Here is a 115,398-nt window from a genome sequence, read left to right on the forward strand (position 1 = left end):
GAGGCTTCTGCCTCAGGCTGCTATCCAAGTCAGCAGCACCGCGTAGTTGTACCTACCCCAGTCTACCCCTTGCTCCCATGGCTCATGAAGCCTGGACAGTAGTAAGTAGTAGTTCAACTATAGGCTGAGCAAGTGCATAATGGTGGTAGAATGTGCCTTTGGACGTTTAAAAGCTCGCTGGTGCAGTTTACTGACTCGGTTAGACCTCAGCGAAACCAATATTCCCATTGTTATTACTGTTTGCTGTGTGCTCCACAATATCTGTGAGAGTAAGGGGGAGACGTTTATGGCGGGGTGGGAGGTTGAGGCAAATCGCCTGGCTGCTGATTACGTGCAGCCAGACACCAGGACGGTTAGAGCACAGCAGGGTGCGCTGTGCATCAGAGAAGCTTTGAAAACCAGTTTCATGACTGGCCAGGCTACGGTGTGAAAGTTCTGTTTGTTTCTCCTTGATGAAAACCCGCCCCCTTGGTTCACTCTACTTCCCTGTAAGCCAACCGCCCTCCCCTCCCCCATTTGATCTCCGCTTGCAGAGGCAATAAAGTCATTGTTGTTTCAAATTCATGCATTCTTTATTAATTCGTCACACAAATGGGGGGATAATTGCCAAGGTAGCCCAGGAGGGGTGGGGGAGGAGGGAAGCACCAGGTGGGGTAGTTGTAGGGGCACCCCCTAGAATGGAATGCAGCTCATCATAGAAGCGGCATGTCTGGGGCTCTTGCCCGGAGCGGCTGTTTGCCTCTCTGGTTCTTTGGTAGGCTTGCCTGAGCTCCTTAAGTTTCACGCGGCACTGCTGCAGGTCCCTGTCATAACCTCTGTCCTTCATGCCCTTGGAGATTTTTTCAAATATTCCGGCATTTCGTCTTTTGGAACGGAGTTCGGATAGTACGGATTCATCTCCCCATACAGCGATCAGATGCAGTACCTCCCGTTCGGTCCATGCTGGAGCTCTTTTGTGATTCTGGGACTCCATGGTCACCTGTCCTGAGCTCTGCATGGTCACCTGTGCTGATCAGCTCGCCACGCTGGCCAAACAGGAAATGAAATTCAAAAGTTCGCGGGGCTTTTCCTGCACCTGGCCAGTGCATCTGAGTTGAGAGTGCTGTCCAGAGCGGTCACAATGGAACACTCTGGGATAGCTCCCGGAGGCCAATACCATCGAATTGTGTCCATACTACCCCAAATTCGACCCAGCAGGGTTGATTTCAGCGCTAATCCCCTCATCGGGGAGGAATACAGAAACTGATTTTAAGAGCCCTTTAAGTCGACAAAAATGGCTTCATCGTGTGGACGGGTGCAGGGTTAACTCAATCTAACGCTGCTAAAGTCAACCTAAACTCGTAGTGTTGACCAGGGCTAAGTTTTTTCCTCTCCATCCCTACTACTAAAACCTTTGTTTATGCATTGCACTCAATTACTGCAACCGCCTTATTTGCCTCTCCCCTTTCCTCATCAATCAATTCAAAATACTGCCACTAACATAATTTTCTTCCTTAGCTGCTCTGACCATATTAACATGAGGCTCCCTTAGATTCCTCTCACTGACATTCCCTTGCCTTCCATATCAAGTTCAAGCTACTTCCCCCCTCTTCAAGGTCCTGAACTCTGTCCTTTCCTATAGCTTACTCCTCCCCCCCACCATTTCATTTAGCCTAACCCTCTCAATATTTATTCCATCTATTTCCTTCCACTCATTTTCTTCTATACTGCCCTTCTGTTCAGAACAGAATTCCTTTGTGATCTGAAACTCTTCTTCTTCCCATCTTACATTAAATCTGCCAAATCAGAATTCTTCAAGCCTTGCTTGCCCAGTAAAGCTTGATCTACCTTGAAGATTGTATTGGTATAACTTTCAGTTAGAGACGATTTACCAGAAATTATACCAGTAAGCCCTCCCCCTCCCCCTCGGCCAATGTGGATACAGTTATACTGGTATAGCTTATTTCCCTCCCTGTACAATAATAGGCTATACCAGAATAAGGCACCTTTGTATCAGTATAACTGCAGCCACAATATGGGAGCTGTACTGCTTTAACTGTTAACTATACTGGCATAATTAATGCTGTACCTTTATGTTTAGACAAGCTGTAAGTCACTGTATACACTGTTGATACTGGATAAATAGATTGTCCACAAAGAGGCTCCATTAAGAGCAGCATGAGCATTAACCATCTGAACTCTTGATTGAAAACAGAAGTCTTATCCACTGGGGGCATGGAGATCTCACTTTATTAGATACACCTGCAGTTCTATTTTAGACTATTATTCCAGACTTACCCTTTTCCAGTGATGCAGCCAGACAAGGATTCTCTGAGCTCAGGTAAGAGGTGGAAGGGACAAGGTGCCATTGCTCTCCCTGTCATGCATTTGTTCATTATGAACAGCACTGGAGTTTTGAGTTTGAGGGTAGGTTTCCTCCAGAATACAGACAGCCACCAGCATTCACACACCATAACCGTGCCACATTCTGAACACTCACCTATTTGTCCTAGGTTTTTGATAACTGCCAGCTAGGTTTCCCTGATAATTTGATATACGTACAAGGTCTCTCTGATCAATCTCTTTAAAGTCATGGAGCTTGATAGGCAATATGGTGTATCATTGTAGTCACTTATATATGAGAGGGTTTTTTTTGCCTTAAATTAAGCTACATACAGTGAATCCAGATATTATGAAGAAAGTAACCACAGCATCATAGAAATGTAGGACTGGAAGGGACTTTGATAGGTCATCTAGTTCATCCTATGCACTGAGGAAGAACAAAGTATTATCTAGACTATCCATGACAGGAGTTTGTAAAATAAATGCTTGTAATAAATAATTGTCCCCCAAGCCTATTTGGGAAGTAGCATGAAGATACTGTTGCTACAGAGGACCAAGGCTCAAGTTAGCGAGTAAATATAAGCAGTAGCCTACATTCTGAAACTGTAGAAAACGAACCCACCCTTGGTTATTAGTTCAAATATATCTGAGGCACTGCTTCTCTGGAACAAGTTTAATCACTTTTAAAATAAATTTGATAAGTGGTGAGGCTTGGGAACCATACCTTAAAAAGCTGCTAAAGATCCAGTAAAGGACGAACAGAGCTCTCAAAGCTGCCTCAACCTTATTCATTATTTTTCTGGTCAGTAACTCAAAAACAGATTTGCAACTGCACTTCAATAGTAAAAACAGATTTTTAAAAAAAAATGTATCTTACTTTACTGTAGCCTTACAACAACCAGATACTCTGTTTGAAAGTGGTTCCTTCCAAAGACAGACAAATGTATGTACTTGACTTTTTACACAGCATCTAAAATAAAGTATCACTTACATTTAATATTCCTGGAGGAATTCTGTGCCAAAAAATTAAAAATTCAGCACCAAAAAATAAAAAATTCTGCAAATTTCTGCATATTTTATTTGTCAAAACAACACAATATAACCATGCCACTTTTGATAATTTATTTCAAAATACCTTTCAGCAAGTATGTCTGTAACAATACAGACAACAAAAAAGATTCAGGAAATGTTTTTTGACAAATAGAATCCTTTATAGGCATATTAATTCAGAACTTTGAGTAATAATTCATTTAAACTACACACAGAAATGTATTTCCTGCACCCCTCAGAAGTAGTGCAAAGGCCTGGGGAAGTCAGGGGAAATGGAGGAGCTGAAGGAGAGGGATTAATTGCTGGGAAAGAGCCTGGGAGCGAACCTGGATGTTATTGGGTATGGGTGGGAGAAGTATGGAACAAGTTTTTGGGGGGGCGAGGGAGAGATTGTTAGGGAGTTGGGGAGCCTCCCCCATGCAGATCCTGACTGACTCCTAGCCTCTCCCATTCAGTCAGGCACATCTTTCCCTGTCTCCATGTGTCCCTGAATCCTCTCTCCCCCCCATGTGTCCCTGCACTCCCACTCCGCCACCCCTCATCACCCATGTGTCTCTGCACCCCCACTAAGCCACATCTCCTCCCCCAGCCTGTGTCCCTGCACTCCCCTCCCACATGTTCCTGCACCCCCACTCAGCCACCCCTCCTGCCCCTGACCCCATGTGTCCCTGCACCCTCTCCCCCATCTCCATATGGCCCTGCACCCCCACTCCCATTCAGCCCCGGCTCAATTCTGTCACCCACTAGCTCCTCTGCCCTCACCCCAGTCTGTCGTCCCCCCACTAGCCTTCTGAAACCCAGTCTATGTGACCCCCCGCAGCATCATGTGCCCCACTCTGTCCCCCCCACCCTATATCCTGTGCCTCCTCACCTGGCCCCATGGGCAGGGTGCTGTGAGGAACACAGCCACTGCCCCCTCCCTTTCCGTGGCTGGCTATTCTGGACCAGAGCTGGCTGGCCTCCCTTTTGGTGCCACAGCAGCCCCTGGTGGGCAAAAGGTGTAATTGCAGCATCCCTCCAGCAGAATGTCTTTTCTTGAGGAGGGGTGGAGGAATCTGCGGGAGACATGAATTCTGCACCTGTGTAGTGGCGCAGAATTCCCCCAGGAATAAATTTAAGCTTACTTGAACAACCCCTTCTCCCAATGTTACCCTAAAATCATTTATGGACTTTCCATGAATAATATGTGATTTAAGAAATGACCAGTTTCGAAAGATACTCACTGTGCAGTTCCTCTTGAACAGATGAGCTTGGAGAAATTGTCTCTGCATAAAAAAAAACTTTTGCATTACACTAGCCCCTTACATATCTTTTGAAGCATACAGTATATTCTAGCATAGCAGTATATCCTTTTTAAATCGATTTGCCTTTACATGAACAGTATTAAAAATAATAAGATTGCACAAGTGCCCTTTAGCAAATTATACTGGGACTTTCAACACAGAAATGCTCTGCACTGCTACTAAGCCTAAACACTGAAATTTAACCCAATTTAATGAATCAGAAGAGAAAGAACTCTGAATTACATAGGCATAAATGCATCTTAATTCGGTGTTGTAAACAGAAATTAAACTCAGCTAAGATGAATTTAAGTAGCAGTTCTAGACCAACACCTTGTGTGGCAAGTTCAGATGAGTGAATATTTGAAACATGAGCCACAGAAAAATCTGAAGTCAGTTTCTGAAACCAACACAAATACCGTTTATTTGTGGGATATCATTTTACATTAACTCCAGCAAAACCTAAAAACCAATCAGCTGAACTCAGGTAAGGTGGCATAACAGTTCTTTAGTCAGGTTGTGAGTCACAGGACTTTAGCACACCTCATATAAGATGCAAATACCTAAGACATAAAAGCATTCACAGTTATAGGTTAACTGCTGTTCCTGTAACAGCAGTGTCAGTAGAAACTATTTTGTGATAACACAAAATCAACCCACATTTTGGTCTCATTTACAGACAACCTACAGTTTAGTTGGGTGGATGGAGTCTATATACTTATACAACAATATGAAAGGAGAAAGTATAAGGCTTATAAGAGGTATTTTAGCAGTTATAATTAAAATGAGGGGCACAAGCTAACTTTTAAAGCTGTCTGTATAAACTTCAAGAGTATTTAACAATTTGTTAGGCTTGTGACCAAGGGCCAACAGAAATCTGGAAAAATCCTAGCAAAACTGAGGTATACTTCTACCCCTCCAAAAACAAGGCTGCAGAACATTAAGTCAGTAGCCCCATGCCAGGTCTCACTAACTGATTGCACTAGGCACATCTGTGATGAAATAATGAAACAATGAGTTTGTGATGTAACAGGGAAAACTACAGTTCTCTATGAAAAGAAGTAAAAAATTAATGATTAAAGGGTTAAAATACACTACATGCATTCATTCCAAATTTGTATTGTAGTTTAAAAAATATTAAAATAGGTTGTTTAGACTGAAAACTGGAGTTGCCACTTTCTTGAATAGACTTGCTTAAAGAAAGAAAGGGGGAGGTTGATCTAAACTAGGCAATAAAGGTAATACATAGGATTAAATGGAGCAAGTTCCTGTCTGTTAGTATTAGATTGTTTTAGTCTATTTGGCAATAGAAGGAATCATATGTGTAAATTTGATATTGTTACGTTTTCCTGTAATTAATATTATCCTTAAAATCTATTAAATAAGGAACTCTAACAAATCCCATCATCTATCGATCTTAAGTATTTATAGGATGCCAAACACTGTAGTATCTGGGTACTAATTTCCTCACTAACCAACTCACTGTCTCATTTCTCTTGAATACCAAACGAAGTTAACACACAGATCATTAAACCTCAACTACACAATTATTTTACATCAGAAAAACGTACAGAACTTGCAACACTTTGCCACAATGATCTATGTCTCAGATTTTGCTTCGAGGCCAAGAAGCTGGCAAATTTTGTGTATCTTCTCCTGCAAAACAAGGAATAAGCTGAAGTGCCAGTCATTTCATTACATTTAAAGAAAAGTGTAGAGAACAAAAAGCAAAGTGAACTGTTTAGGGAGTTCCCACTGTTTTTTTTTTTTGTTTTTGTTTTTTTTAAAAGAAGGGTAGTGCTTTTGAGATTTATCACTGAAAGCCATGAAGTCTTCTGTTTATCCACAGACCAGATACATCTCAAGCAACGGGAGTGCAAGTTTCCATACATTAACTAGTCAACATGGATAGGCTTAGTTCAGTCTTGGGTCCATTTCTTTTTTTGGCCTCTACACTGTAAATGCCAACAAAAGTGAAAATTATCTGCAGATATATTAGTGATTTGATTTAAGAGGACACCTATTAGAAACTCACCGGAGACTCATATAGGAAACTGGAAGCAGATGAAAAAGTATGTATTTTCAGTCACTATTAACCTGTTTCACATTCAAACCAGTTCCTTGGGCCCTGCTCCCCATGAACTGTATGCAAAGCAAATAAGAGCACTATATCAATTTACCCAGCACAAGTAACTGTAAAAAGTGCATGTGTGAGGGGAGGGGTTAATTAAATTTTAGATTCCGTTAAACACAGTAAAATCTGCAAAAAACATCTGGGTGATCTGAACAGATTTCTGTTGACCCTGATTATGACAGTAATATCTATAATGATTACAAGTTTCTTTGGCTTCTGCCTCCATTATTGGAAGCCAGATTATTCATGACATATAAAATTAATTATGCAACAAATCTTGTATTTTAACTGTGCCACTGTGCTAAAAACTTGTCTGGAATTGTAACTAGCCTAACATGTAAGAACACTTATAGGGTTTTACCTAGTTTTCTAGCAACCACTATTTAGCCTAATTTTACAAGCTATATTGCTTCCAAGTTTACTTTTTAAAAGAACTAAACCAGTAGCTCCACAGATATTTTCCCTATGGCTATACTCACTGTAATATATACATTTACATTAGAAGTCTTATTAAAACACGTGTTTTAATAAGAGACTTATTGTAAACATTAAATACCACACACCATTTAATTACTGACTTGTGCAAACTGGCATCAAACACGTAAATCATGTTATAACGTAACAGCTTACAAACAGGCAACAATTATGTATGGTTTGTCACTATGAAATTTTAAGATTTCTATTTGTTTTTTAATCCCATGACAAAACATGGTGGGGAAAGGCAGTATATGCATTTTACCATAACATGATTATAGATTTTGTATATGCGCATATACTGGATATACATAGGTAACTTTTGTCTTAGGTGATTGAATTAGGGAAAAAACAAGTTTAAACACAAAATGACCACTAATAGCAAAGGAACTGTGACTCTGGTCCAGAGCAGCAAGATTAGGATGCTTTTGGTCAACTAGGCTTAATTCTGCACACACTGAAGTGAACAGGAGTTTTATCAGTGACTTTAGTAAGAGCAGAATAGGGCCTTCAGTACAGCTGAAAATTTCACATTCAACATAAAGTACTTTTTTGGATCACAATCTAGAAAGGTTTCAAAACTGCTAATACCTTTAAAAATATTTCTGCAGCGAAGTAATGTTACTGCTTTATTCCAAAATATTCAGTGGCTGACTTTGTTAAAATATACCATTTTGGGACCATGTTCACAAATCCTTAGGGACCAAAGTATAAGTTTAATAGCACCAGAAATTATGACAATCTATTTAAAAAAAATTAATACTGATGTTATTTTATGAAACGGAAGTCCAAGATGACATGACAAAATACAGAACTTAAAACACATCCCAGTCACTCATTTTCCTCAACTAAATGGCTAAAACTTTCCTATACAAATAATCAAATTAATGAAATTAAGAAGTGGCCCTTACTAATGGTATTGTATATTTAACTCCTTAATGCTGGTGTTTAATGTGCCCATTGCCTGCAATGGACATTTGGCCAGGAAAATCCAATCCCCAGCATGAAAGTACTTAAGCTTTCACTATTCAATATAATTTTTACTTACTTAGAAACACAAAATTATAGCATGGGAAAAACTAACTAAAGTTACAAACAAAAACTAAACATAGGTTTAACTGTTGGCTGGGAATAATGAGCCTTAATTCCGCAGCTAAACACTAATTTTAGATAAAAAGTTTAAATTTCACTTTGTAGCAACATAGTTCGAACAGTCTTGGTACACCAAAAATAAAAGGAATATGCCAAAGGCAATTTACAAAAGTCTAAAACCCATTTTTAAAAGGTACTTTAATTTGTTCACTTGTACCTATATTCAAACTACTGCAGTTTTGACATTAAAAAGCCAGGACTTTCTTCTCCAAGTGGAAATCATCTGTGGCATGTACAACTATTACAATTTTAATAATAATAATAATAATATTAATATTAATAATAAAAAAGACATCAATACTTCTTACTAAACAAAAGTGATGTTTGACATATGCCTGTGAAGAAAATCATAATGCACCTCTCCTTGTCTCAAAAATTGGCATCTTAAACAGTAAAATTAGAACTGCCAACAGTTCCTCCTCATGATAACTATGTTCAAACAGACTTAATTTTGTTTTCTGAAACGCTACATTTGAGACCGAATGAAAAACAAAAACTAGAAGTTACATGTTCACTGAAGGTGACTAGAAATATGCCACAAAATTATTTTTACAATACATTTCTCCAGAAATAATCCCTAGGTGAAGCTTTTTTATACACATATACAAAATTTAGACAGCAATATACACATAATCACAGTGAGGATGCTGGCAAGCTCACCAATCTGTAGTGTAAATACAAAATGCAAAGCAGCCTTCAAAGAGAACAATGCTACACAGCAAGCATAGCTGGCCTGTTAAATAGCAAACACCAAAAGTTCCCTGCAAAAGGGATACAGTGCAAGAAAAGCAGCATGCGCTTTGATACAAACAGCAGTTTATGGCTAATGGTTGACAACTGTGGTAACAGTGACTCTTGAGCGGCTGTGCATAGTAAACTCCTATGTCATCTGTTTCCCTTTATACCACTCCACAAATTCATCCAACAATACTGGCCCTGTAGGGAGATATCAAATAATTATATTTTACATAAATCTTGGAAGAGGGGCTGCAGGAGTAGGGGCATATGGAGAAAACCGAAGGAATACTTACATGCTCCATCTTCATCATAATTACTGAGGTCAAGGTTAATTGTTCTGCTGAATTCTAGCACATTACACCATTGGTCCTTGTTGATAACTTTGTATTTTGATTGCTGTTTAAGATAAGAAGTGTAAGTTACTAAAACAAAGTTGGAGTTTACAATGTGAAAGAAATCACTTCAAATTTGCAGGTTTTTAATAGAACTCAAATGCAATAAAGGATAATGATTAAAGCTCTAAACCAATGGAAGGTGTAGTTTTAGGGCTTGGACACTGCATTTTAAGTGTTATGAATTTACAAAATGACAATTTTGAAAATAAGCACTGAGTCGTATTTCAGTAGTCTACTAGTAATAACATCATTAAAATATTAATATTTCAGAGAAAAACCAAGTAAAATGTGAATCTGTTTCAAACTGAAACTTTGTTGTATACCTCTAGGAACTGGTGGAATACTGGAAAAAGAGGCCACGTTTTTCCCAATAGAAGTCCTAACATGCACTTGGCAGTATTTATGTCTAGGCTGCGCTGGTCCTTTTCCTGTTGGAAGGGAAGAAACAAAGTTAAAATGTTATCTCAATATTACTCATTTGCACCACTGTTCACTCTTGGCACATCATGAAAACTACTGCTAAATTGCAGGCAACCTGTATATTAAGCACTGTATTGTTTTAACATATACAACAAGGTAAGACTTCCCAATGAAAACTCTGTTTCTTTACCGTTATTGGCCATGCTACAGAAAGACCAGTTACTTTTCATACTAACTGTAGTTCAAGGATCCCTACTGTAGATGAAGCAGCCACTCTTGGGGTACAATTTCAGAACTTTCTGGAAGGCAGCAGCCACTTAAGAGTGAAAATCTGGTCGACACATGGTCTTCTGGGTGGAAATTCAGCCTGCTCTTGCCTTAGCTTTGCTTCAACCACCTCCTTTATACTGCTTAAGATGATATTGCAGAAACACTTCTTTCAGTGACAAATAAGTGTTTACAACACCAATTTAAGATGCATTTATGCCTATGTAATTCAGAGTTCTTTCTCTTCTGATTCATTAAATTTGGTTAAATTTCAGAGTTTAGGCTTAGTAGCAGTGCAGAGCATTTCTGTGTTGAAAGTCCCAGTATATTTTGCTAAAGGGCACTTTCCTGTTATTGCAGTTGCTTAGGTCACCTCTCTGATATTTTGATTATAATGTTGACAAGTTGGGTAATTCTATCAATGGTCATTATCGCAAGTTTTCAACATTTCCTGGAAGACCTGGTCTTCGCCTGTAGCTTCCTCATTTTGTCTTTCACTTTGTGCCATGAGATGTTATCTCTAATTCTGAGTGTGCTCCTGGCAGACCAGGTGCCAGCTCAGGTTAACGTCCCCATGTCTCAACTGAACACTGACAAATACATAGCTGGGATCAGTCTGGGTCACCTGTTTGTTAGAATTATTAAAACAAGTATTAGAATTCTAAGAACGTATTTAGTGTTTAGATTTTATTGGATGTTTCTGAGTTCTACATGCATTAATCTCACTTATAACATCTGTATCCCATGTTGTAAGGCAATATTTGAACGGTTACATTGTGAGCTCCTGTGACTCTGTAAATGACCAGACAGGAGAGAGACATTAATTAGCATGAAGGGCTGATATTCAAGAGAAGATGTTACACCCTTCCCAAAGGGAAAGTTCCCTCAATATCATATGATCTATTGTGGGACATTGCAACCGGAATTTCCCTACGTACCATCAACAAGAGGACAAAAGACTTTTGTTCTGCTTTCCTCCCTGTGAAGATGAGTAATGCAAATGGACTCCTCCCATCAGCTGTGTTTGCAGCTCCGAGGATATGAGAAGAAGAGAACAAAACCCCTAACACGAAGTAACTGATTATCTATATGATACTCGGACTCTGGGATGGCTACATGTTTCCAGGTATAAGCAAGAGATCCTCAGCTGCTGAGCCTGGGTTAGCCCTAAAGGACATATAGAGCCTGCTTATTATAGAAGCTTCTATTATTTTTTTGAAACTTAAAACTGTAACTCATTTGTGTATATATGTTTACCTGCTTTAATTTGTAAATAACTCTCGTTTCCTTTACCTATTTCATAATTTTTTATATAGTCATTGTAGGATTGGTTACAAGCATTGTCTTTGGTGTGATATCTAAGGTGCAATTGACCTGGTGTAAGTGCCTGGTCCTTTGGGGCTGGGAGTAACCTGAATATTGCTGTGATTTTTGGTGTAAGGGATCATCTATCACAAAGGTATGCTACCCTAGATGTCGAGCTAGATCCGAGTACCCAAAGGGACTGTCTGTGACTCCTTGTTAAGGCTGTTATAGTGTCTGAGGAGTTCACTTGATAACTGGTTGGTGAAATCTAATTATAGAACTCACAACCAATGTGGGGTTTGTGCCCTGCATTCTAACAGTTTGCCTTGAAGTTGGTACTCATGTTCTTGAGTCACTGCAGGCAGCGTTACACTGGATGCTTAATTTCTTTATCAAAGTCAATAGTTTCTTGTGTTGTTCATCTGTTTAGCACCTCTTGAAAGTGCCTGGCCAATTGCTCTCATTTCTTTTTCTTTTAAGGTCCTTTCTTGTATATTCTTAATAAGCCCTCTGGCTGGTGAAAATTTGCCAGTAAGAACTTTGCTGAGTTGATAACGTGTTTTAATATTTCCTCTTTCGGCAGCCACTTCAGCTTCTTTGGCGATGTTATCCATGTACCTCCTCTCCTTTCTTCTCATGCTGTTTTTCACTACTTTGTCCTTTGTTTTATACAGATATTTTGCTGTTACTTTTTCTGGAGATGTTTTTGAGGAATGGATATACAGTAGAACCTCAGAGTTATGCACACCAGAGTTACGAACTGACTGGTCAACCAGACACCTCATTTGGAACGAAAGTACACAATCAGGCAGCAGCAGAGACACCCCTTCCCTTTCCCCCCCAAAAAAAGACAAATACAGTACAGTACTGTGTTAAATGTAAACTACTAGAAAATTACATTAAAAAAAAAAGATTTGACAAGATATGGAAATTGTTTCTGTGCTTGTTTCATTTAAATTAAGATAGTTAAAAGCAGCATTTTTCTTCTGCACAGAAGTTTCAAAGCTACATTAAGTCAATGTTCAGTTGTAAACTTTTGAAAGAACAACCACTATATTTTGTTCAGAGTCAACTGGCTATACAGTCACTCTCCTTTTGTGGTCCAATGAATAAACACAGACATATTTATGCAAAAAGTTTGGTTTTGTCAAGTCAGCATTTTCTGATGGAAAAAATGTGTCAAAAAATTCCAAACCAGCTTTATACCTGGTGACTCTGAGGAGTTCCAAGTTACTTGATCTACGTTTTTGCATGAGAATAGCATTCCATCAATTATGAGTCCTGATACCAAACACAGTATTACCAGTGCAGATTTTGTATTTGGAAGAGTGAAATCAGATCAGGATGCCTATCTAACACGTATTGAGAACACAATTCATAATCTTCTGAAAGAGTTATGAATCAGTATTTATATCACAGCCAGCTTTTGCCACATCAGGTTGTTGGGTTGTGTGGTGGGTGTGTGGTTTTAAGAGAAAAAAATCTAATGCTTGTCTTGACAAAGATCAATATGTGGCTCAGTGAAGGAAATTCTGGCTTTACGCTGGAGGTTTTTGTCACATGTTCTCTCCCCTCCTTCATGTACTGTAACGGACTTGGCATCATTCTGCTTTTAAAGTTCATTGTGATGACACCGTACCTCCTCCTCATTTAAGTGTTAAAAGAAAGCTGTAGCCCATTTTGTTGAATAGAACAATTGAGGAGTTCCATGATGATAAGCGTACAGAAAACATTAGAGAAGAAAAATAACTGGCATTCCTAAGTCTTGTATCAACCTTATGAAGAGTATCACTGGGGACACTGATATTCCTGTGAGTGTAACGAATGTTACTATTAGACTTTGTACATTTAAAGATTAGGGTTTTTTTCCTGGTTGAAGAGCAGCTCTCAGCCTGCTTTAACAGTTTAAATAACTTATTTTGGACTCCGTTATTGCTCAGTGTCACAAATGTCTGACTTTTCTGCAAGATAGTCACTAACAGGCACAGGTTCAGAAACAGCAATTATGAATTTCTTTTGAAATACAAGTATTTTATCAGATTTTTTTAACCAATATAGCTGTCAACTGCTATACTAAATAAGATAGGTGAAGACTCTCTAAAAGCCTTCAAGACATTTTCTCAGATAAGTGTGCAAGTTTTTAAGGACTGGTGTGTGAATCAGTAAGTTACAGTTTAACCCAGGGGTTCTCAAACTGGGGGTTGGGACCCCTCAGGGGGCTGCGAGGTTATTACATGGGGGGTCACGAGCTGTCAGCCTCCACCCCAAACCCCGCTTTGCCTCCAGCATTTCTAATGGTGTTTAAAATATATTTTAAAGTGTTTTTAATTTATAAGTGGGGGGGTGTCACACTCAGAGGCTTGTTATGTGAAAGGGGTCACCAGTACAAAAGTTTGAGAACCACTGGTTTAACCCAATCATATGCAACATATCTGTCTATCTTAGGTACTCATTACCCTGGTATCTAAGTGCCTCACAATCTTTAATGTATTTATCCCCACAAAATCCCTGTGAGGTAGGGAAGTTCAATGGAACCCCAATTATCCAATCTAATTGAGACTGGGGCCAGATCGGATAACCAAAAATCCAGATAAAACGGAGAATGGGCGGTGGGGCTTGGGCTGACAGCCCAAGACTCCCGCTGTCAGCCCCAGGTAGCTGGTGGTTTGATTAATATGGAAAGCCAGATAATAGAGGCTTGGTTAAACGGGGTTCTACTGTACTATTCCTATTTACAGATGGGGAACTAAGGCATAGAGACCAGGACACTTATCCTGAGTGATTGAAGTCAATGGAAACTGTCATTTACTTCAATAGGCACAGAATCCGGGCCCAACTGACTTGTCCAAAATCATACACGAAGTCTTTGGTGAAGCAGGGGATAGAACCTGTAATCTACCGCATCCAAAATGAAAACTAGTCACTGGACTTGTCCTTCACCCCCCCCCCCCCTTTTTCCCTCTGCAATGCTGATATTTGGCATACATAGTATCTGGAAACACACAAAGTCAACTTTAAAGAGTGAAGATTTGTGTGCGTTGGAAGCAATCTTACTTGGCATCCTGAGAACAACTAGTCCCAGACTTGTAGCTGTTGTATGTGAAAGTGAACCCACAGAAAGCAATAAAAATAAAAGTCAGACTGAGTCCTGAACTACTCACCCGTGCAAAATCAAATGCATATCTATAAATTAGCTTAAAATTTGTAGGCTCATTTAATAAGGATCTCAAGTAATCCAAGGAATTTCTCAGTTTCTCTGTTGCATCACATCTACAAAAAAGAAAAGATTTTAATAATCCAACACTAGATTTTCATCTGAACTTTTAGAAAAAGATATCCCAAATATCCTTAGCTTTGTCTTCATTACCCCACCTCTATATGTTTCCTCCGTGAAAGTTAAATACACATCAGTGGGCTTATCTACACAAGAACATTGCACCAGTTTAACCTAAGGTGTGAATGGAAATTGGTTTCTTTAAATTGGTGCAAACCCGTGTGGATACACTTATTTTGGTTTAAGAGTAGGGTTTTTTTAAGTTTAAGTTGATTGGGAGCAGGTTTAAGTTAAACCTAAATAAGCCAGTCATACTGAAGTAAAAGCATCTGCACAGGGTTTGCACCAATTTAAAAACTGATTTAAGTTACACCACTGCAATTTTCCTGTCCTTACAAGGCTTTGACTACTATCACAATATTGCAGTTATTTGACAGTTATTTATAGACAAAAATCTATCCTGAATCACAGTGTGGCTTGAGAGCCAAAAAGTCTATTACTGATATGATCTTCTCGCTGAGACAACTACAAGAGAAATGCAGAGAAAAAAAAGGCGCCTTTACAAAGCCTTCATCGATCTCACAAACTTTTGACCTTGTCAGTAGAAGCGGACTATTTGTGATTCTAGAAAAGCTTGGATGCCCCCCAAACCATGATTCGGTCCTTCCATGAAAACATGTATGGCACAGTCCAATATGACGGCTTAGTCTCTGAGGCTTTCCAGATTCATAGTGGGGTCAAGCAAGGTTGTGTATTTGCCCCAACTCTGTTTGGGATCTTCTTCTCCTTGCTACTGCAACAAGCTTTGGGTTCCTCAACTGAGGGAATCTACTTGCACACAAGATCTGATGAAAAGCTGTTCAATCTTGAAAGACTCAGATCTAAAACCAAGACTCGGGAGGTCTTCATCCAACACCTCCTCTTTGCTGACGACGCAGCAATGACCACCCACCCAGAAGCCTATCTCCAAAACCTCATGAACAGTTTTTCCAAAGTCTGCCAAGACTTTGGGCTTACCATAAGCCTAAAAAAGACTAACATAATGTGCCAAGGAGTTGAAGAAGCACCCTCCATCAAGATCAACAACTATGAACTTGAAGTGATGAACAAGTTCACGTACCTGGGGTCCACTATCGCAGTCAACGTTTCACTTGAAATGGAACTCAACAACTTCCGCACTGGAAAAGCCACCACAACAATGTCTAGACTTGAGCAAGTGGATATGGCAAAACAATAAACTGACAGAACACACAAAGATCTGTGTGTATTGTGCATGTGTTATCAGCACACTTTTGTATGGGAGCGAGGCATGGACCTTATACTCTCATCAGGAAAAGAGGCTCTACAGCTTTCATATGAATTGCCTTCATTGAATCTTTGGAATCTCCTGGAGGGACAGAGTCACCAACACTGAGGTGCTCAAACGAACCAGCATACCCAGCATGCAAACACAGACGTCTTTGCTGGCTTGGGCATGTGTGCTAAATGAATGATGAGCGCATCCCAAAGGTCATCCTTTACGGCGAACTGGCATCTGGAAAAAGACCCAAAGGACACCCACAATTGTGTTTCAAGGACGTGTGCGAGACCTCAAAGAAATGGACATGGATGTGGATAACTGGGAAGATTACACTCAGAACCGCAGCTTTTGGAAACAAGATCTTAACAAAGGTCTCACAGTTACGAGAGGAAGCAGTCCGGCTTAGCTAAGGAGAAAAGAACTCACAGAAGGCAGAGCCCAAAGGATCAAAACATCACCTTTAAATGTGAGAGATGCATCAGAGATTGTTTCTCTCGAGTGGGTCTCTTTGGCCACAGCTGCCATAAAACCAATTGAGTAAATTCTTTACCTCTCAGGGGCGCATATGCATGGTCTCATGAGACTGAAGATGCCTATTACTACTCATGTGTTAAACCCTGCATGCTGTAACAGCCTGGCAATATGGCCTAACACATCCACATTGATTTTGAAACTTTGGGGCTTGAACAGACTGGTCCACTCTAAAATGACAGAAACATATCTGGGGTGTGTGATAAACCAGACTTGCCAAGAGGAGCCCCAAGAGGAAAAAAGCCTGGGGAGGAAGCTTGGCTGAAGGGTTTCCTACAGAAATGCATTTGGAAGTAGGTACTGTAAGGAACCAAGAATGTCAAGGAGTGACTGAGAATCCTTGCAAGTAGTCTGCATGTGGGAATAATTTGTGTGAACAGACTAGAATCCAGAACAGTCACTATGTTTGAGATTCAGCGTTGTATGAATAAAGCAACTTCAAGGAGAGGTGATTCTGGTTAAGACTTGAAGAGTTTGAAGTCTTATTTGGAGTGGGCTGAGGCCAAAGAGTGCCTGATTACAGATGACTTGTTCCTTCAGTCTGGAACATATTAACCCCCCCTCTTCATTTTGCCCAATGTGCAGACAGTTTAAGCCATGAGCCATAAGTTAGCAAAGTATGCGCAGCATAACTGCAAGAACACATTGTTTTAAAGACGTCTGCAAGTGAGCCATGCTTGCTGTAGATAGTCAAGAATAAACATTTATGTCTAGTTCTCCAGAGCAGAGTCTTCCACTTTGTGTGCTAAACCAACACGTCTTTTTGGACAAAAAATTATTTGACATTATTACATTGACAACAGCAAAATTAGGACTTAGAACCTTTTAAAAGACACTTACTGCAGCGATGTCATTCCTTTTAACCATTCTTGCAATGTGAAATAACCCATGTTTTGTGCATCCAATTTCCAAGCTAGAACAAGCATAACTACCTATTTAAAAAGGAGACAATATTAGGATGGAGGGGGACAACAGATTTCTTGAACAGTTATTACTATTTGCTTGCCAAATCCTTTTATTCAGTTTAGAGTAAGAGCCATTCAGATATGAGTGAAACAGGCAGGATGTTGAAACTCCTACTACTGAAAAATTAAAATATTTTTTTAAAAAGTTCTACAAATTGAGTACACTGCTCATTTATTCAGAAACACTTCTGTATTAAATTACCCTTTCTACCCTACCTTTCAATTTGTTAAGCCTATGTACAAAGCCCACCAAACTACATCTTTAAGCTTTGGAGCAGGAACTGTCTGTACAGCATCTAGCATGACTGGGCCCTAAAGGGTACGACAACACTGCTATAAAAAACAAGAAGAGCTGAGTCTCAGAGCCCAGGTCAGCTGGCTTGGGCTACGGGGCTATAAAACTGCAGTGTAGATGTTCGGGCATAGGCAGCCCAGGCTCTGAGATCCTCCCCTCTAGTGAAGTCTCAGAGTCCAGGCTCCAGCCCTATCCTCAAAGTCTATACTGCAACTTTATAGCCCAAGCCAGCTGACCTGGATCAGCCGAGGCTGTGTCGCAGGTCTTTTATCACAGTGTAGACATATCCTAAAACTCTGCTGTAATACAAACAGCAATGACTATTTACATAAAGAGTGGTCCAACTCTTGACTCCAACTTTGAAGTAATTTAAGGTGATTGAAACCCTCCTTTACCTAGCTGTAGGTAGGATTTATTACAGCATAAAGGCTCTCCTGTGAATATAAAGTTTGTCAGTTACTATGGTTCTTCAAGAGAGCATTACCTCTGTGTATCTCACTTGTGGATTGTGCCTCCCAAGTGTTGCAAAACTTCAGAAAGCTTATTAAACACTACAGCTGTGGTTCAACCAAATGCCCTCACACATGAAACATTTGGAGCTAAAGGCTATATAAAAGGGCCATGTGGCCCCAACTCCTTCCACTTAATCCGAGGGTCTCATGAGGGAAGAGCTCTGAAGAATAGTGTACTGGTAACACAACTATGCAGAGCCAACATCCTCAAAAATCATAGTTACTGCTAATCTACTATTTTTCTTTATGGTGGTCACTGCATACTCCCACTTGGGGGAGTCTACCATGCACCACAGGAACATGGGCTGGTAAATTCTAATTAAACAAAGATTGCAGAATTGTTCTTCTACAACATGCATGAAATCTAGATACCAAATCTAGAGAGTAGTGTCAAGTAAATGTCTAAATCAGTCCTACAGATTTTCAAAATGGAAATATTTCAAGGCTGCAGCTGCTGCTGCCTTAGCCCTAAGAACTTCAGGTACTGTCACCCTAGGTAGCATATAACAAATCTGAGTACACAGTCTAATCCATTTAGGATATGCTTACCCTTTGCGCTAAGTTATTTAGCCCCTCCTGCCGCCTGCAGGACCCAGCTACATTCTAATTCTAGTACACAAGCTCTATCAGATCTACCACAGGTATGTCTCCTTGAGCTGAAATTGAGACCTTCCAGCTTGAAGTGTAGGCCTACCCATAGATGCTGAGTGAAAACGGCATTCTTTGAAATGAATGTCAAAAGATACAAAAAACATAGACTAATTCCTAAATAGCTTAGTCCTGTCCAAACAAAAACTCAAGACCTTTTTGAGATCTCTGGTATGAAGCTTAGATTCCCCAGGTGAGAAAGAAGGTTTGGAAAAAAAATACCAGGAGATTTAGTTCAGGAACTCAGACACTACTTTTGAGATACATTTGGATAAAGTGCAGGGCAACTGTCCCTGGGAAACAGACTGGAAGGAAGATCAGCCATTAAAGCCTTTTCTAAAAGCTATTAATGCAGTTAAAGACTCTGTTGCTAATTACAATTACAATAATATTTTCCCAAGAGCTCAAAAGTTGAGTCCCACCATGAACCACAAGGATTTAGTGAGTTATTACACTACAAAATTGAGTTGTGTCTTGTATTTCACACAAATCTCTTAGTACAAAATTATAATTTTATCTAGCCAGATTTAATGCTTTAAAAATCCCACAAAAGTCAAGTCAAGAAGCCAGACTGTCCTGTTTTCTTGTACATGACAGGTGTATTATGTATGAATTTTAAAAGGTCTTTTCTAATTCACAAGACATTCCTGACTGTAAGATATACATGTTTTCTGTATCACTTGTGTTTCAAAATCAGGTGGATGAGATTAGCAAATTTTCAAACAGGACAATATTTCCCCCCTCAGAAATATGAAACAAATATATGAGCCCAATAATGTGCATACCCAATTCATTTCTAAATTAAAACTCTAGGATAATTTCAATTAAAATAAACACTAACTTTTTGGAAGGTTTGAGCTTTCAGAGGTTAATTTACCCATTTTCAGTGAAGGCAAGTGATTTTAAGGTGTGCCATGCCAAAGCAACAAAATAAACCTGCCTGGTTTATGCTTCTCCATTTAACAATGGTTTCTTCAATTTTCCATTTCAAAATGTTTCAAACTTGGATGATAAAAGATTAAGAGATACAAGCCAGGCTAACTTTGGTGTCTTAAGCATATTTTGGGAAAAGCATAAACTTACATTTTCTGGTTCAACTCCGATATCTTCACAAAATTTCTCCATGCCTTCAGGACCTACAACGTCATCAGTCCCTGCAGTCAAATGACATTTCACAATATTGTTGTTTAAATTAAAATTTACTGAAAGCACATCACTGCTGTAAAAGAGAAGTGTTCATGCAACATAAGCTGAACTTCTGTAGAATTCAGTTTTCTTTTTGACATACACAAATATTTACCCTTTACAAGAAGATATTAAACTATGCTAAAAGTTTACACCTCTGGCAAGGCGTAAGAAGAGAGAAAGAAAATATCAACACTAGCCTTCATTTCTTTTTTAACTTGTACCACGGTACCCAGTAATTGCAGCAATTGTGAAAAGTGAATAAGGAAGGTACTGCAGGACAAAGACTTCTGAAACTGGCTCAGTACCAAAGTGCTGCTATACTGGGTGAACTGAACACAGTGGTTATTGGAACTTTCTAAAGGCTCAAGCCAGGAAACAAATTGGTTTAAAAGTTATCTTCATAGTAAGCAGACAATAAATCTTAGTTTTATTGGAATGCAATAAGATTTTTTAAAAGTAGAGAATACAGCTGACTAACAAATATATATTATACTTGTATGGAATTGACACCCCCAGAACCTAATGCACAATTTACTTGTTTATATTAACAGTAACTATCTTCTCCGGGTCATTTAAAAAAAAAATCTGAAATAAGATTCTCATGCCCATTTTTATTCGCATTGCAACAATACCATATCACACCACATTATGGAGACGTCACATACACAACCCCCCCATAAAACCCTGCAAAGTAATTGCTATGTAAACAGGCTTCAGAAAATATAACAGCAAGAAGAGCAGCAATCAAATCAAGACTCTACTTCACAATCTCTGCAATACGCTGTGTGAAAACTACTAGAGGCATATACAAGTAATAGTCAAACAGGCTTGAAAAAACAAGGTTTTATAATGAGAACAGCAGTTGATCCTTCACTATTGTGTTATAGTCAATCTTATATCAGTCTTAAATATTCAGCCTTCAATTTAGAAGTAACATGCTTTTAATTATACACATATCCCATCTTTCTTTCCCTATCTTCCCATTATCCCCCTCCCCCCCAATTCAGCTACCTCAAAACATACAACAGTTAAAAAAGATTTCTGCTATTTTGTAAGGGAAAGTCACATTAGGAAAAGGGCAGTATCAACAGTGGGTTTGTGTAAAAGAGAAAAACCTATGAAGTAAACATACAAGATCCTCATTTGAAAATTTGTTATCTAGGAGTGTTATAACACCATGAACAAAACTATACCCCCTCCTCCCTGCCTTCTTCTTAGCACCTTTGCAGATGCAGCAAGTGGAAAACCAAAGTTCTTTCACACACCGCCATCCGCTCATCCTTCTTTCTACTGAACTCTTGCCAAGAATGAGTTATTCCAGTAGTCAGAACAAGAATAGAAAATGCACACAGCCATCAAGAAAGGCACAGAATCTGGCAATAGGGTGCCTGCCTTTCTCTCTCTCTCTCTCTCTCTCTCTCTCTCTTGTCTGTCTCTCTTCTCCCAACCTGCCAGACACAAAGACCTCAGACTAGTTTGGTTCATATAAATCATGTTTTGCTTTAATAGCATCACCATCAAAAATTAAGTGGTAATTTATTAGCTGTACAGATGCCAAAAAGGAATGGAGATGAGAATATTTAATATTATGCATCCAAACCAGCAGCTGCAAAAAGAAGACTACGTCATTTACTACCTAAAGTTCTAGGTATGCTTTCAGAGAAACTGCCCAAGGTCCCCATTTCTCTATCTACCAGCTATTCAGTTTCCCCTTCAGTGTTCTTTGCAGTACTGTACTATAGAATTATTTTCTCCCATTGCAAATAGCTTCCTTTAGGAGAGTTTTGTGTATTATACAGCAAAAATAGTAGGTCACTGCCTGTATGTTGTCAGACGATGAAGTATATCATAATAGGTGGTCCTAGAAGAAATTGCCAAGTCAAGTCCTGTTCAATATACAATAGTGAGAACGAGGCTAAAATATACCCTCATGCTTAGTGATGAAAAATAATTCTAAGGAAAGACTCCTTGGGGAAATGTGATCTCAGGAATCAGTTCCATTTTCTGCTTAGAATTGGAACCAGATTTAGAAGTGACAAACTAAATATGGCTAACCTCCTTCCCCTTTTAAAATGGGGCCCATGTCAGCAGGTGTCTACACTTCTCAATGGTAAGGGGCCAGAGCTCTAAAACAATGAGTTAAACAAACTTCAGTTGGAAACATAATTTAATGTACAGATATTAGCAATAAATTCTGGTATAGATTTTAGCAATAAACCACAATTAAAGCTTGATTTTGTTTAATGTACAGTTACTAATTTCTTTGTAATTGTGTGTAACTTAAAACCAAAATAGTGATATATTATCTGCATTTGAAATGTTTCTTGTTTGGGGAAAATATTGTCTTCAGTGTGCTAATTATTCTTTCCGACACTGGCACATCTTGAGTTCTTTGGCATCTGTCTATAAACAGGATTCTTTTTTATTCAAGGATTCTTTTTTTAAACTCTTTGCTTTACCAAGAAACCTCTGTATTCACATTTAAATTTCTAGGAAAAATCTCATTTAATAATGTCTTTAAATTTCAATACAAATTTAGACCGTTGTCAGGATTAGGCATTGGTACATATCAGCTTACCTGCATACTCATAGAACCATTCTAAGCATCTCTTACTTGAAAAGACTTCTTCCTCTGTCTTTATTCTAGTCGAATCATATTTTCTATACATGCTAAAAATGGAGAATATAAATAAGTAATTTACATTTAAGAAAACAGCTTTGTAGTCAAGATACAGTTAGCCAATACAAATGCAATATCATTTTCCTAATATGGATAGTTTAATCTTAGGGCTTCTGTTTTTCAGGGTTTATTACGGTAATTTCATTTTGGGGGAGTCTATTTTTTGGAAATTTTTGAGCTTTATGTAGATGTCCAAAAAACTGTATATACTGTAATGAGTAATGTATATTATACGCATTAGTCATTATAATAGTATATACTGTAATGAGTAATCTCTCTGTAATGTTCTTTAGCACACTTTAACATAGTACGGTTTCAACCAGCACTACATTAAAGCACACTAGGGAAGTTTTAATGCACATCAACAGTGGCTACACAGACCAGTTAATGCGCAACATATGAGTGCACTTTAGAAATCACTCTCTGACAGTGTGCACTACTGATCCATGTAGACAAGCCCTTAGATACAAGTAACCATTTCCAGGTTTACTGCATACACACCAGTTTGTTTTCTTTTCTTTTCTCTTCCAGAATTGGGTGTTTTATTGGTGTTTACCAGTTAAAATCTCAAATCAGAAGCCCTACTTAATCTTTAGCATTTTACTTAACATCTTGCCCGCAGATATCCACTTATTCTGTTAAGCAGTTGTGTAAAGAAGTACCATAAAACTAAATATCAGAAATACTGAATATACAAATAAAGCTTGCTCTTTCAAAGTTTGGAACTTTTTCAGCAACATTGACTAGATGGCTCAAGGAACTGTAATGAGCTCTTCAGACCTTCATCTACAGATCATTGGTTTAAAATCCAGCTCAGGCTGATAAGTGACCACCAAAAAAACCTGCAGGGTAACCAAATGCTATGTGAGTTTGTTAGAGGGCTTTCCCTTCACACCCACAGGCGCCGACTCCGTGGAAACTCCAGGGCTGGAGCACCCACGGAAAAAAAATAGCGGGTGCTTAGAAACCACTGGCAGCCAGCTCCTCCCCCCCCCAAGTGCCTCCCGCCCACCGGCAGCCCCCACAAATCAACTCCTCCCCCTCCCTCCCAGCACTTACTGCCTCCTGCGATCAGTGGGGTGTGCAGGAGGCTCTGGGAGGAAGGCGGAGGAGCGGTGATGGGGCATGCTCAGGGGAGGGGGCGGAAATGGGTGGGAAGAGGTGGGGCGCGGAGGGGAGTTGGGAGAAGGGATGGAATGGGGCCTGGGGCAGAGCAGGGGCAGAAAGATGCGGGTGGAGGCTTGGGGGGAAGCGGGCGGGTAGAGGCGGGACCTGGGACGGAGAGGGGGGTCAAGCACCCCATGGGCCTAGAGGAAGCGGTGCCTATGCCCACCCTGGTTCTTCTCACACAGACAGAAAGCAGAAGACCAGAAATCCGAAGTGCAGGCAATGCAATATTTATTGGGGTTAGTTTCAAGCAAGCATATTCATAGCTCTACACCAGGGGTAGGCAACCTATGGCACGCATGCCGAAGGAGGCACGTGAGCTGATTTTCAGTGGCACTCACACTGCCGGGGTCCTGGCCACCGGTCTGGGGGGCTCTGCATTTTAATTTAATTTTAAATGAAGTTTCTTAAACATTATAAAAACCTTATTTACTTTACATACAACAATAGTTTAGTTATATATTATAGACTTATAGAAAGAGACATTCTAAAAACGCTAAAATGTATTACTGGCATGCGAAACCTTAAATTAGAGTGAATAAATGAAGACTCGGCACACCACTTCTGAAAGGTTGCCGACCCCTGCTCTACACACTGGCAGAGTCTGTTTCCAAGTGTTCCATAGATTCATAGATTCTAGGACTGGAAGGGACCTCGAGAGGTCATCGAGTCCAGTCCCCTGCCCGCATGGCAGGACCAAATACTGTCTAGACCATCCCTGATAGACATTTATCTAACCTACTCTTAAATATCTCCAGAGATGGAGATTTCACAACCTCCCTAGGCAATTTATTCCAGTGTTTAACCACCCTGACAGTTAGGAACTTTTTCCTAATGTCCAACCTAGACCTCCCTTGCTGCAGTTTAAGCCCATTGCTTCTTGTTCTATCCTTAGAGGCTAAGGTGAACAAGTTTTCTCCCTCCTCCTTATGACACCCTTTTAGATACTTGAAAACTGCTATCATGTCCCCTCTCAGTCTTCTCTTTTCCAAACTAAACAAATCCAATTCTTTCAGCCTTCCTTCATAGGTCATGTTCTCAAGACCTTTAATCATTCTTGTTGCTCTTCTCTGGACCCTCTCCAATTTCTCCACATCTTTCTTGAAATGCGGTGCCCAGAACTGGACACAATACTCCAGCTGAGGCCTAACCAGAGCAGAGTAGAGCGGAAGAATGACTTCTCGTGTCTTGCTCACAACACACCTGTTAATACATCCCAGAATCATGTTTGCTTTTTTTGCAACAGCATCACACTGTTGACTCATATTTAGCTTGTGGTCCACTAGCTAAATTCCACTCCCAGCTCTGATGCCACAGAGCGTTTACGTATGTCCCTGTTCTCAGCTCTGACACCGCAGAGTCTTTGTCTGTGTCCCTGTTTCCTATTCCCCCCACCTCCTTCTTAGCAGCCCCATATATACCTGCAATGTATGCCCGTGGTCCCACCTCTTACAACTTATGGTCATGTTCCATTTTGGATGGTCATGAGTCTGGGGTCTTCGTCCCACCTCTTTTGTATCCCATGGGAGGGATATGGAGTGAGGTTGTGCACTGACCAAGGCCAGGCTTTTCTTCGGCTCTTAGTGTGTCTTATGCCTCCCCACCAAGCCTCCTTTCCCCTCCTAATGGGCGGCTTGACCTTGGCTTGAGAGAGAGGAGCCAGCCAGCCTTCCAGCGTATGCTCATCTAATACACTCCCACCATCCCCAGTAACACTTTAACTGTTCTTATCTGTTCCCATTATACTATCAAATCCATCTGGCTAGGCAGAAGCAACACACAGTGTTTTTGTTCACACACATTAGTAAGGATATGGATGTATCAAAAATAAAACAGGCAAACAAGACCCAAAATTCTATCTCATGTGAATATACAGGCCTGAATCCTGCATTATCACTAGCACTCCTAACAGAGTTGGTGGTCTCAGTTCAGTTCCTGAACTGCCCTTGTAACAATACGCACAATAATGGCAATTTCTGCAGAAAGTCCACAGCCAAGGACACAACCAACTTCGCTGCTTCCTAAACAGAAACTCTCTAGAAGAGGGCTTAGGCCTCTGCGTAGAGAAATATAGAAAAACTTGAAGTGTCTCTATCTTTACTGTATTTGTTCAGCACCAAAACAAGAGTATCATGAATTTCTATTACTGGTGACACAGGAAAGCCATCACAAGTGCTAAAATAGAACAGTTAGTTAGACTAAAGTAACTAGGGTTTTTATGGGAGGGGGAAGATGAGGGGTTTGGGAGATGATGTTGTCAGTGTGTATCTCACTGTAGATGCGAGTACTTTTTTTGTTTGATTAAGAGTGTCCGTTAGGGCAACACATGCACCGTATGCCTCCTCATGCTCTCACACAAGAGCAAAATGGGGGGAGGAATGGAGGCAATACCATGCTCCCACAGTTTCCTTGCAATTCAAAAAAGACGGTTACTTACCTTCTGTAACTGTTGTTCTTCGAGATGTGTTGTTCACGTCCATTCCACATTAGGTGTACGCGTGCCGCGTGCACGAACGTCGGAAACTTTTTCCCTCAGCGGCTCCCGTCGGGCCCGCAGGGTCTCCCTTCCCGCCAGAGCGGCGCCCCGCCCCAGCGTATATATACCCCTGCTGGCCCGACCCTCCCTCAGTTCCTTCTTGCCGGTGACTCCGACAGAGGGGAAGGAGGGTGGGAAGTGGAATGGACGTGAACAACACATCTCGAAGAACAACAGTTACAGAAGGTAAGTAACCGTCTTTTCTTCTTCGAGTGCTTGTTCACGTCCATTCCACATTAGGTGACTCACAAGCTTACCATTGGAGGAGGGTAGGAGTCAAGGAATAACTGATTGAAGCACCGCCCTGCCGACCATCGCGTCATCTCTGGTCTGATGGTGGATCGCGTAGTGGGCTGTGAAGGTATGAATCGACGACCAGGTGGCTGCCTTGCAGATCTCCTGAAGCGGGACCTGCGCCAAGAAGGCCGTCGAGGACGCTTGGGCCCTAGTAGAGTGAGCCCGGATCGGAGGTGCAGGCACGTTGGCGAGCTCGTAGCACGTGCGTATGCAAAGCACGATCCACGCCGACAGGCGTTGCGTTGAAATAGGCTGGCCCTTCACCCGTTCCGCAATGGCCACGAATAGCTGAGTCGATTTGCGGAAAGGCCTGGTACGGTCCAGATAGAAAGCCAACGCCCGCCGCACATCGAGGGTATGCAGGCTACGATGGCGAGGGTCCGTATGGGGCTTGGGGAAGAACACCGGCAAACAGATGTCCTGCCCCATGTGAAAACTTGTGACCACCTTAGGGAGGAACTTAGGGTGAGGCCTAAGTTGCACCTTATCCTTATAAAAAACAGTATAAGGAGGTTCTGAGGTGAGGGCCCTCAGCTCCGACACCCTCCTAGCCGAGGTGACAGCCACGAGGAACGCGACCTTCCATGAAAGGTGCATGAGGGAGCAAGAGGCCAGGGGTTCAAAGGGGGGCCCCATGAGTTTAGTGAGGACCAGGTTGAGGTCCCACGGGGGTATAGTGTAGGGCGAGTGTAGGGGAACATCCTATCCAGCCCCTTGAGGAATCGGACCACTGTGGGGTTGGAAAACACGGACAGCCCCAATTCCCCCGGGTGAAACGCCGATATGGCGGCTAGATGCACTTTAATAGAAGCGGGGGCCAGGCCCTGGCGCCTAAGGCTCAGCGGTATCGAGGCCCGCAAGGGCTGGACGCGCCGAGACTCACACCAGAGGGAGAAGCGCTTCCACTTGGCCAGGTAGGTTGCCCTTGTGGAGGGTTTCCTACTACCCAGGAGGATTTGCTGGACCTCCTGGGAGCATCTGTGCTCCGCCTCATTTAGCCAGAGAGCAGCCATGCCGTGAGATGCAGCGATGGCAGGGCCGGGTGGAGTAGGCGACCTCGATCTTGTGTTATGAGGTCGTGATGGAGGGGGAGGGTTATCGGAGAGGCCACGGACAGCTCTAAGAGAGTTGTGAACCAGTGTTGACGTGGCCACGCCGGGGCGATGAGAATGACCTTCGCCCTGTCCCTGCGGGCCTTTAGAAGGACCCTGTGGATGAGTGGGAACGGGGGGAAGGCATACCGCAGGCTCCCGCCCCACGGGATTGCAAAGGCGTCCGCCAGAGAGCCCGGACTGCGGTTCTGGAAGGAGCAAAACTGTGGGCACTGGCTGTTGTCCATGGTGGCAAACAGATCCACCTGGGGAAACCCCCACCTCAGGAAGATTGAACGGAGGATGTCCCGCCTCAGCCTCCACTCGTGTGTGAGGTAGGACCGGCTGAGACGGTCCGCCAATCCGTTCTGGACCCCGGGGAGATATGCAGCCTGGAGGTGTACTGAATGGGCTATGCAGAAGTCCCAGAGGAGGAGCGCCTCGCGACAGAGGGGAGAGGACCGGGACCCGCCCTGCTTGTTTATGTAAAACATAGCGGTAGTGTTGTCCGTCAGAGCTGACACGCCGTGCCCTCTTATGGTGGCGTGAAAGGTCTGGCAGGCGAGGCGAACCGCCCTCAGCTCCTTCAGGTTGATGTGAAGCGACTGTTCCTCCCTGGACCACAAGCCCTGAGTGCGTAGGTCCCCTAGGTGCGCCCCCCAACCCAGGTCCGACGCGTCTGTCACCAACGTCAGAACTGGTTGTGGGGCGGCGAACGGGACCCCCGCACAGACCTGCTGTTGGTCGAGCCACCAACAGAGGGCGTTCGATACCGGAGCCGGGATCGTGACAACCATGTCTAATGGGTCGCTGTTGGGGCGATATACTTGGGCCAACCACAGCTGCAGAGGCCGGAGGCGGGCGTGTCCAACCACGTGGGTGCATGCCGCCATGTGCCCCAAGAGCTGTAAGCAACGTCTGGCCGTGGTCGTGGGGAATCTCTGGATGGAGGTCACGGCCTCCTGGATTGCCCGGAAACGCGACACGGGAAGGCTCGCCCTCGCCGCCACCGAGTCCAGGACTGCCCCTATGAACTCCAGTCTCTGTGTGAGGACTTGGGCACATTGACCAACAGGCCGAGATCGCGGAACACTTGTAGCGCCAAAGTCACGTGGGCGTGAACCTCTGCCTCTGACCGGCCCGCTAGGAGCCAGTCGTCTAGGTATGGGTAGACGCGCATCCGTCGCTTCCGAAGGAAGGCCGTCACCACGGACATGCATTTCGTGAAGACATGTGGGGCCGTTGCCAGGCCGAAGGGCAAGACCGCAAACTGAAAATGGCGCTGCTGGATAGTGAAGCGCAGGAACCGCCGGTGGGCCGGGCGGATAGCGATGTGAAAGTACGCGTCTTTCATATCGAGGGCAGCGTACCAATCCCCCGGATCCAGGGAAGGAATGATGGTACCGAGGGAGACCATACGGAAACGTGGTTTTTGCAAGTACTTGTTCAGCTTGCGAAGGTCCAGGATAGGACGGAGGCCCCCTTTTGCCTTGGGAATGAGGAAGTATCTGGAATAGAACCCTTTTCCTCTGAGGTCTGGAGGAACCTCTTCCACCGCCCCTACAGTGAGGAGGGTCCATACCTCCTGCATAAGGAGTTGCTCGTGAGAGGGGTCCCTGAAGAGGGACTAGGGGGGTGGGTGGGAGGGGGGGGGGCGAGGAAAACTGGAGGGCATATCCTGACTCTACCGTGCGGCGCACCCAATGATCTGATGTTATATGGGACCAGGCACGGAAAAAACGGGATAGGCGGTCCCTGAAACACAGGGGAGGACCCGGGGAAGAGATCGGTACGCTGTCCTCGATCGCGTCTTCAAAATCCTTGTTTATTGCCCGGCTGCGGCTTGCCGTTGTTATTGCCCTGGCCTTGACCGTGGTTAGGCGTATTGTTGCGCCTACGCCTATTATCTCTGCCCCGCCTACGGTAAGGCTCGTGCCGAGGGCGAGGCTGGTAATGCCTCTGTGGAGGCTGTGGCTTAAAGGGTTTCCTCTGCGTCACGGGGATATGCATCCCCAAGGACTTGAGGGTAGCCCGCGAATCTTTGAGGCCATGGAGCCTGGCATCAGTCTGCTCCGAAAACAACCCCGTCCCTTCAAACGGAAGGTCCTGGAGGGTGTTTTGCACCTCTGGAGGAAGACCAGACGCTTGCAACCACGCTGAACGTCTCATCACCACTCCGGACGCGATAGTCCTGGCGGCCGCATCGGCCGAGTCGAGCGAGGCCTGTAATGAAGTCTTGGCCACCGCCTTTCCCTCGTCCACAATGGCCGCAAACTCGGGCTGGGACCCCTGAGGCAGGGCCTCCTTGAACTTGGACACCGACGCCCAGGAGTTAAAGTTATGTCTGTTGAGGATCGCCTGCTGGTTCGCGATCTGCAACTGGAGGCCTCCCGACGAGTAGACCTTCCTGCCGAAGAGGTCTAATCGTTTCGCCTCCTTGGCCTTGGGGGCCGGGGCCTGCTGGCCATGCCGCTCCTTTTCGTTGACCGCCGAAACTACCAGCGAACATGGGGCCGGATGGGAGAAGAGGAAGTCAAACCCCCTGGATGGGGCAAAGTACTTCCTCTCGACGCCCCGTGCGGTCGGCGCAGAGGAGGCTGGCGTCTGCCACACAGTCTTATAGTTTGACTGTACGGTCTTTATCAATGGCAGAGCAATCCTGGAGGGACCCTCCGGGCTGAGAATGTCTATCATGGGGTCCTCCTGCTCGACCGTCTCCTCCGCCTGCAACCCCAAGTTGAGGGCCACCCGGCGGAGCAGGTCCTGGTGTGCCCGGTGGTCAATTGGGGGAGGGCCGGACACTGTTGTGCCCGCCACGGCTTCATCTGGTGAGGAGGAGGAGGTCATGGCTTTTTGAGCGTCCTCATCCTCCTGTAAGTCCTCCTCAGCGGGCTGACCCTCCGGGGTGCGTCCCCTGCCCTGGGCCACGGACGGTGCCTGGCTCGGTGCCGAGTCCGCCCTCTCGGCCTCAGGCGGTCTGGAGACCGTAGCCTCCGCACGGGAGGTGGGACGGTACCGTGGGGAGCGGGACCGGTCCCCCGAAGGGCCCGACCTCGAAGTTCTGGATGGCGGGCCTTGCTGGTGATAGGCCCACGGGGTCCAGAACGGCCACTGTCCCGGATGGCTCCAGTGCGGTTGCCAAGAGGTCTCGTGCCGTGTAGCGGAATGCCCTCTGCGATCGTACCTCGACCGCCCCGAGCTCACTTCCGACGCCAGCGACGGCGACCTGGAGGGCCACGGCTGTGCCGTGGAGCGGTGCCGATCCGGTGTCGGGGAGGGGTGCCGTCGGGACCGGGACCGTGAGTAGCGCCGTACCGATCTGGATCTGGAACGGTACCGTTGACCGCGGGACCGGGAACGGCTGCGGGAGGACGGTCTTGGGGTCCTCGCCGTCGAAGCGCCCCGGTGCCTGCTCGGGCCGGGTTGCTGGGACGGTGCCTCGCTCGCGCCGGGGCCCTTCTGCGTGGAGGCCCGTTGTGCGGCGGGAAGCCGGGAGTCCACCGAGGCGGAGTTCGACCGGGACCGGCGCCGGGAGCGGTGCCGAGATGGCGACCGCGACGGGCGCATCATCGCCGGCTTGCCCTTGGAAGGCAGTCTCGGCGGAATGTCTTTGGCGCGGAGTGTGCTGACGGAGGACAATTCAATGAGGTCCTTCGCCGCCTCAAATGTGTCCGGGGTGGAGGGCTGTTCCAACAGTTCCTCCAGCCCCTCCTCCTCACTCGACGCGCTTGTCCCGGGGCTCGACGGGCCTTTCGGCGCCGGAGCCACTGGTACCGGGACCTGTGCCGGGGCCGGCACGGCCTTGGGCGCGCTAGCGGTCTTCGTAGGTGCCGCCTTCTTGTGCGGGGAGCGACCCCGGGCCTTGGGCTGGCTCTTGGGCTTGGCCGGTGAAGCAGACCGGTGCCGGGCGTGATCACGCCGAGGCGGCACCGCAGGTTTAGTCTGCACCGCTTGCGTTGGGTCGCGGACCGATGCCGGGGCACTCCGCGAAGCCGACGGTGCCGTGGGAGCGGAGGGCTGTAACGCCATCTCCATGAGGAGCTGTTTCAGGCGAAAGTCTCTCTCTTTTTGAGTCCTGGGCTTGAAAGCCTTACAAATCTTACAGCGCTCCTTCTGGTGAGCTTCTCCCAGGCAACGGAGACACGACTCGTGCGGGTCGCTCACTGGCATGGGCCTGCGGCACGTGGCACAAGCCTTGAAGCCTTGGGCGTGCGGCATGCCCCGCCGCCCAGGGCCAGTGCCGGGGTTGACCAAACCCCTATCACCAAGAGTTTGGTTGGTCTTTGTAACAACTAAAAAACTACTTAACTCTAACACTTACTATAACAAAGAACTGATAACTACTGCTAATGACTATGCTAAGGGACACTCTCGAGTTGAGAGAAGAGCTGTTCCAACGTCGCCACGGGCGGTAAGAAGGAACTGAGGGAGGGTCGGGCCAGCAGGGGTATATATACGCTGGGGCGGGGCGCCGCTCTGGCGGGAAGGGAGACCCTGCGGGCCCGACGGGAGCCGCTGAGGGAAAAAGTTTCCGACGTTCGTGCACGCGGCACGCGTACACCTAATGTGGAATGGACGTGAACAAGCACTCGAAGAAGAATCTGTGTTGCTGAGGACTCTGAAAAGTGGGGATGGAGGGCGGGTCATGGGATCCCCAATGAGTAGAATATCTCAAAGAACCACAGTTACTGTAAGGTAAGCAACCACTCTACCTTTCAGCCTATGTCAATATGAATCCCACTGTAGGTAACTGGCAATCAGTATCCTCCCTGGACAGTGGGAGTCAGGCGTTCCAACTGTATAAAACACACTGAAGGATTGCTCTCCCAAACTTGCAATCTGACCTAGCTGCCATGTCAAGTGCATAACATTTAACAAAAGTCGGGAGGTTACTCAATGTAGTTGCCTTGCAGATCTCAGAGACTGGGATGTTTCTGAAGCAGGCCAACAATGCTGCCTGTGCCCTGGTGGAATGTGCCTTGACGTTTGGAGGGAGCGACTCACCAGCCAATTGATAGGAGGTGAAAATGCAGTGTGATCCACTTCGAGATTCTCTGCAAAGAGATAGCTTGGCCTTTCAAGGTGTTAAATATGGCCACAAGGAGGCAGGGACAGAAAGGCAGTCCTGTTGAGGTTACAGAGCAAGACTCTGGAGACGTTGAAACTATGCAGCTTCTTCTTCACAAAACTGCATTCAATGCCAAGAGAGAAGACAGGTATGATGATGGACTGGTTCATGTAGATTTCCAAAACCATCTTTGGGATGACTTTGGGATGTAGCTTCATCACCACCTTTTCTCTGTAAAAGAATGGGTAAGGCAGGTTGGCCCTAGAGCTTTGAGCAGTGGTTCTCAACATGTGGCCCACGGGCCATTTGCAGCCCAATCAGCACACAGCTGCAGCCCATGTGACATCCTCAGGACCATACAGGTAATATATATATTGTGTAGATGAGGCCCAGTAACACAGAGAGCTGCATATGCAACCCACAAAGGTAAATAAGGTTGAGAACTACTGCTACAGAGGCTGGGCCAGTATAGCTATGCTTGCAGAGTCCCCTAGTGTAGATGCTGCATAAGGCAGCAGAAGGAGAAATTCTGCTGGCATAGCTACACCACATCCCTTAATGACATTAGCTAGACCGACAGAAGCACTCTCCTGTTGGCATAGTTGCAGCTACACCATGGATTTAGCTGACACAGCTGTCAGAAGGGGTGTGATTTTTTTTCTCCACACTCCTAGCCAACACATCTATGCTGGCAAATCTTTGTAACGCAGACCAGGCCTAAACCCCCGTGTGTCTGATATCAAGACAACTTGTGCTCAGTGTAAAGGAATGAATGGGTTTCTGAAAGTTGTGCTCTCTGGACTGAGTCTGCTGCAGCTCTCAAACACGTCATCAAATCTGTTCATGTGTCGAAGAAGCAATGTGCATTGCCGAGGAAGAGAAATGCTGGCAATCTCAGATCTTGGGCTCTTTGTGGCATGATATTGCATCGTAGTGGTGGTAAGACAGTGTGCACTGTGTCTGGGCAGTAGCTGGAGATGCTACTGTTTGAATTACAGAGAAGGGGTATAAGTCCCTAGAGCATGTAGAGTATCTCTGGAGTCCTTCAGCATGTGCATACCACTGTCTTCTCCCTAAACAGCTCTGAGTCCTCAGAAGGCAAGTCTTCAATCATGACCTACACCTCTCTCAGGATGTCCAAAACTTGAAGTCACAATACATTGTGCATGGTCACTGTGATGGCCATAGACCTGTCTAATTATAGCCTTAAGCTATTCTCTGCTGTCATGAAGCAGCTTTGCAGAGAAGAGTGTCAACCAGTCATATTTGGCCAGCAGTGCCTGGCAATTATCCACCATCATTTTTAGCAAAGCCAAGGAATACAATTTTCTCCCAAACAGGCTGAGGCATTTGGGGTCTTTGTCCTTCTATGTACTTTTGTTCAACCTCAACTTTTCTTGTATGGCTGATACAACTAAAGAGCCTAGGTTGCGGTGAGTGTAGAAGTAATCAAACCCCATACAGGGTAGTGGTATCCAATGTTCCCACTAATTTTTTCCATCCATGTGCAGAATGAATTTTGTTATGTGCAGCACTAATATCAAGGTAATGTGCAGATGTGCACCAGTACAAACAACAAACATAGATATAATATATATTTTTAAACAGTTCATAGGTATGGAAGAAGAAGGAAGACTATTAAAACAAGGGATAATTAACAAGGTGCACCACTTAAGATGTTTATTTAATATGAAATCAAATAAAAAGAAAATTAACACTGCCCTTCGAGTACATGTATTTTATCATCCTTTCTAACAACTCAAGCTAGTAAACACACCAAAATGTGGCATACTGAAAACGGCTACATAAATAAAACAAAGTCATGGGCATTAAGTAAAAGCATAAAAAATATGCTCATCATATGGTGACAGTACAGGGGAAGAGAAGAAGAGGTAGACAGAAGCAGAGATGGATTGACAACATAAAAGAGTGGACAGGAATGGACTTTGCGGAGACTCGAGCACTGACACACAATCACCAGGGGTGGAGACAATTGGTTGATTGCTCATCAATGATGATGCCCCAACGACCAATGCGATTATGGGAGTGATGACGATAAAAAATATGCACCAGAGGCCCAATTTAATAACCTACTCCTACCATAGACCACTAAATTTTCAGGGACAGCTGCTCACAAAAAATGAAGCATCTGCCAAAACACTAGCATGCTACAGACTTTTGCAGTACACAAAACTATCCCTCTTGCATGCATATTATCTGCAGACATAGCTCAGCTTTAGTATGCTAAACAAATCTATGAGTCAACTAGAAATAGTCATGCTCTCATCGCAAATATTAATACAATATTTTCTGATATTAGAAAGGAGAGTAAAAGGCATTCACTTAGGCTTATGCAATTTCTCTGGGATGTCAACTCTTAATTTGATTAATACTGCACACACATAGAAGAGTAAAAAAAAGTAATAAGGCAACACAGACAGCAAGCAAAACCACAAACAAACAAGTGACAACACTGAAACTATGAAGGGAAGTAAAACATCAAGTGGTTGGTTATGGGTATTTTACATTAGTGTTTAGGACCTACGCTGTGCAAGTTCAACAGAGCCCTGCAGAAACAGGCAGAGAGAGAGAGTGTGAGTGTGTGTGTGACTCAAAAACTCAAGCGTAGAAGCCCTGGAGCACAGAAATACATGGCTTCACAGTTTGCACAGATCCCTGCTTCAAAGAGCTTGCAAATAAGGTCTTCATCCTACAAAACACCTAGCACCACACCTAGTGCTTGCTACTTATGAGTCAATGGGAGTACTCTGAAGAGCCAGAACTATACTAGATAGCAAAGACCTCTCCCCAAACAAATTCTAAAATTTGATGGAAATCACTTGTCTGAAATCCAACTCTAATTGAAAGGCCAAACTAATCAACAGCATCCATAGTAAAGTTCTTCCAGTTTTAACAATTTACCATGTATTAATTAGTAACAGGATATTTTAAAAAAATCATAAGATCAGTTTTCAGGTATCTACAACACTCCAAAAGAATTATGTTGTTAAAAGAATAAGACGGTTACTTACCTTCTGTAACTGTTGTTCTTCGAGATGTGTTGTTCACGTCCATTCCACATTAGGTGTGCGCGCGCCGCGTGCACGAATCGTCGGAAACTTTTCCCTCAGCGGCTCCCGTCGGGCCCGCAGGGTCTCCCTTCCCGCCAGAGCGGCGCCCCGCCCTCGCGTATATATATCCCTGCCGGCCCGACCCTCCCTCAGTTCCTTCTTGCCGGTGACTCCGACAGAGGGGAAGGAGGGTGGGAAGTGGAATGGACGTGAACAACACATCTCGAAGAACAACAGTTACAGAAGGTAAGTAACCGTCTTTTCTTCTTCGAGTGCTTGTTCACGTCCATTCCACATTAGGTGACTCACAAGCTTACCATTGGAGGAGGGTAGGAGTCAAGGAATAACTGATTGAAGCACCGCCCTGCCGACCATCGCGTCATCCTTGGTCTGATGGTGGACCGCGTAGTGGGCTGTGAAGGTATGCACCGACGACCAGGTGGCTGCCTTGCAGATCTCCTGGAGCGGGACCTGTGCCAAGAAGGCCGTCGAGGACGCCTGGGCCCTAGTGGAGTGAGCCCTGATCTGAGGTGCAGGCATGTTGGCGAGCTCGTAGCACGTACGTATGCAACTCACGATCCATGCCGACAGGTGCTGCGTCGAAATAGGCTGGCCCTTCATCCGTTCCGCAACGGCCACAAACAGCTGAGTCGGTTTACGGAAAGGTCTGCTACAGTCCAGATAAAAAGCCAATGCCCGCCGAACGTCCAGGGTATGTAGGCTGCGATGGCTTGGGTCCGTATGGGGCTTGGGGAAGAACACCGGTAAACAAATGTCCTGCCCCATGTGAAAATTCGTGACCACCTTTGGGAGGAATTTAGGGTGAGGCCTAAGCTGCACCTTATCTTTATAAAAGACGGTATAAGGAGGCTCCGAGGTGAGGGCCCTCAATTCCGATACCCTCCTAGCCGAGGTGATGGCCACGAGGAACGCGACCTTCCATGAAAGGTGCGTGAGGGAGCAAGAGGCCAGGGGTTCAAAGGGCGGCCCCATAAGCTTAGTGAGGACCAGATTGAGGTTCCACGGGGGTATAGGAGGGCGCGAGTAAGGGAACACCCTGTCCAGTCCCTTGAGGAAACAGACTACCGTGGGGTTGGAGAACACGGATCTGCCCGAATCCCCAGGGTGGAACGCCGAAATGGCGGCCAGATGCACCTTAATAGAAGCGGGGGCGAGGCCTCGACGCCTGAGGTGCAGCAAGTAGTCCAGAATCAGTGGTATCGAGGCCTGCAAGGGCTGGGAGAGTTGAGGCTCACACCACAGGGAGAAGCGCTTCCACTTGGCAAGGTAGGTTGCCCTTGTGGAGGGTTTCCTACTACCAAGGAGGATTTGCTGGACCTCGTGGGAACATCTGTGCTCCACATCACTTAGCCAAAGAGAAGCCATGCCGTGAGATGCAGCGACGGCAGGTTCGGGTGGAGTAGGCGACCCCGATCTTGGGTGATGAGGTCGTGATGGAGGGGGAGGGCTACCGGAGTGGTCACGGACAGTTCCAACAGAGTTGTGAACCAGTGTTGGCGTGGCCACGCCGGGGCGATAGAATGACTGTCGCCCTGTCCCTGCGGGTTTTTAGGAGGACCCTGTGAATGAGAGGGAACGGGGGGAAGGCGTACTTCAGGCTTCCGCCCCACGGGATTGCAAAGGCGTCCGCCATTGAGCCCGGACTGTGGTTCTGGAACGAGCAAAATTGCGGGCACTGGCTGTTGTCCTTGTTGGCAAACAGGTCCACCTGGGGAAACCCCCACCTCAGGAAAATAGAACGGAGGACGTCCCGTCTCAGCCTCCACTCGTACATGAGATAGGACCGGCTGAGACGATCCGCCAGGCCGTTCTGGACCCCGGGGAGATATGCCGCCCGAAGGTGCACTGAATGGGCTATGCAGAAGTCCCAGAGGAAGAGAGCCTCGTGACAGAGGGGAGAGGACCGGGACCCGCCCTGCTTGTTTATGTAAAACATAGCGGTAGTGTTGTCCGTCAGAACCGACACGCTGTGTCCTCTTATGGTGGTGTGAAAGGTCTGGCAGGCGAGGCGAACCGCCCTCAGCTCCTTCAGGTTGATGTGGAGCAACCATTCCTCCCTGGACCACAAGCCCTGAGTGCGCTGGCCCCCTAGGTGCGCCCCCCAACCCAGGTCCGACGCGTCTGTCACTAACGTCAGAGCTGGTTGTGGGGCGGCGAACGGGACCCCCGCGCAAACCTGCTGCTGATCGAGCCACCAACAGAGGGCGCCCGATACTCGAGCAGGGATCGTGACGACCATGTCCAATGGGTCTCTGTTGGGGCGATACACCTGGGCCAACCACAGCTGCAGAGGCCGGAGTCTGAGACGGGCGAGCCCGACTACGTGTGTGCATGCGGCCATCTGCCCCAAGAGTTGTAAGCAACATCTGGCCGTGGTCGTGGGGAATCGCTGCATGGAGGTTATGGCCTCCTGGATAGCCAGGAATCGCGATACGGGAAGACTCGCCCGTGCTGCCACCGAGTCCAGGACTGCCCCTATGAAGTCCAGCCTCTGTGTGGGGACTAGTGAAGACTTGGGCACATTGACCAACAGGCCGAGTTCTTGGAATAATTGCAGCGCCAGTGCCACATGGGTGCGAACCTCCGCCTCCAACCTGCCCGCTAGGAGCCAATCGTCCAGGTATGGGAAGACGCGCATCCTTCTTTTTCGAAGGAAAGCCGCTACCACTGACATGCATTTTGTAAAAACGCGCGGGGCTGTTGCCAGGCTGAAGGGCAGGACCGTAAATTGGAAATGGCGCTGGTTGACAGTGAAGAGCAGGAATCGCCGGTGGGCGGGCCGGACGGCGATGTGAAAATAGGCGTCTTTCATATCGAGGGCAACGTACCAATCCCCCGGATCCGGGGAAGGAATGATGGTACCAAGGGAGACCATACGGAAACGTGGTTTGAGCAAGTATTTGTTTAACTTGCGAAGGTCCAGAATAGGACGGAGGCCCCCTTTTGCTTTGGGAATGAGGAAGTATCTCGAGTAGAACCCTTTTCCTCTGAGGTCCGGGGGAACCTCTTCCACCGCTCCCACTGAAAGGAGGGTCTGTACCTCCTGCATGAGAAGTTGCTCGTGAGAGGGGTCCCTGAAGAGGGACGGGGTTGGTGGGTGGGAGGGAGGGGGCGAGGAAAACTGGAGGGTATAACCTGTCTCCACCGTGCGGAGGACCCAACGGTCTGATGTTATACTGGACCAAGCACGGTAGAAATGAGACAGGCGGTCCCCGAAACACAGGGGTGGATCCGGAACGGAGATGGGTACACTGTCCTCGATCGCAGCTTCAAAACCCTGGTTTGTTTCCCGGCTGCGGTTTGTTTTGGCCTTGGGTTTGGCCTTGGTCAGGCATATTGTTGCGTCTACGCCTGTTATCCCTGCCCCTTCTGCGGTACGGCTCTTGTCGAGGGTGAGGATGGTACTGCCTCTGCGGAGGTTGGGGCTTAAAAGGCTTCCTCTGTGTCACCGGGGTGTGCATCCCCAAGGACTTGAGGGTAGCCCGAGAGTCCTTGAGGCTATGTAGTCTGGCGTCTGTTTGCTCTGAAAACAAGCCCGAACCCTCGAACGGCAGGTCCTGGAGGGTGTTTTGTACCTCCGGGGGAAGGCCAGAAGACTGCAGCCATGCAGAGCGTCTCATTACAACGCCTGACGCGATTGTTCTAGCGGCTGCGTCGGCAGAGTCAAGTGAGGCCTGTAAAGAGGTTTTGGCCACCGCCTTCCCCTCGTCCACTATGGCCGCAAACGCAGGTTGTGAGCCCTGAGGCAAGGCGTCCTTGAACTTGGACACTGATGCCCATGAGTTAAAGTTGTGCCTATTCAGGATCGCTTGCTGGTTTGCGATCCGCAACTGGAGGCCTCCGGACGAGTAGACTTTCCTGCCAAATAGGTCTAGCCGTCTTGCTTCCTTGGCCTTGGGGGCTGGGGCCTGCTGGCCATGCCTTTCCCGTTCGTTAACCGCCGAGACGACCAGCGAACATGGGGCCGGATGGGAGAAGAGAAAGTCAAACCCTTTGGACGGGGCAAAGTACTTTCTTTCTACGCCCTTTGCAGTTGGCGCAGAGGAGGCTGGCGTTTGCCATACGGTCTTATAGTTTGACTGGACCGTTTTTATGAGCGGGAGCGCGATCCTGGAAGGACCTTCCGGGCTCAGAATGTCCACCATCGGGTCCTCCTGTTCAACCGTCTCCTCCGCTTGTAGTCCCAAGTTGAGGGCTACCTGTCGGAGCAGGTCCTAGTGCGCCCGGTGGTCAATAGGGGGAGGGCCGGACACTGTTGTGCCCGCCACGGCTTCGTCCGGTGAGGAGGAGGAGGTCATGGCCTTTTGAGCGTCCTCGTCCTCCTGTAACTCCTCCTCAGCGGGGTGGCCCTCCGGGGTGCGTCCCCTGGCCTGAGTCAGGGACGGTGCCGGGCTCGGTGCCGAGTCTGCCCTCTCTGGGTCAGGTGGTCTGGAGACTGTGGCCTCCGCACGGGAGGCAGGACGGCACCGTGGGGAGCGGGACCGGTCTCCTGAGGGGCCCGATCTCGAGGTTCTGGACGGAGGGCCTTGCTGATGATAGGCCCACGGAGTCCAGAACGGCCACTGTCCAGGATGGCTCCAATGCGGTTGCCACGAGGACCCGTGCTCTCTAGCGGCGTGCCGTCTGCGGCCATATCTGGAAAAACCGGAGCCCTCTTCCGACGCTAGGGACGGCGACCTAGAGGGCCATGGCGGCGCCGTGGGGCGGTGCCGGTCCGGTGTCGGAGAGCGGTGCCGTCGGGACCGGGACCGTGAGTAGCGCCGTGCCGATCTGGACCTGGAACGGTACCGTTGACCGCGGGACCGGGAACGGCTGCGGGAGGATGGTCTGGGGAACCTCGCCATCGAAGCGTCCCGGTGCCTGCTCGAGCCGGGCTGCTGGGACGGTGCCTCGCTCGCATCGGGGCCTGGCTGTTTGGTGGCCCGTTGCGCGGCGGGAAGCCGGGAGTCCACCGAGGCGGAGCTCGACCGGGACCGGCGCCGTGAACGGTGCCGAGATGGCGACCGCGATGGGCGCATCATCGCCGGCTTGCCCTTGGAAGGCAGTCGCGGCGGAATGTCTTTAGCGCGGAGTGTGTTGTCGGAGGACAATTCAATGAGGTCCTTTGCTGCCTCAAATGTGTCCGGGGTGGAGGGCTGTTCCAACAGTTCCTCCAGCCCTTCCTCCTCACTCGACGCGCTTGTCCCGGGGCTCGACGGGCCTTTCGGCGCCGGAGCCACTGGTACCGGGACCTGTATCGGGGCCGTCACGGCCTTGGCCGCACTTGCGGTCTTTGCCGGTGCCACCTTCTTGTGTGGGGAGCGACCCCGGGCCTTGGGCTGGCTCTTGGACTTGGACGGCGAAGAAGACCGGTGCCGGGCGTGATCTCGCCGTGGCAGCACCATAGGCTTAGTCTGCACCGCCGGTGTCGGGTCGCGGACCGATGCCGGGGCACTCCGCGAAGCCGACGGTGCCGCGGAAGAGGAGGGCTGTAACGCCGTCTCCATGAGGAGCTGTTTAAGACGAAAGTCTCTCTCTTTCTTAGTTCTGGGCTTGAAAGCCTTACAAATTTTACAGCGCTCCTTCTGGTGTGCTTCCCCAAGGCAACGGAGACACGACTCATGCGGGTCGCTCACTGGCATAGGCCTGCGGCACGCGGCACAAGCCTTGAAGCCTTGGGCGGGCGGCATGCCCCGCCGCCCAGGGCCGGTGCCGGGGTTGATCAAACCCCTATCACCAAGATATTTTTTTGGTCTTTGTGAAGAACTAATTAACTACTTAACACTAAACACTTAACTATATTATGAACTGATAACTATTGCTAATGGCTATGCTAAGGGACACTCTCAGGCGAGAGACAGAGTTGTTCCAACGTCGCCACGGGCGGTAAGAAGGAACTGAGGGAGGGTCGGGCCGGCAGGGATATATATACGCGAGGGCGGGGCGCCGCTCTGGTGGGAAGGGAGACCCTGCGGGCCCGACGGGAGCCGCTGAGGGAAAAGTTTCCGACGATTCGTGCACGCGGCGCGCGCACACCTAATGTGGAATGGACGTGAACAAGCACTCGAAGAAGAACCTTTTCTTTCTTACCTTAAGCCATTAATACCTATGTAAACTATGTAAATCTGAAGAAGTGAGGTTCTTACCCACGAAAGCTTATGCTCCCAATACTTCTGTTAGTCTTAAAGGTGCCACAGGACCCTCTGTTGCTTTTTACAGATTCAGACTAACACGGCTACCCCTCTGATATGTAAACTTCGTTTGAAATGTAACCTTGCAAATGTCATGAGCTAGGCCTATCCACGTTTTTGCTCCAGTATCCATTCACTAAAGCCCCAATCCTGCAAACATGTATGCATGGGAGCCCTCCACATGCATAATTGTTTGCAGGATCAGTATCTAAGGACTTGTCTACACTGACACTTTATAGCGCTGCAACTTTTTTGCTCAGGGGTGTGAAAAAACACACACACCCCCCCCAACGCTGCAAGTTTCAGCGCTGTAATGTGCCAGTATAGGCAGCGCTTCCAGCATTGGTAGCTACATCCCTCATGGAGGTGGGTTTTTAGAGCGCTGGGAGAGCTCTCTCCCAGCACTGTGCCGCGACTACACAAGCCACGTTAAAGTGCTGCCGTGGCAGCGCTTTAATGTTGCTAGTGAAGACGTGCCCTAAGAGAGTGTAAATAGCATGAAAGCAGCTTCTTAAAGCCACACTAATCAAAATAAAATCACAGATCTATTTCTTTTAACTTTGGATTGCTCTACTTTACCCATAAGATCGCTACAACAGAAAGATCAAGACCTCACTGCAACCTAATCTTCACTCTTCAAAAATATACATATAACCCAGGAGTGGGCAAACTATGGCCTGGGGGCCACATCCGGCCCTCCAGACATTTTAATCCAGCCCTCAAGCTCCCGCCAGGGAGCAGGATCAGGGGCTTGCCCCACTCTGTACGGCTCTCGGAAGCAGCGGCATGTCCCCCCTCTGGCTCCTACTCATGGGGCAGCCAGGGGGCTTCGCACACTGTCCCTGCCCCAAGCGCCGCCCCTGCAGCTCCCATTGGCTGGGAACCACAGCCAATGGGAGCTGCAGAGGTGGCGCCTGCGGACGGGGAAGCACGCAGAGCCGCCTGGCCGCACCTCCGTGTAGGAGCTGGAGGGGGGACATGTCGCTGCTTCTGGGAGCTGCTTGAGGTAAGCGCTTCCCAGAGCCTGCATCCCTGACCCCCTCCCATGCCCCAACCCCCTGACCCAGCCCTGATCCCCCTCGCACCCTCCAAACCCCTCATCCCCAGCCCCACCCCAGAGCCCGCACCCCCAGCCGGAGCCCTCACCCCCCCTGCACTCCAACCCCCAATTTTGTGAGCATTCATGACCCGCCATACAATTTCCATACCCAGATGTGGCCCTCGGGTCAAAAAGTTTGCTCACCCCTTATATAACCTCCTCAGAACTCTAGGAAGAGGACAGATTACACTGGTCTACAATTTTTGAGAAGTCGTCTGCTTCAGAGATAAAATGTGCTATTTATTATGTATTTTGATGCGCTGAATTCAAATATGACAATTAAAACAACTGATTGGCTACTGTTTCTAAGATATTTAAGTTTTTACATTTTATGTCTATGTATATTGTGTAGATAGTAGAGTTTTAATCATAAATTGTAAACCTAGGTCTTTTCATGTGTTTATGGTTGCTTTACATGATAATATTTCACCTGTCCTGTTTATGTAACACTTTAAAAATCAGCAAAAGGGTTATATAAATACAATTTATTATGAAACAAAAGGCAAAAAACTATTCTGTACATAGTTTAGTCCTATTCAGTGTCTACTCGGCACTTCTTGGCTTGTCTCTTGTATTCATTAAATGGAGCATCTCTTGTCACTGTCCAGCAATAGTCTGCAAGCATTGATGGGCTCCATTTGCCCTGAGAGCGTTTCTCCATTGTTGCAATGTCCTGGTGAAATTGCTCGCCGTGCTCGTCGCTCACTGCTCCGCAGTTCGGTGGAAAAAAATCTAGGTGAGAGTGCAAAAAATGTATCTTTAGTGACATGTTGCAACCAAGGCTTTTGTATGCCCTGAGGAGGTTTTCCACCAACAACCTGTAGTTGTCTGCTTTGTTGTTTCCAAGAAAATTTATTGCCACTAACTGGAAGGCTTTCCATGCCGTCTTTTCCTTGCCACGCAGTGCATGGTCAAATGCATCATCTCCAAGAAGTTCACGAATCTGAGGACCAACAAAGACACCTTCCTTTATCTTAGCTTCACTTAACCTTGGAAATTTTCCACGGAGGTACTTGAAAGCTGCTTGTGTTTTGTCAATGGCCTTGACAAAGTTCTTCATCAGACCCAGCTTGATGTGGAAGGGTGGTAACAAAATCTTCCTTGATTCAACAAGTGGTGGATGCTGAACACTTTTCCTCCCAGGCTCCAATGACTGTCGGAGTGGCCAATCTTTCTTGATGTAGTGGGAATCTCTTGCACGACTATCCCATTCGCAGAGAAAACAGCAGTACTTTGTGTATCCAGTCTGCAGACCAAGCAAGAGAGCAACAACCTTCAAATCGCCACAAAGCTGCCACTGATGTTGGTCATAGTTTATGCACCTCAAAAGTTGTTTCATGTTGTCATAGGTTTCCTTCATATGGACTGCATGACCAACTGGAATTGATGGCAAAACATTGCCATTATGCAGTAAAACAGCTTTAAGACTCGTCTTCAATGAATCAATGAACAGTCTCCACTCATCTAGATCGTGAACGATGTTGAGGGCTGCCATCACACCATCGATGTTGTTGCAGGCTACAAGATCACCTTCCATGAAGAAGAATGGGACAAGATCCTTTTGACAGTCACGGAACATGGAAACCCTAACATCACCTGCCAGGAGATTCCACTGCTGTAGTCTGGAGCCCAACAGCTCTGCCTTACTCTTGGGTAGTTCCAAATCCCTGACAAGGTCATTCAGTTCACCTTGTGTTATGAGGTGTGGTTCAGAGGAGGAGGATGGGAGAAAATGTGGGTCCTGTGACATTGATGTTTCAGGACCAGAAGTTTCATCCTCTTCCACGTCTGACTCAAGTGAGAATGATTCTGGTGCATCAGGAACCGGCAGTCCTTTTCCGTGGGGTACTGGGCGTATAGCTGATGGAATGTTTGGATAATGCACAGTCCACTTTTTCTTCTTTGACACACCTTTCCCAACTGGAGGCACCATGCAGAAGTAACAATTGCTGGTATGATCTGTTGGCTCTCTCCAAATCATTGGCACTGCAAAAGGCATAGATTTCCTTTTCCTGTTCAACCACTGGCGAAGATTTGTTGCACAAGTGTTGCAGCATATGTGTGGGGCCCACCTCTTGTCCTGATCTCCAATTTTGCAGCCAAAATAAAGGTGATAGGCTTTCTTAACCATAGTGGTTATACTGCGCTTTTGTGATGCAAAAGTCACTTCACCACAAACATAGCAGAAGTTATCTGCACTGTTCACACAAGTACGAGGCATCTCTGCTCACTTTGGCTAAACAGAAATGTGTCCCTTTGCAAAATCAAACACTGACAAATAAGAGAGCACGACACTGTATGATTTCTAGAGCTGATATAGGGCAATTTGTTCAGCAGAGTGATGTAAGCTTCGTTATGATTGCATCATCCATGACTTCTAGGAATAACATGATGCAATTCATATCATGTATAATGCAATACCAGCTTCAGATTGCATCATTCATTGTTTTGCCTAAAAAGCAAGTACTGTCCAAACCCAGTCATAGATTTATTCATAGATCCAGTCAAAGATGTATTTTAATCATTTCTGGTTTAAATTGAGATCCCTTCCCTTTATAACTCACTTATCCTCCGCCATTCCCAAGTCAAGGGTCGTATATACTGACCCAATAGCATATCTTGAAAACTAGAGCCAATCAACAATTTTAAGCATCATTTTCGTTCTCAGTGACCCAGAATTAGTAACGTTTGACTACTTTTATTTCAGAAGCATTTTGGCTGTAGAGCAGTGTTATTAACACTTATCTACAAAAGCAGGCTAAATGCTTTACAATTAAAAAAAACACCAATAGAAGTCAGATCCTCCATTAAGATCTGCTAATGCAGAATCCCTGAGCCTTCTCTCTCTCTCTGCTCTGGATCTGTCTCCCTCCAATCAAACTAAATCTTAGCCCAGTCTTTCTAACATCTCCCAACAGATGTCCACCAGCTGTCAACTGAAACTCAACATGGCCAAAAGTAAGCTCTTCATCTTTCCCTGCTGATACTAGGTGGAAAATATTTTGGTCTAGAACTGCAGAGGATTCACTGTTTTGTGTTTGCTCTATAATTCTAACAGTGGAAAATAGCAGGGGTGCCACATTATTCCTTCCCCATCATATTATTCCTGGCATATTTCAGGAAAGTACTGAAAGCATTTTTTGTTTTGGGTCATGGCAAATAAGTCAATTTTTGAGACTCCACGACACCAAAATTAATTGTGGAGAACAACAGGGTCCATTTCCCATTCGTGTTTTTGTGACAATGTTCTGCTGCGCGTGTCCACAGTGGTATTCTCCACCCGGCAGGTAGGCTGATGGTATAATGATGCTCTGCCGAATGCACCAGTTCCATAGTGTCACTGCTTCTGCGCAAACGGATGGTGATCTCACTCCTCCCTGGCAGTTTGTGTAGAATATACATGCTATGTAGTCAGTCATGACTTTCATGTTTGCCTTCATCAAATGGTAGGCAAGCATTTCTAACTGCTCTGAGCTCCAATAGGGTGATATGTAGTGTTGATTCTAAGGGGGACCATTTGCCTTGAACCATGTGATCGCCTAGGTGAATTCCCCAATCCAGTAAAGATGCATCTGATGTCTGTATCAACACTGGAGGTGGCTGCGTGAAGTGTACCCCTGTGCAGACGTTCTGCAGATCTTTCCACCTTTTGAGAGTCTTTGGCTATCAAGGGCATTGACAGTAGTTTGTTCTATCTGTCTCTTTTTGGTGGATATACCATTTTGAGGCATGCCAGAAGGCAACGCACGTGGAGCCTTGCGTGACTTATCACAAAGGTGGTCTGCTGCTATGTGCCCGAGTATTTGAAGGCAATTTCTGGCCAAGGTCTGGGGGCTGATGTGAATGATTGATTAAGATGGTTAGGGTGTTGAATCTGTGTAGTAGTAGGAAGACATTGGCCTTTACCACATTGAGATAGGCTTCTATGAATTCTAGCTGTTGTACTAGAGTCAGAGCCGATTTTTGAGCATTCAGTTGTAGTCCCAACTGCGTGAATACATCTATAGCAGAGGTCCCCAAACTGTGCGGTCCCCTAGGGGGGCACAGAAGAACATTCGGGGGGCACAGTGGGGCCCAGGCCAGCCCCCACGAGGGGAAGGGAGGAAATGCCATCCAGCCCCACTCCAAACTCCGGCCCCGGCCCTGCGCCCTAACCCCAAACTCACCCCCAGCTCCAGCCCAGCCTCGTCCCCCTTACCTCTGTCTGCGCCCCCACGCCAGTTGCGGCCCTGCTCCTGGCCCCAGAGGAGAAATAGACAGGGGCAAGGGGGGGCATGACCCTGAAAAGTTTGGGGACCACTGATCTATAGTCTTTTGCGTAGCTAACGGGGCATCATCGAAGGATTGTGCCTTGAGTAGACAGTTGTCTAGATATGGATGTATCATGATCCCTGATTTGCAAAGATGGGCTGCTACAACAGATAGGACCTTTGAGAACATTCTGGGTGTGGATAATAGGCTGAATGGAAGCACCTTGTATTGAAAATGGTCTTGACCCAAGGTGAATCTCAGGAACTTCCATATTGTGATTCCACCATCCCACAGGAAGTTAGCATCTTGTAGGTCGAGGGCCAAGAACCAGTCTCCCTGGTCCAGAGATGGAATTATTGCTTCTAATGTAACCATCTTGAATCTTTGTGACTTTACATATTTGTTTAGAAACCTCAGATCCAGAATGGGTCTCCATCCGCCATTCTTTTTCGGTATCAGGAAGTATTTGGAGTGGAAACCCTTCCCTCTGTGTTGATTGGGAACTGGTTCTATAGCACCAAGGTTTAGGAGACGATTTATTTCCTGAAGCAGCAAGCTCTCGTGAGAAGGGTCCGTGAAGAGGAACGGAGAGAGAGGATGGGTAGGCGGGAGGGAGGTAAAGTGGACTGAATAACCAATGGAGATGATCTCCAGTACACATTTGTCTGATGTTATCTTTTCCCAGTTTTGTTGAAAAAGAACAAGACGGTGTTTGTAGGGATGTACATAGTTTGAGTTTTGCAGCAATTGATGTTGGGAGTGGTAACCAGGCGCTTCAATCAATGTCTCAGAATTGATGTTTCAACATTGAGGACTGTACAGTTGAAGTTTGGGAGGCTGTCGGCTTTCATTTTTCCATCCGCTGTCTTTTCTGCTGAGGTTCGTAATGTCTCTGGTGTGGAGGGAACTGGGTCCGTTAGGATCTTTCTTTTGTCTGCGATTTGCTGTACTTCCTTTTCTGTGCAGGCATGTAGATCCCTAAGCAGTGCAACGTGGCTCTTGAGTCCTTCAATGTGTGGAGTGAAGAATCTGTCTTCTCCGCAAAGAGTTCAGATCCTTCAAACGGAAGGTCCTCCACAGTTGTTTGGACTTCTCTTGGGAGACTGGAAAGATGAAGCCCCAAAGCTCTCCTCATTACTAACACCACTGATATGGAGCGGGCAGCTGCATCCGCGGTGTCTAATGTGATTTCTAGTACTGTCCTTGCCAGAAGCTGGCCTTAGGCAATGATGGCTTGGTACTGCTCTCTTTGATCATCTGGGAGATGTTCAATAAAGGCATTAAATTTCCCATAATTGATGTGATTATATTTTGCCATCAAGGCCTGATAATTTGCATATTTTTTGTCTGCTCGTTTGCATGTTGGCGTTATCATGGCTGTCGTTTGCCAAATGATTTTGGCTAGGTCTAGGAAGTCCTCGTTGACCGGGAGTGCAATACGAGCTAAAGAGGATGTATGCAGGATGTCCAGCAGCTTGTGTTGCAACGTCTTCACTTCAAGGGGGATGTGAAGTGAGTCCGCCACTCTCCTGGTAAGGTCCTGAAATTGTTTGAAGTTGTCTGCCATAGTTGGTGGAGGGGGCATTATGGCTTCATCTGGAGAGGATGATGAAATGTTTGTTGCTGAAGTGATTTCTTATCCAGCCTTGCCTCCTGGTCCTCAAAGGTCTCCTCTTGAGGATCTGGGGGTCTAGAAAGGGAAGCTGAGGGAGACTGCATTCCTCTATCTCTATGGGAGACACTCAAGGTCCTAGAGAACTGGTGTCTATAGGATACCCATGGGAAAAAAATTGCCTAGGGAGGTTCTGGGATCTCCATCATTGGAGATTTTTAAGAATAGGTTAGACAAACACCTGTCAGGAATGGTCTAGATCAGGGGTTCTCAAACTGGGGGTCGTGACCCCTCAAGGGGTCACGAGGTTATTACATGGGGGGGTCACGAGCTGTCAGCCTCCACCCCCAAACCCCGCTTTGCCTCCAGCATTTATAATAGTGTTAAATACAAAAAAAGTGTTTTTAATTTGTAAGGGGGGTCACATTCATAGGTTTGCTGTGTGAAAGGGGTCACCAATAAAAAAGTTTGAGAAACACTGGTCTAGATAATACTTAGGACTGCCATGAGTGCAGGAGACTGACTAGATGACCTCTCGAGGTCCCTTCCAGTTCTATGAGTCCCAATACAGCAATTGGGGTGGAACAAAGGGCATGGGTGGTGGTGCCCAAGGGTGTCCATACCAAGTGGTTGGGCCTTGTCTGTCCTGTCAGTATTGTGTTTCTAGGTGATATGTCTCTTGACAATGCTCTGGGAAGCTTTGCACTGAGACAGAAGATAAGTTATCATCATCACCCTCTTCTTCTTCGCTCAATAGAGGTGGAGATGATAAAGAGGCCGGTGGTGAGTATCTCGATACCATAGGGTATTCCAGAGTCCTCGAGGGGGGGGGTTGGCTCAATGGTTTGAGCATTGGCCTGCTAAACCCAGGGTTGTGAGTTCAGTCCTTGAGGGGGCCACTTAGGGATCTGGGGCAAAATTAGTACTTGGTCCTGCTAGTGAAGGCAGGGGGCTGGACTTGATGACCTTTCAAGGTCCCTTCCAGTTCTAGGAGATAGGATATCTCCATTAATTTATAATTTAAATTTAATTTATGTGGTTGGTACCACTATATTGGTACCGAGTAGTAGGGATTCCAGTGTTTCGGAGGCCAAGAGGTCCTCGGAGAAATGGAATTCCTGCAGTACTGTGGTGGTAATCGGTCTGTCTCGAGTGGCCCGTCGGTGATAAGGAAGTTAGTGGTATTTGTAATTTTCTATGCCCCAGCCCTGAGCCCTCTCATACTCCGAACCCCTCAGCCCCACCCCTGCCACATGAATTTGTTATGTGCACTAGTATGGAGGTGATGTGTCACACATCACCTCCATATTGGTGCACATAACAAAATTCATTCCACACATGGGTGGGAAAAATTAGAGAGAACACTGCTACTGACCTCCCTCAGCACCCCAGATTTGCTCGAGCTACCAGATGCAAAGTGACATTCTCTTGTTGCACTTTTAGGAATTACTTCAGCTTGCCACGCGATCTGTATTCCTTTCTATAGAATCTGTCAGAAGCCAGGGTTGTAAATCTACTTTTCCAGTGATTATGAATAGCCTCGAGTCCCTCAAGAAGTTGCCCACTGTAGCACTAAAAGAGAGTGAGATTTATTTGAGCATCTGATCTCAGTGAGCAAGATTCCACTATATGTACATGAAACAGATTCAGCTCCTACTATCATTTTCAGGGGGAAACCTTTAGGCTATAGGATTTTTAGGCTGAGGGACTATCTTTATAATATTATTGCCACCGTTAGCATTGCTTGTGAAATACATGGATGGTGTCAAACAAGACTTCTTAATTTTATGTTATTTTATTTGTTTTTGTTGTTGTGCTGATACCACCTGAGAGCTTTCATACCCAGGGTTGAGGTGATGCTATCCTGTAGCTCTGATTCAGGCAGCTGATCTTCCTCCCCTACACAGGAAGAAATCCCCCTTTTTTGTGTGCATACACATGTGAACCCAGATAATCAGCATGTCTGTAATCTGTTCTTTTCTGCATTAATCTGTCATGCTACACTCCATGGTGAGCAGGGGAAAAAGACACTGAGGATTATCCACCATGCTGCATTCTGAAGACGAGCAAGGGACCAGCACTGACTTAATTTAATATCCACTTTGGGAGTTTGTCCCTATGAACAGACTTCAGAGGAGAGATTAAAATTGGACTCAGATATGGCTCCAAAATATTTTAAGTGGCTAGCAACCTCCTTGCCTTCAGAGAGGCTGGGCTTCTTGTCTTTCCCACCCTCTATATGGGGTCTTTCTGCATCTTTCATGGAAGGTAATGGCATTCAAGAATAGGCTCCCCAGAGATTCTAGTTTTTATTGTATGGAGTCTATATGGGCCAGATGGGTCTGTTTACCCTGGAGACCTTAGTCTGGGATATCAATAAGGAACACCAGAAGGTCTGTTACCAGGATGGCAACGGGGTAATAAACTTGGCCCAAAGGCCCCTTTACTATACTCTCCAGGGCTGTCTCCAGTGCCCTCCATCTGCAACTTGAGGGGAGACAGAGGGGCAGAAGACAGCTGAGTTCCACAGTGAGCTCTAGGCAATGAGGAACAATTTTCCACCTAACACCGCTCTTCTGGCATTGCTCCCGACGGAGAGAGTGAGGGAAGGGGCTTTTTGCTCCTGGAGCCAATCCTGCCTGCCTCCTTTCCTGCTTGGGAAAAAGGAGGGGGAGGGAGGCAAGGCAAACCCACCTAGACTGTGCTGGGGGCAAATGGAACAGGACTGAACTGTGTGACAGAGAAGACTGAGCTCCCCAATGAGATCTTTGGTAAAGAGTGTGTAAAAACAGGAGAGACAGGTCTTCCCTTTGCCTCTCAGCATAACTTGCTCCCTGAAGCCTGCAGGGGCAACAGACCCCACCACAAACACCTCAGAAGGCAAAGCACAGACAATGGAAATCGTTCCTCAAAAGACAGACGTAGTCCTGGGACACAGCTGGGAATTATCGACAAATTAGTCAGTCACATTTTTATAGTCAGAAATATGAACTAAAAGGTGAAATTTTCCTCAGAAAAGCTCGGAAGCAGGGAGGTCTGGCTGAGCCACTGGTGGCTGTGGGTGCAGATAAAACTGGAAGGAACTTCAAAAATGGGACATTCCCCTGCTGCCAGTGAATGACAGGTCTGATTCTACCCCAAAGCTAAAAGCCGACTGAAATACATTTGCAGAGTTTAAGATGAAAAGAGCTATTTGTTACACATCTAAATGTGGAGAGACACAATGAAGACCCTTAAAATTACACCTGCAGAATATTTTTAACTTCTTTACTTGTATACTAGCACTACCTTAGATTATTAAAACAGAAAAATGTTAGAAATGTAATTAGCTTTTTACTATTTGTTTACTATTTGCACTAAGGTCAGTTTCCTTTGTTTCCAGACAGCACTACTTTCTGGATCTCATGTACTGTCTCAATGTTTTGGCAGAGGAAATGTTCAATATAAAAATTTCTATTAGGTTTTGTGAAAAAGAAGTATTGTTTCTGGTCTCACTTCATTATTCTATTTGCTATTTATATGTGTACATTTGCCACATTCTTATAGATATGTTGTAATATTTCTTGTGCATCCTGTTTTACTTTTTAATTTTATTATTTCTGAAAATTGGTAAAAAACTGTTTTAAAAAAAAAGACATATATATTGCTTTTTGTTCTTGTTAGTACTGCATAGCCAACAAAGCAAAGAAAAGGGGAGCTGGATTCTATTCCCTTCATCAGCATCAACAGATTTATTTTAATAAGTTCCAAGTCAGTTACACTTGTGCAACCCCATTAAACACAATGGAATTGCCCAGACATAATTAGGGGCCTAATTTGGCTTGGAGAACCTTTATTACTAGTGACAGTGAACAAAATGGAAAGAACCCAGTCTGAATAAGATATGCTGAGATTCCAGGCTGGCAATTAGAAAAAAATCTTTTTACATTTGAGGACATTTATTATGGGTACATTTGCTTTTTGAGCCACTTATTATATAGTAGAGCATCATAGCACAAGCCCCATTCTCTAGCTACTATGCACACTCAAAAGTTCTTAGTTTAAACAGGCAAGACAAAGGAAGTATTCTACCCATTTTTACAGTTGGGAAACTGGAGCACAGAAATTAAGTACCTTTCCCAAGGTCACACAAGAAGTCTATAGCAAAACCAGGAATTGAACTCAGATCTTGAGTCCCAATCTAGTGTCATAATCACAAAGCCATCCTTCCTCATTCAGGCACAGGCATAGAACATAAGAATGGCCGTACCGGGTCAGACCAAAGGTCCATCTAGCCCAGTATCCTGTCTACCGACAGTGGCCAATGCCAGGTGCCCCAGAGGGAGTGAACCTAACAGGTAATGATCAAGTGATCTCTCTCCTGCCATCCATCTCCACCCTCTGACAAACAGAGGCTAGGGACACCATTCCTTACCCATCCTGGCTAATAGCCATTAATGGACTTAACCTCCATGAATTTATCCAGTTCTCTTTTAAACCCTGTTATAGTCCTAGCCTTCACAACCTCCTCAGGCAAGGAGTTTCACAAGTTGACTGTGCGCTGCGTGAAGAAGAACTTCCTTTTATTTGTTTTAAACCTGCTGCCTATTAATTTCATTTGGTGGCCCCTAGTTCTTGTATTATGGGAATAAGTAAATAACTTTTCCTTATCTACTTTCTCCACATCACTCATGATTTTATATACCTCTATCATGTCCCCCCCTTAGTCTCCTCTTTTCCAAGCTGAAAAGTCCTAGCCTCTTTAATCTCTCCTCATATGGGACCCGTTCCAAACCCCTAATCATTTTAGTTGCCCTTCTCTGAACCTGTTCTAGGGCCAGTATAGATTTCCACAGTTAGTGCCATTTTTACCATTTCATAAGTGGATGATCACCCCAACTGTTCATCAATAATGTTATTTCATCATTATTAGCTCACATTAAGATGACATACCCATCATGTCTACTTTTCTTAGCAGATAAATCATCTCCGGCTGCAGGTCTCCTCTTTTTCCTTGGAGGCATCACTTTGCTAAAGCAGTCTGAAGAACTGCAAGATCGGAGACTTCCTATGGAGGGTATTAAAAAACAAGGAATAAAAATAGTTACAGGACAGTGAAACCATGTGCATTTTTCTCCAAAAATTAGAGACTGGTGAATTGATTCGAATAAAAGAACTGAAATTTTGAAGTTAAACAAAATTCCTCCATCTCCTTTCAAAATAAAACGCCACCCATTTTTATGTGCCACTCTACTTCCTGGTTTCTGTGAAGACGGAAAGCACTGAAAAATACTACAGGAGCAAAGACCAGTCTCTTGTACTATTTTCAATCTGTCTAGTATAAATAAGGGCCACAAACCTCCTGAGAAAATCTGCTTTAGAGCCTCAGGAAGCATCCTAACTTTTACCTACTTGTCCAAACCAGAACTTTTGAGGTTTGCCCATCACTTGTCAAAATAAAGGGCTGGCCCAGTGATTAGAGCACAATACTTCTAATAGACACCCTTGTTTGATTTCTTAACCCAATTTCTTGTTCTCTGGCCCAAGAAGAACAGGAGGTGCTCTACAGAGAGGGGCATACTCAACAGCTACTGGTAGGGAGCACCTTTGTCACTTTGCTTTGACTCTCTTAGGAGCAACAACGACTGATCCCAGAGACAGAGTTTTGTCCAACCCTCCTTAACTAGAAATAATGACCACAGCACAGAACCCTGAAGAAGTTGTGTATAAAACACAGGATAAAGACCAGCTGGAAGAGTCAGCATAGCTCTGAATAGTATGCAGAGAACTTAAAAAGGAAATGGAGAGAAGCCTAAGGGTAAGAAAAGGCAGAGAAGCCAAGTTAAGGTAATTGCAAGGAACTGCAGAACAGGGTAATCTTCATAGTTAGCCTTTAATTCACCTTCTGTGGAGCTCCTATGGCATCCAAGATAATTCTTAATATAGTAAAACCCCATATAATCCTCTAAATATGTTTCACTGCTTGAGGCTTCAGAAAATCCAACCATAAAACTTTCCATTTTTAGACATTACAATGGCACAGGTTGAAGGTAGGTGCCCAACTCTCATTAAAAGGCAATGGAGTTTGGTGCTTAACTGCCTTCTGTGCCATTGAAAATCTCTTCCAAGTGCTCTGAAAGCAATATAAGAAAGGAAGTTCAGATGCACAACTGAGATAACTTCATAGGATCTATTGTTTGTATTAGATTTTAAACATACATTCTTTACACATGATAGCTTCAGATGTATAATTTTTTGTGCTATTAAGTAGAGAGTATGGTGTTCAAACTAATTTTGGTTTAGCTGATCGTACTCTCCTACCTATTATCCATTTGTGGTCTTGCCCTCCCATCCACATTGTTTTAGAGAAGAAGAAGGCAGTTCTCTCCATTTCAGGAATTCTCCCTAACACTGACCTACCTATGATGTTCAAGTCTTCTTCAAACCCCCAGCATTCATGTATCTTTTTTATTCAGGAAAGTACTGACTGGTCAAGCCTATGCTGGAGAGGAGTGCAAAGTGGGAAGAGGTAAAAAACAAAAAAATCTCATCTATGGAAATATACAAATAATGGGTTAGGAAAAAACAAGAAAGAAAACCACAGAAAAGACAAGAAAAATAGAAGATAATATTGAAAGAAAGGGACAAGTGAAGGTGCGCTGCAAATTAAACATGTTCTCAGGAAGGCTTCCAAAATAATAAATTCTTTTACTCTAGTTTTTTTTTTTTTAAAAGAGCTCTAAAATACTAAAATTACTGTCTCAGACTTAAAATATACATTAAGGAGCTAGTTAAGCAATAAGAACTCCAAGCAGCACATTGCTGGGGACAATTGCAGCAGTACATTGCTGGTGTTGTGAGGCAAAAGATGAGAGCCCTAGTGACAGCTATTTGAGAAGAGGAACATACCTTTAAACTGAGTCAAAAGCTCCAAAATATACTTCAGTGTGCATAATACAAAATGGATTAAAGAAACTATGTCATCTTATTAGTGATAAGTCCACATGAATATATCTGCTGAATTCCATTTACACAATCTTGAAATGCTTATAAATTAAAGAGGCTGTAATTTTTTTTATGGCCTTTTAAGTGAAGTTTTTAGAGATTTTGATAGCAAGTGAATAACCAGATAAACACTCGCACAAACTGAAAGTCTTGAGGTGATAGCAGTACTGATCAGTTGTTTAGAGAAGGACAAGAGGCGCAGATTTACGGATTCCACCACACACACACTAGAGCAGTAAAAAACTTAGTAAATGGAGTATGGATTCTAGGGTACCCCTAAATTTTAATGTGACAGCCCAAAATACATGCTACTGCTAAATATAGCCATGGCCACTCCTTCCCCTCTAACTTTAGTTTAAAGACAAAGCTGATGAATTGTGGATTTTTTATTTCTAGGTCACTCAGGCAACAATTACTATATATAAAAATAAACATACAAATATGACTATAGGCATTTGGGTTTGATATAAAATACATACATTTATATGAAACACAGGCAGGGGCCTTGGGTTCCTACTAAATTGTCAAAGCAACTGTAGGGATTGCAAAATTCAATACATGACTTTTCAGAATGTGGATGTTAGGGGAGGAGAAGTGAGATAATACTGGTCCTACAATGGAGGGAGGGGAGAACACTATGTATTCTTATAATTCATAGGTTTCAAGGCCGGAATGGACCATTATGGTCATCTTGTCAGACCTCCTGAATAAAAGAGATCAAAGAATTTAAGTCAAGAATTCCTGCATCAAGCCCAGAACTATCATATCCCAGATAAACTGTTCCAATGGCTTATTACCCTAATTTAAAATTTTGCACTTTATTCCTAGTTTGAATTTGTCAACATTCAGATTTATAGCCACTGAGTGAAAGGGAAGTACAGTAGAGGGCACAGAAGTTATAAAGTGACTATTTTTTTAAAAAAGAAAGACAGACCGACACCTGAAAGAGGAATATATTTTCAAATATTGTTCCAAGAAGTACAAGTCTTCTGCGTATGTTATTTATGATTTTACTGTTTCCATTCTAATTAAATCTTTTGTTGCACTTTTAATTGCTGAATGATGGCCTACAAACTAAAACCACAGTACAGAAGTATCATTTATTTTAAAAATGATACATTTACACAGCTGTTATTAAATACTTCTTTGTAATGAAAATTCACAAAGAAACAAGATATAGCTATGTTGTGTGCCCATCTGAATGTAAAGATTGTCAGTTCTTTAAAGGCAATTTCTAACAGGTTTGTTAGCTCAGTATTGGTTTAATATGAATATTTTCTGCACAGATTTTACTAGGGGATCATTTTATTTTAAGGTAATTTCTAACTCCAACTTTTCCTGATTAATAATCAGTTACAGGTCTGCTCACCTACAAATGCACACACACAACTCCCCCCACTGTCTTCAATAGGAGTTGCTTGAGACTGACAGAAAATTTACTTACATATAACTGCTTCTCTGCAAATATCATCTTGAACATAGGAAAAGAAAGACCTCCTAGTTCATCAAGTCTAATTCCTTGCTATCACAGGCAACCCCATCATATGATTATATTCATAAACATATCCAGCTCCATTTTAACACTAGTTAGTTTGTTTGCCTCTTCTCTCCGCACCATTAGAAGGCTGTCCCAGAAACTCTTGCCTCTGAGAGTTAAAAACTGCTCAAGACTGGCAGTTCTTAATGGCTTTTGACACTTAAAGGTAACATTTGCAAGGAAGATACCCCAAATGTCTGTCATGTGCCATCACCACCCAAGAACAGCCAGCTATTAATGTTGCTTGCCAAATAGTCCCTTCAGTTGCTTCACCTGTGCAGGAGATTAAAGTTCCCAGAAAAAAAAAGCCAACTCAAGATGATCAACCTCGCATCTAAAACACACCCCAGAGAAAAATGAAAAACAAGGTATGAGATTAAAAAATGAGTGTGGTAAACCTCTGAACCAAGGGAAAGTGGGCAAGTAAATGAGAATCTGCAAAGGATGTCTTTAGAAAAGCAGAATTACAGATATATAATTTTTACTTTCTCCAAAGATAACATCTGTGCAAATCCTTACACTCATGGAGACCAAGCAACTTGAGGAATGTTCAAAAATAAAATAAATGCAAAGTTTCAGCGAGCAATAATAACAAAACTAATGCCAATGCCGATAACAAGCAAGGTGTTTTATGTTTTTAAAAACTAGATGAGAACACTAAGACACCCACCTAAACATGAAATACAGTGTACAAGCCTGTAGAATGAGACCACAAGTGCAGGGGAAAACATGCAAAAGGCCAAATGAAAATAAGGAATATTCAAAAGACATCTTTGTTTATTTTGGAAGGAGAGAGTTTGGACTTCCCTACATTGGATTCCATGCTCCAGAAAAGTTTCAGACCCCTGCAGATTCTCTTCAGGAGATCAAATTCATGCAATAAGAGTGTGTGGAGACAAAATAATATTGTTGTTTTACAGGTGCCTGCAACAGACCCATTGCTAATATGGGGAGTGATGTAGCTTTGCCTTTGATCAAGGAAACTTTGTGCATTTGTCATCTAGTTTTAGAAGAGCCATAATACAAAATGTACACTCACATTCATTTAGAGAGAGTGGATAAAAATCTTGATTTTAACACATAGCTTAAATTTAAAAACTCACTGTTAGTTTACTTTCTTCGCATCTTAGAGTCTTAAATTGCTAAAATGATTACGTACTTCAACTTAATTGCTAGTATAATTTCAGATTTTACAGAGACTTATTTAACTAAAGTACTTTCACAATTAATACTCATCTATGCTGAAAGAGACAAGTCCAGCACCTCGTTAATATCCTTACTATGCAAACTGCCACAAACTCATATGAAATTGATAAGCAAAAAGCCCATTCTATCTTTGCAATCAATACTATCTTCCAAATGTATATATCATGAAAGCTAAAATGCTTCACTCAGGCCATACTCTCCTAGTTAGCGTTTGCAGTTTGAATTCAATGGGACTTAGGGCCCCAAATCATTCAGGTGCTTTTGCAAATTCCATCCTTAGGAATATAACTTTAGGCTCCTACTTTTGAAAAATTTGACCTGTGTATAAAATAATTCACAATAACTTTGTTAATATACTGAACCTCTAAATAACAATGAAAAAATTAACACTGAAGTAATTTAGTTTTGCAGCAACAACGATGTTATGCCACTAAGAGAAAAGTTCTTAATAAAAATCCAATTTTAATCCGAGGCTGCACACAGTTGTGCACATGCTTAACTTTAAGCACAATGTAGTCTCTCTGAAGTCAAGGGACTATTCATGTGAGTAGAGTTACGTACCTGCTTAAGGCCCTGACCCTGCAAATATTAATTTTCAGTATTTTGTTTTTTGTCTATATCAGATTTGTAAATTTCAAATAAAACATCCCATCTGCAGTGGCATTACGAAAAGTATTTATAATTTGGTTCATTACAAATTTTAATCTAAAACTACTACAGCAAAAGATTTCCAAATAGTTTTACAAAACCTCAACCAATGGTTGAAAAAAAAAAGAAAAAAAAAAATCAAGTGATTTTAAATCACTCCATCCTAAGGAGAAGGTCCACTTAGTAACAGCAATGCCCAATAGACTGGTCTCAAAAGAAACAAAATGTTGAACGGACTTTAAGGACTTTGTTTGCTCCAAAGAGTCAAAAGATTCTTGGGTTAATTAAGCATACTGTAGAGAAGGATCTTCTCTCCAGAATGGGCATGCCAGCATAGGAGAATTTTGATAGGTGAAACTCATTAAGGTAAAAAAGCACCTCAACCACCACCTAAGAGTGGAATGTCAGAGGAGTTCACAGCACCAATTATAGCATTATGCAATTTGGGATAAGGTCAATCAAGTCATTACGCCCTGAAACGTTCTCAACTGCAGTCACTGCCACCAGGAAAGTGACATGCCATCTAAGAAACTTACGCTCACAGGAACAGAGTAGTTCAAAAAGAGCTTTCATTAGATTTTTAGAAGCCTCTTTAAACAGGATGTTTCAGAAGTGCCCAAACCCCTAAGAATCTAACAGCATGGGGCCACATACACTGGTATACCTTTAACTAGCTCCTGAAAGGCCAAAATAGCGCCTTACATGATGTACACTTTGTCTCCACAGAACAAACACTCTCTCAATTGCCTTAAAGATTGGGAAAGATATGCAAGGGATCTACTAAACCTTCTTCCACCAATACACCCACAACAGGATGCAAAAGTATAGCAAATCTATTGGATAGAAATGACTGGCCCATCTACCGCACAGAAGTAACCCTTGCAGACTTCCAGCCTGATTTTAACTCAAAATCAGCTGTCTTGGAGAGTTTCTGTGAGAAATGATAAAGGTAGGATTTCTCTATTGTCATGTTCCTCATAATGGATGTGTATTTTGAAGCAGAAGACTCCTTTAGCTAACATGAGTTCAAATAACAGCTCTCACCACCTTAATACTCAGCCTGTCCCAACTCAAATGGCTAGAACTATGTAGATGACAAGGAAACCTGGAGTGTAATAAGTGACACTGGCAGGACTAACCCTGGCTGCGCACAAATCCCCACCACAAAAGCAGCAGCAGCACTGAGGCTTGAGTTTACTGTACTGACTCTCGAGATACAAGCGCTAGCCTGGGAGGAAGAAAAGTTCCAAATGCATGCAGAGTTCCTACCCTTGATGATGCAAAGCAAGAGAATTACCTCAAAATAGGTACTGTGGACTTCTCGACAGCCATATAAAGGACCAGGAGTGACCAGGCCAAATTACAGAGCATACTCCAATACCCGGAATCAACCTACCCATTTCCACTTCCAGCATATGGATGCAGGAGGAGGAAATCCTGAGACCTCAATGTGGAGCTGAAGTTATGGTTCTTCTCATATGCACATTGGGAAGCTTCTGATTCCTCAACATCACATGCCTCAACCTCTCATACAAAGGCTTCATTTCATCTGATGAGACACAGCCAGGTATCAACAACTTCAAATGCCAAGGCCCTGAGTGCATTCAGGAGCCAACATCTGGTGAAGCCCTTCTCTGCTGATGGTGCAAGGCACTTCGGTGGTGAAGTGATCCCACTAGATTTACCAGGGAGGGTGGAAGACAGGTCTGCTCTGAATCTTAGCACTCAGCAGTCCTGGCCAACTCAGCCCTGAGCTTCAAGAGTTTGCATTTTTAATTGCTCTATGTTGACCATACACTGGGCTTACAAGAATCTTCCTGGGGGGTCTTGAGAACTTACAGGCATTCCCCACTTTTCTTCAGTGCTCAAGATGACATCTGCAAACAGAACTAACACTTCTGAAGCAGATAACATGACAAACATGGTCAGTCTTAAGGCACTGTTCTATTACATGATCAAGGTGTGAAGCCACTAAGTGATCCTCTTTAGATACCATACCTAAAATTAAAGAGAAAGGGACTGTATATCAAAGATAGCATCAGCTCAATAGAAACAAGCACTAATGCAGGCACCAAACTGTAAGACATCAAGCCACGTAAGAAAACGTTGGTGCCAGTTAACAGAGAACAACATCACAACTGTGCCAAGCCTTCAAAACAAAGGGCTCAGGAATTCAAAGAACTCTACTGGACCCAATTAGAAGGCAGAGTTAGAACCAAGAAGTGGTACTCAACAAATATCACTGGAATATGGAGAAGAACTCGAACAACACAGAGAGAGGTTCATCTCCGTAAGCAAGATTCCTTCCTCAATCCCAGTCAAGAAAAAGTTTACTGGAGTGTCTGACGTGCAGCAAGGGGTGCCACATAATGGCCAGCGGGGGCCTGAGTTGTGCTCTATTCCCACTACAGCTCACAAGAGTCCAAACACCTTAACAGAAAGGGAGATTCTGCTAGTCTTGTGCTCAGAACCTATATCCCAGAAGTGAGAGTCATGTACAGATAGAGTCTAGGTCAGGGGTTATCACAACAAAATTTTTGGTGGCCTGAGAGTGCGGCCACCAACTCTTGCTGGTGGCTGCTCTGACAATTTTTCCTAAAATACTTAATTAACTTTAGGAAAAATGAATAAATATGCACATATACATGTCCAAAACATTGTAATTTATTTATGTAGGGTTTTTTGCAATAATAAAAATAATGTACAGTTGTTTCTATTCTTTACTGGACCTAAACAGACTAGAAATACAAATACGGTGCTTTGCACGCCCTTGTCTTTTTTGTTGTTTTTTCTTTTGCTTTTTTGGTTGCCTTTTTTTTAAGACTTGCTGGCTAGTAAATCTGCTGCTGTGAAAAGTGATACTTGTATGTTAATATCACTTTTCACAGCCTCCCAGCTAGCTACTAAGGCTATGTCTACACTACAGACCTTAGTGGCACAGTTGTACCGCTGCAGCTGTGCCGCTGTACGGTCTCCTGTGTAGCTGCTCTATACCGGTGGGAGAAGCTCTCCCGCTGGCATAACTAAACCACTCATAATGAGCGGCGGCAGCTATGTTGGCGGAAAGAGCATCTCCCGCCAACATGCCGCTGTCCACACCAGTGCTTCTGTCTGTGAAACTTTTGTCAGTCGGGGATGATTTGTTCACACACCGACCGACAACAGTGCTAGTGTAGATATAGCAGGGGTAGGCAACCTATGGCACGCGTGCTGAAGGCGGCATGCAAGCTGATTTTCAGTGGCGCTCACACTGCCCGGGTCCTGGCCACTGGTCCGGGGGGCTCTGCATTTTAATTTAATTTTAGATGAAGCTTCTTAAACATTTTAAAATCCTTATTTACTTTACACACAATAGTTTAGTTATATATTATAGACTTATAGAAAAAGACCTTCTAAAAACGTTAAAATGTATTACTGGCACGCAAAACCTTAAATTAGAGTGAATAAATGAAGACTCGGCACACCACTTCTGAAAGGTTGCCAAACCCTGAGATATAGCCTTAGTCTGCTGTGAAAAGTGATATGAACGAGCATACATTTATCACTTTTCACAGCAGACTTACTCAACCCTGGCATGCCAGGATACAAATTAAGCCCTGAATGGTGAGGTAGATAGGGAGGTAGCGGGGCCAGGGGTGATAGGGGGAATGAATGGGGGCCGGGGGAGGCAGCGGGAGCTGGGGCAATGGGGGGTGAGCCCGGGGCCAGAGCCAAGTGCCACATGGCCAGGGGCCGGAGCCCACCGCTGTGCAGGTGGACAGAGCCCGAAGCCTTGAGCCCTGAGACAGATCCCAGAGCCTGGAGATGGAGTCTGAAGCCCTGCAGCTGGAGCCTACTGCCCGTCACCCCAGGACTGAAGCCGGACTCCACCACCCCCAGGAAGGTGGGGAACTTACTGGCTGCTTGATCCTCCAGTATTTGTGTCTCCAGACGGGACAAGGCTCAAACCCTGCTAGCAGCCCCAAGGGAGGAACTGCTGCTCCCCCCCACCCCTGCAATCATCACTCCGGAGGCCGTGACTGCAAGAAAAGCCCCTGGTGGCAGCATTTGAGAAACACTGGTCTGGTGAATTCCTGTTAGGAAGTAGCAGTAAAATGGCAAATGTCATAGAGACCTATAGGAACTATTCATAGTTGGAGAAATTAGAAGCACAGCTGTTTTTCAAAACACTGCTTTTGAAAACAAACTGTTTTTTATTATTTTCTAGTAGATATCCCCCTTTTAGCCATTTAACATACACCTCTACCCCAATATAATGCGACCCAATATAACACGAATTCGGATATAACACGGTAAAGCAGTGCTCCGGGGGGCGGGGCTGCGCACTCCGGTGGATCAAAGCAAGTTCGATATAACGCGGTTTCACCTATAACGCGGTAAGATTTTTTGGCTCCCGAGGACAGCGTTATATCGAGGTAGAGGTGTATTAGAACTAATCATTTTAGTTAGTTTTCTCTTAGAATGCATGCTTAAATTCCTACAGTATATTTCAGCTAAGTAATTATCAAGTACCTGTCTGGTGATCGTCTTGACCAACGTCTTCTGTCAGATTCTGTAAGTAAGACATTTTCATCAATGCAGTTAAGGGATATGGTAGCCTTTATAATATAAAGCTCTATCAAGTGATAGTTGAAAACACTGTTATATAGTACTCCAAATCATTTTCATTATCACAGAAGCACTAGCAATTGCAATGGCTGAGGCTGCATAATGGTTTCCATTCTAACCCAGTTTTCAGTTCTTAATTTTCTGAAGCATTACCCTTATGAGTTGAAATTTTCCAGGTGAGGAATCTACCCAGGAGTGCTCTTTTTAAAATATTTGAAAGCTTGAGCAAAAAATGTTCAGCTATTTTGAGGGGGGGGAAAAAAAGATAGTGAAACACAAATTTGTTCACTGTAGGGGGGGAAAAATTGGCAATGCTATTTTGAACAGCTTTAGTGTTGAAGCAGCTAGCAGCAAAAATTTAACATTTCCTTGAGGAAAAGGACTGTTATATGTTCCCAGGAAAACTAATTGAGATTTGACTGAGTTATGAACTTTTGAAAAAGCATACTCTGAACACACAATACATTTTCCACTAAGCTAGTGTGTGTGTTTGTGTGTGTGTCAGACTAAGAGTTGCCTACAATGTCCTAATTAAACTTTATTAAATAAGTTAAACCTTAATGAATTATTTTTTAATATTTTGGAGTTCATTGTATTAAATATGTAAAAGATCAGCCTCAGATTCTAAAAAAGATATTCTGCAGAATGATTATCAAACAACTCTGTACAAATTTTTTTTAAAATATGCTGGCTTCCTAGCAAAATTTTTGTTACCTAAACAGGAAAATGTGGAAGTATAAAATAGCAAAACTGCCATCCAGGAAATAAACCTGCCCAAGTCAATAGGTTCTCCTAAGGTGCCGGCCAATTCTAGTTACACGCACTTCTGTAGGAGAGAGATATAATAGACAATTTCCTGAAGTACTCTAAATAAACTTAATTTAATGAAATTAAACCTTAGTGACTTAGTTTTAACATCTTTAGAGTTCATTTCATTAAAAATGCAATTATGAATGTGTTATTGTGGAACTGTATGTATTTCCATGGGAAAGGTAAATAGGAGAAAGTAGGGATAATTAGGCAAATTCACTCAGGTTGTAACATCTCCCGAGAAGCCACCTCCACAGAAAGCTCCACATATACTAGTTCAAACTGGTTTCTCCAGAAACCAACAGACAAAAAAAAAAAAAAAAAGTTTTTTTTAAATAAATAGCCTGGTTTTAAACTGGCTCATGGCCTTCTTCCTGATCTAGCAAATGGACAGGGCCCCTGTTCCATGCAAGGCCCTAATCCTTAGGATAGGATTGGAAGAACTTAGCCGACTGAGGTCACATAAGACTGGGTGCTTGTTCTGAGCTGAAGCTGTAATAAACTAGTAACTATAAGGAATCCTGCTGGGTGAAGGATTGAAGGACAGTTCCTGTCAGAATCCATGTTAATTCTGGTAAGCTTATTAGCAAGCATGTAGGTTCTTTTACTATTTTTAATATGTCTTCTCTATACTGTAATTTTTTAGCTTAAAAATAAGTATGCTTGCATGGGAAGTGCTGTGTGGTACCCTATAACTGTAGCAATTACACCTGTTAACCGTCTCTGAAGAGAAAGCAAGCAGGCATCCTTGAGCAAATTGTCTGCACTGAGAAATACACAGTGAAGGCAGGAAACCATACAGCCTAAAAGCACCCCAGTCAGAAGGGAGAGGGCTGCATGTCACCTTCCAAGAGAGGCAAAAGCTGGGGAGCTGGAAGCCTGAGAGTGGGTGTCCTTACTGGACAACTGAAGGGAAATACAGATTCAGTTACCCTGAACTATAGTAGTGGAATGCTGCAACAATGTAAATTGTGTAAGTGCCAACAACATTAAAAGCAAGTACTGCGGGGGGAAAAGCACAAAGGTCTCTGTAGTGGGGCAGCTGCCCCACTCCAGTAAAGAGGGGTTAAAAGCCAGCCCTTGGAGAGGGCCGGGGCTGAAAGAAAAGCCTAGGCTGATTGGGGAAACAGCCACAGCGGGGGCCACGCCCTAATCAGGCCACAGCTGGCCCTATAAAAGGGCTGCGAGCCAGGAGCTCAGGAGGACACTCTCTCTCTAGTTTCTTGAGAGAGAAGGACCTGGCTGCCTGGAAGAGAAGGGGACCTGAGGTGGAGGAGCGCTGGGGAAGGGCAGAAGGAGCAGGGGAGCTCCAGCCTGAAAAAACCCCAGGCTGCAGGCCTTGAAAAAGGCCTACAAAAAGGTACTGGGGCTGCAGAGGGGCAGCCCAGAGATAGGCAAAGGCAGCAGGTCCTAACCCCCCTTGCTAATGATGAGTGGTTTACAGACTGCAGTCTGCCCCAGTGAACGGGGGCTAGATGGGGACTGGCAGTAGCCACTGAGGCAAGGTGGGGATAGAGGGTTGGGGGTTCCCCTGGGTGGGGAGACCCAGATTGTGGGTTGCTGCTGTGGGCAGAACCCTGATGTAAAGGGGCACCGGGGTCCAGGAGGGACACGGGGGCCAGCAGCAGGCGAGACACTGGCCTGCAGAGGGCACTCCGGGCTGGAAGAGCTAATTCCCAGGAGGAGGTGCCGTGCCAGTGAGTCTTCACCCCGCCACAGTCTCAATAGTCTTTTCAGGAAAGGAATAATGGGGGGGGGGGGGGGGGGGAAACAGGGAAAGTGAATTATAATTAGCTAAAGAAAAATCACCTGGTTGAGTTAGGCAAAAAAAGGCAGATCAATACTGAGGATCAAACAAAATCACAGCTAGTAAATTTGCTGTATTCTAATGACCAGTTAAAGAATGATGGTCCAGATTCACAAAGAATCTCCAGCCTGCTGACAGAGGGTCCAGCAGACAGAGTGAGTCTTGGAGCCAACGCCCAAAAGAGGGAAGAAGCTGGCAATGATAGCAACTGTGCTCCATCCACACCACTGCAGCAGGAGTGATGGACAGCTCCACAGCTGGAGCAGAAGAGGGACAGAATGTGTCTGGAAACCCAGCAGCTCGCAGACCAGGGAAGGCAGTGTCAGTACAAGAAAAAACAGAAGGAGAACCAGCACCAGTATGAGCAGCACCAGCAACAGCTGGAGGAGAGAGAGAAGGATAGGGAGCACCAACATCACTGTGAAATGGAAAGACCATGCTAGCAGAACCAGAGTTCAACAGGTGGAGCCAGTCCCCAGGTACTAGTACTGGTGAATGGTGTAGAGTCCAATCTATTTCCTTGATTTAGGGAGGGGATGAAATGGATGTGTTCCTACACATCTTTGAAATGGGATGTAAATTGAATAAGATGGGAAAGGAGCACATGGTAAGGTACCTGGCTCCAAGACAAAGGTCTTGGACATTTTTATCCTAATGGGAAGGGCAGACTATAAAGATTATGAAAGCTGTAAACAAGCTTTGTTACAAGAGTGCAGGGAATTCAGAAAAAAAGACATGACTTATGCTGATGTTTCAAATCAAATTAATGGTTATGTAAAGACATGGGGAAGTATATGGGAGGGGTACCACTATCAATGAGGCCTATGAATAATAGGTATATAACAATTCTATAAATTCTGGCACCCCAACCTGAAATCATGGTTAACAGACAAAATCCCAGAGATAAGACAGTTACCTTTTCCGTAACTGGTGTTCTTCGAGATGTGTTGCTCATGTCTATTCCACAATAGGTGTGTGTGCTCGCACGTGCACTGGTGCCGGAAGTTTTTCCCCTAGCAGTACCCGTAGGGGGGGAGCACCCCCCGCGACCCCTGGAGTGGAACCTGCCTGGTGCGGTATAAGGGGAGCTGCACGCTCCCCCCACCTTCAGTTCCTTCTTGCCCGACAACTCCAACAGAGGGGAAGGAGGGTGGGATGTGGAATAGACATGAGCAACACATCTCGAAGAACACCAGTTACGGAAAAGGTAACTGTCTTTTCTTCTTCGAGTGATTGCTCATGTGTATTCCACAAAAGGTGATTCCAAGCTCTCTCTGTTGGAGGTGGGTAGGAGTTCACAAGTTCCCAGGACAGAGGACAACCCTGCCGAACCCAGCGTTTTCCCTGGTCTAGGAGACAATCGCATAATGCGAGGTGAACATGTGAACCAAAGACCACATGGCAGCCCTACAAATGTCCTGGATGGGGACGTGGGTCACGAAGGCAGCCGACGAGGCCTGCACCCGAGTCGTGTGTGCCCTCACGATGGGTGGCGGGGGGACACCCACCAGCTCATAACAGGAACAGATGCACAAAGTGATCCAATTGGAAAGCCACTGGATGGAAATCGGCTGCCCCTAGCACGCTCAGCCGAGGCGACGAGTAGTTGCGAGGTTTGCAACCAGGAAGGCCACCTTCCATGAGAGGTGAGACCAGGAACACGTGGCCAGCGGTTCAAATGGGGGCCCCATGAGACGAGCCAACACCAGGTTTAGGTCCCACTGTGGGACTGGGGGTCTAGAATATGGAAAAAGACCATCCAAACCCTTAAGGAACCAGCCAGTCATATCATGGGAAAAAACGTGTGCCCTTGCACCGGCGGATGGAAGGCTGACATGGCTGCCAGGTGCACCTTGACCGACGAGGGCGCCAGGACCTGGGTCCTCAGGTGGAGGAGGTAATCAAGGATAAGCTGGATCAGGGCGGTCACCGGGGAGATGCCCTGGTCTGCCGCCCACCTAGAAAACCGGGACCACTTCGCCAAATAAGCGCGGCGAGTGGAGGGCCGTATACTTTCGAGGAGGATGCGCTGGAACTGGTCCGATCACGTCCTTTCCTATCCACCTAAGCACTGAGCAGCCACGCCGTGAGGTGAAGAGACGCTAGGTTGGGATGGAGGCGGCGGCCCTGGTCCTGAGAGAGCAGGTCCGGGCGGAGCGGCAACAGCCACGGCGGAGCTAGCACCAGTCCCGTGAGGGTCCCGTACCAATGCTGCCTGGGCCACACCAGGGCAATCAGGAGGACCCGTACCTTGTCCGACTTTATCTTCTCCAGGACCCTGCTGATTAGGGGAAATGGGGGAAAGGCGTAGAGAAGCCGGCCTGACCAGGACAGGAGAAAGGCATCAGAGATAGCACCTCTCCCCAGCGCCCCCCCCCCGGAGCAGAACCGGGGGCATCGCCGGTTCTGCCGAGTCGCGAATAAGTCCACCTGGGGAGTTCCCCACCTTCGGAAGAGCTGGTGGGCCGGAAAAGTCCCTGCTCAAGCGATCGGCCCTCTCGTTCCGGGCGCCCGGTAGGTGAAAGGCCTTCAGGTGGATGTCGTGGGCTATACAGAAGTCCCACAACCTGAGGGCTTCACGGCAGAAGATCGGGCCCCACCTTGCCTGTTGATATAGAACATCAAAGCCGTGTTGTCCATGAGGACCCTGACTACCTTGCCCTTCAGGTGCAAGCGGAAGGCCATACACGCCAGCCGCACTGCCCTGAGCTCCTTGACATTTATATGTAGGGTCAGGTCTTGAGCCGACCACAGGCCTTGGTTCTGAAAGTTCCCCACATGTGCCCCCCCAACCCAGGTCCGATGCATCGGACACCACCTCCAACGACGGGATCCTGTCCCTGAACGGGACTCCTTGGAGCATGTTGTTTGAGGCGGACCACCACCGTAGGGAGGCAATCACAGAGTCCAGCACGGTGAGGACATTGTCCATCCTGTCCATGGCCTGGGAGAACTTCGAGGCCAACCAGAGCTGGAGGGGCTTCATCCTGATTCTGGCGTGACGGACCACGTACGTGCACGCCGACATGTGACCCAAGAGTTGCAGGCAAACCCTGGCTGTTGTCACCGGGAACCTTGTGACTGAATCGATGAGACCTTTCAGGGTTTTGAACCTGTCTGGTGGGAGAGAGGCCCTGGCCGACTCTGCGTCCAGGAGCGCCCCAATAAACTCTATGCATTGGACTGGGACTAACGTGGACTTGGTGCTGTTTACCAACAGGCCCAAGGCGGTGCACGTGGACAGGAGGAGTGCCACGTGATCCCTCACCTGTGACCGGGAGGTGCCCTTGACAAGCCGCTACCACCAACATGCATTTTGTAAACACCCAGGGGGCAGTGGACAGACCAAACGGGAGGACCGTGAATTGGTAATGATTCTGTCCCACCATGAAGCGGAGGAAGCGTCTGTGCCCCTCAAATATGTGGATGTGGAAGTACGCGTCCTGTAGATCGAGGGCAGCATACCAGTCCCCGGGATCCAGGGAGCGGATGATGGAGGCCAGGGAGACCATGCGGAACTTGAGCTTCACCATGTACTGGTTCAGACCTCCAGGATGGGTCTGAGCCCCGCTTTGGCCTTCAGGATAAGGAAATAACAGGAGTAATACCCCTTGCCCATGAACTCCTCTGGCACCGCCTCTATCGCTCCTAGTCCTAGGAGCCGCCCCACCTCCTGCTCGAGCAGTGATTCGTGCAAGGGGTCCCCCAAGATGAACGGGGGCAGGGGGTGGTTGGGCAGGGAGGAAGTAAACTGGAGGGTGTAACCCCAGGAAATGGTGTTGAGGACCCATCGGTCCGAGGTTAGCTGTGACCATTCCGGGAGGAAAGCACACAACCAGTTGGAGAAGGGAAGCTTTATTGGGGGTGGATCCCTGATGAGGACTGGCGGGGTGCCCCCGAGCGTCCCGTCAAAAATGCCTTTTCCCTGCCTGCTTGCCCTTGGAGGACCCAGGCTGTGGGGCAGGCCGAGACTGCCTCTGAGGGTGTCTCTTATAATCCCTCTGCTTCTTATGGGCAGCCTTGTACTTCGGGAGGGCGGCCTGGGCAGGAGTCTGCCGCGGTTTGAATTTAGGTTTTGCCAGAGCTGGGACATAGAGGCCCAGAGTCTGGAGGGTCGTGCGGGAGTCTTTCATGCCATGCAGCCTTGTATCTGTTTCCTCCGCAAACAGAGCTTTCCCATCAAACAGGAGATCCTGCATGGAAGACTGTGCCTTGCTGGACAGCCCAGAGAGGAGGAGCCATGACGCCCATCTCATGGACACCGCAGAGGCCATTGATCGTGTGGCCGTGGCATCTGAGGCTGCCTGCAAGGACGCCCTAGCAGCCGCCGTCCCTTCCTCCACTAGCGCCTTAAACTCCTTCCTATCGCGCTCCTGGAGGAAGTCCTCAAACTTAGGCAGGGAGCCCCACAGATGGCATTCGTACCGGCCCAGGAGAGCCTGATGGTTTGCCACTCATAACTGGAAGCTCAAAGATGAATAAATTTTCCTGTCGAAAGAGTCCAGTCTCCGAGAGTCTTTGTTCTTTGGGGTCAGGGCTGGCTGACCCTGCCGTTCCCTATGGTTGACTGACTCGACCACCAAGGAGTTGGGCGCCGGGTGTGTATACAAGTACTCATACCCTTTAGTGGGTACAAAGTACTTACGTTCCACCTTTTTTGAGATGGGGGCCAACAAGGCCGGTGTTTGCCACAGGGCATTAGAAATCTTAGGCACCGCTTCGTGGAGAGGCAAGGCCACCCTTCCCGGTGCCGATGGGGACAACACGTTAAACAGGGAGTCCGAGGGCTCCTCCATCTCCTCTGCCTGGAGGTGTAGGCTTGCTGCCACTCTCTTTAAGAGTTCTTGGTGGGCCCTAGAGTCCTCCTGTGGGACAGAGGGGGGAGGGGCGAAGAGGCCGGTGCAGTGCTCTGGGTGTCAGCCGGCACCAGAAGGTCCACCACGTGGTTGGACTCCGGGCACAGTGCCGAGGACGTACATCCCACCGACTCCTTTCTCGGGGGTCTGGAGAGGGAGGCCGACGGTGCTTCCGAAGCTCCGGCCACCAAGCGAGCTCCCACCAGGGGCTGTGCCGGAGGCCACAGTGCCCACTGGTACCATTCAGCCAGCCACGATGCTCGGTGCCACTGCACCTGCTGTGGCACCGGCAGGACCAGCTGTCCAGATTGGCTGGCCCGGCCCATCGAAGGACGGCTACGGATGGAAACCAGGCTGGCGTACGATCCACTGCTGTCCCTGGACCGGGAGCAGCAGTGGTGCCAGGATCTACGACGGCCACGGGACTGTGATCTCGACGTAGAGGACTGGTACTGACTGTAATGGCGGCTCCGCGAACGGCCTCGACGGGTGGACCCGCGACAGCGAGACCCCGACGCTCGGGGCTGCAATGTCTTGACAGAGACTTGGAGCGGGAGTCCGAGCAGGAACAGTGTCGACGAATGTGCCATGACCGACTGCAGTACCCTCTCCGAGACGAGGACCGACGGCGACGCCTGCCGTGGTCCTGTCGATGTTCGCTCCTTGAGGACGAGCAGTGCTGCGAGTCCTGGCCGGACAAAACCCAGCCAGACAGTCTGGTCTGTGTTGAGGGCGATCCACCTGGACTCTGCCCCGAGCGGTCACTGGGCGGTGATCGGCATCGGGAATGTTCCCTCGACCGAGACCAGTACCGGGTCGGAGGCGGCTGCGGAGATCCCAGCGGTGGCTTGCCTCTGGAGCGTGGGGCCAACATCGGCGGCACTTCAGGCACCAGCATGGACATGATGTCCCGGGCCGCCTGGAGGGCTTCAGGCGTGGAAGGTATCCGGACATCCAGAGAGGCCTGTTCCGAAGGGGCCGGGCTACTCCGCTCAGCTTGAGTCGGAGGCCTGGGGCCCGGTGGGGATCGAGGACTGCCCGACATGGGTCTAGCCTCTGGCCCAGATTTCTCTCGGTGCTGCTGCAAAGAGGGAGTCTTCTTGGCCCTCTTGGCGTGCCCCATGGACGGGGAGCAGTGCCGACTGGTCAGTGGTACCGGAGGATTGCCGCATACCAATGCCGCGGTGCCGGGTACCGGTTTGGAGCGGCGTGCCGGGGTCAGGGTCAGCGCCGACTCCATTAGGATGGCCCAGAGCCTAATGTCCCTTTCTCTTTTGGTCCGAGGCTTAAAGGACTTGCAAATCTTGCACCTTTCGCTGATATGGGTTTCTCCCAAGCAGCACAAACAGTCTGCATGCGGGTCACTTCTTGGCATGGAACGCCTGCAAGAGCCGCACGACTTAAACCCCGGGGCATGGGGCATGCCCCGGCTCGGGCTCACTGACTAACTAAACAGCTAACTAACTACAGGTACTAACACTGAACGAAGGAACAGTTCTGGGGACAAGCTACAGCAAAGCTGGAGCACAGCAGTTCCAACACACCTTCACTGGCGGCAAGAAGGGGCGGGGGAGGGGGGAGCACGCATCTCCCCTTATACCTCGCCAGGCAGGCGCCACTCCAGGGGTCGCGGGGGGCGCTCCCCCCCACGGGTACTGCTAGGGGAAAAACTTCCGGCACTGGTGCACGTGGCGAGCACACACGCCTATTGTGGAATACACATGAGCAATCACTCGAAGAAGTAACCATACCCTGGAAATGGGCTGACCAATATGCAGATAGGTTTTCGATTAAATCCAGGTTGACTAATAGGAAGGGAACAGGATCAGATGACAGGAATCAAGCCCAAGCAAAGACCTGCACCCACGAGGGAGGGAAACCAATTCTCAAAAGCCCTGGATCAGGAGGAGAAATGGTGTGCCATACGTGGCCAGCAGGGTCACTTTGACCAAGAATGCTCACAACACCCACTGAGTGACATTGCAGGGCTGGGAACTCCAGCTGCACCTCAACCTCATAGAGTTAGCTGTGTGACTGAACCTCCAGAGGGAGAAAGTCACACAGCTAGTTTGCCAATGGCATATAATGTTCATGCTAAACCATTCACAACCCATATCGTTGCAAACATGTCTTGCTGCACCTTCATAGGTGCAAATCCATCCAATCAACAGTGGGAGCAGAAGGTGGTGGTTATGGGAGATAAATTCACTGTATAGAGAGATATGGGGCCAGCCAGGATTATAGTTTAGTCCGATATAGTGAAGCCCCATCAAATGCTGCCATAGTGTGAAATGTGGGTTAAGGTTCCTGGTGTGAATGCCTTCATTCTACTTACAGCACAAATTTCTATACAGACCCAGAAAGTGTAAGGTGTATTTTCAGATATTCCATATTCTTTGCTTTTAGAAAATGATGTTATAGCATTGAAAACAGAAAGAGTAAACGACTCTCTTAGTTAGCCTAAGACAGAGAAGAGAGTATGTAAGCAAAAATGTAAATAGAATAGCTAACAAGGGAAAGAGGGACTCACATTCCCCATTAGTGTCCAAAAAGACTCAGGTTGCAACTCCAGTTTGCAATCTACAAACACCTGAGGAGGAAGGGGATGAGATTGCCTGCTGCTTCAAAGAAAGGACAAGACTACTGACTTGAAAGAAAATTCACTGTGCCCAAAATAAAGGAATTAAGCTCTCTGCCAGCCCTTCAAAGGGACCCGGAGCAGGACAGAGCAAAATAAAAGCAGTGCATGTTTGAGAGCCACTGCACAAGGAGGCAGCCCTGACATATTTGTCCCTTTGAGCCAAAGAATGTCTGCTTGTAATATTCCCACGGGGGTTGGGGAACCTCAATCCAGAACTGAGGCAGCTGACCACTTGGGGAACCAAGAGACACCATATACACTCCCAGGAAAAATAACAGGAGTACTTGTGGCACCTTAGAGACTAACAAATTTGTTAGTCTCTAAGGTGCCACAAGTACTCCTGTTATTTTTGCGGATACAGACTAACACGGCTGCTACTCCCAGGAAAGTGCATGGGAGATGTAAGTGGGAAAAATTAGGTCTCAAGTTTACACCCAAAAGTTGTGGAGCAACAAGAGTAAGAAGGGGCATGTAAAAGATCAGCTTCATAGAGTCTAAAAAAAAGATATTTTGCAGAACGGTTATGCAAAAACACCGTACAAATTTTTAAAGAAAATATGCTGGCTTGCTAGCAAAATGTTTGTTACCTAAACAAATTAATCGTGAAATTATAAAAGGTACTAACAAAACCGCCATCCAGGAAATAAATCTGTCCAAGCATTCAGTCCAGGGGCGCCAGAACAGGGTGCGGGGGGCCATGGCCCTCCCACTTCTGAAAATAGACGGACCTGGCCCATCCACTTTTCGCCATGGGCTTGGCCCCCTACACCTCCTCTTCCGCTCAAGCCAGGCCAGAAGCTGGAGCCTGGCCCGGATAAGAGCAACCCAGGCAGCTGTGGAGAGCCAGGGACTCTCCACCTGCCTGGGATGGGGGGGCCAAGAGCAGCCCTCAGTCTGTGCCCCTCCCCCCAGACTCCCATCCAGGGCAGATTGAGGGTCCGCAGCTCCCCACAGCTGCCAGAGCGGTTCTTACCATGGCCCGGCTGCAGCTCTTCGGCCCCTGAGGCCCCGCCCCTGGCCGGAAGCTGGAGCCTGGCCCGGTAAGAGGAGCCCGGGGAGCCCAGGCAGCTGTGGGATGCCACAGACCTTCCACCTGCCCTGGGTGAGGAGTCCCGGGGGCAAAGACACAGGCCAGGGGCTGCCCTCAGGCTCCTCCCCACCCTGGGCAAGTGGAGGCTCCCAAGCCAGGCTCCGGCTTCCAGCTTGGCCAGGGGGCAGGGCCTCAGGGGAAATAGGGAGACAAGGGCGGGGCCACAGGGGGGGTGGGGCTTCGTGGCCCCCCCACTTTCAGGAAGAAAGCATTGCCCCGATTCAGTCAGTGGGTTCCCCTAGGCTGTCAGCCAGCACCCTAATTACACCCACTTCCGTAGGAGGGACATATAATGCTCTAAATTTCCTGCAATACCCTAAATAAACTTATTAAATTAAATTAAACCTTAATGAATTCATTTTAATATCTTTGGAGTTCATTGTTTCATTAAAAATCAATTATGTATGTGTTATTGTGTGCATTTCCATAGGAAGGTAAATAGGAGAACACCAGGGGATAATTCAGCAAATTCACTAAGATTGTAACATTTCCAGAGAAGCCACCTCCCCAGAAAAGTTCATATATACTAATTCAAACTACTTTCTCCAGAAACCAACAGACCAAAAATGGTTTTTAAATAAATAGCCTTGTTTTAAACTGGCTCATGGCCTTCTTCCTGATCCAGCAAATGGACAGGGCCCTTGGTTTACAGAAAGCCCCAATCCTCAAGATAGGTTTGGAAGGAGTTGGCCTACTGAGGTCACATAAGACTGGGTGCTTGTTCTGAGCTGAAGCTGTAATAAATTGGTAACCACAAGAAATCTCCTTAGGTGAGGAGATTAAAGAACAGCTCCTGTCAGAATCCATGTTAGGGCTGTGGTTAATTCTGGCAAGCTTATTAGCACCCATTTGGGTTCTTTTACTGTTCTAAATGTTTTCTCTGTAATGCTTTTTACCTTACAAATAAAGTAGGCTTGCACAGAAAGTGCTGTGTGGCACCTTACAATTGCAGCAATTAAACATGTTAACCATCTCTAAAGAAAAGCAAGCAGGTGTTCTCAAGCAACCTATCTGTGATGGGACCTGCACAGTTAAGACAGGCATCTGTGCAGCCTAAAAATACTCTGGTCAGAAGGGAGAAAGACATGTGTCTCCATCCAGGAGAAACAACTGGGTAACTGAAAGCCTGAGAATGGGTGGCCTTGCTGGACCACTGCGGGAAATACAGCTGCAGTTGCCCTAAACTGTAAGTGTGTGCATGGCTAACTATGCTGTGGAAAATACTGTGACTGTTCAGTGAAGGAGGCAAGGATCATCAACAGCCCATGCCTCATTCTTTGGATTGCTCTAAATTGACTGATGTGTTTACAGTATATGTTTTCCCACATTTACTGTAAGGAGCCTGAGACTGATAAAAACTGTAAGCAAAAGGAACATGCAGTTTTCACACATGCTTCCAGGCATACCATAATGTACACATACTGAGACAAGGGCTCCACTGGACACAGCCATATCTTAATTTTGACCTCTTGTGCATACACATGCAACCTTAAGCAATCAAAGCACAAGAAGTGACAGTTAACTGTGAAACCTTAATGTGGATTCCCCCAAATTTTTAAGTACAATAATCTAAATATTTCATAGCACAAATAAATGCATTCAAAAGTAAATAACTAGCTATTAAATAAAGAGAAGATTGCAAGTCATTACCAGCCTATTGAGGGTGTGGTAAATCTTGTGAATATTTGCCAGTGTTGATAGATGAGAGTTCAGCTGAAAATCTAGAGGAAAAATAAAATTTAGTTGTGTCTCTTATCCTGGTTTAAATTACACTATGGAATATAGTTTTTACGGCTAGAAACAAGATTTTATGTATTCTCTTCTTTTTTTAAAAACCCACTACCAGGCTCTGATGAAAAAAGTATTCACTCAGGCTTCATAACATCAATAAAAATCCCTCCCATCTCTTTGGGGAAAGGGACTGTACAATTTTTGCCACAGCATGGGAATTAGTAAGTGCAACTCATTAAAAAAAATTCTATGTATTTTTATCATACACACAGATCTCCTCCACCATCGGCAAAATTAAATTCACAAAAAATCAGAATACACTTAAGTTCATAAAGCCAAACTTACCCACCCCCCAAAAAAACAGGATCCATGAAACAGAGTTGCCCTCCACTCTACCTATCCTATCACTTTCCCATCCGTCCCTATGGTAAGTTAATATCCAAAGCACATTCTTTCTAGGAGAATTTGATTAACTATCATAAACATTACATTTTTAAGTTAGTTTGATTACTATAAATGCAAATACATATTCTCCAACGAAAGCGATGGGAAACATTTATACAGGACTTATGCTGACTTTTGCCTACAGATACAAGAGGCACAAAGCAGCAATACCTAGCTAAGGAATGAAAAAAATAATTTTGTATTTCCTTACTTTTGATGTCTCATGCAAGATTCTTAACCTGAGTTTACAGTTAGGTTTTTAAAACTCCTCCCCATGCCTAAGGCTCCTTCATGTCCAACACTAAATCAATGGAATTCTTCCATGTATGCAAAGTGTAATATTCTTGCTAAAAATAAAAGTATGCCAAGATCCAAAGCTAGCAAAAGTTAACCCTTGTCAGTAGTGAAGCACAGTCCAGCGCCAAAGTGCATAACCTGAGAAGCATCATATTTGGGACTAATCATGCAAACATTACCAAATGTAGTGATAAGTAGCTCTATGAACTTAAATGAGACCAAAAATGGTAGTGAACATTTGTGTAACACTATCTGAACAGCCCTCTCAGAACAGCCAAAGAGATATCAATCACATAACCAGCATAGCCCTCCTGTATAAAATAATTTTACTTGGAGGATCCACTAATACCTAGGGTGACCAGATAGCAAGTATGAAAAATTGGGACTTTTTTGGGAAGAGGGGGGAGTACAGTTGCCTGTATAAGACAAAGCTCCTAGTATCAGGACATATGGTCACCCTACTAATACCAGTCATTATATTAAAGCATTTCTGCACAGAAACATTTCATTTGTCTCTCTCCAGCTTCTAAACAAATAAGACTGTCACAGAAAAAAGCAAAAAAATATAATTTCCACACCTCCATCTTTAATATTCCAAAACAGTCCTCAAAACACACACTCTATGGAAAACAGAGTGCAGAGGCAAGGTATGTGAGACATTAAAAACTAAGTCTATGTAAAAGCACAGTACAATTCCAATTATTCTCATAGGAGGAACACCGCTGTAAGAGAAAAGGTGTAGTTGAGGGAAGTCCCAACTTCTTAAGAATCTACATTATGCCTGGATTTGGAATTCTCTCATAATAGTGGATAAAATAGTGTTTTTAACATTTCAGAGACACAAAGTCATAGTTTTTAACTCAGTACCTTGGCTTGAAGGAATAATTTTGCTGATCTATAATTCTGTTCCTCACCACACCTGGTATAGCTTAATTCAAGGGCAGACCACATCTTATTACTATACTCTATTAACCACGCTGGCTAGATTCTCTCACATTGTTTGATTTACCCTGATTTTTTCCAGCCAAATAAGACTGATAAAAAAAATTGCACTATGAAAGCCAAAAACTGAGTTACTCTATATAAATAATCTATTCAATACGGTAAGAAATTCCAAAAACAAAGGGACAGAACAGCAAAATCAGAAGAAATTCCTTTAAAAGAGACTAGCTGAAATATCAACAGCCAAATTCAATAACATTTATGGACCTTTTTGAGACATGATTGTAAGTACACGTACTGCTACACAGCAGACTTGGCCTTGACTTCTTGTTTAAAAAGAAGTCTCAATCCAAAAACCTTTAGGGACTGAAACCATGCACCTGAAGCACACTGCTACCATGAGAGTGAAAGCAATGCTGCTGATGGTCTCAGAAGAATCTCTTCATTTATCATTTGCTGAAATGACAACTGCTGCAACTGTGAGATGGCGATGGAGAACCTTCAGTACATCACAAAGTGCATGCGTTATCACCTACATACCTTCCTTCCAAAGATGTGAAATAGTAGTAATGCAAGTCAATTCAAAAAGGATCTGGACACTTCAATCAAAATGAGTAAAAAAAAAAAAAAAAGTTTCAGGTACTAAATTTTTTCTTGAGCCCCCCCTTACAATTTGTCCTTTTATAATCAGTTTTCCTACTAAAAAAATCTGATCATTTGTATTATAGTAGCACCCATAATGTGCAAGGCACTGTCCAAATATAGTGAGACACAATCCCTACCCTAAGGATTTCACAACCTAAATATTTTTCTTCTCTGTTGCTAGGTGAAAGTTCTACACAGAATGAAACTGAGTATCCAGAGTAACAAAGCATAGAGAGTAAATGAGCTGAAAAAGTTGAACAATTGTTCTATTCTAAACTAAGAGTTACAGTAATTGTGGGTGATACTTGTAACAATACTAGGCAAAATATTTTCAATCTAAAATAGGATTTAATGGTGCCCACTAAAAGAAAGAATGTGTTATATTAGGGGTTTCAAATACACTTAATTTATCCTAATATCGAATATACTTTCTCATAGTTATAGTCTAATGGAAATGTCTTCAAATTTTAAATGAATGTTTTTAAAAAAAATTCAACAATTCAAACTATCACATTTGATGGCACCTACACAAAAATGTTTCTAGGTTGTTTTGGGGTTTTTTTTACCTTTTTTTTTTTATTATTAACAGCAGCAGTTAAACCCTAGTCCATCCCGAGTTTTCTGTATTCATGTGAACATTATTAATGATAATGTGAAAACAGATGACATTTTAATTCTAACTCCAATCAAAAGGGAAAAGATAAAAAAAAAAATCACATCTTTTCCTAATTGGTAAAGTGGTGTTACACATTCAAAATCAAAACAATAGAAAGTTTGGAGGGATTTAATTATGAAAAGTAAAGGCTAGCAGTAGGCTAGGGAACCACGTTAAGGCTCTCAAAGCTCCTTCTGAGCTAGCAGCACAGCATTTAGGAACCCCAAGCTTACAGGGAAGGCAGTGACAGAACCCCTTACTGGTCTGGGTGATCCCCAAAACATCACACCTACATCCGCCAGGAAGCCATCAGGCTTTGGACATCGTGTTAACAACATGCAGTAACCAACTACAAGTGATCAGTGCAGAAGTCCATCACAGAGCCAATATTTCATCAGTAGGGGACTCACACCACAGATTTATTTGTCATGGACAATAATACCAAATGCCCGCACTTCTGCTCCAGAAGAGACTTGAGCCTGGGATCACAATCAGATGCTTCTTTCCTTTGGTGGTCTCAAGGTCTCCTATATGCCATTTTCCCAGTTTGCCATAAGTTGGTGTCTTTGAAAAACTAGTGATAAGAGTAGAGTTGGGGATCTAAAAGCATTTGAAAACATCTTAAGAAAAGAAATTAAGTCAACATTGACTAGTTTTCCAAACCTGGAAAAAAGTAGGTCTTGAAAGACTAATGTCCTGCCCACACTACAACTTTAACTGAGTTTTTCGATTAATAGTACTGCTGGCTTTATACATGGTCCCCGCACACCCTTTGACTTAAACACTGTTAGTAATAATCATGGCAGATCATGTTTTGCTAGCCTAGGAGTGTTAACAGGATACCCTAAGCATGACTGTGTCACCAAGTTAGCCAATCTTCCTCTTTCCTAGCTACGTAGAGAGGGACATCCCCAAAGTGCATTACCCCATATGATAAATGGTTCTATTTATCATATGGGGTAATGGGTACTTCATTTCTTGGGGTAATGGGTACTTCATTTCTTGCAGAAGCATTTAGGGATAGCTGCCCAGATTTTCTCAGACTGCAACGTACAAAAAGGTAAAAGGTTGTGTGTGGATGTGCATGTGCAACTCTGACTGTGATGGCAGAAGCTTTGCTGTATCCACACTTTGAATCATGTAACCTGTTAAGATGACCATGCCTCTAACCAGTCACAAAACCGGTGTTGTAGTTTTAGGATGGGCCGTGGTTTTATCAATACTTATTGATTTTATACACCACTTTTCAAACTGATCCCACATCTCAGAAAAGTGAAAAGCAAGACAAGATATAGAATGATTTTATTTCACACTACGGGTACGTCTATACTTACCTGCGGGTCCGGCGGTAAGCAATCGATCTTCTGGGATCGATCCCGGAAGTGCTCGCCGTCGACGCCGGTACTCCTGCTCTGCAAGAGGAGTACGCGCAGTCGACGGGGGAGCCTGCCTGCCGCGTCTGGACCCGCGGTAAGTTCGAACTAAGGTACTAAGACTGCGTATCTTAGTTCGAAGTGGGGGGTTAGTGTGGACCAGGCCCAGAGCTCTACATGAACAGAGATGGAAACATTTTCACAACTATTATCACCTCCCCCTTCTCAAGACCAATTATCTTGTAGCCAAAATTAGAGGGAAGGATAGAGAGAACAAGCTAAAATGCAGTCAGACCTCATCCCATTCTGCCCAGAAAAAGGAAGAGGAGGGTTCATTGAGAGGCCAGTGGTCCCACAATGGATGGAGCTGCAACAAAAGTGAAACCTTAACTGAAAGTAGACTAATTTCCAGCAGTTGGAAACACTCCTTCAAGAAAGGAAATTTATAGTGAAAGTGTTTTTATACATTCAGAAGAAGCCTGCTAACACAATAGCCCACTACTTAAGCTTACGTGGGACAGCTAATGCACAGGATATTCTTCACTAGAATGAGTGATGGGTCTCAGAGTACACCGATTTGTCAGACACTACTCAGTTTTTTTCCTGCAGGAAAATGAGGTAGTCTATGGTAGCTGAATTCCATGCAATTTATTGTGTTGGGGTCAAATGCATGAGATCTAAATGCAAGTAGCTGACCGGAGAGTCTGCTTGTTCTGTGGCCATTAAAAAGACTAGTTTATGGCACTTTCAATAAGATATGGGGCTTGCCTTAGTGTCCTTTGCCAAAACTGAGGTACTGTGTATATCTGTCCATTGGTTTCCACCCTAGTGCTAACTGTGTTTCACTGGTGAGTGAAGCTATTGCTGACTCCAGATTTCCTAAAATACTTTGTGACGCTTCAGAATGAACTATGTAATATAGATGAAGAGGGAAATACTGCTAACATTTTCCAATCCCAAAACTGTAACAAGGGGGAAAGAGTTGAGAAAAAGAAGTGTTCCAAGCCTATGCGTTTCAAGCCTTTTTGGTATGAAGTTCAGTAGAAAATGCTGCCTGAATTAAGAACAAGTGTTGACACAGTTGGCTTGGGCAGGTCAATTATTCACGATCAATCATTATGTGACCAAAACCAAAAATCTACAGAAGATAGAAAAGAAACTACATAGCGTTTGCAAAATGCCCTTCATCAACTATCTAACAATCACGGCCAAAGCAAAAGAACCTGCAATATATTTGGCATGTTTCTAGAAGAAACAGATTACAGTCAAGGTGAGAGTCAGTTTAAGACTACAGATCTACCCCTGGAAGATCTGCCTGAGCAACTCAATGCATAAAAACCAACCCAAAAGGCTGAATGGATTTTAAAACATAGTAGAATTTTACTGTGCATTTGTGAAATTTCCAACTTTAAGTGTTCAAGTTTAAAACTGAACCAATTTTCTTCAAACTTGGCTTGTGTTTCAGTTCTCATTGGAAATCTAACTTACCTTTGGTTGTTGATTCAGTTTTCGACAACCCATAATTTTATCTGCACCCCATGATGTGTCGCATCTCTTTTCAAAAGTCCCGCAAACCCACACATCCACCATCTCTGTGTGAAGCATGGATCCTGCACAGCTCTGCACTATTGTGATGAGCATTGCAAACACAATGCGCCTGATCCTGCAGTGTTTGCAGAGCCACGAGAGGAGCAGTGGGGAACATGACTGGTGAGACCTCATCTGGAATATTGTGTGCAGTTCTGGTCTCCCATGTTTAAGAAGGATGAATTCAAACTGGAACAGGTACAGAGAAGGGCTACTAGGATGATCCGAGGAATGGAAAACCTGTCTTATGAAAGGAGACTTAAAGAGCTTGGCTTGTTTAGCCTAACCAAAAGAAGGCTGAGGGGAGATGATTGCTCTTTATAAATATATCAGAGGGATAAATATCAGGGAGGGAGAGGAATTATTTACGCTTAGTACCAATGTGGACACAAGAACAAATGGATATAAACTGGCCGTCGGGAAGTTTAGGCTTGAAATTAGATGAAGGTTTCTAACCATTAGAGGAGTGAAGTTCTGGAACAGCCTTCCCAGAGGAGTAGTGTGGGCAAAAGACATATCTGGCTTCAAGACTAAGCTTGATAAGTTTATGGAGGGGATGGTATGATGGGATAGCCTAATTTTGGCAATTAATTGATCTTTGATTATTAGCAGGTAAATATGCCCAATGGTCTGTGATGGGATGTTAGATGGGGTGGGATCTGAGTTACTACAGAGAATTCTTTCCTGGGTGCTGGCTGCTGAGTCTTGCCCACATGCTCAGGGTTTAACTGATCGCCATATTTGGGGTCGGGAAGGAATTTTCCTCCAGGGCAGATTGGCAGAGGCACTGGAGGTTTTTCGCCTTCCTCTGCAGCGTGGGGCACGGGTCACTTGCTGGAGGATTCTCTGCACTTTGAGGTCTTTAAACCACAATTTGAGGACTTCAATAACTCAGACATAGGTTAGGGGTTTGTTACAGGAGTGGGTGGGTGAGATTCTGTGGCCTGCATTGTACAGGAGGTCAGACTAGATGATCATAATGGTCCCTTCTGACCTTAAAATCTATGAGTCTATGACAATTCCTTGGTGGACATAGAAACAATTCAAGGTTGTTGTTGATGTTCATGGAGCAGCTGCAGATGGTGGAGTGCCGGTTCTGGGCCCGAGAAACAAGCACTGACTGGAAGGATCGCATCATTATTTGGGTATGGGATGATGAGCAGTAGCTGCAGAACTTTTGGATGGGCAAGGCCACATTCTTGGAAGTGTGTGCAGAGCTTGCCTCAGTCCTCTGGAGCAGTGACACCAAAATGAGATCTGCACTGACAGTGCAAAAGCGAGTGGCAATCAGCGTATGGAAGACTTGCAACACCAGACTGTTACGGATCAGTCAGGAATCAATTTGGAGTTGGGAAATCCACCGTGGGAGTTGCTATGATGCAAGTGTGCAGGGCTGTTAATCGCATCCTACTATGAAGGACTGTGACTCTGGGCAATGTGCTGACAGAGTGGATGGTTTTGCAGCAATGAGGTTCCCCAACTGCAGTGAGGCGATAGATGGCACGCATATCCTTAGTTTGGCACCAGACCACCTTTCCACAGAGTACATAAATAGAAAGGGCTACTTTTCTGTGGTACTGCAAGCACAGGTGGATCACTGGGGACGTTTTACTGACGTCAACACGGGCTAGTCAGGGAAGGTGCATGACGCACGCATCTTTAAGAACACAGGCCTGTTCAGAAAGCTGCAAGCAGGGACTTTCTTTCCAGACCAGAGGATTACATTAGGGATGTTGAAATACCAATAGTGATCTTAGGAGACTCAGCCTACCCCTTACTCCCATGGCTCATGAAGCTGTAAACTGGCCACCTCAATAGCAGCAAGGAGCACTTCAACTACAAGCTCAGCAAGTGCAGAATGACAGTTGAATGTGCCTTTGGCCGCTTGAAAGGCCACTGTTGCCGTCTACTCACGAGATTAGACCTCAGTGAAAAAAATATCTTGATTATAGCTGCCTATTGTGTGCTTCACAATATCTATGAAGCAAAGGGGGAAAAGTTTCTGCTGATTTTGAGCAGCCAGATACCAGGGTTATAAGAAGAACTCAACAGGGAGCTATGCGGCTCAGGGAGGCTTTGAAAGACCTTTTTAATAGTGAGCCACAGTAATGTGTGTTGCCGTATAGTGTGCTCTGCAGGGCCGGCTCCAGGCACCAGCGCAGCAAGCAGGTGCTTGGGGAGGCTAAGGGGAAGGGGCGGCTCTTCGGCGGCATTTCAGCAGCAGGTCCCTCGAAGAAAGCGGCGAAGAAAGTGGACCTGCCGCCGAAGTGCCGCCGATCACGGCTTTTTTTTTTTTTTTTGCACCTCGGTATGAACATTGTAAGGAGTGTTGCATGTGCAGTACTGTAACATTGCAAATGCACCTATTGGTATTATCTGTGAATGTCGTCAACTCCAGCCAGCATATGTTGTGAACTAATAAAGATGAATTACGTTTCCATAAATAGACTTATTCCAAACTTATACAAACAGACATATTTATAACTGAACGAAACTTTATAAATACAGGGAAAGAACCTTCGAAGGGGAAAGAACAGTCATTTCCATTTCACAACACATACATCGACTGTCTCTCTCACAGGTCAGTGTATGGGCGGCTGTGATTGCCTGTACTCTCCCCCAGAGTGAAGCGGTAGGGGTAGTTGAAGCAGCCCCAGACACCATGTGGAATGTGGGGGTGCATAGGTAGGTCCCAGAATGCAGTTCTCTATGGGTTGCAGAGGGAGGAGAGCACAGGTCTGTTGAACCTGAAGGTCAAAAGAGCCTCCAGCATGTTTGTTTGCTACTTGAAAAGTGCTAGCATCTCCTGCTGGATGTCTCTCTCCTTTTCCTGTGCTTTTCTCTTCTTCGTACTATCCCTGTCCATTCATTCTGCTAGGGCAGGGGTAGGCAACCTATGGCACGTGTGCCAAAGGCGGCACGCGAGCTGATTTTCAGTGGCACTCACACTGCCTGGGTCCTGGCCACCGATCCGGGGGGCTCTGCATTTTAATTTAATTTTAAATGAAGCTTCTTAAACATTTTAAATCCCTTATTTACTTTACATACAACAATAGTTTAGTTATATATTATAGACTTATAGAAAGAGATCTTCTAAAAACGTTAAAATGTATTACTGGCACGCAAAACCTTAAATTAGAGTGAATAAATGAAGACTCGGCACACCACTTCTGAAAGGTTGCCAACCCCTGTGCTAGGGGATTCTCCAAGCCTTGTGCTCAGTATCCGAAGCACCAGAGGCTTGCAGGATCTTTTGGAATGTGTCATCCTGCATCCTCTTCCTTCTCCGTCTCATCTGGCTGAGCCACTCCACTAGTGTGGATGGAAAGATCTCAAGGCCACATTTCCAGCTGCAAAAGATACAATGCACAGAGGTACTACTGTGAGTGTATTCACAAGATATATGCAAACTTGGTATACTGAAGTCACTCCCCTTGATCCACACAAGTTACAAACACTACATTCTCACTTCCCTTTGGGATTCACAGAGCATGGTGCAGTCCCAGCCATACTGAGTACCGCCCAGAGGAAAGGGAGCAAATTGGGACAATGCGGGGGGGGGGGGGGGCACGGAAGGAGGGGGGAAGGAAACACACAGGCATCAGTATATGCGGATAGGGAAAATGAACTGAATACTGACACCATTTTCCACAGGCAGTAGTGAATTTAGCTGATATCTCACTCCTGAGGGTAACGGAGGGTGAAAGGGAACAGCCCCTGCACGTGTCCGGCTGCAGACCGGGCCCATATGCTGCTAGCCCTGTGTGCTGCAATGGTGCCTGCTGAAGTAATTGCAAAGTGGCGTGGGAAAGTGTCCTAAGGCTGCGGAAGAAATAATGCAGCCCTCCCTAGAGGATTGCAGACTACCTTCAGGAAAGTTTCCTCAAGATTTCTTTGGAGGATTCACGGGACATCCCGGTGCACAGAAACAAACTGTTCTGCAGGGCCTCCTCTGCCTAACTCTACATGGAAATGAGAAGCAGATAGTGACTGTCTCTATGGGTTATTTCACTACCTCTTCTAACATGATTAAAAAAGAGTAAATGAACAGATGTGTCCCTGCAATACCAAAGCAAACTGCATACTTACCAGAGGTTCCTTCCCCTGCATCAAGCTCACCCATGCTGGACTGTAGGGACTGGCTCAACTGCTCTGGAGTCAAAAAAAAGGCCTGACTCGCTGCACCACTGGATCCCCTTGTCGCCTGTCCCCCATAATCCTCCCCCTTCTCATCCAACACTTCCTCCTCGCTGTTCATTCCAAGGGCTGTGATTCCATCTCCCCCGAAGTATCCATAGAGCTCTTGGGGGTCGTAATGGGGTCTCCACCAAGGATGGCATGCAGCTCTTTGTAAAAGTGGCATGTCTGTGGCTCGCACCAAAGCAACTATTAGCCTTGCTTGCCTTCTCGAACGCCTGCTGCAGCTCCTTGGCTTTCACACAGCATTGCTGCAGGTGATGCAGGTCCCTCTTGCAGCCCTTCTCCCCCATACCTCGAGCAATCTGCTCATAGATATCCACGTTTCTATGGCTGGAGCAGAGCTGTGCCTGCACAGCCTCTTATTCCAACAGACCCAAGAGATCCACCATTTCCTGTGTACACCAGGCAGTAGTGCGTCTGCAGCATGGAGCCAGCATGGTCAGCTAGGCAGTTGTTAGGTGAGCTCTCCACACCAAGCAAACAGGAAATAGAATTTCAAAAATTTGAGGTGCTTTACAAGGAGAGGGGCGTGTATCTGTGTACCTGGCAGCCAGGCAGCGGAGTTCAAAATGGTGACTGGAGGGGTCATGGTGGGGCGTTATGGGACTCCTCCTGAAGGCTACTAAAGTCAACGTATGTAATGCAGTGCCTACTGCATCATCCTAAGCACTGTTAAGTCAGCATAGTGACCGAGTTACATCGGCAGGAGCGACATTTTAGTGTAGATGCTTACAGAGTTAGGTTGACGTAAGCTGCCTTGCATCGACCTAGCTCTGTAGCGTAGACCAGACCAAAACACAGATATATTGGCAACAGTGTACTTTGAAACACTGGGACACAGTACGACAATCCAATTGCTGGATGTACCCAGTACATTGTTCAGCAGTTAGATTATAATAATTTGACTTTGAAGCCAACATCCCCTGAGGAAGAGAAAAAGAGGAAGGTAGGAAAGAGAGGGAGTATGCTCAAAATTTTATTCCCTGAACCTAGTTTAAAAAGGAGTATGACTGCACAGTGGAGAAACAGAATTATTTACAAAAATTCCAAACTACAAAATTTCATACCAGCCTATCTAACAAAGCCACTTAAAAAAAAAAAAATTACCTCTCCTCACTCAGGCAAACCACATTAACTGGAATCAGTTTTAAAAATAGTTAAGTTTCAGCACTGAGAAAACCTAAGTCTGCCTACAGACTCATAACAGTGTCTCAGTTTACCTTGTAAAGACACTTTAAAATGAAAACCCAGATCTGAAATGCACCAAGATTTTCAACAAGGCCTAAAACCTACAATTTCCAAAATGCACTAATTTACACCTGACTCAAAGCATAATATGTTATTTTTAAACTCAGCTATAGTGTGAAGTGTTGCTAATCAGTTTCACAGGTCACCTACAACTCAGGATTCTAAGATTACTTATTTCAATCTGCATGTGGCATATAAGGGCAAGTTAAAAAAATATATTAGGATTTTCTCCATAAAAAAAAGTTATTCCACTAGGTAGCTGACAAATGTTAACAGTAACAGCTGGCCTACCTACAGCATTGCACTACTTTAAACATAAAATTAATTTTGACATCACACCTTAATTAAACCAATACAAAAGGCTATGTGGACAGTTATTTAGTTTAAACCAAACTTTTTAGTTTACCTTAAATTAATTAAGAACAGGTTTGAGCTAACCCAAAATAATTCACTCTTAAATCAAAATAAGAGGGTCCCCACAGGGATTCACTGTTTAATTAAAATAGATTAACTAAACCAGTGCAAATGTATGTATAGGCAAGGCCTAATACTGGATGAGTTTTTGCAATATGCCATGACTTGCACACATATTAAATATGAAAATGGTTGTATACATTCCTAACTGAAATAATCTTAACAAAATGTAAAGAGGAGTAAAAATATTGGCCATGGTTCAGTAAAAATCAGTGCCAACAATGGGCACCTGGGGAAAAAAATAAGGTCTATTTCTACCACCCAATTTGGCTCAAACAATGTTTCCATTGGTCGTGTGTGACATGTTACTTAGCTGAATATTCAGAGACTCCTTCCTAGACTGAAGAAGTATTAGCAGTTGTAACTCATTAATGATAAAGCAATATAGAACTCAAGTGGCAATTACCATCTCCACTGGAAAACTGGTCATAAACAAGAGTGCATAATTTGCAAATGATCTTCTGATCTTATTATGACGTAGAATTCCCTTTTTTTATTTAGCATTTAAGGCATAATTTCAGGTTCAAATTATAAAGGATGATATAGGAATGTAAATAGAAGGGTAAAAAAAACTGTAGAAATTGTTTGAATACATAAGCCTCCACCCCTCAAAAAATGTATAACTACAAAAAAAGATTTTTCACCCCACAAGATGCATTTTGTTTACAGTTTGTTAGTTTTAGTTATCACTATATAGGCAGACTGAACCAGTGGTAGTGTTGAGTGCTCAAGTATTTACAATGGATATAGGAGTTGCATATTGTCATGGGTCCTCCAGTACTTTTCTTTCCTCCTCAAGCACAAAACTCATGCAAAATCACCACCCTTATAGCCAGCTGTAGCCCAGTGCCTTTAGAAAAGCATAGGAGACATAGTATCTAAGGGAGTCTTTCCCTAAGACAGAGAAATAAGAATTCAAACAGGACCAAAGAGGAAGAACAAGAAAAATCTTTTTCTTTCAATGTCCCCAAAGCCAGAGAGGGACAAAAAAGGGAGGGAAATAGAGAATTGGTACCTCTAGATGAAAATGTCAGAGAAGATCACACACAAGAACAAACCACACTAAAGTGTTAGAATCACACACATCCAACACTCCTCAGTTTGAAAGAATGGAGACAGGTGATGAGGAGAAAAAGCCACTCCACTTGCCATTAATGAAACTCATTATGTGGCCTTATAATACAGAAGACAGAAGTGATTTCCAGTTATACTCACTGAACTAGCAAGAAATCTTGAGATGACATGTTTGTTTTGGGGATGAGGTGGGCAAGCATACCTCACATCTTTTAGGGAATGTTTCAAAGCAAGTAGTCATCCTCAAAGAAGGATTGAAAAAAAAAAATGGAGAAGAGTTAGAAACTGGATTGACAGAGTTCATATCACCGGAGAGCAACAATGGAGTTTAGCAAAATCAAAGCTCTGAGGAAAGAATACAAGAATGAGGATTGTTCATGTCTCATCTTAGTCTTGTTCTAGACTCATATCAATATATGTACAGGTATGCTATTAAGAGAACAGTTAATTCTTATCTCAATCATTCACTTTAATCAACGAGAATAGAAGTATAAACTAGAGACAACAAAGTGTGTTAATTTAGGAAAATATTTATATGTAAGTAGACATACAAGGTTATAAATTGCCAAGGAGTTAAAGAATGGCCATCACTAAAGAGCTTAATATCTTCTGTAGTCTTGAAAATATCAGAGATGCTTGAGAAATAATTAAGTCCTTCCTGATTAGGTGGAAGAGGGAAGAAAAATCAAAGGATTAAGTCTTGTAAAATTACCATAAAAGCTTACCAGCCCAGGACATCTACTTACTCAAACCAGAATACTAATGATAAAAAAAAGTTATTTTTTAAATCTATACTGAAAATGAGTTACTCACACTCGAGGAGCAAAGTTTTGCAAGGCTTGATTAGTTGGCATAGAGATTTCTTATACCCAAATGATTTTATGAAAGTGAGTAAAAAAAAAAAAAAAAAAAAAAAAAAGGAGAGAAGAGAATCCACAGAACTGTCAGGGACAGTTGCATTTCAATGCACACTGTAGAAGAGAAAGACGGCGAGAACCCAAGGCCAGTGACAGCTGGAAAACCTGAAACAGTACTCTCAAACTTTCCTACTGAGAAATAAAAAAAGGACCTAAGTGGCTAAGTGGGCATTGGATAACCTATAACATCCCAAATGAGGGAGCAGAGGGAAGTGTCTATCAGATCCAGCTAACACAGCTTCAGAATAAGGGTTTTCACCTTTATTTTTTTCTTAGTAATAACTTCTGAAAAGATTGAATAGAACATGAAACACATGTTTATGTGCCCGTATCTGTATTGCAGAGAATGTGTTTGGGGGATAATTATCCTACTATTTGTCTATATTATGATAAATATATGGCATTATATATATTAAAACAGGGTGATTGTAACCTCAAGCTTCAAAGTATAAACTATGCACTGTAGGTAGGGCTCAAGAGAATTTTATTTACCAATGTACATTTTACTATGCCATTAGCTATGTAAATTTTGGGATGGTATATTTTTACATTCCTTTGAAGCAACAAGTGCTGGTTACCAGCTCCCAGGAGCTATGGCAATACAAATTAATAATAATCAGACTTGCTGGAGCAATGACCCAACCCTATATGGTTAAATATACACTATGTTCCTATGCCAGGCTCTTTTTCTCCAACCTCTCATTTTTCAAAGGTAGAAGATGGGTTTAAGAAAATCCAAGATGTACAGTTTCTCTTCTAATAGCTATTTTCAGACTTGCAGAGATCACCCAAAATAAGAAAGAACATATGAAGAAATAGTGATGTTCTAGATCAGCCTTTGCCATGAGATAAATAAGTGCTTGTTCTCAGTGCTGTCTCTGATGGGTAAAAAGAGACAGGCAGCAACCTCATGTTACTGAGACAGTCTTGTCCTTGGGACTGTAGCCTTCTTCCCACCCTTTAGAGGTGGAACAAGATCCTGAAGCACATTCTTATCTGTGCTCAGCATCCCTGCCTCCCCGCACCTCAGCAGGCAACCTGTTCCTAAAACAAAGCCTTGCCTGTGCTCAGGACCCCTGCACCCTAGCTCGGAGGGCATCGCACCCCAGAGACAAAGCCCTCCCTGCAATGGGCAGCACGCTGACCAGCCTCCCCTCCTGCTTCCCACCCCAAGAGAGCTATTTCTGGGACAGCTTTAGCCTCGTCTCCCAGACTCCCACGCCGGTGCGGGGAGCACGTCCCTGCCTGCGCTCCCCCCGCAAGGTGCCTAGGCCGACCCCCACTGCGAGGCCCCGCGGGCTGGCCCCAGAGCATCAGGCAGCAACTTGCAGTTACCCAAGCAGGGGAGAGTTAGGGCGCGGTGCACGCTGGGAGTTGGAGTCCCCCCCGGCGCTGAGCCCAACCGCGCTGTGCAGCGGGATAGACTCCCGCTCCCACAATGCACCGGGCTCGTTCCCCTTCACAGCCCGTTTCTCCCGCACCGGGCTGACACTGAACCCGTTAAATTACCGCCGGTGGAACGAGCCGCAAGGCGGCGCCCGGACGGGACCCCCCTCCCAGCACGCCCGGCACCAGAGTGGGACCCTGCGGGGCCGGGGCCGGACTCGGGGCTCCTGGGCAAGGTTGGAGAAACTGCGTCACAGCCTCTGTCAGCGCCCGGGGTAGTGGCACAAACCGCTCCCTGGCAGAATTTCCGATGCCGCAGAGCCGGCACCGGCCTGCCCCCCGCCCCCGGCACTTGCGGGGTCCCCCCAACCTTCCTCCGCCGGCCCAGCCGGCCCCGCCGCGGCTCTCAGGTGCGGGGCGCCCTCACGGGCTCCCGTCAGATGCCCCCGCAAATGCCCCCAAAAGGCCCCACGCTGCCCCCGTCCCACGGGCTTCCCCCCTCGGGCCCCGGGCAGCGCCCCCAGGACGGGCTGCGCGACCCCCCCCCTCCGAGCCGCGCCACCCGCGGGCAGAGACCCCCGCAGCCTGCCCCCTGCGGGCGCCCCGCAGCAGGATGCCCGGCCCGGGCGCTACTCACTGACAGCGGCGGCATCCGAGTGCATTTTCGTGCAGCGAACACACTGCCCGGCCGGGCTCTCTCTGTCTCGATCTCCCAATCACAGAGCCCAGGCACGGGGCCTCCTGCCCCGCCCACACATGCACGCCATTGGCTCGGGCTGGCTTGCGCTAACGCCTGCCTCACTGCGCCATTAGACCACGCGCCTGTCATTCCCCCGTGCCTGGCCCACACCACCTGATACGGCTACCTCCACCGTCCTATTGGTTATAGTTATCAACGATTACCGCCTCCCCGCCATACTGATTGGGCTTTGCCTCTGTCAATTATTTCTGGCTCTGAAAGCGCGTGCAAAGAACACTACTTTGTGTCTCTCGTGAATCTGATTGGTCCTAGAGGCTATGGACCACGCCCACGGCCTGTTGTCATTGCTTAAGGAGAGCAGAGTCCAGACCAGAGGCTCGCAGTGAATGGGGTTGGGTCAGGGAAGCTGGTCGTGGTTCACCCCTAGGCTGGTCCAGCAGGGAGCTGTGCAGAGATGGCCTGCGAGAGGCTGTTGGGAGCTGACCTCCCTGCAGCATCCCAAGGAAAGGCTGCAAGGGGAAGAACAGGCTTCCACCGCAGAAGCAGAGAATGGGCTGGGGAAGCAGAACTAGCTAGGGTGACCAGATGTTCCATCCTGGCTGAGAGCCGGGACAGCCCCTTTTTTAAGTCCTGTCCAGGGCTGCCCAGAGGATTCAGGGGGCCTGAGGCAAAGCAATTTTGGAAGCCCCTTCCATAAAAAAAAGTCGCAATACTGTAGAATACTATATTCTCGTGGGGGCCCCTGTGGGGCCTGGGGCAAACTGCCCCACTTCCCCCTCCCCCCCCCCCGGGCGGCCCTGGTCCTGTCCCGGCCATCCTGACTTTTTTTTTCAAAAGGAGGCATTTTCTCTTGCTGACTTGATCAGTTGGCAGGAGCAAACAGGACATGCCCACTTTTGCCAAAAAAGTGGGGTGCAGTGAACATGTGGCGGGGGAGCGGAGATGCCAGCCCCCCTACAGGGGGGAGGCAGCATTCCAGCATGGGGGGTATGGCAGAGTTCCAGCAAAGGGCAGCAGCCTCCTGAGGGGGCCCCCTTAGGGTTCCAGCAAAGGGCGACAGCCTTGCGAGAGTGGGGGGGCTTCGGGAGAACGGCTGGGGGGTGTCCCATTTTCTCTTTCGGAAACATGGTCACCCTAGAACTATCTTATGTCTGAAAAGGTCAGTTACCTCTTGAGAAATATGATTTATCATAGAGAAAACACTCCACAACTTGATGTTTAGCAAATGGACAAAAAGTACTGGAGAACTACGGACAACAGAAGCTATAATCGAAAATAGAATGAAGGCTCTAACACTCAATGAAAGTATGAAAGTTTTATGTCTGATACTTCCAAGAAAGATCAGCAAGGAACGACTGTGCATCACCTGACAAAAAAGCAAGAGAGCGGGGGGTGGGGGGGCGCTCCTTCTGTTCATTTGTTATTCTTGACCATCTATACCTACAGCATGTATGCTCAAGAATGGCATATGAGGAGGTGTAGCCTGATTTAAGGTGTACTGATAATAATTTGGATAATATGGGAATTTAATTTATTAATTTATTTTTATTTTATCTTAATTTATTAATATTAATAATTATTATCAATATTAATTAGTATGGGGTTTAGGCTTGCCAGTTTGTTTGATTAGAAGATAAAAGTTTTTGTCCTGAATCAGGCTCCACAGAATTTATAAAGGACCCTCGGGGGTATGACAGGAAGCTTACACTGAGACAGATATAGCCTTAAAGACTTTTTATTAAAATTAATAATAGTAAGTAAATGGTAAAATACCCAGAGTTACAAAGTTACAATTGCATTACTGCTATTTAAAAGATACATATGATAATATAGTATTACATGCAACAAAGCTTTGGTTAACATACTTACACCCTTTTTTGATAACCTGGTGGTAAGAGACACAGGAACAGCCTTGCGGTTTAGGTTTTTTAATTTTTGAGTGAGGGATGCAGTGCTTAGAAAATGCTAAGCGCTATCAAAGCTGACTAGGGTTTACTTGACTAACTTAAATTAAAACCTAATAAACAAACTAAGAATAAAACTTAGGGAAACCAAGCTTAGCCTAGTTCCCTTGAAACTTAAAGTTTAAGAAGAACAAGTATAGCCTACAAATAGTAGCAGTTATTGTAAATAGATAGAGTGGAGGAAGTAAATGAGAATAGAGTAAAGTGAGAATGGAGATAGTGAGAAATGGAGAACAGAGAGAGAGAAATGGAGATACTTTATTGAGGTGTCAAGTATCAGAGGGGTAGCCGTGTTAGTCTGAATCTGTAAAAAGCAACAGAGGGTCCTGTGGCACCTTTAAGACTAACAGAAGTATTGGGAGCATAAGCTTTCGTGGGTAAGAACCTCACTTCTTCAGATGCAAGTAATGGAAATCTCCAGAGGCAGGTATAAATCAGTATGGAGATAACGAGGTTAGTTCAATCAGGGAGGGTGAGGTGCTGTGCTAGCAGTTGAGGTGTGAACACCAAGGGAGGAGAAACTGCTTCTGTAGTTGGATAGCCATTCACAGTCTTTGTTTAATCCTGATCTGATGGTGTCAAATTTGCAAATGAACTGGAGCTCAGCAGTTTCTCTTTGGAGTCTGGTCCTGAAGTTTTTTTGCTGTAAGATGGCTACCTTTACATCTGCTATTGTGTGGCCAGGGAGGTTGAAGTGTTCTCCTACAGGTTTTTGTATATTGCCATTCCTGATATCTGACTTGTGTCCATTTATCCTCTTGCGTAGTGACTGTCCAGTTTGGCCAATGTATATAGCAGAGGGGCATTGCTGGCACATGATGGCATATATCTCACTACGCATCCTCTTGAATGGCTATCCAACTACAGAAGCAGTTTCTCCTCCCTTGGTGTTCACACCTCAACTGCTAGCACAGCACCTCACCCTCCCTGATTGAACTAACCTCGTTATCTCCATACTGATTTATACCTGCCTCTGGAGATTTCCATTACTTGCATCTGAAGAAGTGAGGTTCTTACCCACGAAAGCTTATGCTCCCAATACTTCTGTTAGTCTTAAAGGTGCCACAGGACCCTCTGTTGCTTTTTATTGAGGTGGGTTCCTTTTTTTATAGGGCAAATGCCGGACATCCTTCCTCTTATGCCCAAATTTTATTTCTCACCCACAGAAATGTTAGGGTATACTTACTCCATAGGCTAGTATGTATGTGCGTATTGATGACAGGTATGTACGCACATCAGTCTCTTGTGGTGTACTTGTTAAGTTTGTGGGGAAAAAACCCCTATGCCATTTTTCATTGTTTATTGGTTTAGATAAAAGGTTATAGACATAGGCGTGGGTACTCATTTATTTAGGTAAGAAGCTATAGGTTAATTTTGCTTTTTGAGTAAAAGGTTTTGATAGATATGCTAACTTTGCCTTAGCTTAACATACAGGATATGGCCTGAAGGTTTCTTGCATTACAGCCAAACTTACTTTAATATAAATTTATAAACCTATTACAATAAACCAAATACTTAAACTATAAGAAAAGATATAGATATACAAGCAAGCAGGTTAGTCCTATAGGCTACAGAGGTAAAACCTCATTGTGTAGTTCTGCCTTGGGTTAGACTAGGTGAGTTATCGTACATACCTCTGACAGAAATCTGTCCTTTCCACTCTGGCAATACTTATTGTCATACCAGTAAAGCAGGGGTAGGCAACCTATGGCACGCGTACCGAAGGCGGCACGCAAGCTGATTTTCAGTGGCATTCACACTTCCCAGGTCCTGGCCACCGGTCCAGGGGGTTCTGCGTTTTAATTTAATTTTAAATGAAGCTTCTTAAACATTTTATAAACCTTATTTACTTTACATACAAGAATAGTTTAGTTATATATTATAGACTTATAGAAAGAGACCTTCTAAAAACGTTAAAATGTATTACTGGCACACAAAACCTTATATTAGAGTGAATAAATGAAGACTCGGCACACCACTCCTGAAAGGTTGCCGACCCCTGCAGTAAAGTATCTGGAAATAAGTGAACAGCCTGAGCATGACTGGGGCCAGCACAAGAGTGACTGGTTTTCAATAACTTATACCTAAAATAAGTTCCTGGTCACTGGATATAAAAATAGCTGTACTACTGCCAGCAAGAGAGCTGGTTGTAATATCAGAGACACATAGTACCAAATGGACCTGGAGACTGAACAGCCCACTCACCTACAAGTCAGAGCTAACCTTTGGTCAAATAGCACATTGAGCAAGCCAAGATTTTGTATCCTTAAAATTTTCAGATGTCAAATAAAATTTGCACTATCCCAACTTCTGGCAATAAATGTACCTCCTTGTATTATTTAACCATATCTGTAATCCATGTCTATAGGATAACATTGCTTAAAGAGACCCATCTTTAATCCACATAGCTAAGCAATGCAGTTATACCAACCAAAACTCGTGTGTAGATAGTGCCATCTCACTAGTGAGGTGGAATACCTGTACCTACACCGACAGGAGAAACTCATATTTCTCAAGAGGAAACTCTCCTGTCGGTGTAGGTAGCATCTTCAATAAGCTGCAGCGCTCTCTACGTGTAGACAAGCCCTTAGTATGACATGGGAGCTTCTAGACAGGACCTGTTCTAGGGGCAGTTGAACAGTGTGGTTGCCCTGGGTGTTATCTCCAGGGGGTGCCATACTGCTATTCTGCTCAGCTTTTTTTTTTGGCTTGGCTTCACAGGATGCCAAAAACTACCTGGAGCCATTCCTGCTTCAAGAACCTCCTGTATTTAGGTTGTATAAAATTTTCCCTTATAAAATATTATTGTAGCTTTTTGGTTGGAGCTAGGTTGTTTTGGGGTTTGTTTTGGTTTGGGTTTTTTTGAGAAAAAAATCTAACACCGGCATTTGAAATGTGGCAGGGAAGAAAGTCCTTGGCCTAGAGGAGTGCCATTCATTTGTCTCATGAAACATCATTCAGGTTTAGTTGACTTAAAAGCTGTTCAAAATTTCTATTTTACTTTTCCTATTGTGTTCTGTGGTAAAATTCTGGCAGCCCGTCAAAACAACCTTCACCGCCCCCCCCCCCGCCCCACCCACCTTCCCTCCCTCCCTCCCAAACATGCTAAAGTCAGGCATATTGCAAAGCAGGAGTAGGTAGTGTACTGGGAACATCTGAAGACCAACAAAACAGCAAGGGTCGCTCCTCCCTTCCCCTAACTAAACTCCAACACATAGATCTATTGTTCCATTCCCCATGCCCTCTGAGGGCAACACATGGGGAAGGAGCTCACCATTTCTGGGTATGGAGGAGGGGAGAGAAAGACAGCCAGCAGTCCAAACGCCTGCCACCCATCCTTCTAGACCACTATCTGGTGCCAGTGGCCCACAGCCCCACTAGCATAACAGCCTTCTGCTACCAGCTAACATAGTTAGTCCTGTAACTCAAGTGGAAGAAGGCAGCCACAATGCTGAAGGTTCTGGATTTAGGCCTGCGAGTGATATATAATGGGGGGCGGGGGGATAGCTGTACCTACCATAGAATTTGTTTTTACCATTGGGGAAAAAAATCTTAGGGAATTACTTAAGAAAAAAACTATGTTAAAGAAAATTTAGTTTACAAAGTCAGACTCAAAAGGTAGGAAACACCAGATTTATGGTTGCCCAGGCAACCTTAATTTTGCTCCCTTGTGCATATGCATTATGATACAACCTTTAATTACATGATCGCATACTAGATTTCTCACAAGATCCTTGGACTCACAAAAGGGTAGATAAGGTTGCATAGGCAACATGATTAAGTTTAATTCCCTTTTAATGAGAGGGAAATTGCGGCACCAAGAGGCTGAGTAACTTCATCAACAGTCATACAAAGAATGTGACAGAGCTGGGAATAGAACTCATTACTTGTGATTCCTAGTTTCTTGTACTAACCACAAGAGAAACTTCATTTCAGAATATGCATTCCTAATGTTTGTTGGTCAATGTTATACATTAACTCTGAAATCAGAGCACAATCCAAATACCCATGGATAAAAGTCTTTGTAAAAGCAAGGATTTTCTGCCATATTGCTAAGCCTGGCAAAACTGGAATTTTTCTTCCCCTTTATCTTTAGTATTTTTCCCCACTATCTTCCTTTTCTCTTAGCGATTGGCATTAATGCTACATCACCACCTTGACACAAAAGCCAAATGATAAAGTAAAAGCAGCAGCAAAACCAGCAAACTCTTACTTTTTATATCTTACTTAGATAGGAGGGACAGAATCGTAATCCCCAGAACTGAATATCCTTGAATATTGGAGAAATTCAGATCAAAATTGTGCGGCTTAGACCTTTCTATAATTATAAAGCAAATAATACTGTAAATCTACAAAAAAAACTCTGAAATGTTCTAGACACTGTACCCAATGATCCAAGATGGTTTAAACAAGTTGGTGTACACACACACATAAATTCTCTCTATCTCTCTCTTCCCCTCCAGGTACTGGCCCTAAAATTTGAACTAGCAATGCAAAAGAAACCCATAGATAAACACTGAAATGACTTCCTTTTCTGTTGCCTCCTGTGTGTCAAAACTTGCTTTAATTTTCAGAGTCTGCCTCCTGTGAGCAAGGGCCATTATCATAATGTGCACCTTATACACATCCTCCAGGTTGGAATTATGTCCCCTTTGTTAATTATAGCTGTAAAGTGCTGTATAAATTACCAGGCAGAGGTGCTGTGGTTTGATCAAGCCTGCATTTTGTTTTTAGAGACTCAGCAGACATCTTTATGGTTCCCAGCTTCTTTGCATGCTGAGGAGTGGGAGTTGTTGAGTCTGACAAGAGCTTTGGTCTTCTACATTGCTGAGGCTGTTATTGCATAAATACTATATTTTAGATATAAGGCTCTTGTGGCATTACAAGTCTTTGAGACCATCCCTTATATTTTATAATGTGCGTTAACTGAGAGCTTAGTGGATTCTGACATTTCTCTTCAGATTTCTCCTCGCTCTACATAAATTAAAAGCAAAAAGTGCCTACCGTAATTGCATGGGAAATCAATCTTATAATGTGTGAATTAGCTTCACCATGTAGGGCAAACAAAAACAGGACAGAAATTGGGAAATTCTTCAATTTTCTGGAAAAATGTGGCAAAATTATCTACATTTCCCCCTCTTTTTCTTACCCCTCTTCCCCTCCATATGATATTTACTCTAGATGTAAAGAAGACTTTTGTCCTTTTAGGTTCATGCTGCTTTTATTTTTTTATTGACAGTTAAAATGACAAGCACATAAAGGAAAATGCATATTATGCAATGTACTTGGCCAAATTGTAGTTGGTGATAGAAATCACACTGCGAGTTGTCTTCACCTTCCCTCTAGCTACCAGAAATGTGGAGTAGAAAATTGAGGCAGAAGTTCTTGGGAGGGGGAGGAGTCCCTAGTAGCGTCAACCATTCATGACCAAGGGAATCAGGCTGTGAATTGCTGAGGCCACCACATGGCTCCAAAGTACTTGCTTATCTTGCTTTGCTAAAGGACAGCCTTGAAAAATAATTTTGACTGCCGGAAACATAATCCATATGGCTACAAACCACTACACCTTTTAAATTAAGAATATGAAGAGAACTGACTAGGGAAAAGCACCCTTATCACAGAAACAGAACAAAGGGATGGATCAGAGAATTGAGATACAATACATGCAGGAAAATCTAATAATCACAGATCTCAATCATTTACAGATATGAATCCCTGGTAAAAATAATCAAAACAGTTTTACATAATGCTGCTGAAAAGATTTAATTTAGGAAATACAACGGAGCTCCACAAGAGTGAGCTCTGGTCATGTACAATATCATAGCTCTATTACTGAATTATGGATAAAGGAGACCTCATGTGGTTGAAAGGGGCAACTGCATTTATGTAACTGATTCCAAATCACTCAGCTAAGTAATTCCAGCCCATCTTAATCCTTCTTGCTCCCTGCCTGACTTCGTGCTCCCCACTCTTGGAGCAACTAAATTCATTTATTTAGTTGCTCTGATTTCCCAGTACTGGCGTAGGAGTTCTGGATTATTATCTGTTCTGAGCTTGACATCTCCCTTTATAGAACTGAGCACAAGTATAGTAACTCTTTCATTAAAGAGCACCATTGCTTTTTTTAAAGGTGGTGGTTTATGTATAAACACTTGAATTTACATATCTAATTCTTCTGCCTCTTGTGCACTGTGAGCAAACCTGAAGTCCTTCCACAGTTCTTCCTCAAGCAAAACTCTGTAGGTCAATGGAAGTTTTGACTTAATATGGACGGAGTGAAAAAGAACAGTTACTCACCCTATGGTAACTGAATTTTTGGGATGTTGTGGTCAGTGTGGATCCCACGGTAGGTATACATCCACTCATGTGCACAAGATGAGATTCTTTTGAATAGCAGTGTCTGTCAGAGCTTGCTGACTCTCTGTGCCAAGGTGATGACAGCCAGAACAACTGTCTTGAGGTTAAGGTGGTGTACTGAACAATCTGAGAGCTGCACTCTGAATTTTAGGACAACAGTGAATTCCCACATGGAGTCGGGTCTCTAATCTGTGGGTAAGTATGAAAGAGGCCCTTGGGGAATTTTAATACTATCAGATGTGAGAAGGTAAAGTGCGACTGTACTGGAGCATGACATGCTGATGTTGCTGCAAGATGGACCGTGAGAGATCTAAATGCTAGTCCTGCATGTTTCAGGTGTAGCATGTAGTCAAGGATCTTTGGTATCAAGGCCTCTACTGGGTCTAGCTTGGTGTTAGGTTTCCCATTGGGAGAAACTTTTCCATTTTGAGGAATAGGTCTTCCTAGTGGAAGGATTCCTGCTCTGTAAAACAGTTTACTGAATCTGCAGGGAGCAGTCTCTGTCAGGAGTGCTCAGCCAGCCAAAATCCAAGCCCAGGGCTGGCCCACAACATTTTGGCACCTGAGGCGGGGAGCTCAAATGACACCCCCATCCCCCCTCGCTTGGGCCAAAACTTTGAAAGGTCTCAATTCTGCCTTCTTTCTGTTCTGCTCCTCTCATGGTACTGCTCTGCTACCTACCCCAATAAAGGAGAACTAACAACTTAAAATGCCTTGTTCAAAAATTTTAAGTAACACAACTTTCAAACACCTGAACAGCAAATGTAACTTTTCTTGCCTGCATAGTAAACACTGGCATTTTTATCTGTTTGAATAATCAAAGTGGTGCTTTCCATGCCTTCTTAGTTGCAAAGATTTGACCTGCTTCCTGAAGGTCCACAGTCTGGGCCAGCTCATGGTCTATTGAGATGGTTGCAAAACCGACCAGCCTCTCCTGTGTCATTGTGGAGCATAGATGTGTTTTTATTAACTTCAGCTTGGAGAAGCTGCGTTCTCCACTGGCAACTGTTACAGGAAGTGTTAGAAGTATGCGCAGAGCAACAAAAGCATTTGGAAAGAGGGTGGTCATCTTATTGGGGCACATATATTCCAGAACAGCCTTTGGAGTTGATCCTGCTGAAATGTAGCTTGAAAGGGCTTTCAGTTCATCACCTAAATCACTCGCATCAATATTGCGCATGTCATCATGTGTCAACACTGTCTCTAGTGCCCTGCATTGCTGGTGTAGGTCTTCTTCAGGTATAGTGAGGAGTTTTGGAATATCATACAACATCCCAAATATACTGCTGTGTTCCTTGAGCTGCATGAAACGTTCTTCAACTGACTGTATTGCACAGTCTAGCACCCGGTTAAAGAATTCAACTTTGAATTGGTTTTTGGGGTCTCTTATGGGATTATCCTGTGCCTCATAATCAAAATGTCTTCTTCTTCGGTGACTCTTGTATTCTTGAATGGGTGGGAAAATAGCTTCAGTGTGAAGTTCCTCTGCCAACTTCTGTGCACTCTTCAGAACGTTTTGAAATCCCTCATCTGACCGGTAAAATGATAGGTATGACTTTGCTTTGTCCAGATGTTCCATTACTCCAGATATATCAAGGTCAACACCTTGGAGTCTCTTGCTTACAACATTTATTTCAAACAGTATGTCATACCAAACACTAAGCCACACAGAAATTTGAAGTTATGTATGTTTCTGGTGATTCCATTTCCCTCTGCCACTGTTCTCCCATGAACAGTTCCTGTCATAGCATTATCCTCCATAATGGCAACTATGGCATCATCTATCTTCCCAATATGGTGTTTGATAGGCTTTATCGCCTCCACTCGACTTTCCCATCATGTGGCACTCAAGTGGTTTCAGTGTCAGAGAGGATGTTCCCAGATGTTGCTTCAAAACTTGCCATCGATGAGTTGATGCAGAGAAAAATACATAGATGCTTTGAATTACATTAAAAAATTCAGCAGCCTCACTAGAAGCTGATGCTGCGTCACTGACCACCAAGTTCAATGAATGAGAACTGCATGGGACAAAAAAAATTCGAGGGTTTAACTCTTGGATCCGTGTCTGCACCCCTCTGTTCTTTCCTCTCATGTTGGCACTATTATCGTAGCCCTGACCTCTCATGTCAGCTATCGCAATTCCCGTATCTTCCAGCTTTTTAAGAAGCACATTTGTCATACCAGCTCCTGTAGTATCATCAATGTCAATAAATTCTAGAAAATGCTCTCTGACAGTCACCATTGCAGGGACATTTTCACTAGGTTCGGTTGTTGTTACAAAACGCACCATTAAAGTCATTTGTTCCATATAGCTGATGTCAGGCTTGCAGTCCAGAATAACAGAGTAATACCTTGCTGACTTCAGATCTGCCACAATCTTCTGTTTGACTTTTGTTGCCAGTAACTGTATGATCTCATTTTGAATTGTTTTTACAAGGTAGTGGTGTGTGTACATTTCTTGGGTGGTGACTCTTCTTAGATGCTCCTGGAATACAGCATCAAATTCAGCCATCAGCTCCACAATTTTAAGGAAGTTTCCATTGTTTGGCACATACAGCTGATCTGAAGTGCCACGCAGTGCTAGGTTTTGGGTAGCAAGCATTCTCACAATGGAAATGAGCCTTTTCAGAATATTTTGCCAGTAAAGAGACTCTGATGCAATCTTCTCTTGATGCTGATCATCTATGGTGGCCTTTAACCTTAGTCTCATCTCAAGCTCTTTCCACCTATGGAATGCTCTCTGGTGATTTGCTGCCTTCTCATGGCATGCCAGATTTCTAGCCAGATTTTTTCAGTCCTATGTTCCTGTAGAACCCAATGTGGCTGGAACATTAGACTGGAAGAGTTTGCAACAAAAACAGTATGTAGCATTCTGGGTTTTTGAGTACATAAGCCATGGCCTCTCCACTTTGTCACCATTGGGGATTTCATGCCAGTAATGTGTTGGATGGAAACTTCTATTTTCATTGTCTTTGGGGAACATGAAGTTTTTCACTTGCTGTGGCCCATGCAGTACACAGAAGTCCCTCAGGCTACTGCTCAAGTGGGTCCACAGTCCTAGATCATCTAGACTTAAGGAACTAAACTCAGCAGCAGCTGTTTCTTGTGCCTCTACCACACTCTTCTCTGATCTACACTTTTCTTCAGGAGTGTGCATGGTTACATCCATTTGAGATGGAGATATGGATGCTGCAGTAGCTGCCAGGTCACCTGCACTCTGACTAACTGGAAGATCAGGCATCTCCTCACCACTCACATCCTCACTGGGGCCAGAAGGCTCACCGTGAACATTTGTGTCTATGTATCTCAGGAGAGCTCCTTCCTGCTTAGATAGAAAAGCTTCCTTTGCTTTCTTTCTTTTTCTGAATGCTGCCCCAGAGGGGCATTTTCTTCTTTCACTCATGACTGCTGTTCTGTGCCAACTATAGTGGCTCTCAACACTCAATTGAAGGGGACAAATAAGCAGGCTGGTAATAGGGCCTGAGAGAGGGAAGATATCAGCGTCTTAAGGGCCTAACTGGCTCCTACTACTTCAGTTGACTGCCTGTTCTCCTCAAGTGGGTTCAGGGAAGCAGCAGGAAACAGGAAGCTCCCTGAGAAACTGTTAATCAGTCCAGGCTCCTGGGGGTGCTAGAGAGGTACATAAGAGGCTCCTCCTCCTCTCTCTTCCTTCAGCTCCTGCTGCTTTCTGTTACTCCTTCTCACCTTTTCTCCTGCCTGCCTGTTATGTCTCTTGTGCCCTCCTACCTCCGGCACAGCACTTCACCATCTCTGTGCATCTAGAGCTGAGAGAATACATATGCACCAGCAGCAGACACAATTTTCTACACTCTGGGTCCTAGTGGCACCCCCCCACACACAGTCTGGCACCTGAGGTGGCTGCCTCAGTTCGCCTCATGGTAAGGCCAGCCCTGTCCAAGCCATCAAGTGCAACAACTGTGGGTCTGGATGCAGTCTGTGACCAAGGTGCTGAGATTTTATGTCCGGACAGTTTGGGAGGTGTATGGGAGGCTGCCTGAACATCTGCAATAGATATGACAGCCAAAACTGTCTTGCCCAGTAGGGTGCTCTCAGGATCACTATAGCCTTGTCCTGTCTGATCTTGGATATTATCCTTGGGATCAAGGAAATCAATGGAAAGGCATATAGGAGAACCTGAGACCACCAAAGGCGAGAAGCATCCAGTGGTGATCCCAGGCTCAAGTCTCCTCTGGAGCAGAAGGTCAAGCATTTGGTGTTATTGTCTGTGACAAAAAAGTCTATTGTGTGAGTCCCCCACTGATGAAATATCAGCTCTGTGATGGACTTCTGCAGCGATCACTTGTAGTTGGTTACCACATGTCTGCTCAAGAAGTCTGCTAGATCATTGCTGACTCCTGGAAGATGTAGAGCCAATGGGGTTACCCCTTGTTAATGACATCATGTCCAAAGCCTGATGGCTTCCTGGCCGATGTAGGTGTGATGTTTTGGGGATCACCCAAGGCCAGGAAAGGGTTCTGTCACTGCCTGCCCTGTAACGTTGGAGTTCCTTAAGCTGTGCTGCTTTGGCTCAGATCACTGACACCAGCAGCCTGCCCACAAGCACAAGGTCTCACCCTGACTCCCACCAGCCTACTTACTCCTTGCAAGATGACACTAAAAGCCCTTCCAGTCTTGAGACTCTCCAATTCCATCCTTCACAGGTTCTTAAGCACCAGACACTCTGATTTTTCCCCTCTAGTTCATCACCCCTGCAGGCATGACACCAGTCCCCCAGACATCAGCTTACTTTGGGATACATACTCCATACAGTTTGCACAACAGAGACCTGCTAGGGGTGAAAATAAACAAAAGGTTTATTTAATAGAAAAACCACAGATTCAAAGATGAAATAGTAGGGGAGAGCAAACACATACAAGTTACTCAGTAAATGAACATAAAGATGCAACATCAGGCTTTACACTTCTATAGTAGATAAAATCCCTTTTCTAACACAAGTTGCTTATTCCTTTTAAACAGTTTTCCAGCACACCCCCTAGCTTGGGGTGGGAGGGGATCCAGCATTCACAGATAGCCTTCCACCTTTTAGACTGTCCTTCAAGTTCTGAATGAAAACTTCAGCTTCAGGCCTCTTTTTTAAAAGGATCCCCACCCACCCCCTACCCTCTTCTGTCATGATGACTCATGGTTATTCAGAGTGGCAGAAATTCCCTCTTAAGTTGATAGCCAGGATGTCTCAGTGCCTTCCCATTAACTTTAATGGTCCTCCATTGCTTTTTCCTGGGTTGGACAATGCATGCATGGGTACTTGAAGTTGGTTTCTTTTAAACAACTGGCTTGCGTAGTTGACCCTCTCTGCCTCATTGTTTCACTACCCTGTTATGAGGTGACGCTAAAGTTGCACCAGTTACAATTTACTATTTTCTATATATACCCATATATACTTACACATACATACATTCGTAACTATGGTCTCTATACATATCTCATAATGACCATCAAGTTTAGAACATAACAAGCTTTCATAAAAGACCTTGACATTTTGATAGTACAATGACAGTATGCAGTCAGTTGGTTTAATTGCTTATTTTGGGGTGCTTAAACCTTCTGTTCTCCCCTTAGAATGCCTGTACTCTGATTGTCAAAGTGGGGATGACTAAGCGCCTCCTTGTTTGTTTATATTGTGCATTGTGGATGTGTGTCAAAATGTGCACTGTGGAGTTCTGCAGAATAGGCACAAACACCATGCAGGCCAATCTGATGGTCCTGAGTTCCAGGACATTCATACATAGTTTGAGGTCCACCTAGAACCAGGTCCTTTTCATCTGCAGATGATTCAGGTGGGCACCCCAACCTGTCCCTGAGATGTCTACAAATCATTTTTGAGGAGGGGGCAAAGAATGACAGCCATTTTTGTATGTTCTTTGGGTCCAGCCACCACATGAGTTCTCATACGACTTGAGGGCAGGACTATCATGCGAATATACCAACCTCAGCCATAGTTGTAAGGACTGTAGATGAAGTCTGGCAAGCAGCATTCACACACATACATACCAGCATATGGTCTAACAGCCTCAAACATGTACACACTGTCATTGTTTGACTTGATTGTAGGTCATTTGTTATCAACTGGAGACCAGAACCTGTCCTCTGGGAGGTAAACTCTTGACAGTCGGGAGTCTGTCATGACTTCCATGAACTGTATCATCTGTGATGGTGTGAGAGAGGATTTCTCATAAGTCACAAGGAGTCCTAGTTGGGAGAACAGGGAAAGGATGTACTCTGTGGTTGCAGCAGTCTCCTGTTGGCATCTTCCTCTGATCAGCAAAGTATTCAGGTATAGGAAGACATGGCCTGTATCTCCCTAGGGATGCCCAATGTGTGAGCCACGATGCTCTGTGCACTGTCACCTCCATGGCCATAGATCTGGCTGTGGTGTCAGAGGCATCCATTGCCACCTGTAAGGCCATCTTAGCCACCAATTGGCCTTCCCTGATTATTTTCAAGAGTTTCCTTCCTTTTCTTTTGTGGGAATTTTGAAAGAATAGAAAAGGTGTCACTCTGGCCTGGGACAGAAAGTCATATTTAGCCAGTCAGGCCTAGCAACTTGCCACTCACACAGGGCGGTCAAGGAGTAAGATTTTCTCCCAAACAGGTCAAGACTTTTGGGGTCCTTGTCTTAGGGGTATTCTTGTTTGATTTAGATTTTTCATGTACTATCAAGACAACTAAAGAAGCCCTGGTTGGTGTGAACATAAAAGTACTCAACCCCTTTTTGAGGGAGCTGGTACTGCGTCTCTACCAGTTTTGCAGTGCGTGTTATCATAGCCAATGTCTGGCCCAGGGCCTTAGCTAGGTCAAGCAACCCCTTATTTATGGGGAGGATGATTTTGGCTGGATCAGGAGTTATCAGAATATTGAACAACTAGTGAGATTTCTTTAATATGACTGATGTCTCTATCTCTGGATTCTCTGCAATTCTCATAAGGAACTCTTAGAATGCCTTGAAGTCATCCCATCTGGAGGACACTGCTTCATCGGATGATGAAAATGAAAGTTCCTTTGGTGGTGACACAGGATGCTATTGTTGCCCTACCCCAAGGTCTGATTCTTCCTGGTAGTCCTCCCTGTCTCCTGTCTGTTCTGCAGAAGAAGCAAATTGGGAGAGTGCAGTGGAGGGATGTGCAACTCCTTAAGTGCAGTGGACACTAGCTCCTAGAGGCATGCAGTGGCAGACCTGAGTAAGCCCAGTAGGGCCATGGTAGCATGCTGGAGGAATGGGACTGGCTTGTTTGATATTGAGCAGTCCAGTGCCATTTCTAATGAGAGGGCAGCTGGGACTTGTAGCGAAAGCAAACAGGACTTTCTATGGTGTTGCCATGGATGTCAGAGGAGAGGGTTCTGTACTCAAAGGTGCTCCAGTGACAGAAAGAATAAACCTCATCTAGGGGCAATGCCAAGGTATTCTCGGTACTTGGGTCTAAAGGTAGGTGCCTCTGTACCAATGATAGTCCTGGTTCTTCCAGAGGCACATCTTCAGCTGTAGGCGTCAATGCTGAAGAATACATCAGTGGAGCTGAGGTGGGTGCCGGAGAAGTCTCACACTGTGCTGCAGGTTGCTTCTTATCACCAGCCACTGAACAAGGTTTGATGGTTTTATGTCCTGATAAGTGTTCTGTCCTTGTAGTAGGAAGTCATTCAGCTCTGCCTGGGGTCTCTGCCTCTGTGTTCAGAACTGTCCCTCTCAGTGTCGGCATCAGCTTTAGTGACAATGGTGTCTATGGCACTAGTGGAGTTGGCTTCTGTGGCAAGAGGTGTCTGTGTCAGTACCAGGTCTTTTCTTGGCATTCTTCTCTGTGCTGGTCTTCTGTGTCACTTGTGTGCTTGTTGAGATGCTGAATGAAGCTGGTTTGTCTGCTACCAGGACTCTGATGCTCATCTCCTCGGAGTCTAAAGAAACCTTCACAGATTTCTTCAGATGATACTTCAACCATGCATCTCTTGACTTATAGGTTATATAAGGAAAATGCTAGGCATACTGAGCAGCTATACAGTATGAGACTCTCCTAACTGGAGGGGCATTGCCAGCAAATTGAGGGACATGATCATTCCCCTCTATTCGGCATTGGTGAGGCCTCATCTGGAGTACTGTGTTCAGTTTTGGGCCCCACACTACAAGAAGGATGTGGAAAAATTGGAAAGAGTCCAGTGGAGTGCAACAAAAATTATTAGGGGGCTGGAATACATGATTTATGAGGAGAGGCTGAGGGAACTGGGATTGTTTAGTCTGCAGAAGAGAAGAATGAGGGGGGATTTGATAGCTGCTTTCAACTACCTGAAATGGGGTTCCAAAGAGGATGGATCTAGACTGTTCTCAGTGGTACCAGATGACAGAACAAGGAGTAATGGTCTCAAGTTGCAGTGGGGGAGGTTTAGGTTGGATATTAGGAAAAACTTTTTCACTAGGAGGGTGGTGAAGCACTGGAATGGGTTACCTAGGGAGGTGGTGGAATCTCCTTCCTTAGAGGTTTTTAAGGTCAGGCTTGAGAAAGCTCTGGCTGGGATGAGTTAGTTGGGGATTGGTCCTGCTTTGACCAGGGGGTTGGACTAGATGACCTCTTGAGGTCCCTTCCAACCCTGATATTCTATGATTCTATGAGCGGCACCTGCTTTGCCAGTCTTTCAATAGAATTAGTCCGTTGCAGGATGGGCCAGGTTTGTAGCCCACAGGTTTTGAATCTGCCATGTTGAGGAGCCATATGGGGAAGTCTGGCTGTTAATATTCAGTTCAGCTAGGTCAGTAGTGTTCACGGCCATCAAATCAGTGCATCAAAAGAGTTTGAAAGTTTTGTGAAGAATTTGAGAGGATTAGTAGGTTGGACACTTGCCAGGTTCCATGATGCTACCACAAGTGATAAGAAGGAACTGAGGGAGGGTTAGGGTCATCTCACCATTTATGACCTTATAGAGAAGCACAAAGAGGCACAGGATGCGTGTGCAACCCTGATAGACAGTGCTTTTCAAAAGATTCTGATCCCATGGGCACGAGGTGCATGCACATATACAAGGGGATCCACATTAACACATACTTGAAGAATTTAGGGATTTGGCCCTGTGTTTTTATGTATTTCTGATTCAGAAAGTTACCCATTTTTTTAAACTGAATGTATTGCTCAAATAATGTATAAGTATCAAAATAAGAGTTTCTCATATTGAGCTGTATAGCGAGATACCATCACATTGCCATAAACCAGAATACATTATTTGAGACAACAGTCTAACCTAGTCCTCTGAAGGGAGAGAAGGTTTGAGGGTTTTTTGCCCAGTTACTGAGACATAAGGAATTTCACCACCAACCTACGATATCATCTCCTAAAAATGGCTTCAGAATGGCTTTAAATGGCCTTAATAGGTTGTGCAGATGTAACACAATATGTATCACTGATGCTTTTTTGAGAACTTGCCGTCCTAATATTTAAAACATGCATGTAAGGACTGAATGAGCTTCAGGATTTTTTATTAACCCACATTTACAGAGTTAGCTGGATGGAAATTGATCATGACTTCAGCAAGGTCAGTCTTAAAATGAGACCACTATCAATAAAGTGACTTTGTAACGATGATCTCTTGCTATTCCATATTTATTTTCTATCAGTGACTTCCACATCAAGTTTACAAATTAAGATTTTTTCTCATCAGCACAGCGCATGCTTAACCTGATATGTAAAAAAATCAAGCTGTATTTCTACTGCTTTGCAGAATCTTTATTGCTGGTCATTATATACAATCAAAATTTAGCTGGCTATACTGTTGATGATCCATGAGGTAGAGTAAGATGTAATGCAATAAACCTTACCCATTTACAAAAAAAATCCCATCACATTTAAAAAGGAACCAATAAGAGTTTAACAAAGCACACAATGTAACAGGCAAAGGCAAAAACAGACACAATAAAGAGAAAAAACAGCCCCCAATTATGTTAATTCCATATGAATGTATGGACTGAATGTACATAGTAAAATTCTGAAATCACAAAAAACAAGTGATTGAGAGTTAGTGATCCCATATAGCAGAGTGTCCTTTTTCTCCTTAGGAAGAAATATAACACACACACACACATATCACATAACAGCACCTACCTAGACTTTTACAATAATGGGCACCCTACCCCCATGTTCAGTGGTTTATTCAAACCTTACCACCAAACCTTTGAATCAAATAGTTTTAGGAACAAACCAAGTTAATACTTTATATTAAGAAATCACTTGCACTGTGTTGCATAGAAAAGAGTAAGCTTTATAGAATTATCCATTCCTAATGTAAGCCAAGGCCAAGCTATGGTTTGAGTTTTCCCTTATTTTGTACAGCTTTGTTTTTAATTTCTCCTGGCTCCCCATACTCCTCATCCCTCCCTCCAACATCTGGATCAGTGGGCTAACCAGTTTTTCAGCAGAGATCTTTGGTTATAATCAAAGGGTTTCCAGACATGAAAGCATTATCCTCCAATTATAGAGAGCTAGTAGAATGAACACTTTCTCTCCAATATCAATATATATATATGTTGTATTTTATTAATGCTTTTTATTAATTATTATTATTAATGATTTACTTTGGTTCAGGGGTAGGCAACCTATGGCATGCGTGCCGAAGGCGGCACGCAAGCTGATTTTCAGTGGCGCTCACACTGCCCGGGTCCTGGCCACTGGTCCGGGGGGGCTCTGTATTTTAATTTAATTTTAAATGAAGCTTCTTAAACATTTTAAAAACCTTATTTACTTTACATACAACAATAGTTTAGTTGTATATTATAGACTTATAGAAAGAGACCTTCTAAAAATGTTAAAATTTATTACTGGCACGCGAAACCTTAAATTAGAGTGAATAAATGAAGACTCGGCACACCACTTCTGAAAGGTTGCTGACCCCTGCTTTGGTTTAAACTTTTTAATCAAGAACATGTTTGGTCATAAAACAGACAGAATATGTTTAATAAATTGAAAGGGAAACAAAGTAAGAGAAAAGCAAATATTTGTACATTACAGCCAAAGTTAATCCATCTGTTTTTCATCCCCACAAAACATATGGAGTGAAATCCTGCCCCTTGCAAATCAATGGCAAAACTTCCATTGGCTTCAATAGGACTAGGATTTCACCCATTGAATTTAGATCCATACACTCCAAACAAACACTAAAATGTACTTTAATATTTAATAAAAATAATGACCTCAGAACAAAACAGGATTTTTGTTGAATTAGTTGCAGAAATATTGGATACCAGCATGAGGGGGGACCACTGGAATCCCAGCCATGAATAAATACTGCACATCCTGAGCAGAGGAGGGCATGCATTCTTGTATGTGAACTGGAAATGCAACACAGTAAAACCATGCGGGGAGAGACAAATGAATAAATCATGGGTTAAGTTTGTGCCTTCCTGTAACTCCATGTATTCCTAGGCCTTTAATGGGGTTGCAGAGAGTTTAAGGGAGGACAGTATTTGGCCCCATATTAGGAAGTCAGACACAGAATACACATAGTGTCAGAATTATGCACCTTCATAAAATCCAGATCTACTAATGTTAGGAAAATTTAAAGCCTTCTAATCTAAAAAAATCTAAAATCCTCCTCAACACCTCAAGAATCAGGATGGAGTGAACTAAGGGCCAGTAGAACTGGAGCAGTCCAACACAATTAATATTTTCAGGATAAACAGTACTTTGGTAATAAAAAGATGTATTTCAATATGGTTTCTGTCAACTGAGATACACATGAATACAATACATTTCTAACCTAAATTGTATCTATGAATCCTGGAAAGAATACATTAACCCTATTAACCCATAATAACTGTTAAATGACATGGGAAGAAGCTAAGACTGCAGCAGGACACCTGCAAAAATGGAAGGCACTGGTGACGGTCCTATGTTCTGCATGGAATGAGGGAGAGAAGGGAGGGGAAGAGAGATTAACCTTGCCACAATGTCATCACTTCTCAGTATACAGTATGTACTTCCTACTTCTATACTGTTTCAATGTACAATTAAGCATACACACAAACTTTCAATTTCACATGGCATTCTACGTGTGACACAAGAGAATATGTTACTGATCAGAAAATAGCAAGATCAGTCATGTACCACAGTACTAGGAAAGGCATTGTTCTGATTTACGCCCAGGATTCGTACTGGCACAACTCTTTCATATCTTGAAAATCTCTGGGTGTGTATTGGTTTTTAAAGCAATGAGTTTGTTGGTGGCAATCATAAATCAAGTTATCCTACCTACTGAAAAAAGCATGAAGGATCTCACAGATAGCTGATTAGGCTTGATGTGCAGATTCAGAAAATCATGCAGTAATTTTATCTTTCCAGCTCTAGCAGTTGTAGTAGAAACATATACACCTCTACCCCGATATAACGCGACCCGATATAACACGAATTCGGATATAACGTGGTAAAGCAGTGCTCCGGGGGGGCGGGGCTGCGCACTCCGGTGGATCAAAGCAAGTTCGATATAATGCGGTTTCACCTATAACTGGTAAGATTTTTTGGCTCCTGAGGACAGCGTTATATCGAGGTAGAGGTGAAATAGTATTCTTTATCATCCCCTAAACTGTTTGGAACCCCATCCTGAGTTAATATGACTGTGAATGTGTAATACATCTACTACTCAGTATATTCACATTTGTACACTGTCTTTTTCTGATAAAATAGTAGTTTATATATGTATGTTATTATTTGCAGCATTGAATACATATACCTATACATCATTTATAAAAATTCACATTCAAGTACATAGGTTATTTTTTAAAAGATGATGTTCAGACTCCATGTTTTGTAGAGATTTGGGAGAATATTTTTAATGGAGATTTTGCATATAATGCACAGAGAACAAAAGCCATGTCTGAACATGCATACAAGCCCCCAGGATGACATTTATAGAGCAAACAGCATCGCGTATAATCTATAACCATAAATTAGAACTTGATGGCTGACTTCAGAACCAGTTTATTCTTAATAAAGTTGTCCTTTTAGATTAGGTAATTGAGGTTTGAAAAGATTAGAATAATTCCCTGTTTTAAAAGGACAACTCAACTTGAATTTTTTATTTTAAATTGACAAAATGCAAAGAAAATTCTACTTTTAAATGGAATGTCCTGGTTTTCTTTATTTTTTAAATTATTTAAAAAAACTCTTTATAAGGGATTTTCTGGTCCGATTTTGATGTTTAGGAAGGTCTTTTCCTGCAAAGTTCACGAGTAAAACTACTAAGTATTTGCAGAGTCAGCCTCTAACTGATTACACAGGGAAACTAAGTATGCACAAAGTTCTGTCAAATGCACAAAGCAAACAAAATAGGGGAAAAAAAGAAATTTCCCCTCCACTAATTTCTTTTGTTACAGTAATTTCAGGTGTTATTGGAAGGACAGTAGATACCAAGTTTTCAGACAAATGTGATTCCCAAGTTGACAGTGTCGTTTTAATAAACTATTCTACAACATACTGCAAGACATGCAAGATTTTATCTGACACTGCAATTGATCTGTATTTAAGATTTTCATATTCTTCAATGGGAGCTCTGCATGCACAACACAGTTGCAGCACCACAGTATTGCCAAAGGATAAAAAATCATGAGTCAGACACCCTCAAAAGATGAAAAATCATTAGCTGGACCAGGGGTGGCCAACCTGTGGCTCCAAAGCCACAAGCGGCTCTTCAGAAGTTAATATGCGGCTCCTTGTAGAGGCTGGAGCCTCTCTGGGGCTGGAGCTACAGGCGCCAACTTTCCAGTGTGCCAGGAGGTGCTCACTGCTCAACCCCTGGCTCTGCCATAGGCCCTGCCCCCACTCCACCCCTTCCCCGAGCCTGCCATGCCCTTGCTCCTCCCTCCTCCCCCGAGCCTCCTGCACGCCACAAAACAGCTG

The 115,398-nt window shown here is 44.8% G+C and overlaps 1 protein-coding gene and 1 long non-coding RNA gene across 2 annotated transcripts; both read right to left on the minus strand.

Annotated features, from left to right (window-relative positions):
- Positions 1-9,259: 9,259 nt before the first annotated feature.
- Positions 9,260-93,200, minus strand: DCUN1D4 (defective in cullin neddylation 1 domain containing 4). The gene is made up of 11 exons (XM_065404943.1): positions 93,111-93,200; positions 77,151-77,221; positions 64,201-64,240; positions 54,246-54,360; positions 22,829-22,920; positions 20,146-20,216; positions 17,483-17,574; positions 14,699-14,807; positions 9,869-9,973; positions 9,444-9,546; positions 9,260-9,348 (listed from the first exon to the last, which is right to left on the minus strand). The coding sequence occupies exons 1-11, from the start codon at positions 93,133-93,135 to the stop codon at positions 9,293-9,295; spliced, it is 879 nt and encodes a 292-aa protein (XP_065261015.1). The 5' UTR covers positions 93,136-93,200; the 3' UTR covers positions 9,260-9,292.
- LOC135879102 (uncharacterized) lies at positions 85,482-91,060 on the minus strand. Its single transcript, XR_010561442.1, has 2 exons — positions 90,312-91,060; positions 85,482-86,524 (listed from the first exon to the last, which is right to left on the minus strand). It is a non-coding gene; the product is annotated as an uncharacterized LOC135879102 (long non-coding RNA).
- Positions 93,201-115,398: the final 22,198 nt, after the last annotated feature.

This window comes from Emys orbicularis, chromosome 5 (assembly GCF_028017835.1).
Source record: "Emys orbicularis isolate rEmyOrb1 chromosome 5, rEmyOrb1.hap1, whole genome shotgun sequence".
Taxonomy (NCBI): domain Eukaryota; kingdom Metazoa; phylum Chordata; order Testudines; family Emydidae; genus Emys; species Emys orbicularis.

Bases quoted from the DNA above. Each gene is read 5' to 3' on its own strand.
- DCUN1D4 (XM_065404943.1), bottom strand. From the start codon at position 93,135: ATGCACTCGGATGCCGCCGCTGTCA. The intron at 54,361-64,200 runs GTACTTGATAAT...TACCCTCCATAG, and splicing joins TCAAGACGATCACCAGACAG to GAAGTCTCCGATCTTGCAGT. The intron at 9,349-9,443 runs GTAAGTATTCCT...ATCTCCCTACAG, and splicing joins TTATGATGAAGATGGAGCAT to GGCCAGTATTGTTGGATGAA.